General features: G+C 37.7%; 9 protein-coding genes across 11 annotated transcripts in view; 7 read left to right on the top strand and 2 right to left on the bottom strand.

Annotated features, from left to right (window-relative positions):
• LOC148072304 (equilibrative nucleobase transporter 1-like) overlaps positions 1–14059 on the top strand; it is a 19253-nt gene extending 5194 nt beyond the window's left edge. The window contains exons 2-14 of the mRNA XM_087798883.1: positions 1085–1138; positions 1232–1443; positions 3729–3858; positions 5496–5542; positions 5611–5687; positions 8514–8606; positions 8662–8801; positions 9905–9993; positions 10063–10215; positions 10385–10492; positions 12184–12370; positions 12449–12572; positions 13624–14059. Of these exons, the coding sequence (XP_087655009.1) occupies positions 1254–1443; positions 3729–3858; positions 5496–5542; positions 5611–5687; positions 8514–8606; positions 8662–8801; positions 9905–9993; positions 10063–10215; positions 10385–10492; positions 12184–12370; positions 12449–12572; positions 13624–13752 (1467 nt within the window). The 5' untranslated portion in view covers positions 1085–1138; positions 1232–1253 and the 3' untranslated portion in view covers positions 13753–14059. The remainder of the gene's footprint in view (positions 1–1084; positions 1139–1231; positions 1444–3728; positions 3859–5495; positions 5543–5610; positions 5688–8513; positions 8607–8661; positions 8802–9904; positions 9994–10062; positions 10216–10384; positions 10493–12183; positions 12371–12448; positions 12573–13623) is intronic.
• Positions 14060–22159: 8100 nt separating this feature from the next.
• On the top strand, positions 22160–30690 carry LOC148072303 (reticulon-4 receptor-like 2). The gene is made up of 4 exons (XM_087799381.1): positions 22160–22257; positions 24881–25107; positions 26365–26598; positions 27938–30690. Exons 1-4 carry the CDS (start codon positions 22218–22220, stop codon positions 28769–28771), a joined length of 1335 nt encoding a protein of 444 aa, XP_087655507.1. The 5' UTR covers positions 22160–22217; the 3' UTR covers positions 28772–30690.
• Positions 30691–61313: 30623 nt separating this feature from the next.
• Positions 61314–63839, top strand: selenoh (selenoprotein H). The gene is made up of 5 exons (XM_087799327.1): positions 61314–61337; positions 61919–62042; positions 62852–62994; positions 63125–63244; positions 63513–63839. Exons 1-4 carry the CDS (start codon positions 61322–61324, stop codon positions 63229–63231), a joined length of 390 nt encoding a protein of 129 aa, XP_087655453.1. The 5' UTR covers positions 61314–61321; the 3' UTR covers positions 63232–63244; positions 63513–63839.
• Positions 63840–63975: 136 nt separating this feature from the next.
• Positions 63976–68810, top strand: clp1 (cleavage factor polyribonucleotide kinase subunit 1). 2 transcript variants are annotated; one of them, XM_087799326.1, is made up of 5 exons: positions 63976–64054; positions 64482–64864; positions 64922–65041; positions 67738–67875; positions 67964–68810. In XM_087799326.1, exons 2-5 carry the CDS (start codon positions 64484–64486, stop codon positions 68648–68650), a joined length of 1326 nt encoding a protein of 441 aa, XP_087655452.1. In that variant the 5' UTR covers positions 63976–64054; positions 64482–64483; the 3' UTR covers positions 68651–68810. The 2 variants fall into 2 exon arrangements, with proteins under 2 accessions (XP_087655452.1, XP_087655451.1); XM_087799325.1 differs by lacking the exon at positions 63976–64054 and adding an exon at positions 64163–64221.
• Positions 68811–69248: 438 nt separating this feature from the next.
• LOC148072300 (palmitoyltransferase ZDHHC5-B-like) lies at positions 69249–85951 on the top strand. Its single transcript, XM_087798849.1, has 12 exons — positions 69249–69370; positions 71956–73129; positions 73501–73622; positions 74342–74499; positions 75628–75800; positions 75880–75982; positions 76073–76164; positions 76345–76477; positions 78031–78145; positions 78274–78380; positions 81112–81968; positions 83836–85951. Exons 2-12 carry the CDS (start codon positions 72981–72983, stop codon positions 83939–83941), a joined length of 2115 nt encoding a protein of 704 aa, XP_087654975.1. The 5' UTR covers positions 69249–69370; positions 71956–72980; the 3' UTR covers positions 83942–85951.
• A 686-nt stretch (positions 85952–86637) lies between these two features.
• On the bottom strand, positions 86638–91200 carry tmx2a (thioredoxin-related transmembrane protein 2a). Its single transcript, XM_087798923.1, has 8 exons — positions 90998–91200; positions 89966–90026; positions 89575–89688; positions 89426–89502; positions 88348–88454; positions 87479–87544; positions 87293–87422; positions 86638–87224 (listed from the first exon to the last, which is right to left on the bottom strand). Exons 1-8 carry the CDS (start codon positions 91184–91186, stop codon positions 87039–87041), a joined length of 930 nt encoding a protein of 309 aa, XP_087655049.1. The 5' UTR covers positions 91187–91200; the 3' UTR covers positions 86638–87038.
• Positions 91201–91345: 145 nt separating this feature from the next.
• On the top strand, positions 91346–94362 carry pmf1 (polyamine modulated factor 1). The gene is made up of 5 exons (XM_087799375.1): positions 91346–91520; positions 92534–92639; positions 92698–92798; positions 92883–93078; positions 94228–94362. Exons 1-5 carry the CDS (start codon positions 91354–91356, stop codon positions 94291–94293), a joined length of 636 nt encoding a protein of 211 aa, XP_087655501.1. The 5' UTR covers positions 91346–91353; the 3' UTR covers positions 94294–94362.
• A 107-nt stretch (positions 94363–94469) lies between these two features.
• med19a (mediator complex subunit 19a) lies at positions 94470–97270 on the top strand. Of its 2 annotated transcripts, none has more exons than XM_087799373.1 (6): positions 94470–94767; positions 95056–95178; positions 95370–95503; positions 95582–95678; positions 95749–95846; positions 97025–97270. In XM_087799373.1, exons 1-6 carry the CDS (start codon positions 94548–94550, stop codon positions 97088–97090), a joined length of 738 nt encoding a protein of 245 aa, XP_087655499.1. In that variant the 5' UTR covers positions 94470–94547; the 3' UTR covers positions 97091–97270. The 2 variants fall into 2 exon arrangements, with proteins under 2 accessions (XP_087655499.1, XP_087655500.1); XM_087799374.1 differs by having other exon boundaries at positions 94471–94767; positions 95752–95846.
• Positions 97271–98233: 963 nt separating this feature from the next.
• On the bottom strand, positions 98234–122028 carry slc43a1a (solute carrier family 43 member 1a). The gene is made up of 14 exons (XM_087799893.1): positions 121920–122028; positions 117997–118157; positions 115923–116124; positions 114281–114336; positions 114134–114210; positions 106893–106985; positions 105280–105538; positions 105067–105213; positions 104961–104996; positions 104749–104884; positions 102528–102657; positions 102397–102470; positions 101001–101124; positions 98234–99752 (listed from the first exon to the last, which is right to left on the bottom strand). Exons 2-14 carry the CDS (start codon positions 118148–118150, stop codon positions 99561–99563), a joined length of 1680 nt encoding a protein of 559 aa, XP_087656019.1. The 5' UTR covers positions 118151–118157; positions 121920–122028; the 3' UTR covers positions 98234–99560.
• Between the last annotated feature and the right edge of the window lie 2055 nt (positions 122029–124083).

Genomic DNA, 124083 nt, shown 5'->3' with positions numbered 1-124083 from the left:
CCAAGTACTGACTCAACCCTGGAACCTTATCATCAGGAGCAATCACCAGAGTTTCAGTTTTGTCCACATTTAGCTGTAAAGTGTTTTCACTCATTGTTTGATTTCTAGCAAACAATTGACTAAGCTGTTCAGCCTTTGGGGCTCAGTTGGATCAAAAGAGCAGTAGAGCTGGATGTCATCAGCAAAAATGTGATAAGAAACATCTGGAAATCTCAATCTGGAATCAAGTACAATCAAGAATCAAGAACATCATGATACTTTTACTCCACTCCTGCCCCCGAACTCAGAATTGTACAATTTAATAGCCCGGGGAATGAATGAGTCCCTGAGTCTATTTGTCTTTGACTGTCATCATCATGATGGACAGTAGTTTGTTCAATGATCTCCTCTCAGCAACTGTCACCAGTGAGTCCAGCTTCATTCCAACCACAGAACCAGCCCTCCTGTCCAACCTGTCCAACCTGTCCAACCTGTTGACCTGTTGACCCTCCTCTTGGACACATTTCCACCCCAACACACCACAGCATAGAACAGGACACTGGCCACCACAGACTGGTAGAACAAGTACTCGACAATACTACGAATATATCCTTGTTACTACAGTTTCACAATACATGGTATTGTATTGTATCGCCAGACTCTTGTCAATACTCACCCCTGGCATTTATATATACAACTATATTTTTCTTAAACCTCAGAATGAACCTTTAAAATCTTCTTATACGTCTTCCCACAATAAAGGGAAAACATGAATCATGGTAGTAAATTAAACAATACAAAAGTGTATAAAAAAAATAAAGGTGATGTACGTGAAATAAAGAAATACCAAAAGACATCATCGGGACCAGAGAGGAAATAGAGAAGTGAGAGAAGTCACCAGATGAAGTCGCGAGCGAGTGATTCATGAAGTGAAATTGAAGTATTTTTGTAGCAACAACACGAGGAACGACGTTTCATCATTCAGAAAGTAATAGAAAGTATTTCAATTGATTCAATATTTGGTTCGTGGACGAGACAAAAACTAGTTTCTCACCCAGAGATCTGCTCAAAACACTCGTTTAACCACTTTTATTTTGTTTCTAAGACAATGGACCTTCTAAAGAGCCCAGAGAGGGCGGAGCTCTGACACGTGCAGGAGGTGAGAGGAATATATCTTGGACGAAGGAAGGAGTCGCTTCACATTTGTCTGAGTGACTCGAAGATACTCGTGTCAACTAACCAGTCATCTCAGTGGCTCCACAGGACGAGGTGAGATGTCGTGTCCAAAGGTCAAGCCGCTCTTCTTCTTCACCTTCCTCACGGGGCTGCTGGAGTGTCTGTGCTTCGCCGGGGTCATCTTCGGATGGGCCGCCCTGGTGTTCGTGCTGAAGACCGAGGGATACTTCCAGTCTCTGTGCGTCAACGCCACGGATCCTGGCAACACGACTCAACTCCACACCCTGGGTCAGTGTTTGTTTCAATGATCATCTTATGGGTTTTTGTATCTGTGACCAATATTTTCAAAACAGTTTCAAGATAAATCAATAGATTATTTTCATGAAAACCAACAAAATCCAAAACTTTAAATACTTACAAAACTTTTTTACATGTATGTATGCGTTGTTGCATGTATGTATGCATTGTTACATGTATGTATTCATTTTTACATGTATGCATGCATTTTTGCATGTATGTATGCATTGTTACATGTATGTATGCATTGTTACATGTATGTATGCATTGTTACATGTATGTGTACATTGTTACATGTATGTATGCATTGTTGCATGTATGTATGCATTGTTACATGTATGTATGCATTGTTACATGTATGTGTACATTGTTACATGTATGTATACATTGTTACATGTATGTATGCATTGTTGCATGTATGTATGCATTGTTACATGTATGTATTCATTTTTACATATATGCATGCATTTTTGCATGTATGTATGCATTGTTACATGTATGTATGCATTTTTACATGTATGTATGTATTTTTACATGTATGTATGTATTTTTACATGTATGTATGCGTTGTTACATGTATGCATGCGTTGTTACATGTATGTATACATTGTTACATGTATGTATGCGTTGTTACATGTATGCATGCGTTGTTACATGTATGTATACATTGTTACATGTACGTATGCATTGTTACATGTATGTATGAATTGTTACATGTATGTATGCATTGTTACATGTATGTATGCATTGTTACATGTATGTATGCATTGTTACATGTATGTATGCATTGTTACATGTATGTATGCATTGTTACACATGTATGTGTGCATTGTTACATGTATGTATGCATTGTTACATGTATGTATGCATTGTTACATGTATGTATGCATTGTTACACATGTATGTATGCATTGTTACATGTATGTATACATTGTTACATGTACGTATGCATTGTTACATGTATGTATGCATTGTTACATGTATGTATGCATTGTTACACATGTATGTATGCATTGTTACATGTATGTATACATTGTTACATGTACGTATGCATTGTTACATGTATGTATGCATTGTTACATGTATGTATGCATTGTTACATGTATGTATGCATTGTTACATGTATGTATGCATTGTTACATGTATGCATGCATTGTTACATGTATGTATGCATTGTTACATGTATGTATACATTGCTACATGTATGTATGCATTGTTACATGTATGTATACATTGTTACATGTACATATGCATTGTTACATGTATGTATGCATTGTTACATGTATGTATGCGTTGTTACATGTATGCATGCATTGTTACATGTATGTATGCATTGTTACACATGTATGTATGCATTGTTACACATGTATGTATGCATTGTTCCATGTATGTATGCATTGTTACATGTATGTATGCATTGTTACATGTATGCATGCATTGTTGCATGTATGTATGCATTGTTACATGTATGTATGCATTGTTACATGTATGTATGCATTGTTACATGTATGTATGCATTGTTACATGTATGCATGCATTGTTGCATGTATGTATGAATTGTTACATGTATGTTTGCGTTGCTGCATCTATGTATGCGTTGTTGCATGTATGCATGCATTGTTACATGTATGTATGCATTGTTACACATGTATGTATGCATTGTTACACATGTATGTATGCATTGTTACATGTATGTATGCATTGTTACATGTATGTATGCATTGTTACATGTATGTTTGCGTTGCTGCATCTATGTATGTGTTGTTGCATGTATGCATGCATTGTTACATGTATGTATGCATTGTTACACATGTATGTATGCATTGTTACACATGTATGCATGCATTGTTACATGTATGTATGCATTGTTACACATGTATGCATGCATTGTTACATGTATGTATGCATTGTTACATGTATGTATGCATTGTTACACATGTATGTATGCATTGTTACATGTATGTATGCATTGTTACACATGTATGCATGCATTGTTACATGTATGTATGCATTGTTACACATGTATGCATGCATTGTTACATGTATGTATGCATTGTTACATGTATGTATGCATTGTTACACATGTATGTATGCATTGTTACACATGTATGTATGCATTGTTACATGTATGTATGCATTGTTACATGTATGTATGCATTGTTACATCTCATCTTAATCGCACATTGCCAATAAACCCATGACATAAATCCATGTTGATAATAAGGATCAACCCTCTCTGTGATTGACAGCTGCCTATAATCTCGTGTCTTTGACAGATTGCCGTCTTCAGGACGAGCAGTTCTCTCTGGTCTTCACCCTCGCCTCCTTCATGAACAATCTCTCCACGCTGCCCAGCGGCTTCTTGTTCGACCATTTCGGGACCATGATCTCTCGGATCTTTGCCATGTGAGTCACTTCAGAACCATCGTCTTGTGTCGTCTCTACATGAACACCTTTCTTCTTTTACTTGAGCTCGCCAAAACGTGTTTGTGGTATCCCTTGTGTTGTCTCTGAGTCAAGGTCAACGACCTCCCTGGCTTCCAGAAATACATGTGCAGTGGTGGAAGTTGTACACCTTGACCCTGAGATAACACAAGGGATAGCAAAAACACATTCGAGGCTCCGGGTCACCTTGACCGGGCGACAATACAAGGAATAGCAAAAACGCATTCGAGGCTCCGGGTCACCTTGACCCTGAGATAACACAAGGGATACCACAATCACATTCGAGGCTTCGGGTCACCTTGACCCAGAGACAACACAAGGGTTAAACGCAGAGTAAATCCGTTTCTTATTCAGCTTTAAAAATGTGTTTTGGGAAATAAATCCTCACATTATACAATACATTTTTCACCTTCAGTTGTGGTTTATTTATATAATTCAATTAGTCATTGAATTGTCATTTAAAAAAATGATGAATGTTTTCGTTTGAAGAACTGGTTCTGGATCGTAAACACACCTGTGATAACAAACAAAGAGCATCTCATTGCTGGGATTGATCTCCTTTTATTTCTTCATTATTATTATTATTAAATCAAAGTTTCTTCAATGCGTCTCTAGGTCAAGGTCAACGACCCCCCTGGCTCTCATAAATACATATGCAGTGGTGGAGGTTGTTCACCTTGACCCAGAGAAAACACAAGGGATACCACAAACATATTCGAGGCTCTGGGTCACCTTGACCCTGTTATAACACAAGGGATAGCACAAACATATTCAAGGCTCTGGGTCACCTTGACCCTGTTATAACACAAGTGATACCACAAACACATTTAAGGCTCCGGGTCACCTTGACCACGAGATAACACAAGGGATACCACAAACGCATTCGAGGCAATTTGATGAATGTTTTCATTTGAAGAACTGGTTCTTGTCAGGATCGTAAACACACCTGTAATAAAACTAACAAAGAGCATCTCATTGCTGGGAATTATTTGATTTTATTTCCTCATTATTATTATTATTATTAATTATTATTAAAAGTTGCTTCAATCAAAAATCAAGTTTCTTAAATATATTTCTTTTAGTTTTAAAAAGGTTGGTTTCATTAAAAATATATAATTTAATTTTAATTTTTCACGATTTACATTAATTAGATTTTAATTAAAAGCAATTACATTTAAACATTTTTCTTTGATTAAAGTCATCTTTTTTGGAGTTCTGACAATATTTTGTGTCTTAATTATGTAATTATGTCACATTTTAATTAAAGAAAAATTAAAAACCTATTTTTTTAATCATTGAAGCAACTTTGTTTTGATTGAATAATACATATTTGTAGGATTATAATATATTATGTAAATAACTTATTATTCCTATATTTCAACGATTTAAACAACAATTTGTGATGGAAATTTATATATATTATATATATATATTTATATATATATATATATTTATATTTATATTTATATTTATATTTATATAATTTATTTATATATATATATATATATATATATATATATATATATATATATATATATATATATTTCCACATAAAAATATCTTATTTCTTATGACATGTTTTCTGTCGCCGCCCTCAGATGTGTTTACACCGCAGGCATGTTGATGATCGCCTTCTCGTCGGCAGGTAACATATCACAAGTGCATCATGGGAGAAATGTTTGAATACACCTTCATGACGTTTGTGTCCATCAGAGCTCGCCGTCCTGTTGTTCCCCGCCATGTGTCTCCTCGCTGTGGGAGGAAGTTTGATCCTGATCACCAACATCCAGGTTCTTACCTTCTAATACTTACTTACTATGACACATGTTTTTATTTATTTCAACGATGACAAAGAAATATCAAACAACATACTGATACTGATAGAAAACAACAGCTGACGGAATTATTTGGAGAAAAAAAATCCACAATATAATACAGTATATACAATATAAAAATACAAACAAAAAATAAAATAAAATAAAAATCCACAATATAATACAGTCTAAAAATATATAAATACAAACAAAAAATAAAATAAAAATACACAATATAATACAGTCTAAGAATATATAAATACAAACGAAAAAAAAAATACACAATGTAATACAGTCTAAGAATATATAAATACAAACAAAAAAATAAAAAATACACAATATAATACAGTCTAAGAATATATAAATACAAACAAAAAATAAAATAAAAATACACAATATAATACAGTCTAAGAATATATAAATACAAACAAAAAAATAAAAAAATACACAATATAATACAGTCTAAGAATATATAAATACAAACAAAAAAATAAAATAAAAATACACAATATAATACAGTCTAAGAATTTATAAATACAAACAACAACAAAAAAACACAATATAATACAGTATATACAATATAAAAATATAAACAAAAAATAAATAAATATACAAAATATAACACAGTATAAAGAATAAATAAACACAAACAAAAAAGAAGAAAATATCATGAAAATACACAATATAATAGAGTATATAGAATAAATAAACACAAACAAAAGAATACATATTTATATTTTAATGTATAGTCATGTCTTGGGGAAAACGCTAGGACACGTATGATCATTTAGATGATTAATAAATACATAAAATATTGTTTATTATATATATATATATATATTTATATATATATATATATATATTATAATAAATACATACGTATATGAATAAACCATTGAAAAAATCCAGAAAATCGATTATGTTGTTTGCCCTGTTTAAAATACTTTTATAATACTTATGTAACATTTTGTATTTCAATTATAATAATTGTTTAATTACTTAAGTCATTTTAAATCTATAATTACGTGTTTAAAGTCCTAGATTGTTCTTTTCAATAATTGTGTGTTGACTATATATACAAATACATGAACTTGATTCGTTTTGCCAAATACAGAAGCAGTTCTTTGTAGTACATGGTGTGTAAATGTCCGTTCATTCATCAAAATAAAACTGGTAGAAGTTTTGAAAATTTCACGATGAAAAGTTGCTCCAGTTATTTTTGCTTTAATTCATGATTGTGTTTGAGTTTGAGTTTAAAAAGAAATCTGTTCTGGATGAGTTTGAGGAAAAAGTCCATCTTAACAAAGATTGCAGACAAATGTTGATCCTGAGGCAGTTTCTCACGAGAAAGTCTAATATTTTCCAGGTGGACTCGGGTGTGTTTTTCCAGATTAAACCAGATCATCTCCGTCTCATTCCTCGGTGAACTTTCATAATCCTCAAAAATGTGGGGAGTTTGTTTTTCAAGACGCGTCACTAAAGAAAAAGAAAGAAGAAAAAAATACCAACTAGAAAATGTGAATTTCCAGAAAAAAGTGAAGAGTGAATGTTGAATCTGTCAACTAGAATGATAGAAGGAGTTGTAGTCGGATTAGTAGAGGTAGTAGAAGTATTAGTACATTTAGTAGAAGTAGAATAATTAGTAGTGGGAGCAGAAGAAGTAGTAGTACAAGTAGTAGAATTTGTAGTAGAAGTAGAATAAGTAGTAGTGGGAGCAGAAGAAGTAGTAGTACAAGTAGTAGAATTTGTAGTAGAAGTAGAATAAGTAGTAGTGGGAGTAGAAGAAGTAGTAGAAGTAGTACAATTAGTAGTAGAAGTAGACGTAGACGTAGTAGTAGAATTAGAATAAGTAGTAGTAGAATTAGTAGTACATTAAGTAGAATTAGAATTAGTAGTAGTGGGAGCAGAATAAGTAGTAGTGGGAGTAGAAGGAGTAGTAGAAGTAGAATAAGAAATAGAAGTAATATAAGAATTAGTAGAAGTAGTAGTAGAATTAGTAGTAGAAGTAGAATAAGTAGTAGTGGGAGCAGAAGAAGTAGTAGTACAAGTAGTAGAATTTGTAGTAGAAGTAGAATAAGTAGTAGTGGGAGCAGAAGAAGTAGTAGTACAAGTAGTAGAATTTGTAGTAGAAGTAGAAGTAGACGTAGTAGTAGAATTAGAATAAGTAGTAGTAGAATTAGTAGTACATTAAGTAGAATTAGAATTAGTAGTAGTGGGAGCAGAATAAGTAGTAGTGGGAGTAGAAGGAGTAGTAGAAGTAGAATAAGAAATAGAAGTAATATAAGAATTAGTAGAAGTAGTAGTAGAATTAGTAGTAGAAGTAGAATAAGTAGTAGTGGGAGCAGAAGAAGTAGTAGTACAAGTAGTAGAATTTGTAGTAGAAGTAGAATAAGTAGTAGTGGGAGCAGAAGAAGTAGTAGTACAAGTAGTAGAATTTGTAGTAGAAGTAGAATAAGTAGTAGTGGGAGTTGAAGAAGTAGTAGCAGTAGTAGAATTAGTATTATAATTACTAGTATGAGAAGAAATAGTAGTAGAAGTAGTAGTATTAGTAGTAGTAAGTAGACAAAAGTGTTTTTAAAGTTGAATGAAGTTTCTAGATGTGAGTACATGAAAGTACCTGAAGGTGAAAGTAGAAGGAGTTGAAACATGAGTTGAAGATTCAAGTGAATGTAGAAAAAAACCTTCAACATTCACACCATAAAGACCAGCACTGAGATAGCACATACCTCTGCCAAGGAGGTCATTCCATGATTTATTTACAACATAAAACGTAAACCATCCGTGTCTCTCTCTCTTCTTAAGGTCGGAAATCTGTTCGGCACTCGTCGCTTCACCGTCATCACGCTCTACAACGGAGCCTTCGACACGTCGGCCGCTCTCTTCTTCGTGCTGAAGGTGAGGGTCGAGGTCAAGGTCAAGGGTCATCATGATTGATGGTGTCGTGTCTCAGATCATCCACGAGGCTGGAGTTTCCTTCCACGCCTTCTTCCTGTTCGTGGCGGCCTGTAGCGTCGTCCACCTGCTGAGGACCTTCTTCCTGCTGCCCAGAGACTTCATTCCTCACCCGCTGCCTCAGAACTACACTTACGGGTACGAGCGTGTACTTCATGTGTCACGAAAGTATGTATTGTATGTATTATTAGTACTATGGAAGTACTCAAATGCTATGAGTATTATCGATGGTTGAATTGAACTTGTCAAATATTAAAATTTGACAGATTCAATAATTGAATCCAATACATTTTTAATTTAAAGTTGTTTTTTTTTCGTAATAATTTAAATTAAAATTTCGAATATTTTCTAATTTAATTAATATTTTTCTACACATAGACTTTTTTAATATTATTTCCAATAATACGAAAGTAAATTTGCTAAATTATATATTTTTTAATTAATAGCCTTTTAAATTCAAATACATTTAGTTTTGAAAGATTTTTTCTTTTACTTTTAAATTAAACTTTCGAATATTGAATTAATATTTATTTTACACATAGAGTTTGACTTATTAATTTAAGGAGCCGCGGAAGTAAAAATGTGAACAAAATTAAAACTTTGAAATTCAGTAATTCAGTAAAATGACAATTCAACCTTTCAAAGTATAAATTATTGTGTGAATGCTGAAGGCATTGTACTTCTACTACTACTTCTTCTACTTGTATTACCAATTCTACTACTTCTTCTACTTCTACTACTTCTTCTACTTCTACTAATTCTTCTACTTTTACTACTTCTTCTACTTTTACTACTAATTCTACTTCTTCTACTTTTACGACTAATTCTACTACTTCTTCTACTTTTACTTCTTCTACTTCTACTGATTCTTCTACTTTTACTCCCTCTACTACTACTACTTCTACGTTTACTACTTCTACTACTACTTCTTTTACTAATTATACTACTACTACTACTTCTTCTAATTCTACTACTTCTACTTCTACTACTAATAATAATTCTACTACTTTTTTTTCTTATACTTCTACTACGTCTACTACTATTTCTATAGTATCTACGATACTTCTAATTCTACTACAAATTCTACTACTTTTTTCGTTCTTTGTATTGTTCTCCCTTCTTTTTCTTCTTCTTCACAACCTTTTTATTTACGCGATCATTTGAACTGTTTCCACACATTTTTAGTTTAAATACTAATTCAATATTCTGATGACATGAAATACTTCCATAAATCTCTTCAGATCACCTTGTTCGAAGCCAAAGAGTCCGGATCTGACGGACATTATTGGAGCTCCACAAAAGAAGATGAGCGTCGAACCTGCCGCTCCAGGTGTGTGGGACCATCAGTGTGTCGTCTGCATACAAACAAACACCTGAACCTCCATCTTTCCTCCTGCAGAGATTCCCACCAGAAGCTTCAAAGACTGCGTTCTCTCCAAGATGTTCATGTTCCACATCGTCTGGTTGTCGGTGATGCAGCTCAGACATTACCTGTTCATCGGGACCCTCAACCCCATGCTGCTCCACCTGAGCGACGGCGAACCCTCCCTAGGTGATCCTCGTCTGCCCTGTAAAATAACGACCCACCCGACCCTGATGTCGCTCACTTTAGAGTCACTTAAACTGTTGCACTGATGCTGATATCAAGAGGAAGAACTGTGAAAACTTAACTAGTCGTTGTTGAATTATTCGTCATGGTTTGTGTTCGTTCTCGTTCCCAGTGAGCAACTACATCAACGCTTTCTCCATCACCCAGATGTGCGGCGTGCTCTGTGCGCCCTTGAACGGAATCATCATGGACCGACACAAGGGCAAACCTCGAGCTCAAGGTCAGATATAAGTTCTATTATTATATATAATAAATAACTAAAATGAACCCTTTATTTCAATCGTACGGCAGAGAAAAGTGGAATTAATTCTCTGAATCACCGGTAGATGGTGCTGTAGCTGCATTTTTATTTTCTCTATCGTTCGTTGAGGCGCTGCTGCACAATATTAATTATGGACTTTAAAATACCAATAAATAGTTTAATTTAATTAAAAATACACATTTAATAACATAAGAAAATAAAAGATTACAAATATGCAGAAAATAAATATATACATATAAGATGTGAAAATGTTTATTCTATTGGTGGGTGATGGGGTTTGGGGGGAGCTTTACTTTATAAAGTTGCTCTGAAATCTGGGCGAACGAGAGGTTACGAGAGCGGAGTCCATTATGACGTAATAATGGCTTCACTCCTCCTACAGCCAGCTGTAATCACGCCCCGCTTTGTTTATACAAAGAGTACCTCATCATGAACATGTTTTGAATTTATTACTATATAAAGTTCGCTCTGAAATCTGGGCGAACGAGAGGTTACGAGAGTCCATTATGACGTGATAATGGCTTCACTCCTCCCCCAGCCAGCTGTAATCACGCCCCGCTTTGTTTATACAACGAGTCCCTCATCATGAACATGTTTTCCAAGTCCCTTGGAGGTGGAGACTTTAGCGATTGGTGACACACGTTGACAAACCTCCATGCATGGCCAATCACAGCAGAGTGGGCGTGGTTATGGTCAACAAGATTTAATCTCCAGAAAAGTGTTTTCAGTGGGCGGAGCTAAAGATCATTTTCTAATGTCAATAATTCAATGAAAAGAGAGTTTTGTACAAACACACACTGATGATACAATAGAGCCACAACATCACAACAACAACACACACTTAAATCAACACATTAGTTGAACTTCAAAGTTCCTCACACGTGTTTTCAGTGTTTGGTCGATGTTCTCAACAAGTGCCCCAGAGGATATCAGCAGTATTTTTTAAGTTCCAGGTAAATAACATCGACAAAGTATTTCAACTACAATCGTTACAAGTTTTTTTAATTACTGTAAATTGTTGCTATAGTTATGTCTGAATGAAACTAAAGGTAGAAATTGAAATTGCGCAATTCTCCGAGTGCACTGGTTTATAGTACACATCAAAACGTTGACAGTGTAGTACTGTCTCAAATCAAACTCTGCTGCTACACACTAACAGGAAATGACTTGTCAGCTTCTTCTTCTACTACTTTTTAACGCCGATCGCAACCAGTCTTTGAAAGTCTATCACCAACACCTGACAACACTTTTCACCAATAGAAACAAGTTATTAAGTTGTGTTTCATTGTGTTATTACTGTTGTCGTGTCGTTTTGTGGTAAAATTATTGTTTTCTCGAGACATTTACGTCAGTATCTGCTCCAAAGACACGTCGTCAGTGACGTAGCTTCAGTTTAGCGTCATCTACGTCGCTAAGATGGCGGCCATTTTTTGGCTGTTTGAGTGCACCAATGGAGTGTTCATTGCGCACTACATTTCCGCACACTGCTCATCGGCACTCAAATTATTAAGTGTAAAAACAGACGATTTGGGACGCAGCACTGGATTTTGTGTTTGTGTTACTCAAGTGACTATGCTAACGCTAGCTAGCACGTTGGCGGCAGTAGGTTCCAGGACGTTTGACGTGTTGAACGGTTTGTGGTGTCGCAGGGATGAGCGAGCGCGAGGCCGACCTCAACTCGTCGTGGCTCTCTCTGCTGCTGACGGCGCTGCAGTGCTTGCTGTTCTCCATTTGCGCCTCCATCCCGTTCCTGCCGCTCCAGTACTTCACCTTCGTCCTGCAGGTGCTCAACCGCTCCTTCCTGTACGGCGGCAACGCCGCCTTCATCAACGTGGCGTGAGTGACCTTGGGGGAAATCACGGCTTCATCAACTTTTTTTTTTTACGTTGATCTTCGTCTCTTTTTTTTCTCCAGGTTCCCCTCGTGTCATTTCGGGAAGTTGTACGGTCTGGTGATGAGCGTGTCGGCCGTGATTTCTCTGCTGCAGTACCCCTGTTTCACCATCGTGAAGGACGTCCTGGACGGAGACCCTTTATATGTGAGTCACAGACTCATGGAGGTTTAATGGAAGTAGATCAGTATCATCAGAATATTGAATCTGAATTTAACGATTCAAATATTGATTGATTGACTTAATATATTTACTTATTTTTATATTGAAAGGTTTAATCAGTTTTTGTAAAATAATTGAATCCAATAATTATTATTATTATTTTTATAATTTAATTTTAAAAGTTTTTACACATAGATTTTGATATTTTAATTCCAATAAATACAAAAATAATTTTCTAAATTCAATCATTTTTAACGTTTAGGCTTAAAAATTCAATATAAAAATAGCCTCATCTTTCCAGACTAATCCAATCGAACACTGAGCAACTCAATCTTACTTTTAGCCAATAGTGCCTCAGCTGATGGTCATGTAAGTAAGTAAGTAAGTCATTTTAATTTATATAGCGCTTTTCCAGACCAGGGTCACAAAGCGCTTAAACAATCAAAACAATAATCAATAAAGTACATACTTTAAAGATCAAGATAAAACTGATAACACAACAGGAGTTCCAGAAAATCAAGGAAAAGCCTGAACAAATAAAAACGTCTTAAGATGTTTCTTGTGATGCAGCTCTAATTTTCTAATGTTATGACATGATAAAATTGACACGTCAGTTTTGGACTCTGTCGTCACGTGATTATCTTCGCTTCCAATGATTGGCTGAAATTTCGATGAATTCGCTCGGTACCCGTTTCCTTTAGTCTGGCATCACTATTTTACAAACATTTTTATATTGAATTTAAAAGACTATGAATGTTAAAATGTTACATTTAATGCGGTTTTTTTTTTAAATGATTGGAATAGGTACATGAAACTCTATGTGGGGGGGAAATCACGTTGAGAATTTTTTTAAATACAGCAACTTTTCAAGAAAATATGTCAATATTCTGATGAAACTGACATTTAAAAGATGCATGCATATGATCACAAAAAGACAAATTGATCATATTTAGAGATCAGTGTATTTGAATCTTCAATATCCTGGAGTATTTAGTTATTTAAATTCTATAATAACACTTTCTTTGTCTCCGTGCAGGTGAACGTTGGTCTGACTCTGTTCAGCCTCCTGGCTTTCATTCATCCTCTCTTCGTTTTCCTGCACTGTCGAGACTTCAGACGACGTCCAGACCCCAGACTCACACAAAGTGGCGAGAAAAGAAGTTAAAGAATCAGAAACACGTTTTTGGAAGGGATTTTTTGTTTATATATTGACCGCCACCTGCTGGAGGTTCAGTGTAACAGCAGTGTAATCGGTGGCTCACTTATGTTTACATACAAAGCGTAAAGTGTCTTGAGATAACTTCGTTATGATGACACACTTTCAATGGAATTGAATTAAATACCAGAGAAGTTTGAACGAACGAGCAGTCATTTCCTGATTTAAAAAGGATTAAAGGATCATTTATTTTGTTCACATGAAAAGTATTATAGCGATGTTTCAATGAAATAAATATATTTGTATCACTAATAAATGGATGTCATTTTGATTTGATGATGTAAGTTTATAAAACTCTGGTTGTGAAAGAACATTGGTTACTAAATAAAATATATTTATAGGAATATAAAAGGATTCTGTATATCCTGTAGTATTTGGTTTTTAATTCCATGATAAACCAAATATACTGTATATGTTGATATATACATTTATAATTGACAATATCTACAAAATTAGATGTTACAAACATGTTATCAACCAAAATATGTCCAAACTTCAGCTTTAAAAGCTGCTGGAGTCGACTGTATCCTCTCGTCCTCAGTCGAAGTCGAAGAATCTTGCCGGATTCTGCTGCTATCTAGTGGTCAGGAGTTTAATGGATATGAACAAATGCTGTTAATATTTGCTTGATAATTGTAAAACATTTTTTGTTCTCATGAAAAGTATTATAGCGATGGTTCAAATACTTTGATAAAAAGCCTACACGGAAGGACGTCATCTGAGCAAGAGGAGGGTTTCATCTTGTTCACTAGTGCCGAAATATCACCCAAAGATACAGCAGTGAAGGAGGACCAAGAGGAGGAGAGGGGCTCAGAGACAGTAGGGGTTCCCAACAAAGGGGGAGAGATTTTCTCTTTGATCAATTTAATTTTGTCAATGAAAAATCTCAACAATGCATTGCTGTCAGCTTCACAGAAGACAGGCGTGATTTGAGGAGCAGGAGACACGAGAATTAATCGTGTCAAACAAAACTTTGGGTTTTTTCCTATTTGCTGCTACCAGTTTTCTGATGTAATCAGATCTAGCAGTTTCTACCATCTCATTGTAGGAAGTCATCAGATCCCTGAGGTGAAGTCTATGCACATCAAGTTTAGTGGACTTCCAGAGACGCTCAGTCTTTCGACAAGGTCTCTTCAGACTCAGGAGATCTTCATTTGTCCAAGGGCACCGTTTTTTATGAATTTTCAAGTTCGATTTAACAGGTGCCACTTGATCCAGTATTTCAACACAATGATCAGTGAAACAGTGAATCAAACTGTCCACGTCTGGGCAGTCATCAAAGGAAAGGCGGTCAAACATAGCAGAAAAACTGTCTGCAGTATCGGCTGAGATGACACGCCTCTGAGACCTAACTTTCAAAGGCTTAGGTTCAGGGATGAAGTCCAGGTTAAACAATACAAGAGAATGATCACTCAGATGGACATCATGTACAGATACATTAGAAATGTCCAGGCCAAGAGTAAAAACTAAGTCTAAAATGTGGCCTTTTTGATGAGTGGGTTCAGAAACATGTTGCTCAAAATTAAAGGCTTCTGTTAAAGTTAAAAGTTCTTTAGCAGAACAAGATGTGACGTCATCAACATGAAGATTAAAGTCTCCAAGAATAAGGACAGATCCCATTTGAAAAATGGAAGATAAGAAGTCACTAAAGTCTTTCAAGAACACCGCCGCAGGACCAGGCGGGCGGTAGATTGACACACAATAGAAAGGTCTTGTAGAACCAACCAAGATCATCTGAGATTCAAAAGAAGTGAATTCCTGTGTCTGAATCACTTTGCAAGAACAACTCTCCCTAAAAACAGTAGCAAGACCTCCTCCACGACCAGAGAGGCGAGGCTTCCCCAGGACAGCGCTCCCTACTGGACAGAGTTTGTTCAGATGAATAAACTGTTCCTCTCTCTGCCAAGTCTCAGAAAGACATAATAAATCCAAATTAACTCTTGTGAAAAGATCATTAAGAATAAAGGATTTATTAGTAATGGAGCGAACATTAAGAAGTCCCACATTCAGCACCGATGACGTCACTGACGACGCCGCGTCACTGACAGGCGCGCAGAGCGGGATCTTTTGAAGCGAACAGCGGTCACGTGGGTACCAGCTGTCACTGAAGTTCAACTCGGTTGTAAAAGTCGAATTAAAGAGAGGAAATGAAAAAATCTTACCACCTTTCGTTGAGGTCTGGGCAGACGGCAGCGCTGATGTGTCGTCATACTCTGCCGCGAGAGGAATGTCGATCAAACATCGATGACGTCCGATGACATCAGAGTTGTTCCGAGCGATCGCGACTGCGTGTCTCATCCTGACCTGAACTCCAGACCGACTCGATCGCTTGTGGAAATCGCCCGGTACTCGAGAGATCAAACGATATTCCACAGAGTCCGAGTCGATGAGAAGCGGAGCCGGAAACATATTCACCGGACGTTGGTAACGGTCGCGGTTATAATCCTCCATCGACTCTCTGATGTTGAAAAGAGCATCACGATCATAGATCCGAGATGCTTGAGACATATCTTTAGTGATATGAGCATAATATCCGGACAAATAGTCCGGATATTATATTATATATATAATATTGAAATATTATATATTCAATATTCGGAATATATTGATATATACATTTGAAATTGACAATATCTACAAAATTAGATGTTACAAACATGTTATAAATCAAAATATGTCCAAACTTCAGCTTTAAAAGCTGCTGGAGTCGACTGTATCCTCTCGTCCTCGGTCGAAGTCGAAGAATCTTGCCGGATTCTGCTGCCAACTAGTGGTCAGGAGTTTAATGGATATGAACAAATGCTGTTAATATTTGCCTGATAATTGTGAAAAGTATTATAGCGATGGTTCAATGAAATAAATGTGTTTGTATCACTAATAAAATGATGTGGTTTTGATTTGATGATAAGTAAGTTTATAAAACTCTGGTTGTGAAGGAACATCGGTTAATAAATCAAATATATTTATAGGAATATAAAAGGATTCTGTGTCATGTTATTTAAGTATTCAATATCCTGTAGTATTTGGTTTTTAATTCCATGATAAACCAAATATATATGTTGATATATACATTTGAAATTGACAATATCTACAAAATTAGATGTTATTAAAATGTTATAAACCAAAATATGTCCAAACTTCAGCTTTAAAAGCTGCTGGAGTCGACTGTATCCTCTCGTCCTCGGTCGAAGTCGAAGAATCTTGCCGGATTCTGCTGCCATCTAGTGGTCAGGAGTTTAATGGATATGAACAAATGCTGTTAATATTTGCTTGATAATTGTGAAAAGTATTATAGCGATGGTTCAATGAAATAAATGTGTTTATATCACTTATAAAAGGATGTCGTTTCGATTTGTTGATGTAAGTTTATATAACTCTGGTTGTGAAAGAACATCGGTTACTAAATCAAATATATTTATAGGAATATAAAAGGATTCTGTGTCATGTTATTTGAGTATTCAATATCCTGTAGTATTTGGTTTTTAATTCCATGATAAACCAAATATATATGTTGATATATACATTTGAAATTGACAATATCTACAAAATTAGATGTTATTAAAATTTTATAAACCAAAATATGTCCAAACTTCAGCTTTAAAAGCTGCTGGAGTCGACTGTATCCTCTCATCCTCGGTCGAAGTCGAAGAATCTTGCCGGATTCTGCTGCCATCTAGTGGTCAGGAGTTTAATGGATATGAACAAATGCTGTTTATATTTGCTTGATAATTGTGAAAAGTATTATAGCGATGGTTCAATGAAATAAATGTGTTTATATCACTTATAAAAGGATGTCGTTTCGATTTGTTGATGTAAGTTTATAAAACTCTGGTTGTGAAAGAACATTGGTTACTAAATCAAATATATTAATAGGATTATAAAAGCATAGTGACGCGCGCTCGTCCATTATTTTCCTGCTGACATTCATGTTCATATTCAGTCGAACATGTGTCTCTTCATTCACGTCGGTGCGTCATTGACGAACAGCCTGTGTGTCCCTCGGTCGCAGACGTTTGCACAAAGCGTGGACGGAAATAGCTTTAAAGGTGGGAGGAGCGAACGTTATGGATCTGTTCATGACATGATTCATTCACAAAAACTAGAGACACATTTTTAAACCTCAGTCTGTCGTCTTGGTTAAAAAAAAATACAACCTTCGTGGAAATATTGAGGGAGGATTATGTAAAATGTTGCTCACTCACAAATACACAACGATACTTTTAGGTAATTGCAATAAAAACCTTCAATGTTGAAACTTTATAACCAGAGTTTAAGAATAAAAATAAAAGTCCAACATTTAGAAGAGGTTCAGAGAAGAAAGTAAAGTAAAAAAAAAAAACCATTATAATCAATCTTGACAAACACAAAGTCTACATTAAAAATGTGTTTATTGTTTATTGTTTATTTGAGCTTCTATGGACGTATTTCAGTTCCGTTAGAATATTACGTCAACATTTTAACGTTGATTTTAAAAGGCTATGAATTCAAAAACATTTAATTTAAAAAATGTATTTGTGAATTTCTTCAATTAGAGAATCAAACTCTATGTAGAATAAATATTGTGGAAATAATTCGATTTAAAAAAGGAGAAATTATTTAACAACAAAAAAACCAACTAATATTACGATCGATAAATTATTGAATCAATTAATTAAAAAGATAAATACAAATTTTCAATATCTGTAATGTTAAATTCAATCATTTGATATGATGATTTTTCCTCAATAAGCTTCTCCGTGTGTGACGGCCATTTTGAATTCAACAACTCAAAGTAAAACTTTAGCATATAAAGGTAAATAACTGTATTTATTTATGTTTTTTTTCCCCAAAAAATGTCAAAATCTATCCAAATGAATTTTACTTATTACTCAAATTGAATAATCAGTATTTTTGACCATTTCGTAGTTTTATATACGGCAAAGTAACAATTGTTTAAATGATTTCTTTAAGTCACATCTCAAATACAGCAAACCATTTGCTGGAGCCGAGGTCTCAAGCCTGCATTCGCCACACAATGAGTCACCTTCAAGAGTAGATAGTGTTAACCTAAACCTAACCACATGAAGATGTGAACATAAATAGACACTCTCTAAGCTAGTGTCTACACAAAAGTTGTGTTTACCATTTTGTTGTCGCCTTGTATATTAGGGCTGTACAGAACTACTCTTACGATTTGATTCAACGTATTCAGCTCTGGATAAGATACAATATATGGTGATACACTTGCATCATTTTCGTAACGACGTTATAGGAAACTACATTTTAGCGACATGTTGTGATCGTTTCGAAGTGAAAGCCAAAATATGTCCAAACTTCAGCTTTAAAAGCTCTCGTCATCAGTCAAAGTCCAAGAATCTTGCTGGATTCTGCTGCCATCTAGTGGTCAGGAGTTCAATTGATATGAACAAAAGCTGTTCATATTTGCTTGATAATTGTAAAAATATATAACTATATATATACTACATTAGGCAGTAATAAAGTATATATATATATATATACTTGGATATGATCACAAAAAGATAAATTAATCAAGTTAGCCAGAGATCAGTGTATTTAAGTATTCAATATCCTGTAGTATTTGGTTTTAAATTCCATGATAAACCAAATATAAATATTGATATATACATTTGAAATTGACAATATCTACAAAATTATATGTTACAAACATGTTATAAACCAAAATATGTCCAAACTTCAGCTTTAAAAGCTGCTGGAGTCGACTGTATCCTCTCGTCCTCAGTCAAAGTCAGAGTATTTTGCTGGATTCTGCTGCCATCTAGTGGTCAGGAGTTTAATGGATATGAACAAATGCTGTTAATATTTGCTTGATAATTGTAAAACTATATGTGTATATATATATATATATATATATATATATATACATATATACTGTATATATGTATATATATAGTTGATGTATTCATATATATTTGTATATATTATTTGTTTAACAAACACATAATTGAATATAAATGAACTAAAAGAAGGTCTATAATGTAAAAAATAACTTTATTTATTATTCCTAAAAACATTTTTTAGAAATAAAAACTTTAAAATCAATACATTGCTGATAAATATCGATATAGGTTGGTGAAAAGAAATATCGATATTTTCTCACAGGACTGGAAACAACGTCAGGACTCGGCCCCGGAGGAAAAGATTGACCACAGGCTTGACGAGCAGGTCTTCATGAAGAGATCAACGGGTCTCGAGGAACACATCAGTCGTTCATCAAGCACCAGAATCATCATCGCTCTCTTGGATTGAAGACATTTTAGAGATCTTGCAGAGAAAGCAAGTCATTCGCCCAATGTCTCCATCTTCGTCACCAGTCCAGATGTTTCCACTCTCAATGTCCCAACACAACTTCCAGATAAAGAAGTCTTGGCTCGCTCTGGGGTGTTGCGTGGCTGTTCTTTCTGAACAAAAACATCTCATCGTGACCCAGTTCTTCTGGCGTAAACATCTGCTCACGTGGTCAGAACTTGGAGAACCTCGAGTCAACAGTTTAAGCTCAGCGACATACGACGTATGACCTCACATGAGATGACATAAGATGACATGAGATGAAGAATCCAGAATTAATTTCAAAAAAACGATGCTGGCAGATCGAACGACATGCCATGTTTACGCCCAGATCGAATGTAACTCAGCATGTGACTCACGGTGACACATCAGGCTGGTGAGAAGGTTATGTAGCATGTTGGGATTTGAAGGTCATTATTTTGGGTTTTCTTAGCAGCGACACATGGAGCTGCATGTGGAATGATGGTGGAAGTGTGAGGGGTGATGGGGGGGGGGAGAGGGGTTCACACCCCACCCCCTCACAACAAACACACAATTCTGGAGCGTCTCCTCACACCAGGAGTCTTCTGAGTGGACACAGCTTGGACCTGCAGATGACCTCACATGTGACCGGTGTGTCAACTCCCAACAGATGATGTTCATCACGACCAACATGTTCTGGGGCTCGTTGGCGACGAGACCCTCGACCCTGTGGCGGGACTTCAAGTCCACGGTATCATCGCTAGAATCTTGTTTTTTTTTAGATACCGTTCTCTCTCCTCTACACAGTTTTGTGTAAATATATATCAAATATAAACACCAAGAATATTATGAATGAGGATTTTTTTTGTTGTAAAATTTACTTACAATTCTTGATTACACTTAGGGGCCACATTGTACACTGGGACTGTATTAAGGGGCCGTCAAGACAGTTTTTTATTTTATTTTTTAAATTAAAAATAATAAATAAAAGGACATTCTAAGATAAAATTTGGCTGTAATTTAATTGCATATTAGTTCTTGTTTATTTGTTATTTGAAGTATTTCAAAGGGGAAAAAATGCTAATTTATTATATTTTAAATTTAAACATATCAAATTATAAAAAGGTATGTGTGTGTCATTTAAATAAATTGATGATTAAATATTTAATTTAATATACATACAATTTTAAAAAATGACATACGAGCATGAAATAAAAACAAAACGCTTTAACAATCAAAAACATACACAGTTAAAATATATAATATATAATATAATATAACTTATAAGATATATAATACTAATACTAATATATACACTGATGTAAGGAAGAGCCTGACCATGAATAGATCTGAAAGTAAGAACCAGAATTTTAAAATTGATCCTGAAAGAAACAGTGAAGAATTTTAAGGATCAGAGAGAAATGTGAGTTCTTCTACTAGAGCAGCTCAGAATTCTGGCTGCAGAGTTTTGTATGAACTGCAGGTGAGACAGATCCTCCTTTTAAGACATGAAAATAAACTGTTACAATAGTATAAACGACACAAACACATGGATTACAAGTTCCAGATCATTTCGTGACATCATTCGTTTTATTTTGACCTCATAGTGCTCAGATCTTTAATACATGTTAATAATAGTATAGAAAAACATTCTCAGAATAATAGTGTGCCTCACATTAAATTGAAAAAAAACCCCATTTAATTGGGTCAGATTTACCACGAGGCGGATCAAATGAAAATGCATTTCTGTTTTAATGGTTTATTAATAAAAACCAGTTGAAATGTGGTTTATATGGTGATTCCTTGGTGACGTCATCCCACCATCCTTCATCCTTCTTCTTTCTTCTTTCACGGCCACAGAATTATCTTTTAAACAACCATGCAACCGTTTCCCTCCGACCTTGTAAACGCAACGGAACCGCGAAGGCGGAGTCCCACACGGCTCCTTACTGGGTCCTTCCACCGGCGTCTCCTCCTCCCGCGGTGACGTAGCGCAGGAACCTCGACGTGCCCCCGCGGTGGGCGTCCAGAGATGCTCTGGTATAAACATCTCCGGGCGGTTCCTCATCTCGTCACTCCGTCCTCGGTCCTCAGAGCTGAGCAGAGATAGTCCTTCGCTAACTCGCTTCTTCTACTTCTGGATCGAGATGGAGACCAAGAGGAGATCCAGCGCTCATGACTTCAAGTGTGAGTTTTCCTACTTTTTGAAAATGTATTTTATTGTTTTTTTTATTCTAGTTAAGCAAACGTTTAGTGCGCCTTTACGCACAATTACGCGGCACTTGTTTAACGTTAAAACGTGTTTAAATGAGCTTTTATTTCCCTGTTTTTCATCTTTGTTTCTGCCTCTGAAGCATGTCGTTAAAATATTGACATTACGGATGAAATAGTGAAATTTCTGCAGGTTTGGCAAAATGCAAACTTTGGAAAACTGCTCGATGTCTTAATGTATTATTCGACGATGTGAGAAAAACGAGATTTAAGCGTTAAATAAAAGTTATGATTGTGTTAGAAAAGATACGTTGTTAAATATTTTAAACTCATTTTTTAAACTATTATTTGTGTTCATTCCTTTACTTTTATTCTATTGTTGATATTTATTTTTGCACAAGTTAATTTGTGTTCACCAAGAGTATTAGTAGATATTATTATAATATCGGCTTAGGAAAGCTAAAAAAAAAAGTAATTGAAAACAATACAAATAAAATAAATACTGGATGTTACTTGTTTGTACTTGAGTAGGAAAATCACAGGGTAATTGAAAATCAAATTAAAAGAAATATATATTAAAAAATATATTTATTTGATGTGTTTTGGCTACTAAGTGTTAACTTTTTTCTTTTTTTTTCCAATATTGATTTATACCAATATTCTAATTGTTGATTCCAAATTAGATTTTTCAACAAATAACTTGAATTAAATTCCAATATAAAAAGTTTTCAGCCAATTTTTTCAATTACAATTTAAGCTGGCAGTGTTCTGAGCCCATACACCACCAATTATTTTCTATAATAACTATTGGTTTATTCATTTATATAATTTAATATTATTTAGAAAAATTATAATAATAATTTATTGTTTAAAAGTGTTGTTTTTACAACAAGTTTTTACTTAATTAATACAGATTTGCTTCCTGATTCCCCCTAAAAATCTCCAGCAGTTAAACCGTCTTGTCGACAGGTCAAGAGGTGAGCGCTCGGAAAATCTTGCGCACAGAAGATGAATGGGAACTTCATTAGTATTTCATGCCAGTGCTTTGACCGCGGGGGTCCGTTCTGCCGCGAGGATCATCCGAGCTGTGCCAAGAAGCAGCAGAATTATTGATGAGAATTGAAACCGACCCAGGTTCTTTTACAGCTTTTTTTTTTTTTTTTTTTTACTCACGATTCTCCTCAACGGAAACCCAATTTGGGTCAGAATAGCAAAGGAACTCAGGAAGCAGGTTAATGTGATGCAGGGCCACAAGCGAGGGTCACTTTTCTGGGGGAGTTTTTAGGTGAAGTTTGAAGGAGTTTTTCTTTCTATTGTGTGGTTATGTAAGTTGGTCACCGGAGTACCAGAGTAAAACTATCCTTTCGATATGAATGAATAGTTTCTGTAACACAACCTGGTAACATTTTGTGCTTGACAAGTTCTGGAAGCTTCTTGCATGTCGCGGTGGTGCCAAAAATAATCACTGGCGTGGTCAACGGAAAAAACTTGAGGATACAAGTTTACCAATAAATACCTAAATGTATCTAAGAGAATACAGTTATTTGTATATACGTTTTATTTATTCCAGATATAAGCTGCGTTAACTCTTTACAAAGACTGTAAAATGAATTGATTTCATGATATAAAATGACTTGAATCAGTAAAACGTAAACTAGTAAATAAATAAATAAATATAATGTATGTTACACCAACATTGATCTTCTTAGGCTCACTGCAAGGATACGAGCAAGTAGAGCACAGACCACCTGTAGAATTAGGGTTTTAATTGAAGTGCGCTAAGATCTGCATTTAGTGTATAAATATATCACTTTATGTCTTAAGTATGTTCATGCTAAATAGACTAAATTAAAGTGGATTAAAATAAATCATATTTATTGTGATTAATCAAGATTAATTTTAACTACTTTTTAAATTCAAATTGTGATAAATTATTATTTTCATAGTAGCGCTTATATATCATAGTATATCGTATATTGTTTATTTTTATGAAATGTTTTATTGAACAACTTTTAAAAAATTAAAACAATAATATTATTAATAATAATTTAATAAAAACATTTAAATCTTTTCTAAATAATGTTGTTTGTTTTTAATTACACAAAGAGCTTGATATTCTTATTCCAATAATTGAAAAATAGAAATTCCTAGATCAGATTTTCAACGTGCAGCTTTTTAAATTCAATATAAAAATGCTGGTGTGATACTGCCATGATTCCAGACTAATCCAATCGAGCACGGAGCCACTCATTGTAACTCTTATAGTCACACTGAGCTATAAAAACTACTAATTGTTGCTGAAATCTTTTTTCTTTGGAATGTGTGACTTGTATTACGAATTATTGAATAAACCTGGCGGTACTTCTACATCGTCATGTGATCGTCTGTGCATCACATGATTGGCTGAAAGTTCCATCGACTAGCTCGGTGATCTCTTGATATTGTCTGGTGTCACTTTTTTACTAACGTTTTTATGTTGAATTTAAAAGGCTTTGAATAAAAAAGCTTTGAATTTGTGTTTTTGTTTCACTGACACTGAGGCAGGTTCACGTCTAAACTGGATGATTCATGTGTTAAAACAGTTGCTCTTCCTTCTCAGGTGGATTCTCTCTGTGGTTGATCCTGTGGCTGGTGGTGGTGAAGCCATCCGGGGTGTCTGCCTGTCCCCGGCTGTGTGTGTGTTACCCCACGCCCATGACCGTCAGCTGCCAGTCCCAGAACCTGACCACGGTGCCGGCCGGGGTTCCCTACGACTCCCAGCGCGTCTTCCTCCAGAACAACCGCATCACGGAGCTTCGCGCCGACTCCTTCGGCTTCGAGACGCAGGTGAGACTAGTGGCGATACAGGGTCAACGATACGATATATTGTGATACTGTAGTAACAAGGATATATGTGTAGTATTGGCGAGTACTTTACTCTGGTGTTGTAAAATGTACAGACCACATGACTCTTGATGAAGTCCTAACTGATTTCATTTGTTTTCAAACCAAAATATCTCCAAACATCAGCTTTAAAAGCTGCTGGCGTCACTGTATCCTCTCGTCCTCAGTCGTAACTGCTTTTATTTGTTTTCGAACCAAAATATTTCCAAACATCAGCTTTAAAAGCTGCTGAAGTCCGCTGTATCCTCTCGTCCTCAGTTGTAACTTCTTTCATTTGTTTTCAAAACAAAATATGTCCAAAGATCCGCTTTAAAAGCTCCTGGAGTCACTGTATCCTCTCGTCCTCAGTTGTAACTTCTTTCATTTGTTTTCAAAACAAAATATGTCCAAAGATCCGCTTTAAAAGCTCCTGGAGTCACTGTATCCTCTCGTCCTCAGTTGTAACTTCTTTCATTTGTTTTCAAAACAAAATATGTCCAAAGATCCGCTTTAAAAGCTCCTGGAGTCACTGTATCCTCTCGTCCTTAGTCATCGCCGGGATTAGATCGTTCTTTTAGCTGTGGCGGCGTAATGGCTGCTGCCATCTAGTGGCCGGAAGTTTAATTGCAACAAAAAAATGAACATTTATTTATTTTAATCAAATTATTGTATTTCATACGCACTTTTTTGAAATATAAACCACAAACTAACTATGATTAATATAATAATAAAAGGTTTTAACACAAAGCTAGTGAATATATAGATATTTAAGATGTATTAATATTTTAATGTTGATCTTGTTATATTGAGTCAGAGCTGCAGGTGAGAGTTTCATCTTTTGGCTCAGCTTGTTCATTCCATATAAATACAGTCAAAGTTTGCGTTTACACAGTGTGCGAGTGGTCGCGTGACTTGTGATGCTCTACTGTGTACCCTGCCTCCCACCCTGAGTAGCTGGGATTGCATCAAACGAGTTCTTACCGTAGTGATTCACACATGGATGTCAGTGAAGGCATCACCGGTCACTCTAGTCGAGTGTCAGAGGAGGTTTCGTGTGATTGAGTCCAGAAGTTTAGTTGCAAAAAGATGTATTTTTAATGTATAAAGTACCTTTAAATACCATGTTATATCATGAGAAGAAACATGTACTTCTGTGTATCCATGTTTACTCGCACCTCGAGGTGAGACGTCGTCGTCGCTCACACTCTCTACGCCCTACAGGTTCTGTGGTTGTACGGCAACAACATCACCTGGATCGAAGCCGGAGCCTTCAGTAACCTGCGGGTCCTGGAGGAGCTGGATCTGGGCGACAACCCCTCGCTGAGGCACCTGGAAGGAGGCGCCTTCAGGGGCCTGGAGAAGCTGCAGAGTCTGCACATGCACCGCTGCAAGCTTGCCACGCTGCCCCACGACCTCTTCCACAAGCTCTACAGTCTGCAGTTCCTCTACCTGCAGGTAAACCCGACACACACACACACACACACACACACACACACACACACACACACACACACACACACACACACACACACACACACACACACACACAAACACAGACCCGAGTACAAGAGGTTTCTTTGCAGCAGCAGTTTCTGTTTAATTTGCTGACGTGTGGGCGTCGTGCTCACCCACGTGACAACATCTACGAACACAGCACCAGCATAAGATCAGATAAGAAAACTCTAGTCTTATACTTCAATAACATGAAGCAGGAAATACAAATGTGATACTTTGACAACACTTTTTATATACAAAGATTTGTTACTAACTGTAACTAATAAGTAAAACATATTTTCATCTTTCTTATTTAATGAATTTCTTTTTTAATTTATTTATTAGGAACATGAACCTGAATTCTATTGAGAATTACTTTTCAGAATTGTATGTATTTGTAACCAAAATATGTATATTTCAACATTACAAAATAAATACCTTTGGAAAGACACAAAAGACAAACTCTGTAAAGAAGACAAATAATGAACTAGTTGACCTGTGGAGTCAATACTTTCACCCCAACAATCATTTTATCTCTGGGTCAAGGTGACCCGAAGGCCTGAAAACAAATGTGTTTGTGGCATCCCTTGTGTTGTCGCTGGGTCAAGATGAACGACCTCCAACACTGCATATGTATTAATGGAAGCCAGGGTGGTAGTTTACCTTGACCCAGAGACAACACAGGGGATACCACAAACACATTTGTTTTCGGGCAATCGGGTCACCTTGACCCAGAAGCAACACAAGGGATACCTCAAAAAGAATCATAAACACAATAAGAATGAATAGGAAAAACAATAATAATATAATTTACGAAGCCTTAACTTCTTTCATTTGTTTTCAAACCAAAATATGTCCAAACATCCTCTTTAAAAAAAGTCACTGTATCCTCTCGTCCTCAGTCATCGCGGTGATCTCACGGCATTTCAATATTCCTTTAGCCGCGAGGACATAATTACTGCAACACAATAAATGAACATATTTTATTTGAATCAAATTATTGTCCACGAAAAGTTTATATTTCATAGTTTATATGTTGTTAATCAAAAAAGTGTTTAATGTCAAGTATATTTGTTTGTGTTTGGGTCGTTATTGTATCCTAAAAAAATGTTTTTGGGGGGTTTGAAGCATCCTTTTCTGAAATTGAAAACTTTAAAAAATGTTTATTGAAGCAACTTTTATTTGAGTGAATAATAAATAACCTCCTTCATAGTATTTATTACAGATGTTTTCCTTTTTAAAATTGGTGTTAACTGTGGAACAGGAACATCACTAACATTCCTGACTCCATGACTTCCAGGAGAACCAACTCCACTTCCTGCAAGACGACCTGTTCTCGGATCTGGTCAACCTCTCGCACCTGTTCCTGCACGGGAACCGGATCCGGGCCCTGTCCGAGAACGTGTTCCGAGGTCTGGTCAACCTGGACCGTCTGCTCCTGCACGACAACCGCGTCAAGCAGGTGAACCGGCGGGCGTTCCGTGACCTCGGGCGCCTGACCATCCTGTACCTCTTCAACAACTCCCTGGCCGAGCTCCCGGGGCAGGCCATGAGGGACACCCAGAGCATCCAGTTCCTGCGGCTGAACGCCAACCCCTGGTCGTGCGGCTGCGAGGCCCGCTCCCTCTGGGAGTGGTTCCGGGAAGCTCGCATCTCGTCCTCGGAGCTGGTGTGTTCGGCGCCGTCCCAGCGCCGCGGGCAGGACCTGAGGTTCCTCCGGGAGCTGGACTTCGCCCGCTGTCCCGTCCCCGATCCGGGCTCGGTGACCGGAACCACCACCACCACCTTCAGCACCAAAACGCGCTGGTGGTTCTCCAAGAACAAGCCGGCCACCACCTCCAAGTCCTCGTACCAGAAGAACACGGAGATCAAGGAGTCCCCCAAGTACAAGAAGTCCCAGTCCCCGAGTTACGAGCCCTCCGAGGACGAGGCGGCTCTTCCCAAGGTGGACCAGGAGGAATACTGGGCCAACTACGGGAACGAAGACGCCTCCATCCGCTGCTCGGAGAATGAGTGCCCGCCCGGGTACGACAACCTTCCCTACCCGTCGTCCTCCATCCGAACCCGTCCCGTCCTCGTCCACCTCCTCGTCCTCTCTGCGACCACTCTCCTCCTTCAGTTCCTCTTCGGTTGAATCCTTCGAACACCTCCTGCTTTCCAACGACTTGCTCTCTCAGCACAGGGGGTCGGGATCCCCTAGAACCAGCAGGTGTCGCTCAACTCCAGGAGTTGACACCAGGACCAGAAAACACCAGGACCAGAAAACATCAGGACCAGAAAACATCAGGACCAGAAAAACAACGGGAAGAGCCGTCGTGAGCTCCTCGCGAACGAAGGGATTCCAACGACATTTGTTTTCTGACGAAGACGACCGGAGAGAATGAAAAAGACACAACGACGCACAATTCAAACGTCTTGTGTAATCGCACAAGACTTTGGGAAGGAAGCCAGAGAACACACACACACACATCATCCCACACGTGTACATACGACACACACTCCGAATTGTTTTCTACTAGAGATAGAGAATTGATGCATCATTTTGAAGGTACTTCAAAGGTCATCACAGTAGCTGAGTCTCAATGGTAGTTTTTTACAGTTTTTCAAAATATAGGAACAGATAGACTCGCACAGGCGTTAAACTGGTCCAGAAAAGGGCCGAGACGGTGCATGTTTTGGATCCAGCCAGTCAAGCACATATAGTTGAACCAATCAGGCGTCTGAAGACAGTCATCAGTTCGTGCTGTTTGTTTAAGCTGACGCCTGATTCGTTAACTTATTTGTGCTTGACCGGTTGGAACAAAAACCTGTACCGTCTCGGCCCTTTTCTGGACCAGTTTGACGCCTTTGATAATAGAGATTAAATCATTGTTATCTTGTCTTTTAAATCTTAGATTAGATAAAATTGACTTTATTAATCCTCTGTAAATCTACAGGGAAATTGGGTTTTCATTTCACAGCGGATGAAAGTTTCATAAAACAAGAACAAAGAGCAAATAAAAAGAACAAAGTGCAAGGGATGACAAAGTGTAACTACAAATAGTATCAGATCAGATCAAAGAAATCCCTCAATTTACATTATTTTTGTTTAAAAAAAAGTATAGACGCACCAAAATGAAAATTCTTGACCACAACCAGATTGAAGTAACGAAGACCGAAAAATTAAACACTGAAATAACGTGTTCAAATTTCTGCTACCATTTAATTTATGGACATTACTTCATACTTATCTCGCTAAAATCAAGGTATTGTAGTTATTTTAAATGCTGCAAAGAATAATCTAATTACAAAATTATTTTTAAAATATTTATTTTGCACTTACATTGAAAAATACAAAATGTTTAATCGTCAAAACTAAACCACAGTCCTGACTCTAATGGACTGAAATTTTTGTCAAATTGTAAAACAAGTCATTTTCTGCAAAACTCTTCGGTGGTCAATAATTTCGGTGCATCCCAAATTTAAATCCATTGCTGTGACTAATGGAAATATTGACAAATGACAAAGAAAAGTTTCTTTAAAAAGACAGAAAATGTTGATTTATTGGATAAATAATTCTTCATGATTACAATTGAAAGAAAATAAAGCAATAATTATGACTTAAATTAAAGAACATCATCTTTAACTTCATGTTGTAATATTATTGACATAAGTCGTCTGATAATTCAATGATTTTAAAAGGGGAATAGAACCCAAATTCTGCTAAACTTCTATGGAAGTTTTATGGAAAATTGACCGCGTTATTTAAGTTTTTGTAATTCCAATGGTAATGAAAACAAATCTCTTCCTACATTTATATTGGATACATTATTGTATCACATTACGAACAAAACGTTTCATTCATTTTGTGTTTTGTCAAAGCGTGAAGGAAATCAGGATCAAAATATATCATATATATATATTTTCAAGTTATTTCCCATTAAAAACAGGATTTTCTGTTTCTTCTCGAGTTGTTTTCCATTCAAGTCATCGTCTTATGTTGACTTTATATCCATTTATGTTTCTATATTTTCAATACCTGACGATTGTTTTAATAAAGAATGTTAATCTACACTTGAGTTCTTCCTTTGCTGCTCTGAGGATCTGCTCACCAGAAGTCAGACGTATCCTGGCCGTGATAGAAGTGGTCTCGTGTGAGTGGGACGTGCAAACCATTCACATCACATCGTGAACATCACGGGCGACATCCTCGACACCAGGATCCTCACGTATGGATGTGGGGTCCAGAGATGATTCACGGAGCCACGGATGGGGAAAGTGAAAGTTTGTCCCCGAGATTGAGACTCCCCCTCAACAGACCGACCTTCTGGTGCAGGATCAAGATGGATCCCTAGGTTTAGATGGATGGATGGATGGATGGATGGATGGATGGATGGATGGATGGATGGATGGATGGATGGATGGATAAATAGATGGATGGATGGATAAATAGATGGATGGATGGATAGATGGATAGATGGATAGATGGATAGATAAATGGACGGATATATGGATGGATAGATGGATAGATGGATGGATAGATGGATAGATGGATATATGAATGGATAGATGGATAGATGGATAGATGGATAGATGGATAGATGGATAGATGGATAGATGGATAGATGGATAGATAGATGGATGGATGGATGGATAGATGGATAGATGGATGGATAGATGGATATATGGATGGATAGATGAATAGATGGATGGATAGATGGATATATGGATAGATGGATAGATAGATGGATGGATGGATAGATGGATGGATGGATAGATGGATGGATAGATGGATATATGGATGGATAGATGAATAGATGGATGGATAGATGGATATATGGATAGATGGATAGATAGATGGATAGATGGATAGATGGATAGATGGATAGATGGATAGATAGATGGATGGATGGATAGATGGATAGATGGATAGATGGATGGATAGATGGATGGATGGATAGATGGATAGATGGATGGATAGATGGATATATGGATGGATAGATGAATAGATGGATGGATAGATGGATATATGGATAGATGGATAGATAGATGGATGGATGGATAGATGGATATATGGATGGATAGATGGATATATGGATGGATAGATGAATAGATGGATGGATAGATGGATAGATGGATATTATTGAAGAAGGAACCAGAGGTTGTCGACTGGAAATGAGTGAACCCAGACCAGGTCAACTGGATGATGGATTTTATTAACTGTGGGTCGAAGCCCAGCAGATAATTCACAAGCAATCCGTACAAGCTTAGAATCCGAACATCATCCAAGTCTTACAACATTCACATTGACTTTATACAGTGCACAGTGGGGTCCGCCTTCCGGACCTCCTCGGCATGACGATGCCTGGAGACTCGGCCAAGGTGATTTCACAAGATGTTTCCCAATCTCATTATATAAGATGTTTGTCTCTCAAATGTGTGTGTGTTTCTGGTTTCTCCAGTAGCTGGAAAAGTCATTAGGATGATGTCAGTGATCTTGGACCAATAACCCTTTACGCCACAACATATCCACCCGTTGTTAGTTTCAACTAACACTACTGATAATGTATTTATTGGTCTTAGATCATGTATAAGTTATATGACCGAGAGTTACTGTCTGTAGGTTGTAACCTTAAATGTGTGTATATTCAAAGACTAGCTTTGAGTAAGTTTGTGAATTACCTTTTAAATGCGTGTATACCCCGTAGGAATGTTAGTACCGTCGCAGGAAAGTTTAGTAGGTCACTTCCAGAAGTGCCAAAGACAAAAAGTTAATTCTGTGATGTACGACTGAACAAGAAAATTATTAGCAGTTAGCTCATGCTTTAGCATATTCAATTTAAACATACAGTAACTTGTAATAGTTTTTCAAACACTTGATATAACACTCGAATGAACACTTGAAATTCAATATAATAACTTCAGGCACATATAATACAAGGAATAATGAACATAAACATGAATCTTCAAAAACACAGGAACATATACTTGTCATTTCATGGTTCAAATAATACACAATCAATATCAGTTTCATAATGTCACAGTTTTCAGGAATACTTTCATATTGTCACAATGTCATAGCGGGTGTATACTCCACCCTTTTTTTTATTTTGAGATGTTCATTTCTGCATCTTTATTAAACAAACACAAACAGTCGACCCCGACCCCGGTCCGGTGGGCGGGTCCCCCTGTCTCCTAGCAACCGTTTCCTAACCTATTGTAGGTGTGGCTCTCGGCGCCCCCTCGCCCGAACCCTTTAGGTCCGAACATGGCGGCGTAGCACGGCTTGTGACAGTAGGGTTTTCCTTCGTGCTCTGCGTGTGCGCCCGAAGTTAACGTCTTGTTGCACTTGACGCACTTCAGTGCAGCTCGTCCACCTGACCACCCAGGGACGCCAATATATTGAAGAAGGAACCAGAGGTTGTGGAAATGAGTGAACCCAGACCAGGTCAACGGGATGATGGATTTTATTAACTGTGGGTCGAAGCCCAGCAGATAATTCACAAGCAATCCGTACAAGCTTAGAATCCGAACATCATTCAAGTCTTACAACATTCACATTGACTTTATACAGTGCACAGTGGGGTCCGCCTTCCGGACCTCCTCGGCGTGACGATGCCTGGACACTCGGCCAAGGTGATTTCACAAGATGTTTCCCAATCTCATTATATAAGATGTTTGTCTCTCAAATGTGTGTGTGTGTTTCTGGTTTCTCCAGTAGCTGGAAAAGTCATTAGGAGGATGTCAGTGATCTTGGACCAATAACCCTTTACGCCACAACAATATATGGATGGATAGATGGATATATGGATGGATATATGGATGGATAGATGGATGGATAGATGGATAGATGGATAGATGGATAGATGGATAGATGGATAGATGGATAGATGGATGGATAGATGGATAGATGGATAGATGGATAGATGGATAGATGGATGGATAGATGGATGGATAGATGGATAGATGGATAGATGGATAGATGGATGGATAGATGGATAGATGGATAGATGGATGGATAGATGGATGGATAGATGGATAGATGGATGGATATATGGATGGATAGATGGATAGATGGATAGATGGATAGATGGATGGATAGATGGATAGATGGATGGATAGATGGATGGATGGATGGATAGATGGATAGATGGATAGATGGATAGATGGATAGATGGATAGATAGATGGATGGATGGATGGATGGATGGATGGATGGATGGATGGATGGATGGATGGATGGATGGATGGATGGATGGATGGATGGATGGATGGATGGATGGATGGATGGATGGATGGATGGATGGATGGATGGATGGATGGATGGATGGATAGATGGATGGATGGATGGATAGATGAATAGATGGATGGATAGATGGATAGATGGATAGATGGATGAATAGATGAATAGATGAATGGATGGATGGACGGATGGATGGATGGATGGATGGATGGATGGATGGATGGATGGATGGATGGATGGATGGATGGATGGATGGATGGATGGATGGATGGATGGATGGATGGATGGATGGATGGATGGATGGATGGATGGATGGATGGATGGATGGATGGATGGATGGATGGATGGATGGATGGATGGATGGATGGATGGATGGATGGATGGATGGATGGATGGATGGATTGGAGAAATTGTTTTTCCAGCATACAGCAACAGATGATAGATTCATAAAAAGAACAAGAACAAAGTGCAAAGTTTACTGAAACTACTGGAGACTACTTAATAAATGAATATCATAAAAATAACTTTTAGATTTAAGGAATTTATTCCTGTCAATATACCTCGAGCTAAGAACAACAATGAGGTGCAAGACAGTTGGATTAGAAGGATCATGAAAAAGAAAAATATATTTTGGTTTATAATGTTTATATGGTTACTCTTAGGAAAACACTTAATTAAATACTTAATTACAGTAACTTGGTTGTTTTGTGTTCAATGCTGCAGAAGCTCCTGGAAGTCATGCTTGGTGTTATTGATTAATTTGGCTCTAAAATAAAATAAAATAAAAAATAAATTCACTTTATATTATTTTTATTTACATTTTATTTCGATACATATTTTTTTTATTTCTAACATATTTCTAATTCTAAGTATTACTTACTTTTATTACTATTACTATTCTTTTTTAGGTATTATATTCATATATTTGTACTTCTATTGTATTTTCGTTTAAGTACATTGTCACATTTTTATTTCCAATGTATTTCTATTTTTAACTATACTATTACCTTTATATTTCAAGTATTTTATTATTATTTAAATTCCCATTTCTAAGTCTTTCATTACGTTACATTTATTTATTTTGATCTAGTATATTATTAAAAATAAAACAATTTTTTTTTATTATTTATTAAATTATTATTAAATTATTTGTATTTCTAACGTTTATCAAATTTTAAGTAAATTAATATTTATTATATAGTATATATCACAGGTGTCAAACTGGTCCAGAAAAACACATTTGTTTTCGGCCTCAGGATCACCTTGACCCAGATACAACACAAAGGATACCTAAAACACATTTGTTTTCAGACCTTGGGGTCACCTTGACCCGGAGATAACACAAGGGATACCTCTAACACATTTTTTTTCAGACCTTAGGGTCACCTTGACCCAGAGACAACACAAGGGATACCTCTAACACATTTTTTTTCAGACCTTAGGGTCACCTTGACCCAGAGACAACACAAGGGATACCTCTAACACATTTTTTTTCAGACCTTAGGGTCACCTTGACCCAGAGATAACACAAGGGATACCTCTAACACATTTTTTTCAGACCTTAGGGTCACCTTGACCCAGAGACAACACAAGGTGTACCTCTAACACGTTTTTTTTCAGACCTTAGGGTCACCTTGACCCAGAGATAACACAAAGGATACCTCTAACACATTTCTTTTCAGACCTTGGGGTCACCTTGACCCAGAGATAACACAAGGGATACCTAAAACACATTTGTTTTCAGACCTTGGGGTCACCTTGACCCAGAGATAACACAAGGGATACCTCTAACACATTTTTTTCAGACCTTAGGGTCACCTTGACCCAGAGACAACACAAGGTGTACCTCTAACACGTTTTTTTTTCAGACCTTAGGGTCACCTTGACCCAGAGATAACACAAAGGATACCTCTAACACATTTTTTTTCAGACCTTGGGGTCACCTTGACCCAGAGATAACACAAGGGATACCTCTAACACATTTTTTTCAGACCTTAGGGTCACCTTGACCCAGAGATAACACAAGGGATACCTCTAACACATTTTTTTTTAAGACCTTGGGGTCACCTTGACCCAGAGATAACACAAGGGATACCTCTAACATATTTTTCAGACCTTAGGGTCACCTTGACCCAGAGACAACACACGGGATACCTAAAACACATTTGTTTTCAGACCTTGGGGTCACCTTGACCCAGAGACAACACAAGGGATACCTCTAACACATTTTTTTTCAGACCTTAGGGTCACCTTGACCCAGAGACAACACAAGGGATACCTCTAACACATTTTTTTTCAGACCTTGGGGTCACCTTGACCCAGAGACAACACAAGGGATACCTCTAACACATTTTTTTTCAGACCTTAGGGTCACCTTGACCCAGAGACAACACAAGGGATACCTCTAACACATTTTTTTTCAGACCTTAGGGTCACCTTGACCCAGAGATAACACAAGGGATACCTCTAACACATTTTTTTCAGACCTTAGGGTCACCTTGACCCAGAGACAACACAAGGGATACCTCTTACACGTTTTTTTTCAGACCTTAGGGTCACCTTGACCCAGAGATAACACAAAGGATACCTCTAACACATTTTTTTTCAGACCTTGGGGTCACCTTGACCCAGAGATAACACAAGGGATACCTCTAACACATTTTTTCAGACCTTAGGGTCACCTTTACCCAGAGATAACACAAGGGATACCTCTAACACATTTTTTTTTAAGACCTTGGGGTCACCTTGACCCAGAGATAACACAAGGGATACCTCTAACACATTTTTCAGACCTTAGGGTCACCTTGACCCAGAGACAACACAAGGGATACCTAAAACACATTTGTTTTCAGACCTTGGGGTCACCTTGACCCAGAGACAACACAAGGGATACCTCTAACACATTTTTTTTCAGACCTTAGGGTCACCTTGACCCAGAGACAACACAAGGGATACCTAAAACACATTTGTTTTCAGACCTTGGGGTCACCTTGACCCAGAGACAACACAAGGGATACCTCTAACACATTTTTTTCAGACCTTAGGGTCACCTTGACCCAGAGACAACACAAGGGATACCTCTAACACATTTTTTTTCAGACCTTAGGGTCACCTTGACCCAGAGACAACACAAGGGATACCTCTAACACATTTTTTTTTCAGACCTTGGGGTCACCTTGACCCAGAGATAACACAAGGGATACCTCTAACACATTTTTTTTCAGACCTTGGGGTCACCTTGACCCAGAGATAACACAAGGGATACCTCTAACACAATTTTTTTCAGACCTTAGGTCACCTTGACCCAGAGATAACACAAGGGATACCTCTAACACATTTTTTTTCAGACCTTGGGGTCACCGTGACCCAGAGATAACACAAGGGATACCTCTAACACATTTTTTCAGACCTTAGGGTCACCTTGACCCAGAGACAACACAAGGGATACCTAAAACACATTTGTTTTCAGACCTTGGGGTCACCTTGACCCAGAGATAACACAAGGGATACCTCTAACACATTTTTTTTCAGACCTTAGGGTCACCTTGACCCAGAGATAACACAAGGGATACCTCTAACACATTTTTTTTCAGACCTTGGGGTCACCTTGACCCAGAGATAACACAAGGGATACCTCTAACACATTTTTTTCAGACCTTAGGGTCACCTTGACCCAGAGACAACACAAGGGATACCTCTAACACATTTTTTTTCAGACCTTGGGGTCACCTTGACCCAGAGACAACACAAGGGATACCTCTAACACATTTTTTTTCAGACCTTAGGGTCACCTTGACCCAGAGATAACACAAGGGATACCTCTAACACATTTTTTTTCAGACCTTGGGGTCACCTTGACCCAGAGATAACACAAGGGATACCTCTAACACATTTTTTTCAGACCTTAGGGTCACCTTGACCCAGAGATAACACAAGGGATACCTCTAACACATTTTTTTTCAGACCTTGGGGTCACCTTGACCCAGAGACAACACAAGGGATACCTCTAACACATTTTTTTTCAGACCTTAGGGTCATCTTGACCCAGAGATAACACAAGGGATACCTCTAACACTTTTTTTCAGACCTTGGGGTCACCTTGACCCAGAGATAACACAAGGGATACCTCTAACACATTTTTTTTCAGACCTTAGGGTCACCTTGACCCAGAGACAACACAAGGGATACCTAAAACACATTTGTTTTCAGACCTTGGGGTCACCTTGACCCAGAGACAACACAAGGGATACCTCTAACACATTTTTTTTCAGACCTTAGGGTCACCTTGACCCAGAGACAACACAAGGGATACCTAAAACACATTTGTTTTCAGACCTTGGGGTCACCTTGACCCAGAGACAACACAAGGGATACCTCTAACACATTTTTTTCAGACCTTAGGGTCACCTTGACCCAGAGACAACACAAGGGATACCTCTAACACATTTTTTTTCAGACCTTAGGGTCACCTTGACCCAGAGACAACACAAGGGATACCTCTAACACATTTTTTTTTCAGACCTTGGGGTCACCTTGACCCAGAGATAACACAAGGGATACCTCTAACACATTTTTTTTCAGACCTTGGGGTCACCTTGACCCAGAGATAACACAAGGGATACCTCTAACACAATTTTTTTCAGACCTTAGGTCACCTTGACCCAGAGATAACACAAGGGATACCTCTAACACATTTTTTTTCAGACCTTGGGGTCACCGTGACCCAGAGATAACACAAGGGATACCTCTAACACATTTTTTCAGACCTTAGGGTCACCTTGACCCAGAGACAACACAAGGGATACCTAAAACACATTTGTTTTCAGACCTTGGGGTCACCTTGACCCAGAGATAACACAAGGGATACCTCTAACACATTTTTTTTCAGACCTTAGGGTCACCTTGACCCAGAGATAACACAAGGGATACCTCTAACACATTTTTTTTCAGACCTTGGGGTCACCTTGACCCAGAGATAACACAAGGGATACCTCTAACACATTTTTTCAGACCTTAGGGTCACCTTGACCCAGAGACAACACAAGGGATACCTCTAACACATTTTTTTTCAGACCTTGGGGTCACCTTGACCCAGAGACAACACAAGGGATACCTCTAACACATTTTTTTTCAGACCTTAGGGTCACCTTGACCCAGAGATAACACAAGGGATACCTCTAACACATTTTTTTTCAGACCTTGGGGTCACCTTGACCCAGAGATAACACAAGGGATACCTCTAACACATTTTTTTCAGACCTTAGGGTCACCTTGACCCAGAGATAACACAAGGGATACCTCTAACACATTTTTTTTCAGACCTTGGGGTCACCTTGACCCAGAGACAACACAAGGGATACCTCTAACACATTTTTTTTCAGACCTTAGGGTCATCTTGACCCAGAGATAACACAAGGGATACCTCTAACACTTTTTTTCAGACCTTGGGGTCACCTTGACCCAGAGATAACACAAGGGATACCTCTAACACATTTTTTTTCAGACCTTAGGGTCACCTTGACCCAGAGACAACACAAGGGATACCTCTAACACATTTTTTTTCAGACCTTAGGGTCACCTTGACCCAGAGATAACACAAGGGATACCTCTAACACATTTTTTTTCAGACCTTGGGGTCACCTTGACCCAGAGATAACACAAGGGAAACCTCTAACACATTTTTTTTCAGACCTTAGGGTCACCTTGACCCAGAGACAACACAAGGGATACCTAAAACACATTTGTTTTCAGACCTTGGGGTCACCTTGACCCAGAGACAACACAAGGGATACCTAAAACACATTTGTTTTCAGACCTTGGGGTCACCTTGACCCAGAGACAACACAAGGGATACCTAAAACACATTTGTTTTCAGACCTTGGGGTCACCTTGACCCAGAGACAACACAAGGGATACCTCTAACACATTTTTTTTCAGACCTTAGGGTCACCTTGACCCAGAGACAACACAAGGGATACCTCTAACACATTTTTTTTCAGACCTTAGGGTCACCTTGACCCAGAGATAACACAAGGGATACCTCTAACACATTTTTTTTCAGACCTTGGGGTCACCTTGACCCAGAGATAACACAAGGGAAACCTCTAACACATTTTTTTTCAGACCTTAGGGTCACCTTGACCCAGAGACAACACAAGGGATACCTAAAACACATTTGTTTTCAGACCTTGGGGTCACCTTGACCCAGAGACACAACAAGGGATACCTCTAACACATTTTTTTCAGACCTTAGGGTCACCTTGACCCAGAGACAACACAAGGGATACCTCTAACACATTTTTTTTCAGACCTTAGGGTCACCTTGACCCAGAGACAACACAAGGGATACCTCTAACACATTTTTTTCAGACCTTAGGGTCACCTTGACCCAGAGACAACACAAGGGATACCTCTAACACATTTTTTTTCAGACCTTGGGGTCACCTTGACCCAGAGACAACACAAGGGATACCTCTAACACATTTTTTTCAGACCTTGGGGTCACCTTGACCCACAGACAACACAAGGGATACCTCTAACACATTTTTTTTCAGACCTTGGGGTCACCTTGACCTGGAGACAACACAAGGGATACCTCTAACACATTTTTTTCAGACCTTAGGGTCACCTTGACCCAGAGACAACACAAGGGATACCTCTAACACATTTTTTTCAGACCTTAGGGTCACCTTGACCCAGAGACAACACAAGGGATACCTAAAACACATTTGTTTTCAGACCTTGGGGTCACCTTGACCCAGAGACAACACAAGGGATACCTAAAACACATTTGTTTTCAGACCTTGGGGTCACCTTGACCCAGAGACAACACAAGGGATACCTAAAACACATTTGTTTTCAGACCTTGGGGTCACCTTGACCCAGAGACAACACAAGGGAAACCATAAACACATATTTTGATCAGGACATTTTTTTTTCTGATCAAATAATACTAATAATATGAATTGATTGAGTTAAATGTGTTTTGATTAATTGTTTATATTCATTTTACGTGGAACACTGTCCTTGTTTCTTCAACAAGATGTATTCGACACGTGTTTCCACTGGACTGACGCTCCTCCACACCTCCATCTATTTCAGACGTTGTGAAGTCGTGACCAGATGATGGCTTTTCCCCCCCTTTTTTTTTTTCTCCTCCTCCCGATGTAGGCGTTTGTGTTGATGTCGGTTCATGAGCCGCGTTTGATCCGAAGCAACAACAACTACTGGAAGCCATTAGTGACGCTAGAGTCTGAAGTCGTCACTGGCTGAGCTCACACGTCCTTCTTCTTCCTCCTCATCATTGTCCTCCTCCCATCAATCTATCTCTGACAGCTTGTCTTTGTTTGGACCCCAACTTCTCCGTCAACCCATCTCCCTCCGCCTGTCACCATCTCTCCCACGCTCGCTGCTTATTTCCTGGCCGAAGATGGTGGAGTTGGCGTCTCCATTAATGGGCAACAGTGACGCTCGCGCTTCCTTCTGCTCGGTTCTGACGACGCTAATGAGACACAACTGTGTCGGACTTTGAGAAGAAAACTTGATTCTTGTTTTTACATCCTGTCACATGGGGGGGGGGGGGTCGAAGTTCATCACAAGAAGGAAGCAATTTGTTTTGTGGCAAACACATTTGTTTGACGACACAAGGGATACCTCAAAAACATTTATTTTGGGGCCTTCGGGTCACCTTCACCCATAGAAAACACAAGGGATACCATAAACACATTTGTTTTCAGTCCTTCTGATCACCTTGATCCAGAGACAACACAAGGGATGCGACAAACACATCTGTTTTCGGACGTTCGGGTCACCTTGACCCAGAGACGACACAAGGGATACCTCAAACACATTTATTTTGGGGCCTCCGAGTCACCTTGACCCATAGAAACACAAGGGATAACACAAACACATTTGTTTTCAGTCCTTCTGATCACCGTGACCCAGAGACGACACAAGGGATACCTCAAACATGTTTTTTTAGGCTTTGGGTCACCTTGACCCAAAGACAACACAAGGGATACGACAAACACATTTGTTTTCAGACGTTCAGGTCACCTTGACCAAAGACAACACAGGGGATACCACAAACACATTTGTTTAGGGGCCTTCGGGTGACCTTGACCCAGAGACAACACAAGGGATACCAAAAGAACATTTGTTTAGGGGCCTTCGGGTCACCTTGACGCAGAGATAACAAGAGGGATCTTGTTTTTTACACAGGGGGTGTCAAAGTTCATCACAAATCAGTGTCATCAAAATATTAAATGTTTGAATTTAGCTATAAACTATTATTTTTTGAATGAATTTATATTATATATATTATATATATATTATTCTTAAATAATTGAAAATTTCAACATTTTCAATTTATTTATTTTTTCCATTGGGTTTTATATTGTAATTAAAACAATTTAAAAATAAAAGAAAATGTTAGTAAAATAGTTCCAAGATTCGCTGTAACATTTCCAGGCTGAATTGAATAGGCTACAAATTTAAAATGTATTTATTTAATTAATAATTGGAATTTTTTATTTGAAAACTTTCAATTTAAAAAAATAACATAATTTAACCTTTTAATTTAAAAAAAATAACATAATTCAACCTTTTAATTAAAAAAAAAATAACATAATTCAACCTTTTAATTTAGAAATTAGTAAATCCATTACTTCAACCATAAGATATCATAATGAAACTGAAATAACTCCATCAAGGCCTGGCAAAAAGCATATTCTTCAACAGGAAGTGGGAGCCGGATTGTAATTTATTTTGATTTCAATGTAACTAACTCTGTGTTTGTTCTCCTTCAACAAACACTTCCATCAAGTTTTCGACCTCAGTTTAAATCTCTGTGTTTACTTGTTGACATCTGTAATGATGAAAGTATGTCGTTGTCATCAGAATATTGAAAAACTTTGATCTTACTTTTAAATGATTCTTTTTTTATTTTTTTATTTTTTGTATGTTTTAGTATATCAAAGGTTAAATGTTTCTTTTGATAATTCAATTTTAAAATTATTCCAGTAGGTAAATAAAATGAAATTTATTAATTAAACTTTCTTGCTTCAGTTTTTTCATTGATTATTCAATAATAACAAATGGTTTCAGGATAGAATTTTTTTTGATCATCATCAATTGAAGTAACTAATCATTGAATACCAGGTACGATCCATGCCTACAGTTCTCTTAGTAGAACCTGAGACAGTACACAACAATATCACACAACAATCCAGTAGAACCTGAGACAGTACACAACAATATCACACAACAATCCAGTAGAACCTGAGACAGTACACAACAATATCACACAACAATCCAGTAGAACCTGAGACAGTACACAACAATATCACACAACAATCCAGTAGAACCTGAGACAGTACACAACAATATCACACAACAATCCAGTAGAACCTGAGACAGTACACAACAATATCACACAACAATCCAGTAGAACCTGAGACAGTACACAACAATATCACACAACAATCCAGTAGAACGTGAGACAGTACACAACAATATCACACAACAATCCAGTAGAACCTGAGACAGTACACAATAATATCACACAACAATCCAGTAGAACCTGAGACAGTACACAACAATATCACACAACAATCCAGTAGAACCTGAGACAGTACACAACAATATCACACAACAATCCAGTAGAACCTGAGACAGTACACAATAATACCACACAACAATCCAGTAGAACCTGAGACAGTACACAACAATATCACACAACAATCCAGTAGAACCTGAGACAGTACACAATAATATCACACAACAATCCAGTAGAACCTGAGACAGTACACAACAATATCACACAACAATCCAGTAGAACCTGAGACAGTACACAACAATATCACACAACAATCCAGTAGAACCTGAGACAGTACACAATAATACCACACAACAATCCAGTAGAACCTGAGACAGTACACAATAATACCACACAACAATCCAGTAGAACCTGAGACAGTACACAACAATATCACACAACAATCCAGTAGAACCTGAGACAGTACACAACAATATCACACAACAATCCAGTAGAACCTGAGACAGTACACAATAATACCACACAACAATCCAGTAGAACCTGAGACAGTACACAATAATACCACACAACAATCCAGTAGAAACTGAGACAGTACACAACAATATCACACAACAATCCAGTAGAACCTGAGACAGTACACAACAATATCACACAACAATCCAGTAGAACCTGAGACAGTACACAACAATATCACACAACAATCCAGTAGAACCTGAGACAGTACACAACAATATCACACAACAATCCAGTAGAACCTGAGACAGTACACAACAATATCACACAACAATCCAGTAGAACCTGAGACAGTACACAACAATATCACACAACAATCCGGTAGAACCTGAGACAGTACACAACAATATCACACAACAATCCAGTAGAACCTGAGACAGTACACAACAATATCACACAACAATCCGGTAGAATCTGAGACAGTACACAACAATATCACACAACAATCCAGTAGAACCTGAGACAGTACACAACAATATCACACAACAATCCAGTAGAACCTGAGACAGTACACAACAATATCACACAACAATCCAGTAGAACCTGAGACAGTACACAACAATATCACACAACAATCCAGTAGAACCTGAGACAGTACACAATAATACCACACAACAATCCAGTAGAACCTGAGACAGTACACAACAATATCACACAACAATCCAGTAGAACCTGAGACAGTACACAACAATATCACACAACAATCCAGTAGAACCTGAGACAGTACGCAACAATACCACACAACAATCCAGTAGAACCTGAGACAGTACACAATAATACCACACAACAATCCAGTAGAACCTGAGACAGTACACAACAATATCACACAACAATCCAGTAGAACCTGAGACAGTACACAACAATACCACACAACAATCCAGTAGAACCTGAGACAGTACACAACAATATCACACAACAATCCAGTAGAACCTGAGACAGTACACAACAATATCACACAACAATCCAGTAGAACCTGAGACAGTACACAACAATATCACACAACAATCCAGTAGAACCTGAGACAGTACATAACAATACCACACAACAATCCAGTAGAACCTGAGACAGTACACAACAATACCACACAACAATCCAGTAGAACCTGAGACAGTACACAACAATATCACACAACAATCCAGTAGAACCTGAGACAGTACACAACAATATCACACAACAATCCAGTAGAACCTGAGACAGTACACAACAATATCACACAACAATCCAGTAGAACCTGAGACAGTACACAACAATATCACACAACAATCCAGTAGAACCTGAGACAGTACACAATAATACCACACAACAATCCAGTAGAACCTGAGACAGTACACAACAATATCACACAACAATCCAGTAGAACCTGAGACAGTACACAACAATACCACACAACAATCCAGTAGAACCTGAGACAGTACACAACAATACCACACAACAATCCAGTAGAACCTGAGACAGTACACAACAATATCACACAACAATCCAGTAGAACCTGAGACAGTACACAACAATATCACACAACAATCCAGTAGAACCTGAGACAGTACACAACAATATCACACAACAATCCAGTAGAACCTGAGACAGTACACAACAATATCACACAACAATCCAGTAGAACCTGAGACAGTACACAATAATACCACACAACAATCCAGTAGAACCTGAGACAGTACACAACAATATCACACAACAATCCAGTAGAACCTGAGACAGTACACAACAATATCACACAACAATCCAGTAGAACCTGAGACAGTACACAACAATATCACACAACAATCCAGTAGAACCTGAGACAGTACACAACAATATCACACAACAATCCAGTAGAACCTGAGACAGTACACAACAATATCACACAACAATCCAGTAGAACCTGAGACAGTACACAACAATATCACACAACAATCCAGTAGAACCTGAGACAGTACACAACAATATCACACAACAATCCAGTAGAACCTGAGACAGTACACAACAATATCACACAACAATCCAGTAGAACCTGAGACAGTACACAACAATACCACACAACAATCCAGTAGAACCTGAGACAGTACACAACAATACCACACAACAATCCAGTAGAACCTGAGACAGTACACAACAATATCACACAACAATCCAGTAGAACCTGAGACAGTACACAACAATACGACACAACAATCCAGTAGAACCTGAGACAGTACACAACAATACGACACAACAATCCAGTAGAACCTGAGACAGTACACAACAATATCACACAACAATCCAGTAGAACCTGAGACAGTACACAACAATATCACACAACAATCCAGTAGAACCTGAGACAGTATACAATAATACCACACAACAATCCAGTAGAACCTGAGACAGTATACAATAATACCACACAACAATCGAGTAGAACCTGAGACAGTACACAACAATATCACACAACAATCCAGTAGAACCTGAGACAGTACACAACAATATCACACAACAATCCAGTAGAACCTGAGACAGTACACAATAATATCACACAACAATCCAGTAGAACCTGAGACAGTACACAACAATATCACACAACAATCCAGTAGAACCTGAGACAGTACACAACAATATCACACAACAATCCAGTAGAACCTGAGACAGTACACAACAATACCACACAACAATCCAGTAGAACCTGAGACAGTACACAACAATATCACACAACAATCCAGTAGAACCTGAGACAGTACACAACAATATCACACAACAATCCAGTAGAACCTGAGACAGTACACAACAATATCACACAACAATCCAGTAGAACCTGAGACAGTACACAACAATATCACACAACAATCCAGTAGAACCTGAGACAGTACACAACAATATCACACAACAATCCAGTAGAACCTGAGACAGTACACAACAATATCACACAACAATCCAGTAGAACCTGAGACAGTACACAACAATATCACACAACAATCCAGTAGAACCTGAGACAGTACACAATAATATCACACAACAATCCAGTAGAACCTGAGACAGTACACAATAATATCACACAACAATCCAGTAGAACCTGAGACAGTACACAACAATATCACACAACAATCCAGTAGAACCTGAGACAGTACACAACAATATCACACAACAATCCAGTAGAACCTGAGACAGTACACAACAATATCACACAACAATCCAGTAGAACCTGAGACAGTACACAACAATATCACACAACAATCCAGTAGAACCTGAGACAGTACACAACACTATCACACAACAATCCAGTAGAACCTGAGACAGTACACAACAATATCACACAACAATCCAGTAGAACCTGAGACAGTACACAACAATACCACACAACAATCCAGTAGAACCTGAGACAGTACACAACAATATCACACAACAATCCAGTAGAACCTGAGACAGTACACAACAATATCACACAACAATCCAGTAGAACCTGAGACAGTACACAATAATACCACACAACAATCCAGTAGAACCTGAGACAGTACACAACAATATCACACAACAATCCAGTAGAACCTGAGACAGTACACAACACTATCACACAACAATCCAGTAAAACCTGAGACAGTACACAACAATATCACACAACAATCCAGTAGAACCTGAGACAGTACACAACAATACCACACAACAATCCAGTAGAACCTGAGACAGTACACAACAATATCACACAACAATCCAGTAGAACCTGAGACAGTACACAACAATATCACACAACAATCCAGTAGAACCTGAGACAGTACACAACAATATCACACAACAATCCAGTAGAACCTGAGACAGTACACAACAATATCACACAACAATCCAGTAGAACCTGAGACAGTACACAATAATACCACACAACAATCCAGTAGAACCTGAGACAGTACACAACAATATCACACAACAATCGAGTAGAACCTGAGACAGTACACAACAATATCACACAACAATCCAGTAGAACCTGAGACAGTACACAACAATATCACACAACAATCCAGTAGAACCTGAGACAGTACACAACAATATCACACAACAATCCAGTAGAACCTGAGACAGTACACAACAATATCACACAACAATCCAGTAGAACCTGAGACAGTACACAACAATATCACACAACAATCCAGTAGAACCTGAGACAGTACACAACAATATCACACAACAATCCAGTAGAACCTGAGACAGTACACAACAATATCACACAACAATCCAGTAGAACCTGAGACAGTACACAACAATACCACACAACAATCCAGTAGAACCTGAGACAGTACACAACAATACCACACAACAATCCAGTAGAACCTGAGACAGTACACAACAATATCACACAACAATCCAGTAGAACCTGAGACAGTACACAACAATACGACACAACAATCCAGTAGAACCTGAGACAGTACACAACAATACGACACAACAATCCAGTAGAACCTGAGACAGTACACAACAATATCACACAACAATCCAGTAGAACCTGAGACAGTACACAACAATATCACACAACAATCCAGTAGAACCTGAGACAGTATACAATAATACCACACAACAATCCAGTAGAACCTGAGACAGTATACAATAATACCACACAACAATCCAGTAGAACCTGAGACAGTACACAACAATATCACACAACAATCCAGTAGAACCTGAGACAGTACACAACAATATCACACAACAATCCAGTAGAACCTGAGACAGTACACAATAATATCACACAACAATCCAGTAGAACCTGAGACAGTACACAACAATATCACACAACAATCCAGTAGAACCTGAGACAGTACACAACAATATCACACAACAATCCAGTAGAACCTGAGACAGTACACAACAATACCACACAACAATCCAGTAGAACCTGAGACAGTACACAACAATATCACACAACAATCCAGTAGAACCTGAGACAGTACACAACAATATCACACAACAATCCAGTAGAACCTGAGACAGTACACAACAATATCACACAACAATCCAGTAGAACCTGAGACAGTACACAACAATATCACACAACAATCCAGTAGAACCTGAGACAGTACACAACAATATCACACAACAATCCAGTAGAACCTGAGACAGTACACAACAATATCACACAACAATCCAGTAGAACCTGAGACAGTACACAACAATATCACACAACAATCCAGTAGAACCTGAGACAGTACACAACAATATCACACAACAATCCAGTAGAACCTGAGACAGTACACAATAATATCACACAACAATCCAGTAGAACCTGAGACAGTACACAACAATATCACACAACAATCCAGTAGAACCTGAGACAGTACACAACAATATCACACAACAATCCAGTAGAACCTGAGACAGTACACAACAATATCACACAACAATCCAGTAGAACCTGAGACAGTACACAACAATATCACACAACAATCCAGTAGAACCTGAGACAGTACACAACACTATCACACAACAATCCAGTAGAACCTGAGACAGTACACAACAATATCACACAACAATCCAGTAGAACCTGAGACAGTACACAACAATACCACACAACAATCCAGTAGAACCTGAGACAGTACACAACAATATCACACAACAATCCAGTAGAACCTGAGACAGTACACAACAATATCACACAACAATCCAGTAGAACCTGAGACAGTACACAATAATACCACACAACAATCCAGTAGAACCTGAGACAGTACACAACAATATCACACAACAATCCAGTAGAACCTGAGACAGTACACAACACTATCACACAACAATCCAGTAGAACCTGAGACAGTACACAACAATATCACACAACAATCCAGTAGAACCTGAGACAGTACACAATAATACCACACAACAATCCAGTAGAACCTGAGACAGTACACAACAATATCACACAACAATCGAGTAGAACCTGAGACAGTACACAACAATATCACACAACAATCCAGTAGAACCTGAGACAGTACACAACAATATCACACAACAATCCAGTAGAACCTGAGACAGTACACAACAATATCACACAACAATCCAGTAGAACCTGAGACAGTACACAACAATATCACACAACAATCCAGTAGAACCTGAGACAGTACACAACAATATCACACAACAATCCAGTAGAACCTGAGACAGTACACAACAATATCACACAACAATCCAGTAGAACCTGAGACAGTACACAACAATATCACACAACAATCCAGTAGAACCTGAGACAGTACACAACAATACCACACAACAATCCAGTAGAACCTGAGACAGTACACAACAATACCACACAACAATCCAGTAGAACCTGAGACAGTACACAACAATATCACACAACAATCCAGTAGAACCTGAGACAGTACACAACAATACCACACAACAATCCAGTAGAACCTGAGACAGTACACAACAATACGACACAACAATCCAGTAGAACCTGAGACAGTACACAACAATATCACACAACAATCCAGTAGAACCTGAGACAGTACACAACAATATCACACAACAATCCAGTAGAACCTGAGACAGTATACAATAATACCACACAACAATCCAGTAGAACCTGAGACAGTATACAATAATACCACACAACAATCCAGTAGAACCTGAGACAGTACACAACAATATCACACAACAATCCAGTAGAACCTGAGACAGTACACAACAATATCACACAACAATCCAGTAGAACCTGAGACAGTACACAATAATATCACACAACAATCCAGTAGAACCTGAGACAGTACACAACAATATCACACAACAATCCAGTAGAACCTGAGACAGTACACAACAATATCACACAACAATCCAGTAGAACCTGAGACAGTACACAACAATATCACACAACAATCCAGTAGAACCTGAGACAGTACACAATAATATCACACAACAATCCAGTAGAACCTGAGACAGTACACAACAATATCACACAACAATCCAGTAGAACCTGAGACAGTACACAACAATATCACACAACAATCCAGTAGAACCTGAGACAGTACACAACAATATCACACAACAATCCAGTAGAACCTGAGACAGTACACAACAATATCACACAACAATCCAGTAGAACCTGAGACAGTACACAACACTATCACACAACAATCCAGTAGAACCTGAGACAGTACACAACAATATCACACAACAATCCAGTAGAACCTGAGACAGTACACAACAATACCACACAACAATCCAGTAGAACCTGAGACAGTACACAACAATATCACACAACAATCCAGTAGAACCTGAGACAGTACACAACAATATCACACAACAATCCAGTAGAACCTGAGACAGTACACAATAATACCACACAACAATCCAGTAGAACCTGAGACAGTACACAACAATATCACACAACAATCCAGTAGAACCTGAGACAGTACACAACACTATCACACAACAATCCAGTAGAACCTGAGACAGTACACAACAATATCACACAACAATCCAGTAGAACCTGAGACAGTACACAATAATACCACACAACAATCCAGTAGAACCTGAGACAGTACACAACAATATCACACAACAATCCAGTAGAACCTGAGACAGTACACAACAATATCACACAACAATCCAGTAGAACCTGAGACAGTACACAACAATATCACACAACAATCCAGTAGAACCTGAGACAGTACACAACAATATCACACAACAATCCAGTAGAACCTGAGACAGTACACAACAATATCACACAACAATCCAGTAGAACCTGAGACAGTACACAACAATATCACACAACAATCCAGTAGAACCTGAGACAGTACACAACAATATCACACAACAATCCAGTAGAACCTGAGACAGTACACAACAATATCACACAACAATCCAGTAGAACCTGAGACAGTACACAACAATACCACACAACAATCCAGTAGAACCTGAGACAGTACACAACAATACCACACAACAATCCAGTAGAACCTGAGACAGTACACAACAATATCACACAACAATCCAGTAGAACCTGAGACAGTACACAACAATACGACACAACAATCCAGTAGAACCTGAGACAGTACACAACAATACGACACAACAATCCAGTAGAACCTGAGACAGTACACAACAATATCACACAACAATCCAGTAGAACCTGAGACAGTACACAACAATATCACACAACAATCCAGTAGAACCTGAGACAGTATACAATAATACCACACAACAATCCAGTAGAACCTGAGACAGTATACAATAATACCACACAACAATCCAGTAGAACCTGAGACAGTACACAACAATATCACACAACAATCCAGTAGAACCTGAGACAGTACACAACAATATCACACAACAATCCAGTAGAACCTGAGACAGTACACAATAATATCACACAACAATCCAGTAGAACCTGAGACAGTACACAACAATATCACACAACAATCCAGTAGAACCTGAGACAGTACACAACAATATCACACAACAATCCAGTAGAACCTGAGACAGTACACAACAATACCACACAACAATCCAGTAGAACCTGAGACAGTACACAACAATATCACACAACAATCCAGTAGAACCTGAGACAGTACACAACAATATCACACAACAATCCAGTAGAACCTGAGACAGTACACAACAATATCACACAACAATCCAGTAGAACCTGAGACAGTACACAACAATATCACACAACAATCCAGTAGAACCTGAGACAGTACACAACAATATCACACAACAATCCAGTAGAACCTGAGACAGCACACAATAATATCACACAACAATCCAGTAGAACCTGAGACAGTACACAACAATATCACACAACAATCCAGTAGAACCTGAGACAGTACACAACAATATCACACAACAATCCAGTAGAACCTGAGACAGTACACAACAATACCACACAACAATCCAGTAGAACCTGAGACAGTACACAACAATATCACACAACAATCCAGTAGAACCTGAGACAGTACACAACAATATCACACAACAATCCAGTAGAACCTGAGACAGTACACAACAATATCACACAACAATCCAGTAGAACCTGAGACAGTACACAACAATATCACACAACAATCCAGTAGAACCTGAGACAGTACACAACAATATCACACAACAATCCAGTAGAACCTGAGACAGTACACAACAATATCACACAACAATCCAGTAGAACCTGAGACAGTACACAACAATATCACACAACAATCCAGTAGAACCTGAGACAGTACACAACAATATCACACAACAATCCAGTAGAACCTGAGACAGTACACAATAATATCACACAACAATCCAGTAGAACCTGAGACAGTACACAACAATATCACACAACAATCCAGTAGAACCTGAGACAGTACACAACAATATCACACAACAATCCAGTAGAACCTGAGACAGTACACAACAATATCACACAACAATCCAGTAGAACCTGAGACAGTACACAACAATATCACACAACAATCCAGTAGAACCTGAGACAGTACACAACACTATCACACAACAATCCAGTAGAACCTGAGACAGTACACAACAATATCACACAACAATCCAGTAGAACCTGAGACAGTACACAACAATACCACACAACAATCCAGTAGAACCTGAGACAGTACACAACAATATCACACAACAATCCAGTAGAACCTGAGACAGTACACAACAATATCACACAACAATCCAGTAGAACCTGAGACAGTACACAATAATACCACACAACAATCCAGTAGAACCTGAGACAGTACACAACAATATCACACAACAATCCAGTAGAACCTGAGACAGTACACAACACTATCACACAACAATCCAGTAGAACCTGAGACAGTACACAACAATATCACACAACAATCCAGTAGAACCTGAGACAGTACACAACAATATCACACAACAATCCAGTAGAACCTGAGACAGTACACAACAATATCACACAACAATCCAGTAGAACCTGAGACAGTACACAACAATATCACACAACAATCCAGTAGAACCTGAGACAGTACACAACAATACCACACAACAATCCAGTAGAACCTGAGACAGTACACAACAATATCACACAACAATCCAGTAGAACCTGAGACAGTACACAACAATATCACACAACAATCCAGTAGAACCTGAGACAGTACACAACAATATCACACAACAATCCAGTAGAACCTGAGACACTACACAACACTATCACACAACAATCCAGTAGAACCTGAGACAGTACACAACAATATCACACAACAATCCAGTAGAACCTGAGACAGTACACAACAATATCACACAACAATCCAGTAGAACCTGAGACAGTACACAACAATATCACACAACAATCCAGTAGAACCTGAGACAGTATACAACAATATCACACAACAATCCAGTAGTACCTGAGACAGTACACAACAATACCACACAACAATCCAGTAGAACCTGAGACAGTACACAACAATATCACACAACAATCCAGTAGAACCTGAGACAGTACACAACAATATCACACAACAATCCAGTAGAACCTGAGACAGTATACAACAATACCACACAACAATCGAGTAGAACCTGAGACAGTACACAACAATACCACACAACAATCCAGTAGAACCTGAGACAGTACACAACAATATCACACAACAATCCAGTAGAACCTGAGACAGTACACAACAATATCACACAACAATCCAGTAGAACCTGAGACAGTATACAACAATACCACACAACAATCCAGTAGAACCTGAGACAGTACACAACAATACCACACAACAATCCAGTAGAACCTGAGACAGTACACAACAATATCACACAACAATCCAGTAGAACCTGAGACAGTACACAACAATATCACACAACAATCCAGTAGAACCTGAGACAGTACACAATAATATCACACAACAATCCAGTAGAACCTGAGACAGTACACAATAATACCACACAACAATCCAGTAGAACCTGAGACAGTACACAACAATATCACACAACAATCCAGTAGAACCTGAGACAGTACACAACAATATCACACAACAATCCAGTAGAACCTGAGACAGTATACAACAATACCACACAACAATCGAGTAGAACCTGAGACAGTACACAACAATACCACACAACAATCCAGTAGAACCTGAGACAGTACACAACAATATCACACAACAATCCAGTAGAACCTGAGACAGTACACAACAATATCACACAACAATCCAGTAGAACCTGAGACAGTACACAACAATATCACACAACAATCCAGTAGAACCTGAGACACTACACAACACTATCACACAACAATCCAGTAGAACCTGAGACAGTACACAACAATATCACACAACAATCCAGTAGAACCTGAGACAGTACACAACAATATCACACAACAATCCAGTAGAACCTGAGACAGTACACAACAATATCACACAACAATCCAGTAGAACCTGAGACAGTATACAACAATATCACACAACAATCCAGTAGTACCTGAGACAGTACACAACAATACCACACAACAATCCAGTAGAACCTGAGACAGTACACAACAATATCACACAACAATCCAGTAGAACCTGAGACAGTACACAACAATATCACACAACAATCCAGTAGAACCTGAGACAGTATACAACAATACCACACAACAATCGAGTAGAACCTGAGACAGTACACAACAATACCACACAACAATCCAGTAGAACCTGAGACAGTACACAACAATATCACACAACAATCCAGTAGAACCTGAGACAGTACACAACAATATCACACAACAATCCAGTAGAACCTGAGACAGTATACAACAATACCACACAACAATCCAGTAGAACCTGAGACAGTACACAACAATACCACACAACAATCCAGTAGAACCTGAGACAGTACACAACAATATCACACAACAATCCAGTAGAACCTGAGACAGTACACAACAATATCACACAACAATCCAGTAGAACCTGAGACAGTACACAATAATATCACACAACAATCCAGTAGAACCTGAGACAGTACACAATAATACCACACAACAATCCAGTAGAACCTGAGACAGTACACAACAATATCACACAACAATCCAGTAGAACCTGAGACAGTACACAACAATATCACACAACAATCCAGTAGAACCTGAGACAGTATACAACAATACCACACAACAATCGAGTAGAACCTGAGACAGTACACAACAATACCACACAACAATCCAGTAGAACCTGAGACAGTACACAACAATATCACACAACAATCCAGTAGAACCTGAGACAGTACACAACAATATCACACAACAATCCAGTAGAACCTGAGACAGTACACAACAATATCACACAACAATCCAGTAGAACCTGAGACAGTACACAACAATATCACACAACAATCCAGTAGAACCTGAGACAGTACACAACAATATCACACAACAATCCAGTAGAACCTGAGACAGTACACAACAATATCACACAACAATCCAGTAGAACCTGAGACAGTACACAACAATATCACACAACAATCCAGTAGAACCTGAGACAATACACAACAATATCACACAACAATCCAGTAGAACCTGAGACAGTACACAACAATATCACACAGCAATCCAGTAGAACCTGAGACAGTACACAACAATATCACACAACAATCCAGTAGAACCTGACACAGTACACAACAATACCACACAACAATCCAGTAGAACCTGAGACAGTACACAACAATATCACACAACAATCCAGTAGAACCTGAGACAGTACAGTACTGGAGAGAAACGCTGACACAACACAGTTTCATAATTGATGAATATCATTGTCGTTCACATGCAGGGAAACTGACTCTCACAGATATCATCGACTTTGACACATTCTCCGTCCGGAGCTACACGAGCTTATGTTTGGTGTTGAAGTCGGTGGAATGTTGCTGGAAACAACCAGCAGGAGAAAAAACATGTTTGTTGTCATGCATATAAAGCGCATTTCTCAAGGCTCGGGGGCCCAATCTGGCCCAAACAAGTCCTCGTATGTGGCCCCAGGGGATGGTTGTGGCTCAAGTTAAAGTATATTTTAATACTCATCTTGACATGGTGACCTATAATGAAGGAACAGAGATTATTGATCTCAACAATAATAATTATATTATTTTTTAAGGAATTTGATTCAATTCCATTTTATTTAAAGTGTCTTATCATGACGACGTTATCTCAAGACACTGTACAGTTGAAGTTAGACTATATTGTAATTTCAGGCCTATTTCTCTAAGCTCCCTTTCTTGTCCAAGATCTTGGAGAAGGTGGTGTCTGAGTGACTCTGGTAAATTCACTGTTCTGGTTCTGTTGGATCTGTCCTCAGCCTTTGACACAGTTGATCACCAGATCCTGCTGAGAAGACTGAGGGATGAAGACTGTCTGGGTCTGTGTTAGAATGGTTCTCATCTTACCTTTCTGGGCGCAGTTTTAGTGTATCTGCCAATCAAATGAGGTCTGAATCGGCAGATCTGATGTGTGGAGTCCCTCAAGGTTCTGTTCTGGGTCCTTTATTGTTTTTGCTGTACTTGATTCCCCTCTGTAAAATCATTCAGAGATTTCCAGATGTTTCTTTAAACATTTTTGCTGATGACATCCAGCTCTACTGCTCTTTTGATCCAACTGAGCCCCAGAGGCTGAACAGCTTAGTCAATTGTTTGCTAGAAATCAAACAATGAGTGAAAACACTTTACAGCTTAATGTGGACAAAACTGAAACTCTGGTGATTGCTCCTGATGATAAGGTTCCAGGGTTGAGTCAGTACTTGGGTGACTTAGGTCAGTCTGTCAAACTGAGCCTGAGAAACCTGGGTGTTGTATTTGATAAAGACATGTCTCTTGTTCGACACTGAAGAAAACTGACCAGAAACTGTTTCCTTCAACTGAGAAAAATCTCTAAAAATGTTGTCACAACATGATCTGGAGCTTGTAATCCATGCGTTTGTTTCTTCTCGTCTGGACTATTGTAACAGTTTGTTTTCATGTCTTAATAAGAAGGATCTGTCTCGTCTGCAGTTCATACAAAACTCTGCAGCGAGAATTCTGAGCCGCTCTAGTAGAAGAACTCACATTTCTCCGATCCTTAAAACTCTTCACTGGCTGCCAGTTTCTTTCAGGATCAACTTTAAAATTCTGGTTCTTACTTTCAGATCTATTCATGGTCAGGCTCCTCCTTACATCACTGATCTGATCCAGACTTACACCCCAGCTTGGGCTCTGAGGTCTGTGGATCAGAATCTACTTATGGTTCCTGAACACAACTTTTTTCCCAGTAGCCGGCAATTTTTCATAAACAATACAAAATAATAAATAAAAATAAAATAAGAAGAACATAAAGAGAAAGAACAAGATGACACAATCTAAGTCTAAAGATAAAGATAAAGAACATAGGTCAAATAAAAACAACAAAGGATACAAAGACAACCATAGAACAGAACATCCACATATTCTCTCCTATACTTACCTACTTACTTACTATATTGTAGAAAAACCATCTCGACATTGAGTGAATCACAACGTGGCAGGGGCGAGGAAAACCGTCCTTTTAGAAGGCAGAAACCTCGAGCAGAACCAGACTCAGGGTTTGATAGTTGGAACAAACACAGACATTATTAATCTTGACATGTTTGAAATGTTGAAGTTTTTCTCCAAGATGCAGTAAGTTCCTCATCATGACCATGTTTTCAACTTATTACTTTATAAAGTTGCTCTGAAATCTGGGCGAACGAGAGGTTACGAGAGCGGAGTCCATTATGACGTAATAATAGCTTCACTCCTCCTCCAGCCAGCTGTAATCACACCCCGCTTTGTTTATACAACGAGTCCCTCATCATGAACATGTTTTGAACTTATTACTTTATAAAGTTGCTCTGAAATCTGGGTGAACGAGAGGTTACGAGAGCGGAGTCCATTATGACGTAATAATAGCTTCACTCCTCCTCCAGCCAGCTGTAATCACACCCCGCTTTGTTTATACAACGAGTCCCTCATCATGAACATGTTTTGAACTTATTACTTTATAAAGTTGCTCTGAAATCTGGGCGAACGAGAGGTTACGAGAGCGGAGTCCATTATGACGTAATAATAGCTTCACTCCTCCTCCAGCCAGCTGTAATCACACCCCGCTTTGTTTATACAACGAGTCCCTCATCATGAACATGTTTTGAACTTGTTACTTTATAAACTTAGCTCTGAAATCTGGACGAACGAGGGGTTATGAGAGTCCATTATGACGTAATAATGGCTTCACTCCTCCTCCAGCCAGCTGTACTCACATCCGGCTTTGTTTATACAACGAGTCCCTCATCATTACCATGTTTTACACTTATTACTTGATAAAGTTGCTCTGAAATCTGGGCAAACTAGAGGTTACGAGAGCGGAGTCCATTATGACGTAATAATAGCTTCACTCCTCCTCCAGCCAGCTGTAATCACACCCCACTTTGTTTATACAACGAGTCCCTCATCATGAACATGTTTTGAACTTATTACTTTATAAAGTGGCTCTGAAATCTGGGCGAACGAGAGGTTACGAGAGTCTATTATGACGTAATATTGGCTTCACTCCTCCTCCAGCCAGCTGTAATCACGCCCCGCTTTGTTTATACAACGAGTCCCTCATCATGAACATGTTTTGAACTTATTAGTTCATAAAGTTAGCTCTGAAATCTGGGCAAACAGGAGGTTACGAGTCTATTATGACGTAATAATGGCTTCACTCCTCCTCCAGCCAGCTGTAATCACACACCGCTTTGTTTATACAACGAGTGCCTTGGAGGTGGAGACTTCCGGGATTTATGACACGAAACCAACAAACTACAAACCAACAAGATAAAATAGTGCAACATTTCCCGGCGATGAACGATCCCAACACGTCGTCCACGTACGAACACGCATGTTTGCGTCACAAACTCTTTTGAAATGAGACACGAAAAAGATAAAGAATGAGCTGAAAGTCTTTTGTCAGATGGACATGAAAAGACGAGGTGAAGGTCGCGTCTGCTCCGGCGTCTGTCGGCTCGAGCGCAGGATCCTGTTTTCAAAGCTATGAATACACGCAACAAATCCTCGCCGAGGCGACACAAGACTCTTTGTTCGGCTATTTTAGGCGAGAGACGGGTTTGAAAAGACACGTTTTGTGCGGAAGAACAAACGATGGACGAGAAGTCTTGAGGTTCAGCGTCGAACCTCTCGTGGGAGGATTTGATGAGCGTTTGTTGGCGGAAGCAACAGTTGTTTAACTTAACTGGAGGGTTTGTTGTGAGACTAATGTAAGATCTTAACTCAGGGGGTTTATCTGCCACTAGCTAGAGTTTCAATAAACCATTAACTGAGTCATGAATACATTCTTAAGCAAATTGTTTTTTCTTTGAACGTTGAAATGACATTTGATTTTTAATTTCAAGTTATTTTATGGCTTATATTTCAATAGTGTGTGTATAAAAGACGATCATTCGCCGTTTTATTTTACAATTAACGCACTAATATTTACGGCGTTTATTCATAAGCCTGCTGCAATTAAACCTCCGGCCACTAGTTGGTGACATTCGTCATTTCCTCCGAGACAAAGTAACAACAAAAACCGTCTAAATGTTAGCGATGAGTGAAAAAGAAAGTAAACACCAGAGCTTTTAAAGATGATGTTTGGACTCATTTTGGATTAAAAACAACGTTTTTACGTTTAAAAACTGTCATACAAGTAATTTCACGTTTAATTATAAAGTATTTGTTCATTTCTTTGTTGTAAAAGCCAGAAAAAGTGTTGTTTCTTTAAAATAAATATATTGTTGATCCTACGGTATCGCAATATATCGTATCATCACACATTCTTGCCAATACACAGTTTATAAAATATATATATATATCTTTTAAATATACAGTTTACATACAAATATTCACATCGTTTGTTTAATTTTTGCGTCACAATCTAAATTCTGACCCCTAGATGGCAGTGGTCCTTACATCCTCAGCCGTTTAATGAAAAATGACATCCCGACGATGACTGAGGATGAGAGGATGCAGTCGACTACAGCCGCTTTCAAAGCGGATGCTTGGACATATTTTGTCTTTCTTTTCTTGTAATTCAGCCGAAAAGATAATGGAAGAATCACAAGAAGTCGCTAAAATTTAGTGTCTACTTTGCAATTGTATTGACAATGCAATGTGTTGCTAGAGTTTCCGCACATCAGATTTTTGTCTGTATGTATTTGCAATATTAATATCTAAATTTAAAATAGTTTTAAATGAACAGAGTATAAGAAAACTGCATTACTTTCTGGATCTATAGACAAATAAAAAAGTTAATAAACCATGTAAATTGAACTATATTGCCGTACCGGTCCAAACAATAGACAATGTTGGTATTTATTAACGTTTTAAAAAGCTTTTTAAATTCTGAATTATGTCTTTGTATAATCAAGTGGTTTAGTCCGTCCTCCCCTTATAGAACGATTTAATGGTTCGGTCCAAAGGCGCGAAAGTTTCATAACAAAGATGGCGCCCAAGACAGGTTAGTGAAACTATCTTGTGTTTGACAATGTTTTTCTAAAAAGCTTCTCCTTTACTGCTTGAATAAATGCGTTGTAAGAACGAAAATGTCTTATTGTTTCCATATGTAAACCGCTTAACATTGTTAAAAAGCCTGAGTTTAAAGTACAATGTCCTTAGTTTGTCTACTTATTTTGAGTATTGTTTTTGCAACTGTCATAAAATCATATGCACTACTTTTAAACATGTTTTATCTTACTATAAACTTCTGTCTAAATATGATTTATGTGTTTATCTATCAGAATCAGAAACGTTTTATTGTGTGTAAACATGGGATTTCTTGCTGATGTCAATACAAAATAAACGAATAAAATAAGATGACACACAAAATAAGCAAAAGAAAAACTGAACCAAGCAGCAATATGTAGTATTTGTGACATAATATTCATTGCAATGTGACTCAAATATGATTATGTTTGAATGGTTAAAGCTTTATGTTCTTCCTCAAGTCTAAGATTATATTATATTAGATTAAACTTGGATTCCTGACTACTAACGGTCAATGTCGTCCAGAGAAAGTCAGATTTCTTTGCTTGTGTTCAGGTCGCCGGGGGACGAAGCGTAAAGCAGAGGCCGAAGAAAAACCTGTTGTGAAAGAGAAGAAGGAGGATGAAAAAGAAAAAGAGGAGCCTGGAGAAGAGGGTCAACGTGTTGTCATCGAGCACTGGTGGGTTCCATCCCATCTTTTTAATTCCTTTATTCAGGACTTTAAAATGGGTTGTTTGCATCTGATGTGGACACATTCTCAAATGCAGAACACTTATGGAAGGTCCATGTGCGAGTACTATCGGAATATTGAAGGTTCGAATTTAGCATTTAAAATGATGAAACTTTTTATGATTCTTGTGCCATCACCGGGTCAAGGTGACCCACGGTCCCTTGTGTATGTTTTTATGCATTTAATCTTGTTTTGTTTTTTAATAATTGGATTTGATCATTTCTGCATTGAAACTTTGATTTTGTCTTTTTTCAATAATTAAATTAAATAAATGATTGTTTTTTTACGTAATGAGTTTGATAATGTAATTCCGAATAATGTTATATACCAATAAATCACTATTTTGTATTGAACTTAAAAGGCGATGAATAAAAAAAAAAAAAAAAAAATAGTTTTCTTTTATTATTAATAATATATTAAAAATAATTGGTTAATACTGGCAAAAACCTTTTAAAGTTTCTACTTTTTGAACGTTTAATTTAACCATTTAATGTTCCGATGCCACTGATATACTTTAATGATTCCAGTTATCTACCATTCCAATCAAAACAATTATAGGAAAAATAACTTATTTTTCACTTGACAAACGACAAAGTCTCATTTTCATATATATTTTAAATAATTGTTAATTTCCGTTAAAGAACCTACGTACAAAACTATTCAAGTTTCATATAAATGTTTTTTTCTGACCTTACTCTTGGATAAGGAAAATAATTCTCATGATTCTTTTGCTCTTTTTTTCTTCTTCTGTTTGACAGCAAGAGCTGACGAGTGTACGGGCGTCATGCCGAAGAGGTGAAGTCTTCCCTCCTCGCTGCTCGCCCTGAACTCACCGTGGTCCTCAACCCTGAGAAGCCCAGAAGAAACAGTTTCGAGGTCACTCTGATGGACGGAGACAAAGGTAAAGAACTAACAAACATTCAACATGATGCTGAGACACATTCCTGTATTTGTAGATATAATCTTAACAAAAGTATTTGATCTTATTGTTTGTAACATGTTTACGTTTAAATGTTGTCTCGTGTCAACAGAAACATCACTTTGGACCGGAATTAAAAAGGGTCCTCCTCGTAAACTGAAGTTTCCAGAGCCTGATGCGGTTGTTTCCGCCCTGCAGGACGCTTTAAAGACGGAGTAGAGTTCACCCTGAGGTAGTATTGTTTGGTACCATAATACTCTATCCGGATAAATCAGTCGTTGTTGTTTTTTAAACATGGTTTCATGTATTTTCTTGGACTGAAGTGTTCTTCCATCTGTTATCGCTCATTAGAGAGTCGGGTGTCAAAATTCTTTCAATGCGTAAACACTCTGTCATCCCATCATCAGCCAATATGTTTGATTCATCACTCATGACATATGGTTTTTCTAATGTCTTCTAACCTTTCCTCGCGAGGTTAACGGAACCCTTCTCTGTCGCAGATGTGTGTTTGGTGAAGGTGGAGTGTGTGGAAGAAGAATGACGAGGAGTGACCAAACTGGACGTTCACAGTCTCTTCTCTGATGATCTGAGCTTCTGCTACTTTCATCTTTGACAAACACTGACACCCTCTGGAGAAACTCTGCACCTGCATGTCGTTTTACTGTCACATGTTTGTTTGTTAATAAATGGTCACGGTTTTTTTCACGTCGATTGAATTGTTTTTTTTTAAGCATTTGATTTATTTTTGTTTACTTGTATGTTATTATGGTTTGTATCAAAATTACCATCTTTAGATAAAGATTTCTATTAAAGTGTTCTGCATTATACTAGTTCTCACGGAAACCGTATACTTTCATAAAACCATAGATCGTGTTTCTGTATTTGTTTGTCTGTCTATTGACAAATTAATTACAATTGTTATTTTGCGTTACACCAAAACATCATGATGACGATGCGCTTTGGAGTGACGTCATCTGCCTGCGACATCTACGCTGTTAACTCGAAAGCATTTTTCTGTCCAACGTTACACAGACATAACTTCGTAAGTATTTAATCCTAAACATACACGGTTCTATTGGTCGAATAGTTGTAACGAACACGTCATTCAACCGAGCTTTATGACGTACTACTACTTGGCACTGTTGTTTGTTTTCAATGGTGTTTTGCGTTAGCTTTATGCTAACATGCGTCCAAGTTTAATGTATCATTGTGAGTAAATATTCAGTCTTTTTTCAATTTGTCCTTTATAGTATTATGTGGTTTGTTGAGAATGAATTTATAGCAATTTAAGTAGAATAGTTGCGTTTAAACGAATGTTTATATTGCCTCCGTGTTCATCTGGTTAAGACATTGTTTGTCTAAATTTTTTTGCGAGAAACCGAAAATACTGTCGCTTTAGTTTCACCAAAAATAATGTAACGTGAGATTGTTTATAAACTAATTCTAAAAAAATGTGTCTTCAACTTCAGCCATGTCGACAGACGGCGTGGAACAGACCAGCGAAGATGCTCCTCAGTCCGGCAAAGCCAGCACGAGGTTCGACCTGGAGAAAGAAACCGAGCTTCGGTTCGAGGTCGAGTCCGGAGAAGCCGCCGAGCAGGTCGAGTTGGAGCTTCTCGCCGGGATGGCGGAAGTGTTCGGTTCCGAGCTGAACCGAAACAAGAAGTACACTTTTGGACCGGGCTCCAAAATCGCCGTGTTCACCTGGCACGGCTGCGGCATCAACCTTTACGGGAAGCCGGAGGTGGCGTACGTGTCCAAGGATACGCCCATGTTGCTGTACTTGAACACACACGCCGCCTTGGAACAGATGAGGAAACAAGCCGAGAGGGACAACGAGAGAGGTCCAAGGGTATGTTGTTCGGCTGCCTCTGAATTATTATCATTCTAATTATGGTTACCTTTTCAGGTGATGGTCGTCGGTCCGACAGATGTGGGGAAATCCACCTTGTGTCGTCTGCTCCTCAGCTATGCAGTGAGGGTGGGCAGGAGGCCTACGCTGGTGGAGCTGGATGTTGGACAGAGTGGGGTGAGATTAAATACATTAACTGTCAATATTGCTGCTCGTATTGTCTTTAAAATGACAGTGTGACAGTGACAGTGTTTTTTTTTTTACATATTATTTAACTTTCATTCCTCTTTTTACAATAACTATATTTATGTTTTAAGATTTTGAACATTTATTACATATTTGGTTTCAAGAAAAGCCGAAAAATTTAAAGCAGCTCTAGGTAGTTTTGGTACCTTTTAAGTATTTTCATAAAACTTGTGATGACTCATCAACTTAAAACTAGTTGAATGACTTATAAACTGTGACTTAAGGTGTTTTGTGTGATTTTTATTTTCTCTGTAAAAGTTCTTGGGGATGGTGTGAACATGCTACAGGGACATGGCAACTTTTGCGACGTTAATGAGTGCTCATGGGAAATATGGTCTCCCGCTGGGCTGTGCTATATAAATACAAATTACTAACTTACTTACTTTAGTCCACTGGTGTTGGGCGACTTCAAATCACATAGGATCCCTTTAACTTCCCCATATATGACAAACATTTTGTTATGTTCTCATGAAAGAAAAGCTTTAAACACAGATTAGTTAGTTAATTAGTTAGATATAATGGGTCTAATTGATAAAGCGTGAGTAAATCCCTGTGACAGATTTGCACATCAAGATCACGCTACGACAACCTTATGTAATAATTAAGAACACAGAACAATGTGATCATAACACGTGAGATGAATCTGAAAAGTGAGAGCCGCTCATTGTAGTGAGTAACTAGATTAAATCTCTGTCCATGACTAGACAATATAGACCATATAAGGAGTTGTAGATTATTATGTTCATCTACAGTAAATTATTTTACATGAAATTGGGGACAAATTAACGTACCAAAGAAAAAACTTCACAGCCTGCTGACGAGAACATGGCTCACATTATTGAGGAAACCTCTCTGTCAGGAAATCTACCTGACAATTGTTTACTTATTTTGATATTTTAGCCTATTATTAGCCTATTTTCTTGTTTTATTATTGTTTTTTAAATACACTTTCATCATGTTGAAAGAATGTGAATTCTATTGAGTCAATTTAAATCGATAATTCACAATCATGAACATAATCTGGATTTAAACCTGCCAATCATCAACTAATTTAACTAAATATGTTGTTTATATATATATATATATATATATATATATATATGTTTAAATCCTGTTTTTTAAAAGGCATCTGTGTATTGTTCACGTAAAAAAGTAAAATATAATTTAAATTGTTAATTACCAATAGGAACGATTATTATTTAAGTGCTTTCTTGAAATAACACAACATTTTTTGAGTATTTAACGAGAGATCTGAGTGACTAAAATACACTTGTTCATTCTGCACACTCTTCATTGATTGATTGAGAACTATTGTGTATTTAAGGATTCTTTTCCCCAGATGTTATTGGAGTCTCTCTGAGTTTTACGTTCCATGGGATCTATATCTGCTCAAATTGATGTAGAAAATAGATATTTCAGAAACATGCAGTGTGTTGGTCACATATGCACTCTATATACATATATGCTGTATTAATTACAAGCCTGCTCATGCAAGGTGTCTGTAACGTTTCCTGTCCAAGGGTGTTGTCTGCATGTATTTCTAGGACTAATGCTGTGAAGCATGTGTGGTGGCAGCTGCTGTTTTGTTTTTTAAAAATAAATTCTGGCAGAATATCACAACCTTACTCATTCTGCTCACCATCTTTTCTCCATTCTGTTAGATCAGTCAAGTTCACACTGATATTTAATATTTTTAATATTTGCTCATTTTACGAGACAGAATAATAACTAAGGATTTAATTATTACAATATGGTGATACGATGCGTATCACGATACAGGGACAAGGATACGATATATTGTGCAACAAGTATATATTTGTAGTGTTGTCGAGTACTTGACTCATGTGTTGTAGAATTTACAGACCACATTTTCAAACCAAAATATGTCCAAACATCAGCTTTAAAAGATGTGGGGGCCCCCTGTATCCTCTCGTCCTCAGTAGTTCTCAGACGCGAAAAAAGGCAACACTTTTAGTGTGAGTCCTCACCAAAAAAATATACAACTTATTAACAATGTAACTCTCAAATTAACACAGATCCTCAACAAATATATCATTATTTTGATATTGTTGTAAGGAGGATATATGTGTAGTATTTTCCAGTACTTGACTCTGGTGTTGTAGTATTTACAGACCACATGACTCTTGACGAAGTCTTAACTGCGTTCATTTGTTTTCAAACCAAAATATGTCCAAACATCAGCTTTAAAAGCTGCTGGACTCACTGTATCCTCTTGTCCTTAGTCATTGCCAATCTCGCAGGATTTGACTGTTCCTTTAGCTGCGGAGGACTTAATGACTGCTGCCATCTAGTGGCTGGAAGTTTAGGAGCAAAACTGAAATTAACAATCACCATGAATATTTACATGTTGAGTGTAAATTTAAAAAAAATTGAATTATTAACACTAAATGGACAATCTATTGAAATGTGAAGAATAACTGTTTTTTTTTTTTTAAATGGTATCAAGAAAATGGTAGTGATGTTGAAGTGTATCAATATTTTCTTAATAAGTACTTGTTCAAACCCAACCTGTCCTATACTAACAAGACCAAACTATTCAAGTTCATGGTGTTCACTGCAAAGTTGTCGAACCAGACTTGAATAAACAAAGTGACATTTTATTCCAGGTGTCGGTGCCAGGAACGGTGTCGGCTCTGTGCATCGAGCGTCCGGCTGATGTGGAGGAAGGTTTCTCTGTGCAGGCCCCTCTGGTCTATCACTTTGGATCCACCACCCCGGGGACTAACATAAAACTGTACAACAAGGTAAAGTGAATTGACCAAAAATAGGTTTCTGAAAGTTGTTTTTTGTTTTAAGAAGAAGTGATTGATTTTTTTTTTTGCTTGCCTCTAGCTCACGTCGTGTCTGGCCGAGGTGTATTCCCAGCGCTGTGAAGTCAACAGGAAAGCCAGCGTCGGCGGCTGCATCATCAACACCTGTGGCTGGGTGAAGGGATCTGGGTACCAGGCTCTGGTCCACTGTGCGTCTGCTTTCGAGGTGGACGTGGTGCTGGTTCTGGACCACGAGAGACTTTACAACGAACTCAAACGAGATCTCCCGCACTTCGTCCGAGTCGTGCTTCTACCCAAGTCCGGAGGGGTGGTGGAGCGCTCCAAGGATTGTCGACGGGACACCCGGGACGAGAAGATCCGGGAGTACTTCTACGGTTTCCGGGGGTTGTCCTTTTTCCCGTTCTCCTTCGAGGTCCGTTTCTCTGATGTCCGCATCTATAAAATCGGGGCCCCGTCCATCCCGGACTCGTGCCTGCCGCTGGGGATGTCCCAGGACGACACTCAGCTCAAGCTGGTACCGGTGACCCCGGGGAGAGACCTCACGTATCACGTCCTCAGCGTCAGCAGCGCCGAGGAGAGCGAGGACGGGGTCAGGAAGGGGATAGTGGAAAGTCCAGTGTGTGGATTTATAGTCGTGACTTTCGTGGACACGCAAGCACAGTCGATGAAGGTTCTCTCGCCGGCTCCGAGACCTCTGCCCAGATACACCCTCTTAATCATGGACATCCGGTTTATGGACACAAAATAAAAAAGTAATGGAGTGAAATGTAGATGAAGTTTTCTTTCATTTGATATCATGATTTCTGTCATTTTCAGAAGATTTTAGTTCATGTGAGAAATCTTGTCGCGATTGTGTTGACCATTTTTGTACAGTTCAAATAAATGAATTTATCATTGATAAATGTCTTTTTTTAATCAGAATAAAATGTTTTTAAAAAGCATATTTGATCATTCTCTGTTTTTGGATTTCTTGTTTTAAAGTAGTAGTTTAAGTATCGAGATGGGCTTTTTTCTTTTAACACAAACAATTTGTTAAAATGTATTAAACATCACAATTTAAATAACATATACAATTATTTTTAATTTAATAAGATTTAAAATGCGACACAAAACAAAGTCCTATGTCTTTTGTTTACCTGTCCTATTACCGTCATGAATGACTTCGATTGAATTGTGTACGTAATGTATTTTTAAAGTTTCATTTTTGTTTTATTAAACCGAATTATACTTTCTTGAATATATTAAAAATATTAATAAATTATTTTTTAAAATATATTTTTAAAAACTATCAATCCGTCGCGTCGCTCCTCGGTCTCTGATTGGCTGACGCTCCCACCTGCAGGACGTCGCTCCTCTTCCGGGATTCCGATGTCGGCCTGGCTAGTTTGCTAACAGCTAAGTTTAGCAACAACGAAACAACTCGTCTCCTCAAGAGAGTCGTCAAGACAGCTCGCCTTCACCACAACAGGTGCGTTTCATTGAACGGTACTCCTAGCCATAGTTACACGTTAATTCTTATCCATAATGTCACACTTTGATGCACATAAAACGCTTAGTTAAAGCGCCCTGTCGATATCGCCAGGTAACGTTAGCTTAGCATCTGCTCTGAGGAAGGACTGAGCTGTGTCATAAAAAAAACAACTTCGGAGGGCAGTTCAAAGATAACCTGCTTATATGTTGAGGATAAATCTTAAATCGACACTGTGGCATTTTTTAGAAGATCATTTAAAATGTTTATTTCAAATTTACTTTCCCAATAGTTTTCCTGACTTGTCCGGGCCTGCTGTAGTTTCGTCTGACATGCTGAGCTTAGAATGTAAAACCAATGGAGGTTCCGAACGATCAAGGTTATGATGACGTATGGGATTCAAATGATCACCTTTTTCAGGTGGTGATGCTAACAGTTGCTGACCAGTTAGCATCACCACCTAAAGTCAACGTTGGGATGTAATCACTGGACTTACTGTCATTGATCAATCATGAAGTGATCGATAATAAATCATCTCAGTGGTGATCAGTTGATGGATTTAAAACAGTTTTTCTGGTGTTTGAATCGTCTTTGGTTCGAATAGAATCCAGGCTTTTAAAGGGCTCCATTAGGTGGGTGGATCATTTTAAGATCAATGTTTTTCAAATAGAAATAGACATTTGCAACAGCAGAACTGGAATTGTTTGTAATACAAACATCTAAACTACCCCTTCTTTAAGTTGTAAGTGGATAAACTTAAATTGTGCTTACATTTCATATATATTAGATGATTACATAAACGAAAGGAGAGTTAAATAATGTGTTTTTAAGAACTGCAATGTTCAAAATGAACACTGCAAAGTGTTGTTGACATTAGCTTATTAAATGTAAAATGTCAAGGTATCGTTTTGAATCCACCCCCTTGTTTTTGTATTGATTGTAAAGGTGTGGCCTTGCGATCATCTCCGATTACACTGCTACTCCATGTCTATTTTCGCTAAAATCCAATCTGCTCCGACTAGTTTTTTCAATGTGGACATGGTGGGGGGGGAGGGAGGTGTCACTCAGACGAAGATCTCCACAGGGTGCCTTAGGTTTCCTCTGTCGTGTTGGGTTGACCACCTGGGGGGTATTCAGGTGACAGTTGGTTATGGATTGTTTGTCTAACTGTACACGTCTTTGTAGAAGAGCATCCTTTTGATGAGTCTTCATGAATAAGACACCAGTGATCTTTAAGTGATCCTGTAATTGGTATACTTGTTTTTTTCTGTTCTATATTTAAGAGTAACCATGTCAGGCTGATTAACAAAGTCTATCTATCTGTCTATCTATGCAAAAACGCTGTATTCTACTTCCTTATTGCGGCTGTTTAGTTTTATCTTAGAGTTTTTGATTAAGACTTTGACTTGAAAGTGAACCTATCAGTTGGACTTTCAGTGTGTGTGTGTGTGTTAACAAGTTTGCCTGCACTAAGAAGTAGGGTTGTGTATCAGCAAGAATCTCGTAAACCATACGACTCATAATACGGGTGCAAAGATACAATAAATATGGGTTACTGTAGGAACAACCAGTTTTTCTTGAAGAATTAAAATGTAGGAAGACTTTCACGGCATAAAAAAACACATGCTTATATCACTGCAAAACTTTCTTTGACACATGATTCTATCATCTTACCGAATTCAAACGGATGGATCTATATTTGTATTTTACAAGAAAATAAATGGGAGCGAAATCGAAGGAATATTGCATTTTAATCTCTCATTTTAAAAGTTGATTCCGTGCTGTGGAATTTTATTACGATAACGTAAAAAAAAGGCAATATTTAATTATATTTATTGTCTTACACTGATACTAAATATAGATTTTGTTTAAATTAGGAATATGAAAATCAATTGGGTTCTTGTTTGTGATTCCACTGTAACCACAGCATTTGAAAGTGGAGGCTATCAAATAATGTTTGTTTGCATATAATTGAATTAGATCAGCATTCAAGTATTCCATTGTGAGAGCAGAATGATATGTAAGTAAGTAAGTAATATTTATTTATATAGCCCTTTTCCAGACCAGGCTCACAAAGCGCGTAAACAATCAAAACTATTCAATAAAGTATATACTTTAAAGATCAAGATAAAACGGATAACACAACAGGAGTTCCAGAAAATCAAGGAAAAGCCTGAACAAATAAAAACGTCTTAAGATGTTTCTTAAAGGAGTCAATAGATCCATCAAGCGCAAAGAGAGAGGAAGATCGTTCTAAAGCTTAGGAGCAACAGTCTGGAAGGATTTCTCTCCTCTGGTCCGGAAGCGTGTTCAGGAACCATCAGTAGATTCTGATCCACAGACCTTAGAGCCCGAGCAGAATGATATGTAATCATTAATCATTCCACATTTGGAACTGTCTGCCAAATTCGGTGTTAAAACACATTTTTTAAATTTGCACCTGTCACTCATAACCTCAGGTGCCATTTGTGTTCAACCTCTCCCATGTTATGCTATTAAAAATGTAACTACAAACATATTTAACTGTCATGTTCTTTTTAGATTCTAATCTTACCAAATGTTTTCCTTTTTTTTTTTCTCCATAGAAATCCAGCAGTGTGACAGCGACAAGAAAGACGACAAAAGAAAAAAAAAAGATATGCATTCAAAGATGTGACTTCATGGCTGTGTATAAAGGATGCATTATGGAAACAGGGGTTTCTGTGCTGCGGCACCGGAGGTGGGATCGGTCAGTCTGCACAGATCTGGCCAAGTGTGGTGACACTGCAGTGACTTACACCCGACTTCTTTTTGGAATGAGTTGATTCCGGTCCCGACCCTGACGCCAATTTCGAAAGAGGATTATAGCGGTTCTGACGCCACCTTTTGGTCACCTGGGAGGTCACCATATGACATTTTTACAAGTTTTGTGTCAAGGAAATACAATCCAGCTGGCTCCTGTTTGACACAGAGCAGATTTGTGCAGCTGGTTGAATAGTTCTGCCCCGGCTGGCATTGTTTGGAACGCTGGACCGCCGCTCCTGCCGACACCCTGGGCTTCTTCTACCCACCCAGTGCCTAAATAAACCCTCTTGGGACAATCATCACTTTCAGCTGCTACGCTCAATCTTTTCTCTTTGCTTCTGCAATTGTCTTTCTATCGTTTCATCAACTACCTCTTTTTTTTCCTCTAGATCTATTCTTTTAATATTATCTATTCAGATAATAGGAAGTCAGAGCGGCCATTGTTAATCTAACAAGCTCCAGAGGGGAAAAAAAAACAGTACAAATGATTGAAAGTTTCTCATAAACAAAGTTGTTTGTGTATTAATGCCTGGCAGTGTTTTGCCAGGGCAGAATATATAAGTGGAGCTTTTTCCATTTTTGCACCAAAAACTGTTGCATTAAAGCCATACAGATATAAGTAAAATTACCTATTTTTCTATCATATTTCACTTGTATAGATTCAAGGAGTTTATTTCTATACAAAGCTAACGCACCTTTATAGATTCTCTATATTTAACCTTTTAAAATTATGGGCACAGAGAAACAATCGTCCTTCTAGAACAAATCCCACCGCTCTGGTAAACCACGACCTTCGCACCTGTTTTTTAACCTCTTCTTGTTTTTGATGCCGGGCTTCAATGGGGGTAATCTCGGGGGAGGAGTGGTCGGCGCAGCTTCTGCTCCTCCCCGACCCTTCAAGCCCAGTCGATACGTCCCGGTCACCGCGGCCACGACATTCCTCGTCGGATCCACGACCCTCTTCTTCTGCTTCACGTGAGTGTGACCCCATGTCTCAGCAAGTGCCCCGTTATTGACTACTTAACCCTTGTGTTATCTTGGGGTCAAGCTGACCCGAAGCCCGAAAACAAATGTGTTTGTAGGTATCCCTTCTGTTGTCTCAGGGTCAAGGTCAACGACCTCCCTAGGTTCCATAAATGCATATGCAGTGGTGTAGGTGGTTACCCTTGATCACCAGAGACAACACAAGGGATACAACAAACCACTTTACCCTGAGATAACACAAGCTGTAATTGATTTTTGGATTATATTTTTTACCTGATGATGAACCTGGACATTGTTTTTTCCCCAACATTTTATATGTCCATCATGTTTATAATCGGTTCACGTTTTTTTTTTTCTTGCAGCTGCCCTTGGCTGTCTGAATATTTCTCATCCGCCATTCCGATCTATGTCGCAGTGATCTTCCTCTTCACGCTGGCCAACTTCTGCATGGCCACCTTTATGGATCCAGGTGTTTTCCCGAGAGGTGAGTGAATCTCACGAGGCTTACGCCTTAAAAACATAAAACCTCAGCGTTATCAGTATCTGTTCCTGCCTCCATATCCATGTTGCATAACGACACCCACAAACCAAGTCCGTCCAGGCTAAATAAAGGAGTGAAAACGCACAACTATGATCATGATGATAGATTCAGAGTCATGTATAGACCAGAGTTCATCACCTACTTGAACACAATTGAAATATCCCACCAATTATTTTTATGCAGCCATGAACTTGACCATACCTTTTCCACATTGTTACAAACATGTTTTATTCAAACAGCAAATACACTTAAACACAACCACAGAACTTAGTGGGTGTCAAAAAAAAATCCCAAAAACTCCATTTATTGATGGCTGATTGGCTGCTACAATTTTTATTTTTAAATTATACTTCTATGTTGTTATGTACAAAGTGATCACCGGCTGTGATGGTTGGGAACTGTTCACCGGTACTGAGAGGGTTTTTGAGAGTGATGGCACCTCAGTGATGAATTTGCTAGTTCAAAAAAATGTTAATTTAATCAACTGGAAAATTAATTTTTACTTCTTTGCAGATTTTGTTTCCTAAAGAGGGGGTTTCACTGCTGAATATATAAATGATGCTGCAGTTACTTCCAAATTGTAACCATTTATTAAGGCGTCTCCTGTCCCTTCAAGGAGTCCGGCTTTAAAACGATGTTTATTATTGTTTGTGTTTTCTTAGCGGAGGAGGACGAAGACAAAGAGGATGATTTCCGAGCTCCTCTCTACAAGACGGTGGAAATCAAAGGAATCCAAGTGCGCATGAAGTGGTGCTCGACATGCCGCTTCTACAGGCCTCCCCGCTGCTCGCATTGCTCGGTGTGCGACAACTGTGTGGAGGTGAATGCTTTGTAAACACAAGTGATTTAAAAAAAACTTTAAAATATAAGCCACAAATGAGTAGTTGTATGATTGTTTTGCCTGGGAATAGTTTTCTCAAAGCGATGTTAGAATGAAAGCAAACAGCATCCGAGCAAAGAGTCAATAAGAAATCATGGCAACGGTTTATTTTAAATTGGCAAACTCCAAGGAAGGAAACGGTCGCAACACCTTCATTTGTGCCATTTCATCTCTGGCATGTTGCGACAAGCAGATGGTGACAAATAAATGAGGTTCCCACGTTTGATTTCATGAAACCTATGTTTCCATTACAAGCCAAACATCTCGAACTGAACATGATCGTTCTCAAATCTTGCTCTGTCTTCTTCTGTATTCTAAGTAAGTCTGAAGTTGTTTAAAAGAAGAAAAAAATGAACAACAAAAGAGTTTCCTCGCATGTCAAACTTCCACTCAAACATGTACGACTTCAAGCTTGTTGAGACACGTTTTGTATCAATTGATGTTCAACAGAAACTTGAGTAATCGCTAAAGGATTAGTCTCTGCAGCTTAAAAGTGAATGAACTGATAAGTTAGAAAATAAACGTCTTCATGTCTTTAACATGCATAATATACCAGTTGGACTGGAATTTTGATTCATCATATGAGGAGTTGGTTAGATGGTTCTTTTTAGGCTGAAACAAACGCATTTCTAATTTAAAGTTGTGTGGTAATGGCTTGAATTATGGGTGTGTTGACAGGAAGTTGGTGATGTAATACTCTGGACTGTTATACTCACTGTAAAAGAGGAACAATACGATATATTGCAATACTCTAGGAACAATATATTGAGTACCTTTTTGAGAATCTATCTCTTATTTTAGTCACATTTGTATTTTACAAGAGAAGAAATACAAGTAAAATCAAGTGAATATTTACAGGTTGACTTGTTAATAATAATTAAAAAAACAAAAACAAATAAAGCTTTGAATATCGATAATGTATTGATTAAATATTGTGATATTATTGTAAATATTTTCATACACCCTTAGCTAATACTGCTGAAGTATCGAGTGTTACCCTATGATATAAATTTAATTTCTAAACTGATATTTCCTTCTTAATTTGTCTTCTTCTTCTAACCCCTTCAGGATTTCGACCACCACTGTCCATGGGTGAACAACTGCATCGGTCGGAGGAACTACAGATATTTTTTCCTCTTCCTTCTCTCGCTCACTACGCACATCATAAATGTGTTTGGATTCGGGTTGGTTTATGTCTTGCATCATCGCGAGGAGCTCGACACGCCACAAGCTGCCGTCACGTATCCTTTCACTTATAGTTATTATCTGCATTTAATCAGTTCATTTTTGATGGCAACTTTCCTGAGCCTGTGTGCACAGCATGGCTGTCATGTGTGTCGCCGGTCTGTTCTTCGTCCCGGTCGCGGGGCTCACCGGGTTCCACATGGTGCTGGTGTCTCGAGGGCGCACCACGAACGAGCAGGTATGAACGAAACGACTCGACACAAACGCTTCTCTCAACGATCTGCGACGATAATCGCCGTCGCCAACACCTGCTTTTACTGCCCACCAGGTGACGGGAAAGTTCCGAGGAGGAGTTAACCCTTTCACCAACGGCTGCACGAGGAACATTTCCAACGTTCTCTGCCGATCTCAGGCTCCAAGGTCAGCGTTTGGTTGTAGCACTTGTAGCTTTGTCTTCTCACTTGCACTGAACTTTCAGCTTCAGTTTATGGAAATGTAGGCAAACAAGACGCATGTTTAACTTAGTCAAAGCACCACAAACTGTTTGGTCTTTTATTTGATTACCTTTGAATATTCACTCACGTTTCCTCCCGTCCACAGATACGTCGGTCGATGGCGGAAGCCTCTATCAGTGGAGATTCAACCTCCTTTTCTCCGACCGACTCTCACTGAGGCGCAGCTGGCTGCAAAGGTTCTCGACAATGGCATCCAGAACGACCAACACAGCACAAGGGTGAGAGAAATGATCGTTTAACACTTAAGGATAAGATCGTGTTTGATACTGTATGTTTGACTGTGTCCTGTTAATTTATGGGTAATCAATCCATTTCTTATCTTCTTAGGTAACATGCTTAATAGATAATCAACACGACATTTTTGCAGAGAGTAATGTGGTAAAATAACGAGTATAAATACGATTTAGAAAGTATTATAGTGTCGCTAACTTCCTGCAGATTCTGTGTGTAATACTCCTTTATCTTTTGACCCCAAAATCTTTGACTCGTTCAAGCCAAATAATTTATATATATATATTTACCAAACTAACTGTAAAAGGAAGTGTAAGTCGGATTACTATGTAATTCTCTGTGTGTTTCTGTCCATCAACACCAGCTTCCCTCTTACTGGAAGTCTCTGTTTAATTATTGACATCCATGACTATTTTGACATTGCTTTTCCTTATCTTATCTTATCTTATCTTAACACTGACACTTTTAAAGGTCACTACATCGACATGAACATTCATCTTTTTATTTCCTTAGATTTTGTACTGACCTCAAGGGGACACAATAATAATTGGAAATAAAACAAGTACACACACAAGTAAAATAAAAGGCAACACGAAGACAAAACATTTGTGTTGATTACTTGAGCTGTGAGTCCAGCTTTCAATCTTGGAAGAGAAGTCATCTCTTCTATTTAATGAATCTCCTTTTAAAATTACAATCTAAATTCCGGTCATCAACATTCAGCCAGTTCCTCGTATCTGCAGTACAAGCGGCAAATATCAAAACTTAGAATTAAATATTCATCTCTTTTTGGAAGGTGAAGGAGACCTTGAAAAAATGTCCGAGGGTCTCTAGAGGAATTAATGGAGTTTATACCCACAATATTTGCACCTTCGTACGAGACCAGAATACATGAGAAAGATTCCCAGATGTGCGATCACAATCTCTCTGACATTGTTGTGGCTTTTCTTAATGGTTTACCCTTCAAATATGATGTTATAAAGAATCCTCTACCGAGTACTGCAAAGTAATTTATATTTTATAATAATTTGCTGCCTATCAAGACAAAACATTCATTTTTAGATATTGGTTTTAAGGCTCTTAGGCAAAAACAATGCTGTTTATATGAACAACAATTCTACATGTATATGAAAATACAGAACGGAACTTTGCATTGTGAATCGTAATCCCTGTTACAGCTTTAAAAAAAACCACAAACAAATAAATAAATACATTTCTAACTCCCTCTGTACCTTCTGATGTAATTACCACATTGTAAATAAGATTTTTTGTGGCTATATTTGCTTCTTCCTGTTAATTATGATGTTATAGTTTTGCTCTTACTTGAAACCAAAAAGCTATGGATGATTTAAATGGTGTTAGTCGACTGCAGGGCATTGAGCAGAATGGATAATTTAACTGAATTCCCTCCATCATTTGGAAGTAATAAAAAGTTGATCTACTTTAATTTGAGCTCACTTTCTAATTCTACGAAACATTCTTGCAGTGCAGGTTAATATATCGTAAGTTTTCACTGATCATTGTTTGGATGTCCCTGCAGTCGAAGAGCAGCATCGACCAGACGGAGAGCCAGTCTGCAGATGCGGAGCCCCCCCCTCCGCCTCCCCCCAAACAGGATCTACGCTATCCAGGCCTGCCTCGTGCTGACACAGAGGGTGAGACGCACAAAGAGACGCAATGTCAACATCGACGTGGATCCCCTGAAACGAGATCATCTCGTCACTCCTGTCTGTCGACGGTTCCACACACTCCTCACTCAAAGCCTGGACCTCTTGTCTTGCAGAGAGCAGCCTGTTGACAGAAGCTCCGAACACACCAGCAATGTGCAAGTATCGTCCGCCGTACAGCAGCCCGGGAAGAAACCACGCCGCGCTCACGCACGCCAACAAGGTACACACACGTTTATCCTCCTTCAATTCAATTTCAATTCAATTTTATTTTATTTAAAGTGTCTTATCATAACAAAGTTATCTCAAGACACTATACAGTTGAAGTAAGACTATAGTTGATTAAGGAAAAACAGATCCCAGCAATTCAACAAAGTTAACTTATCCATCCGTAACCATGGCGACAGTTGTTAGTTTGGATGTGACTTACGTTATTATTCAACTTTAGCTTCCCATTGCTTTAAGAACATTTGTATTATAAATGTTGCTTTTTAAGTAGCAACCCTGTTTATTATTATCATTTATTTTTAGCATGTGTTTTTATTTGCTCCTTGTTTGTCTCTTTAAAATAATTGTAAAGTAGAAGTTATTTGATTTATGTCAATAAAAGATAAATAAATAATTTATATAAATATTTATGTAAAAACATCTATATCATGGAAAGTTTCTTTCAAAGCTGCAACCCTGTATAAATATGTTTCTTCTCTCGATTCTAGATATGTTTTAATATTAGTATGATTGTGGTTTTTTTTTAACTTAAATACATTTTTGTTTAAATTTGTGTCAGTATTTGCTCCATTTTTGTCTTTTATCCTTAATGGGAAAATAGAAAACTATTGAATTTGGAATTTATGTCAATAAGAATATATATACAAATGTATTTATTTACACATATATATTAAAATGGAAAGTTGCCTTTCAACTGGCAACCCTTTCTATTATTATTTTCTTTAAATTCTAGGTTGATATGGAGTCTTTTTTAATTTATTTATTGAAACATTTTCATGGGCATTTCTTCTTATTTATTTTATTTGCTCCTTGTAAGTAAGTCAGTAATTTTTATTTGTATAGCGCTTCTGTATTTTCCTCTTTTAAAAATATGACAAAAAGAAAACTATTCATTATGTGATTTATGACATTAAAATGTATGTATGTATCTATATATATATATATATATATATATATATATATATGAATTTGTATTCTGCAGTTTGCCTCAGTGTGATGATCTCGCACTGAATGAAATAACAGCTTGTGTATATTTTACTCTAACTTCTGTTCATCGAGGTTAATCCCATGACCTTCTTTTTGTTTTTAAATTGATCGTGATCAGTGGCCGTCGGTCGATCAGTAAGTCTCAGCTGGTGCGATGTGTGTTTACTCGTCTGTGTCTGAGTTGATCTATCCTTCCCCCTGGAAATGCATCGACTGGAATGTGTATTTCATTTACTGTGTACTTTTCATACCCGTGTTTATTCACGCAGGCTACGTCCACACTTGCACCTTCATTCTTTAGCCGCTATTAATCATGTGACCTGATCATTAGAACACGTGATCAGAGTTGTTCATCTTCACAAAGGTTACTGCTGTGTTGACTCTGTAACACCCACTCAAACGTGCGCACACACGCACACACACACTCCTGTGAGCCAGGCTTCCTTCAGCTTTGAAATCCAGTTTTTTTTAAATCCAACAATGACATCAAGATCAAACTCATGCTTATCTATGACAGAAAATATATTTTTTTTAAGTACATCAGTTTCATGACGGAATGGTTGAATTTATCGTTTGAAATTTGAAACTTCTTTTTTGAAATGTCTCTTTTAAGCATTGAATAATTTAATTCAATAACTTGTATATTGAAAGTGTGTATTTGTTTGTTCAAAAAAAAAAAATGAGAACAATTGCCAAATGAAGAAATATTTTTACACATTAAGTTTTATATTCTTATTCTAATAATTGAAAAATTAATCTTTAAATTCATAGCCGTTTAAATTCAATATAAAAATGTTAAAGAATTGATGCTACCGTGCATCTATGTCGTCACATGATTGTTCATGTTTTTTTAAGCATTTAATTATTTTTTTAAACCGTCCTTGTTAAATTCCAAAATTAATGCATTTTTTTATTTACATATGTATTCTAATAATTAAAATGGTTATTGTTTGTGTTACTATTATGCCAATGTTTTTTTAATATTAATTTAAACGTTTACAAATTCAAAAATATTGAATTTAAAATTATATATTTTTAATTAGAATATCAACCTTAATGTGTTAAAAGATATGTATTACTTTGGCAATAGTTTTCATTTTTTTTATTAGATTTTTTTTAAACAAACAAATACACATTTTCAATATTTAATTTATTGTATTTAATGATTTTATAAAACTATATATTGCTTAGAAAAAAACATTAGAAAATAAATATTCTGATGCCACTCAGATACTTCTATAAAGATGGTATATACTGTATATAATAAGTAAGTAAGTTATTTGTATTTATATAGCGCTTTTCCAGACCAAAAAGCGCTTAAACAATCAAAACAATCCTCAATAAAATATATACAGTACATACTGTACTGTTTATTTTATATACTGTAAGTTTACCCTTTTTGTTTCAACGCATAAATGACAAATACCTCATTTGATGTTATATATCTTGAATCCTGAATTATTCACTTTCTTGTCAAACCGTAAGAAACTCTTGAGAAGGTAGTGTGGACGTATCCAGAGTTCTTGACATGCAGTGGTGATGCCTGCTGAAGCCACTCAGTGCTTCTGACCCACTAGTGTGATGCCGATGTTGGTGTTAGAGCACCAGGTCCAGCATCCAAGCTCCTCCCACCACTGTCCCCCCCCCCGTCCACCCCTCTAGGTCCAACTCCTGTCTGTGCCTCCCTCCCTCCTCCCTCCTCACCCCCCGTCTCACCCATCTTCTCTCTCTCTCCTCAGGTGATGCGTGGCGAGAGTCTGGACTCTCCCTCCATCCTGCAGTCCAGCCGCCAGCCCAGCTACCGCTCGGAACCCAGCAGCCTGGACGGGTCGGCGGCGGCGGGCGGGCTGGCGTCGTCGCGCCGGGCGGGAGGGGAGAGGAGTGACGGCCCCGGGGCCGGTGTCGGGGTGTCGGGAGGTTTGTCGGGGTACTCCCTGACCGGACGCTCCAACACCTCCTATCCGTCCTCTCTGGTGCTGTCGGCCGCCAACTCGCACTCGTCCAGCCTGCGCACGGTCCACAACCCGCTGGCCACGCTGCAGTCCGAGGGCACCACCGACACCAGCTACAAGAGCCTGGCCAACCAGACGCCCCGCAACGGCAGCCTGTCCTACGACAGCCTGCTGACGCCGTCCGAGAGCCCGGTGTTCGAGTCGGCCGCCCACGAGCTGCCGCCGCCGCCGCAGAAGAAGGCGCACAAGCCGGGGTCGCCCCCGCTGCAGGGCTACACCTCGCCCTTCCTGTCGGCCCAGATCGCCCAGCAGAGGGAGGGGCAGCTGCTCCAGGGCTCCGCCACTTTCTCCTCCTCCCCCCACCGGGTCTACCTGCGCACCGTCAGCCCCCCCGCCTCCGCCCGGCCCCCCGAGGCCCAGCGCCTGCTCCGGCACAGCCAGGACTTCTCGTTGTACGCCCACCGCAACCCGCCCTCGTCCGCCTCGTCGCCCGGCGCCTACTCCGGGGAGCCCCCCGTCTCCCCGCCCCCCCGCAGCCTCTCGCTGGGCAAGTCTCAGTCGTACACGGGGGAGGCGTCGCCCCAGCACCGACCCCGGCCACCAGGGGGCGGCGTGCTGCGCGGGGGAGGACACCAGGTCGCACAGTGAGTCGCGTCTGATGACGGCGTCCGTTTTCTGTCGTGTGTCACGTGACCCTAACCTTCCTCTTCTTCCTCCTCTTCGTCTGTGTCAGACCTCCTCTTCCTCCCTGATGTTTGTGAGTCTCTTTCTCCTGTTTTTACACTTTCACTGCTAAAGCTGAGCACGAGCGACGACGACACAATTGTTGTTGTTGTTGTTGTTGTTTTGCTGACGTTTGTATCGATGCCGTCAAAATACTCAACGGTTTAATTTAACGTTTTAAATTATCTTTTTTATTATTAATATGTTATTTTGGCATTGAATTGGTTTTTCAAATAATTTAATTAAAATAAAGGTCATATATTTTTAATAAATGAATTATGTGATATATTTTTTAGCTAAATTATTTTCAAGGTTAAATTAGTTTTTATTAGATAATTGATTCAATAATGTCTATTAAAAATATTGAATTTCAACGTTTACTATATTAACTTAAAAATTTGAATATTTTCAAGAAATATGTTTTTATTTCAGGTTTATTTTCCAATACTTATTATACCTAATATTACACCTACTCTTATTCCAACATCTTAAAGTTGTATCCTAAAGGCTACATTAAAACAAATATTATTTATTTGAATTAAAATGGAAAACTTCATGTGTAAAATAAACAACACTAATCCTATTCATTTTTTGAATTCAGTTATTCAAAATATACAAATGTGTTATTTATTTCATCAAATTAAATGATGCAAACATTTATTCAATTCTTAAAAATATTTAGCTGAGAAAAACACTCTAATTTATTAGTAAAATATTATATTTATTTGAATTAAATTATTTGGAAAAAACAAAACAATTCAATGCCAACATTTTTTTTTAAGATAAAAATAAAAAACATTTGAAATGTTCAGTTCAATATTTCAATATTCTCATATTACTTCTAGTATTTGATCAGTTTTGCTAGTACAGCTCTTAATCGGCATCAATATGAATATTTATTATATTATATATTTACTTCGTTCGAGAAGGAAGGTTAGAAACTGTCGGCTCAGCTTTAGTTGCTGCTACTGTAGCTCTTTTCTTCTGCCTGTTTTTCTACTTGTCTTCCTTTGGAAGTAAACGTCATAATCATCTTAATAAGAGGTATTCTAGGAATTTTACTTCTTATCTCAGGGTACACGTAAAGTTACGTGCAACAAGTACTGCAACATTGAGAAGATGTTTTTTGTATATTCCAGGGGTGTGTAGTGGCAAGAATGTGATGATACAATACGTATTACTATGCCATAGTATAGTAACAGGGATATATTTGTAGTTATTGTCAAGTACTTGACTCTGGTGGTACTTGACTCTTAGAATTTACAGACCACATGACTCTTGACGAAGTCGTAACTGATTTCATTTGTTTTCAAACCAAAATATGTCCAAACATCAGCTATAAAAGCTGCTGGAATCACTGTATCCTCTCGTCCTCAGTCATCGCCTCAATCTCGCAGAATTTCCCCGTGGGAGCACAGAGTGACTGCTATCTAGTGGACGGAAGTTTAATTGCAACACAGAAATTAATATTAGCATGTTGATTGGTTTTATGTCATTTTATACAGAGTTTATTGAAGTGTAACATAAAAGTCAAATGATGGATTAAACTTTGTTGATCCCTCTGGATAAATATATATCTGATTTAAAAGCCCAAAAATAAACAGTGTTGTTGAACAATATTATTATTATTATTATTACGATACTTAAGTGTATCCATATTTTCTTATGCCTCAAGTATATTCTCATTATCACAGTACTAGATTAGATCAGATTAAACAGGTTTGTTTCTGGCTCCCCCCTCTGTCCGAACCGTGTAACTGCAGCCATCTCTCATCTCCCAACATTCAGGTCCTCCTCTCGCATGATGATGGCCAATCACAACGCAGCCAAGCCAGGGGGCGGAGTCAAGAAGGTGACGGGTGTCGGAGGAACAACTTATGAGATTTCAGTCTAGAGGCTGTTGTTCGGGCCCCGGGTCCACTCGCTGATGTCATCGGTAAGTGAGCGGCGCTGGAAGAGGGCGGGGGGGCTCTAGACCACCGTCTCCATCCGATCAAAGACGAACTCCTGGGTCATGGTCCCGGGCGGGTGTCCGAGCCATAGACTAAATCTATGTGTTTTCCTTTGGTACGTCGTCACATCCTGACTTTTGGTTCGACAAGAACAGACAAACTTTTACCCTTTTTTTTTTCTACCGTCAGAACAATCGTGACCCGGAATCATAAGCATCGTTTTAGTTTTGTAAGATCTTTTGTTTTTAAATATTGTTTTCTATCTATAAATATGTGTATGAAATCACACGGATCATTACTGGGTACTAGCGTCGGGTGTCGATGTTCATGCAGGTGTTTGTGTCTCAGTGTCTCGTCCAGCATCTGTCGCCGGATCTTGATTGACGGCTGCATCAGCCGCGGTCATCCAAAGAGGAGAAATGGTTAATGACGGCTGCGTTCACATTACCAGACCATGAGATGATTTGTGACTTTTGTTTATGTTCTTTTAGGGGTTTGCAGATCACACCGAAAAAAATGATTAATCAGAATGTGTATCTTTTCTGTGTGTGGAAGTTTATCAGCGACATCAGAATATTGTTGAATTTTTATTTAAAATGTTGTTGTTTTCTGTGAATTTAATCTATTTTAATTTTATTTTACATTTAATTCAGTTATTTCACTATTGAAAGTTGATTTGTTTTTTTTTAATATAATATTTTTTAAAAAATGAGACATTTTCAAAATGAATTATTAATTATTTTAAGTGTTTTTAATTATTCTAATTCCCTTTTTTTTCTTAATTCAATACTTTTATTATTTATAGAAATTCTATATTTAATATAAATAAAAACATTTGTATTACATTTGAATTTAAAAAGGCTAAAATATATTTTTTATTTATTTTTCTCAGAAAAAAGGATTTAGAAAATGTATTTGAATTATTGGAATTAAATAATAAACAACATTAATTTGATTGGTTTTTTTTTATTAATTATTTTAAAAAATCCCAAATTCAACTGAAATATGAAATTAAATTATAAAAAAATATATAATGCTTCAAACAAGCAGTATTTCAATAACACTTTAAATTCAAACATTAAGTATTCTGATGACGAGTTAATACTTTCATATCCGTGTCTGTTCGTCCTCCTTTAAGATCCTGTTGTTTCTCGTGAGTTCGAGCAACAATCGTTAGAAGAAGATAATATTCCCCCCCTGGTGGACACTCGTGGTAATGTGAACGCAGGCCGACGAGTCGATCGCCGCACACGGACGTTTGTGTGAATGTAACGCTTGCGATGTTTCAACGCCATAGACTTTATGCAAAAATGAGTTGTGTAGCTTTACGACCATGACGACGTGTGTTCACTTCTTTACGCCGTAATTGTTTCTTTCGACGAGTGCAGTTTCTACGACTTTATATTTCCAGAGACGCTTGTACAATCGGAGCGAGGGGGGCGGGGCTTATTTATTTCTGGCCAATGAATTCCAACTTTTTTTTTTTTTACAAAGCTATTTTATTCCTTTACGCGTTCAGTTGTTTTTCTATCCACACTTTTCATGGACGGACGAGAGAAAGGGAAGCATGAGTGCACATTCTAAAATGGGGCATTACTACGATCTCAGTATGACGACGAATCCGCGCTGGTGTACATTAGGTCGTGCATGTGTTTTATTTTGAAAAGCACACTCGAGTCTGTGACCCCTGACCCCGGCCCCGGTCTCCAGTGCATGAAGTCTCTGCTTCGCTGGTGTGAAGGTGTGCGAGAGAATATTAGCAACGATGGCAACATTAAAAAAAAAGGAGTTACTACGGCACAAGCGACCAGAAGTGTAAAGACAAACGTGTGGAAAGTGTTGCTGTTGTTGTGACGAGTGGAACCAGTACAAGACAAATCCAAACATGGCCTTATGTATTTTTCAAAGAAACGTCTTCTCCAAATAAAAGGTCGGACTGAGTGAAAACATGACGAGGTTTTTTTTTGTTTTTTTTGTATTTCAACGCGTTCATGATGTCGACACGTCTGGATAAACACAAGTAAACTCTTGAAGGTTAAAAACACAATTATTAAAGTACAAATAAACAAGGAGGGATTTAAGCAGAATCTTTGCAACGGGTTGACGCTTGTTTCTGTCGCCTGTAAATGGAAAATAATAATTTAAGGTATTTATATCAATAAATAACACATGTTGGTTACAATGTAGATTTTTTCAAATGGAAGTTTATCAGAATATTGAAACTTTTTTTATCGAAATGTTGGATTTAATTGATTAAAATAAATGTATATTGAAAGGTTGACCTTTTTAAAGCGAATGAATGTTTTCAAAATGATTCAATGTATTTTACACAGTATTATATACTATTTCCAATATTTAAATTCTAGGTTTTTATTTTCATTCATAGCCTTTAAAATTCAATATAAAAATGTTGTTACAGGATCGAAGTGTTGGCCAATCATGCGACGCACAGACGATCATGTGACCACGTAGAAGCACAAAAGTAGCTCCGTAAGCTTTTGTCTGTTGACACTATTTGTACTAACTTTTTTATATTGAATTAAAAAGACTAATTTAAAAAAAATGTAGAATATTATTAATGGTGCATCAAATAAATACAGCATATTTCAAAGCAACAGGCGAATTATTTTATACAACCATTTGTGTATTCAATATTTAAGTAAAATAAACAATTTTCATATATATAAATTATTTAATCCAATTGTTTAAAAAAAAAAAAAAAAAACATTTCAATTTAAAAAAGTTAATCATTTTCAAAATATTAAATAGTTTTTTATTAAATTAATAGAAACAAATCCAACCTTTCAACCATGAAACAAATGATTGAATTACATTTATCCAAAAAGAAACACATAAATTTCAACATTTAAAAATCCCAAATTCATTCAATATTCCGATGAAGCACCAGCGTCTCTAAACTTTCATGCATCAGTAACAGTCGTGGATTTCTCAAGGTGGTCGTAATGTAAGTGACAGAGAAGCTCCTGATGATGCTGTGATAATACTGCAGATCAACGTCATAAACGGGTCAGAAGGACGTCACTGGTCCTTCTTGCTCTCGGCCGAGACACTTCCAGGTATGACCTCCTCCTGCTCCTCCTCATGCTCCTCCTCATGCTCCTCCTCAGGTGTGTTCTCCTCTCCTCCCTTCAGCCCTCGAGTCTTCATCAACTTCTTGGACTTTTGGAAGAGCTCGTTGAGATTAAACTCTCGGATGATGTTCTCCTGAGAACCAGGCGGTGAAAAAGTTAGAGGCTCGTCAATCACGTGATTTTAAAATATATTTCTCTCACCTCGTTGAAAGTCCACGACACTGCCCTGCCTTTACTGTCCACTAGAGGGCGCCGCATGACCTCCCGTCCTCCCTGGAAGAGCGCGAGCGTCGGGAGCTGCTTGGTCATGGGTGACGTGCTCACCTTGTACCTGCACAAGAACTTTGTGTTGATCCAAGTCTGGACTCGTCTTCACCTGGAACTGACCTCTCAGAGATTTCTCCGTAGCGTCCGACGTCCACTTTTCCGAACCTGAGTCCAGGACAGTCGTATCTGGCGGAGAAAGATAATTGAAACACGTACTTGTACTTCCTGGGAATATTCTGCAGTAACTATGGAAGTATTTAGTGTCATCAGGAGATTTAATATTAAATTCAACTTTTTAAATGTTAAAATGTTTTTTTCAGCATTGAATTATGTAAAAATATATTATTAATTATTAATTATTGTACTGAAACGTTACATTATTTTTCAAATAATTTAATTCAATTATTTCTATATTTGGTTCATTTATTTTGGTTTGTAATAGTTTAAACACTTTTGTCAAAAATTTATATTATATTATATTAATTCAATATATAATGGTGACACTATTATAGCGACTTTTTTTATATTGGGTTTAAAAGTCTGTACATCGTTAAATCGTTTTGAAAGGTTACATTTGTTTTTAATGAAAAATTGAAGTCAATAATTTGTATATTTAAATATTGATTTTAAGTAAATTGTTTTTTTAAAACGGATTTTAAATTTCTAATTACAATAATTCATTTTAATACATTTTCTAAATATTTTTATTTTATTATTATTTATTTCTAGTTCGCAGGCTTTTGAATTCAATATAAACAAAAACGATACTTAAAAAGTACGGAGCTACTTGATCGAACTTTCAGCCAATCACGTGACGCGCAGTCTCAAGTCAAAGTGTGTAATTGCGCGACGCCACCTGAGGGGGGCGCACCTCTCGCCAAAGAAGCGTCTCTAGACGTGACGCACGATCTCAACAACTGCTGAGTCACGTGTGAACTCGTTCGATGATTAAAAACTATTGTTTAGTAAATGTACTCTGAAAGGCTCACTTGAGTGACAGGTCAGCGAAGACTGACGCGAATGATTGACAGTCCGAGGACCAGTTGGCGTAGAATTCAACGATCCAGGTGACCCGAGAGTCGCTCTGCAGCGCCTCCTAGTGGTGGAGAATATGGTGGAGAAAGTCATGGTTAGTGTATCTTAGATCAACTTTATTATGGAGGTTTATACATCAGTGTCGTCAGAATATTGAATTAATTTAACATTTAAAATGTTGAAACTTTGTTTATATTTTTAACTGAAACGTTACATCATTTTTTTTAAATAATTTAATACAATTATTTATATAATTAATTGTTTAATTTGTTTTGGTTTGTAATAGTTTAAAATGAATTTACCGTTTTTACACATAGTTCGATATTTTAATTATATTTCTTGTTCTAATCCAATAATTAAAAATACATACATTAAATATATTTTTTAATTCAATATATAATGGTGACACTATTATAGCAACCTTTTTTATATTGGATTTAATAATAATAATTAATAATAATAATGAAGGCTATAAGTTAAAGAATGTTGGATTTAGAAAAAATGTATATATTTTTTTAAATTATTGTAATAAGAATATTAAACTGTGTACAAAAAATTGTTGTTTTTTAATATTTAAAGAACGTAACTCAACTATTAAAGATAAAATAAAAAAAACTATTCAACTTTTCAATATACAAATTATTGAATATAATTGTTTAAAAGAAGCAAATTCAGTGCTTTTAAAAAACAACATTTTAATAAGAAAAAATATATATAAATGTTGGTACTATTATACCAACATTAATATATAGAATTTAATAATACTATAGAATTTAGAAAAATTGGTTCAAAGGAATAAGATTTGGCTAAATATTGGATTAAAAAAAATGGATTATTAAAAAAATAAAACCAACATTTTAATTTAGAAATTCTTGAATTAATTTTATTTTAAATGCTTAAAAAGCAAAAAAAAAGAAAAAAAGTTAGATTAATTAAATATTCTGATCAAACTGATACATTTTTATCAATGGTTTAAAAAAAAACAGTGTCAAAACAAGAACACGTTCCGTCCTTCGAGAGCAAAAAACTCACGTCGATGGTTTTGTCGCTGAAGTACTTGATGTACTCCGGGCCCATGTACAGCGGGGGTTTGCAGGTCATGACGAACGCTGAGGAGACACAAAGCATCATGGGTAAAACCTTTGTCCCGCCGCCGGTGCTGACCCAGAGCCGGTACCGACCCACGCACAGCGCCGTGAACAGGATCCCCAGACGCACGTCCAGCCGGAAGAACAGGATCACGTTCGCCACTTTACTGAACAGGAAGATGTTCCCGACGTGTTGCTCCAGAGTGACTGAGGATCAGAACAAGGTCAGACCCTGAAGGTCAAACCACGACCTCGCGGCGCTAATGTTTACACGACAACGGCACGTCTGGTGATTGAACATCTGCCATCAAGGACGTGAACGGTCACACATTATCCTTCCAGGTTACTTTTTAACGTCCTGGAACTTTAGTGTGTGTGTAGGTGAAACAAGTGTGTGTGTGTGTACGTGAAACAAGTATGTGTTGTGTCAATAAATCTGTTGTTGACACACAAACAAGAGATAGAGTGGGGGGGCGGGGCTTACTGGCTCTTCTGTTCTTCATCATGACGATGGCCATGAGGAACATGAGGATCTCCATCTCCCTCTGGAAGTCAAACGACAACGTTAATGAATAAAGTGGACCTTATGTGACCCCGTACTTTCATACACACAATAAAACACACACATAAAGGAACTATTTAAGTGTATCAGTGTCATCAGGGTATTTTTAAATTAACAGTCTTTTAAACGTTGAATTTAATAGTATATTTTAAATGAAAACACATAGTTTGATATTCCAAGAAAATACATTTTATGAATTAAATAAAAAATGTTATGCTTTTAAATTAAAAGTAACTAAAACTAACATTTTGGTCTAATAGTCACAACATTTAAATCATTTATTTTAACGGTTAAATGTAATATGTTGAAAAATTAAATTGTTTGGGTTTTTTGGGGGATAATTAAATGACAAAAATAAAATAAAGAATTTTTCTTTATACAATGAAAACTTTTTGGTTTTTTTGGTTTTTTTTATTCAGAGCCTTTTAAACTCTATAAATAACCATAAATATACCGCTACGAACTCTCAGCCAATCACGTTACGCGAAAGAGGATCACGTGACCGCGTTAAAGAACCGGCGCGTTTCATTCATTTTATCCAAAGCAACATTTTTACATTGAATTTAAAAGCCTACGAATGAAAAAATACTACATTTAGACATTTTATTTTTGAATCATTGGAATTAAAACAACAAACTCTATGTGTAAAAAAAAAACTTTATTCAAAAAATGTATTTGAAAAAAACCAACCTGTCAATATAGGAATTATTAAATTCAATTAATAACATTTAAAACGCGAAAAAATCATCAACAAAATGTTAATGTCTACATTTGAAATGTTAGTTTTCAACAGTATTTTGACACTGATTTACTTCCATAGAAACTTTTTTCAAGCAACCGAGTCGCCCGAACTTTTGTCGCCCTTCTTCCAACACCCTGGTCCAAAAGTTCACCCGACACCCTCACACTCCTAAAACCAGGCCCCTCCGAAAACCCCCCCAGACACGCGCTCACCCAGTCGAAGTCGCAGGAGTTCCCGTCCTCCCTCTGGGTCGCCAGGTGTTCGCAGAGTCCGGGCGTCTTTCGGGTCACCAGGAAGGCGACCGTCATAAGAAAGGAGCAGACATAGTACGGCTTCAGCAGCCATTTGTAGATCTGAGGCAGATGGTAGCAGAAGGCGAGGAGTCCGGTCACGACACCCATGTCTTCTCACCCGAGTCTCTGGAGTCTCACTGACAGCTGAGGCAGCTGGGTCAGCGTGCCGCGCGGCGCAGGCGCAGTAGACCCTCGCTCGATTCGCCTTCCTCCCCCTTTTGTCCGTCGCGACTCGCCGTAGTTGTGGCGGGTAATACGAAACGTAAACAGAAAATATGGAGGACGCAGGAGCAGATCGAGAAGATGTCTCTGGATCCGTCGCTCCTCGAGATGTTCCGTCCAAAGGGTCGGGTTCTGGAGCCGCTCTTGCTCGTTACAGTCGAATGAAGCTGTTCGAGAAGATCATCCAGAGAAGTCTGGAGAAGTTCATCGATGTCGCCAGGTTTGTTTCTTTTTAAATCCACCTTTAAAGTTATTTTTAATTGTAATTTATCGAATAAAACATGCAATTACTTGTGTTTCATTATCGTGTAGCTCGATGTAACCGAGTTTTTATTATTTATATTGTATATTATTTCGTATATATGTATGACGTTGTATGACGTCACGTTGTTTTTAATACTGCTTGTTATGGATTAAATAAACATTCAATGACATGTTTTATAATAAGTTTCTTACAGTAACATTTCTCAATATGTGAACCTGTAACTATAAAAAAAGTACCTTGATTTCACAATGATAACACTTTTATTGCCAGTGTTGTAAACACGACACAGGATTGTTTTTGTAGTGATGAGTGAACAAACTAGAAAGAGTGGATTAAATAAAGAAAAATCAATAAATAGCTATAAAATAATTGACATTATATTAGATAGTTAGCAACACAGACGATAGATTCATAAAAATAAGAACAAAGTGCAATAAAAAGAACAGAATACAGATGACAAAACATATATCAAATAAAAATAACAGAAAGATTAACGTGGAGTAAAATAATCTTTTCACTCCACTCCTGCCCCAAGCTCGGAATTAAACAATCTAATAACACAAGGAATGAATGAGTCCCTGAGTCTATTAGTGTTGCATCATGGGAGGAGCATTCGTGCTCCATCTGTTCACTGATGACAGTGTTCAAAGGATGATGTCATCATCCATGAAAGTCACCCGTACTTCAATTAAATGGCATATACGATTAAATAAAAATAAGTGTTGGATTAAATGACATTATGATATAAATAGTATTATAAACAACATTATGCACGAGTCCTGCAGTGATAGCGAGTGATAGCTTAATACAATTTTATCATATAAAAGCATTTTTCTAACTGAAGATGTATCAACTTATTGACTAAGACATGGATCATTGTTCTTGTAAATGATCCTATTCGAGGGATTTTATAGTAAGTTTATAAGTTTAGAGTTTGTTTGTAAACCGTCTCTCTGTGACCGTTACAGAGGTAAACAGATTCCCAGCATGTTCCGTCCCTTGTTCAAGAAGAACCCGGAGATGTTTGAGCGAATTCACCAGCAGTTTGTGGAGGAGCTTCAGAAGGCCATACAGGTGTGTGCGACGTCATTACCTGCTTGTTGAGAACCTGTTGGTAAACATGTGTTTGTAGGAGGACATCAACAGGATGGTGGAGGAAGGCAGTTTGGAGTCCAAACTGAACGAGCTGGACAAGCTAGAGACGGAAGCCATGAACAGTCCTGACCCTGCATGGTGGGAAACGTCTTTTTTTTTATTCATTTATATTCACACGCTCCTCCGGCAGTCGCTTCACTCGTTTGTTTTGTCTCGTCCAAGGCGACCTTCTGGCGTCCCTGAAGAAGACTTGTGCAGTTTTCTGATCCCCTACTTTCAAAAACAAGAGGCCTTCATGCGGAAGCAGCTGAAGAAGGTCCAGGCGGAGAACGCTGCTCTGGCTGAGAAGGTCGTGGCCGGCAGAGAAAGTATCGCTCGGACCGAGAGAAGTGTCGCTGCAGCTGTAGACGAATGGAAGGTAAGAATATAAGTTGAAACGCATTCATGGATATGGCGGAAAAATAAGTATTTTACTTGATATTGTGATTTTTCTTACACAATCCCGTATGAATATTAAAAACTTAACAATTTTTGGAAAGAAAAAAGGTGTTTTTTTGGCTTTCAAATACCATTTTATCTCCTATTTTATATACAATGAACACAACTTTTTTATATTTGACATGACATGGAAATATAGATGAAGTTTGCATATGTTTGTGTTGCAATTAAACTTCTGGCCACTAGATGGCCGTCATTATATACTTTTTAGCTAAAGAAACTATGAAATCCCGTATAACCTAGGCAGTGACTGAGGACAAGAGGATACATTGGACTCCAGGAGCTTTTAAAGCTGATGTTTGAACATATTTTGGTTTGAAAAGTACTGGACAATACTACACATATATACTTGTTACTACACTATCACCACACCAGAGTCAAGTACTCGACAATACTACACATATATCCTTGTTACTACAGTATCACAACACCAGAGTCAAGTACTGGACAATACTACACATATATCCTTGTTCCTACAGTATCACTATATATCGTATTGTATCAAAATATTTACCAGACTACCAGAAAATATCGGTGCACTTAAATATTATATATTTTTTTTATATTTTTTTGTTTTTAGAATACTGCGTCAGTATTCAGCAACACTGTATCGAACAAATAGAAAAATATGTTTTTATATTTTTTTGGCTTTCAAATCATATTTTATTTTTGATTTTAATTATTTTCAAATTCCGTTAAAAGTGTATAAAATAAAAACAATTCTAATTTTTGATGTACAACTAACACGGCGTTTGTTCATTATTGTGTATCAATCAAACTTTCCGCCGCTATACTACACATCCCTCGTTGCAATTTAAAAGCTGATCTGTCTTTAGAAACAAACATTAAAATACTTTAAAATACGACATAAACATTACATTTTTTAAAAAAAATAGACACCACAAAATATAGTGATACATAAGAAACTTCATATAGAACGCGACTGTCATAATTTAATTGTAAATCCTTAACCTTTATTTAAAGGTGGTAGTCTTATTGTATTTTGTAATTTCATTTAAATTAAATTGAGTTCCTTATAAAAGTAATAATTTTTGTTCTTTCTTTTCAGGCGACTGTCACAGAATTTGAGAGCATGGCGTCCTCGCTTCACCCTGGAAATGGTTTAGGTCTGTGACTTATTTTGGTGTTAAAACTAATTGTAAATGTTTTGTGTTTTAAAAAAAATAAACTTTAAATCCCGCAATGCCATCGCCCTGTCTTCTACCTACAGTTAAGGTATTTGGTGTGTTTACCTCGGTCATTACGGTCATTACGGTAATGTCGGCCCGTGACGTCACGCCGGAGAGCAAATGACGCTCGGATGAAGCCATCGCAGCTGGAATCTTCCCTCGCGGCCAGTTCTTCTCTTTCATACCCTTGTTATAAAACATGACGGAGATTTTTTCAACGCTCTACGGTCAAAACGAAACTCAGGGACCCCCCGGCTCGTCGTCTTTGTCTTTTGGACCGGGGAAACCGCCGCCGCCTCTTCCGCAAAACCAAGCCTCTGTGACGGGGCAGATGCCACCGCAGCTCGGGGATGAGGGGCCTACCCTGCGGAAGCCCGGAGCCATGAATGAACCCTTCTATTTACTACGAGAACTACCCGGTACAGACTCGTAGTGGTGTTTTAAACCCGCCTTCTTGATACAGTAGATCTGAAAAGTTATTTATTTGACGAAATATAAGATTAAATGGATAGTTTTGACGGAGCAGAATGTAAACAATGCTAACGAGCTAATGCTAGCAAGATAAAGCTAACTATGTCATGTCAAGTATTCAACTACTTGTTGGTACAAATGCATTTTATTTAGACATTTATACAGATATTGCACATATTTTACATGGAATATCTTTGTTTTTTTGTCCTAACGCTTGTCTGGAAACGTTTGTTTAGTTGGTAACGAGTTGACTGGGAACACGAACCTTATCACACACTACAACCTGGAACACGCCTATAACAAGTTCTGTGGGAAGAAAGTGAAGGAAAAGCTCAGCAACTTTCTACCAGAACTACCAGGTCAGTCATTATTACAAGTATAACGCAGTGTCACAATGTTGTTGAACCCTTTAAAAAGGTTCAGTCAGCAGTAGACCAATGGAAAATGTATTGTAAATGATGTTATTTGTCCACATTAAACTGTTAAACCGACATCTGATCCAAACAATATCGACATGTTTACCTCATTCATCTTTTTCTTCTTCATGCAGGAATGATCGACTGTCCCGGAACTCAGGACGGCAGCTCACTTCGCTCTTTAATCGACAAACCGCCCGTGTCTGGAAACTCCTTCAGCCCACTGACCGGTGCCATGCTCACGGGCTTCAGACTACACACTGGGCCGGTACTGACAAAACACTTCCTAAAAAAACGATGGTGTCATCGCAGGTTCATGCAATATCTTGTTTGTTTGGTTCCGCAGCTGCCAGAACAGTACAGACTCATGCACATACAGCCTCCAAAGAAGAAGAGCAAACACAAGCACAAACACCATCGACCCCAGGACCCTCTTCCACAAGGTGAGGCTGCAAAAGTGATTGATTTATTTTGTTTTTCTTCACGACGCTCATTCGTTTCTCCTCGACCCAGCAGAAACTCCATCAGACACTGACCCTAAGAAAAAGAAGAAGAAGCGGGATGATGATCCCGACAGGAAGAAAAAGAAGAAAGACAAGAAAAAGAAGAAGGTGAGATTGATCTACCTCTATATTTACATAATTGATAAAATTGGTCCGGATAGCGACCGCCTTTAGAGGGCGGAGCATTCATGAAGTAGAATCGTTATTTAAGGTGAAGGGGCGGGGGTCCTTGTAACTAGTGGTGTGTATTGGCAAGAATCTGACAATACAATGTATATCACGATACTTGGGCAACAGTACTATATATTGCGATACTGCAGTAACAATGATATATTTGTAGTATTGTCGAGTAGTTGACTCTGGTGTTGTAGTATTTACAGACCACATGACTCTTGATGAAGTCGTAACTGCTTTCATTTGTTTTCAAACCAAAATATGTCCAAACATCAGCTTTAAAAGCTGCTGGAGTCACTGTATCCTCTCGTCCTCAGTCTCAATCACTGGTATCTCACAGGATTTCATTGTTCCTTTTTTTTCTTAATCTACAATAGACAATGACACTTAACAAGCTATTTTTACGAAGATTTTTGACCAAACTAAAACATTAAAAAAACATTTTTTTTAACTGGATTTCTACTTTTCTTTGTATTTTTGCCGTCAGAGTCAAACTCATGACCCAAAATGTTTTGAAATGCAATGGATGAAGTAATTATGTAGCTCTGGCTAAATAAACATGTAATTAAGATTAATAAACTTTAATTAAAGCTCACCTAACGCTGGGAACGACAACACCTTTGTTCTCTCTGTTAATGATGTATTAAAACAGCAGATATACTTCTACACAAACTTTTGTTCTTTACCTACGGTGCCGACAAAACCCATGTCTTTCTCCACTGCTCTGTTTAGTGACGGCTGATTGGTCGCTACTATATTGTAATTGTACTTCTATGTGTCTATGTCAAAAGTGAGTGGGGATTGTGATTAGTTTGCTGGGCGGCAAAGCATTATTAGGTTTTCGGGGGTCACCATTACTGAGAGGGATGATGTCACCTCTTATGAAATGTTCAAATAAAAGTTTAAATTGAACAAGTGAAAAATTAAATGGTCACTAATTTACAGGTTTCGTTTCATGAGGCTGTTTTTTCAGAACAAAACTATCTTTAAACGAAGCAACACTGTGTGTGTGTTTATCATCTCTGATGTCGAATGAACAACAATCTATATTTGTATTGACAGAGTATTTACGTCTACACGTTTCCTTCACTCACACTGGTGTTTCTGTCCAGAACCGCCACAGTCCGGACCACCCCGGCCTCGCCGGCTCACAGCCCAACAGCAACAGCCTGAGATAGACGAGGCCACGTGTGCGTGCATGTGTGTGACTGACTTTTGTAAGAGAAGACGTGTGTGTTTTATCAAGACTTGTATTATGGAGAGAATGACATGCGAGGAAATGTTGAGCAGCAGATGTTTGAATACGTCGTAACATCTTTTGACTTTGATGCCATCTTCAAATAAACTTTATTATAGTATTTGTTGTTGACCTTCATTCTCTCACTTTTTACATTTATTCTCGCGTTATACATTGTGTTATTTTATTGATGTTTCGGGTCTGTTAGATTAGTGCGTGATTGACCACCAGGTGTCACTGTAGCACTGAAATGACCACGCGATTTGTGACACTTATACTAATGTGGTTCTATAGTTGTCCGACAGGGGGCGTTGCGTGATCTCTTTAGTATTTAAAAAATAAATGTCCTTTACAGTAGATCTGTTTCTTTAAATTCAATTTAAAAAAGTTGCTTTAGTAACAAATTAGAGGTAAAAATTGTATTTAATCAAAAAGTTACTTAAATCAAAAAATATTTGACAAAAAAGTAGCTTTGATTAAAAAAAAAAAAGAAAAAGGCAACTTCGTTGAATAATAAAAACCAAATCTACTTCCATAAATTCAATTTAAAAAAAAAAGCTATAATTGATTGAATAATAATATTCAGATGTAAAAATATTGCTTTAATCCAAGAAAAAACACTTTATTGAAAACACATTTTTCATTAAAATCTTTTTTAAACTAAAACCTTTTTTTAAGCCACTTTATATTGAAAATACATTTTTCAATATTTTTGGTATTGAATAACCAAGACGCATATCTTTCCCATTATAAGGCTGAAACACACAAACGATTAAATTAAACCTGTTTTTATTGAAAACCTTTTTTTTTAATATGAATATTCTTTCTTTGATCGTAGCAACTTTTTTATTAAATTATTTTTGGATTTAACTAACTTTTGTGTTGAATAATTAAGACACTAACAATATAAATAATCAAGTAAGAAAACATTCGATTTTTTTATGAAAATGTATTTATTGATGGAAGCAACTTTGTTATTTACTAAATCAACTTAATTTGTGATTGATTTTTTTTATCTAAGTAAATAAAGTAACATCTGAAGTTCTCCAGCTAAGATCATGAGTCAACTACACGTTACATTCTTCAAACACAGTTTCTTTGTTAGGAAAGAAAAACAATCTCCAATATTATCTTCATACATGTTTTAATTGGTTTAATTTGCTAAATTTGCAAAAATTGATCGTGTACATTCTTCAATATCACTTCAAAAATGAAGTGTCGGAGGTGATGACGTCATCCATGTACAAATAATACAAGCCTGGAAGATGTAGTTTGTACATTCAGACACAAGTTTACCGGCGAGAATCAACTGTCATGGCAGGAAATAAAACAAAAATACAAAGATAAAATAAAGTGTTTCAATCCTTGGTGCTTCTTTAACGCACCAGGACGGCAGTTTCAAGGCACTACAGTTCCTTATTTTGCATAATGTAGACTCGTATACGTGCAGCCCGTAAAATACTGACAGAAAGAAACAAAGAAAACTTCTTTTTTTTTTTACAAACTGATTAAATGCGAGGACAAGCAAAGGGACATCTTTGGGTTCCGGACCACAGCGAGTTTCACATCCACGCACAAAGTTCACGCCCGAGAAAAGACTACGGCAAGCGAGATATGTCAAAACACACAAACCTATTTACAACAGAGGACTCGACTCCAAAATTCAAGAAAAATCATTTGTTGATAATAAACACTACAAATACATTTCATGATGACAACACTTCCCTTTTAAAGCTACAGCAAATATAAAAATACACTTAAATACACATTTATACACACACTATTTCATTTCTGTGCATAAATCACGTCGACACACGCCGTGTGAAGAAACAGTTCTCCTTGTCAAATAAAAAAAGAGACGTTGCCGACTCTTGAAAAAAAGTTTGAGATGTTTCCTGGTTGATATGAGTGAACGCTAGTGAGAGACGGTACAAAAAAAAAAAAGGAAACGAAGGAGGTAGATCTTTGTCTCTACAACCAGTCTGTGTGAGTCCTTTTGTAATCTCTGAAGTTTATTTAATTTACAAAAGTGTCAATCAAAGCTCAAGTATTTAAAAAACAAAAAATGTTTTTGAGAAAAAAGTGATTTTTCCAGATTGTTTTGTGCGTCTTGACAACAGTAGAACACAACGAGTCACAGTCGAGCTGAAATGTTTCTAAAAAGTAGTTTTTTCTCTCTTTGGTGTGAGCAGGAACGACACTTGATCAGAATATTTCAAGTACTGCGATGACCGTGGTAGCACCAGGACGTGTGCGTCTATGGCTTTTGAAATAATTTGGCTCTTTGACAAGACAGATAAAAAAATAAATATATCGACTCTTGGTTTCAAAAAAAAAAAAAAGGAGGGGATCGTGATGATGGGTGAAATCCGAACTTAAAATTCTGTTTACGTCGACTTCCTGGAGTCTTTTTACACGGTCACGCCGTTGGTGTGAGGTTTGTGTCCGTTCGTGGCCTCCTTGTGGTTCAGGGCCTGCAGCTCCTGCCCGGCGACTCGCTTCCCTCGAGCCTCGCGCTCCCGGATCAGGTGTCTGCGGTGGTAGAACAGGTACGCCGGCAGCAGGAAGCCCGACAGGGACAGGATCAGGAGACCCACGTTGATCTGAAGGAAAAGAAAGTTGAACACTTCACAAGGTGGCCTGAAGGTGTCGCTCAAGAGGCTTGTCAGAATACGTGGGACTAAAGCGAAGACAAACTTTTGTTTATACACATAATTTAATTTGTTTTCTTTACATAGTTTAAGTCATTAACACGTATTTTTTAAAATATTTCATAATTAAACTTTATATTTTATAGCTGTTTTAAATATATATATTGTCGTGTTGATGTTCATGTACATAATTTAATTTGTTTTCTTTACATAGTTTAAGTCATTAAAACGTATTTCTTGAACATTATACTATTACACAATGTTTTATTAAATATTTGTTTATAAAAAATATATATTAAAATTGATGTTTTTGCGTAGAATTGTACTATTTTCGATTAATTTATCATGAACGAAGTAGAACATGACTGAGTGTATTCTGTGACTTGACCAGCAGGGGTCACTGCTGTCATACAAAAGAGCGTATCCCGTCGATGGCGTCACATTTTCCAGACTATAAACTGCAGTGACATCATTGAAGGATAAAGTGAGTCTGAAAGTCAAATTAAATAATATAATTGTATGATCAACACCAAATTTAAAGATAATGAACATCTTTTGGCTGAGGACGATGAAAAGATTGATAAAAATGTTAGTTAAAAGTGTTAAATGGAACAAAAGTTAGAAACAAACCAAAAAAAAAGAATATATGTATCACTGTGGGGGGAAATAAAGCATTTAAATGAATTAATGATGGAGGAAAATTAGAACTGTTTAAGATATATAAACTCTAAAGTTAAATCATGTTATTAATTGCTTTCAATTGATGAATATTTAAGCGCCAAAGCAAACATTTTAATTCCTCGAGGGCCACATTATATACTGCAACTGTTGTGACCCTCAAGTCAATAGAAAAAGGGACAAAAAATAAAATAAAAGACATCACACTATGGAATTTTAAAACAAAGCGCAATAAGCTACAAACGTTAAATATAGTTGTTTTTTTAAACGCATATTTTTCAAAACAATTCTCTTATTATTATTTTGAGGAAATAAATAATTAAAGGAACAAGATGGCCTCTTAAAAGCTAAAAACATTTGATGTTGTTACTCTATGTATGAGTTAGTAAAGTAACATACTAAAGTTGTTGGTTTGTATTACGGTAAATAAAAGAATAGATCATATGTTGATGCTGTTTATATTTGAACCGAGACGTTGATGTTCTTCTCTGGTTCCTCTGAGACGGAGGTGAAGATGCTCACCCAGTGGGGGTCTCCTTCCAGGGGCCCCACCATGGCGATGAAGAGCGGCTGCTGCAGCAGAGCCACCACAGCGCTGATCATGGACTGCAGCCCCGTGAGGGTCCCGAAGTGGTTGGACGGGTAACTGTGGACGAGGAACGAAGGATGAAACAACAACACAACTCACCGCGATTGTGTAGCCGCAGCTGTGAGTCTGCGACATGTGTTTGCTTTTATCACGTTGTAAAGAGCGGTTGTGTGTGTTTGTGTTTGACCTGCTGCTGGCAAATAACTCTCAAATTAGTCACACACACACTTTTATTTCACTGCTCAGACACACACATGTGCGATTATCTGCTTCGATTACGCAATATCTGGAGGAATAAACAACATGTGGCACGAGGTCCTGTGTGCATGTGAGTGTGTTTGTGTGTGCATGTGAGTGTGTTTTTGTGTATGTGTGTGTTTGCATCTGTGAATGATGAGTGTCTGTGTTTACATCTTTGTGATACTTGTGTGTCTGTATGTATGTCTTTTTGACTAGTGTGTGTGAATATGATGAGTGTGTCTGTGTGATGAGTGTGTCTCTGTGATGAGTGTGTGTGCATGTTTGTGTGACGAGTATGTGTCGTATCGAGTGAGTGTGTGTCTGTGTAATGAGTTTGTGTGCATGTGTGTGTAATGATATTGTCTCGGTGTCAAGTGTGTTTGTCTGTTTCGAGCGTGTGTGTTTGTGTGTCATTGTGATGAGTTTGTGTGCCTGTCTGTGCGATGAGCGCATCTGTGTGTCTATGTTTGCATGTGTGTGTGCAATGAGTGTGTTTGTGGTTGTGTGATGATTGAGTGTGCATGTGTGTGTGTGTGTGTGTTTTCCCCTGTGTGAAGAGTGTAAGTGCATGTGTGATGAGCGTTTGAGTGTGTATCTGTGTGAGTGTCTATGCATGTGTGTGTCTGTGCAATAAGTGTGTGTTGTGTGATGAGTGTGTGTGTCTGTGCAATGAGTGTCTGTGTTTGCATGTGTGTGTGCAATGAGTGTGTTTGTGGTTGTGTGATGATTGAGTGTGTATCTGTGTGTGCGTCTGTGTGAAGAGTGTATGTGCATGGGGGTGTGTTGAGTGTGTATGTGTTTGAGTGTGTATGTGCGATGAGTGTATGTGCACATTTGTGTGATGAGTGTCTGTGCATGTGTGTGTGTGTGTGTGTGTGTGTGTGTGTGTGTGTGTGTGTGTGTGTGTTGAGTGTGTGTGTGTGTTTGAGTCTGTGTGTTGAGTGTATGTGCATGTTTGTGCGATGATTGTCTGTTCATGTGTGTGTGTGTGTTGAGTGTGTATGTGCGATGAGTGTATGTGCATGTGTTGTGTGTGTGTGTGTGTGTGTGTCTGTGCATGTGTGTGTGAGTTGAGTGTGTAGCACTCACACAGCAGCGTACAATCCTCCGCAGCACGAGTGTATGAATCCGCGCACCATGGTGTGCAGGATGAAAGTCAGGATCTGAAACAACAACGTGGTCAGATAAACCTCCCGGTGCGTGTAATGACAGCGGCTCACCTGCAGGGGCAGGCTGTCGATGAGGGAGCAGCATCCGAAGGCGATGAGCAGCACGTTGGTGAGGATGAACGCCCTCATGGCGTTGGTCAACTTCTGGATCTTTCTGTCTCTTTTGGCGCCGACAGTGACGCTGAGAAGAATGGATAAGTTTGCATTTGAATTCAACTTTATTCATAACACAGGTTAACAACATCCCAGCCAATCACAACGAGCGACAGTGATGTGGACACATCCTGAGACGCTCTTTTAAAAATGTTGCTGTAATTGTTGTAAACCATTTCTTGGATGAAATGGTTTGAGTCCCGATCTCACAGCAGCAACTATAAACTAGATAATGTTTCTAGTTTTACCAAAGTATTTTGAAACGAACAGTGACGAGATCTGACATTGTTTTAAAAGTTTGTTCTTCCCTTTTTTCCATTTCATTAAAGACAAAAAGGTTATTTATAGATTACGGATTCAGATCCTGGTGATGAAAAAAGTTTCTTGGATCTTAAAACATTCCTACAAAGTACTTTCTGTTTCCAAAAAAACAAGAAATAGAATCACAAAAACAAAAAAAAATCTGATACTGAATGTCTCTTAAAGGTTTCATCAACTAGAAAAAGTTTCTTTGAACAAAAAGCTAAAAATGTTGTATAAGTTAAATATCTTGACATACGATCCCGCAGGAGCAAGAGCTCACGTATACATTTTTCATTATAAATGTTATTAGTTAGAAAGTTACCACTACATGTACCATAATGCACTGCAACAGTTGCAACAAAAGTCAAAATAAATAGGGGTGTATATTTGTAAGAATGTGTTGATATTGAGGTTCAACGATACAATGCATCGATAGTGTATCGATATTTTCTGGTGCTCTGGTAAATATTTTGATACAGTGTCAACGATACGATAAATAGTAATAGTGTAGGAACAAGTATATATGTGTAGTATTGTCCAGTACTTGACTCTGGTGTTGTGATAGTGTAGTAACAAGTATATATGTGTAGTATTGTCCAGTACTTGACTCTGGTGTTGTGATAGTGTAGTAACAAGTATATATGTGTAGTATTGTCCAGTACCTGACTCTGGTGTTGTGATAGTGTAGTAACAAGGATATATGTGTAGTATTGTCCAGTACTTGACTCTGGTGTTGTGATAGTGTAGTAACAAGTATATATGTGTAGTATTGTCCAGTACTTGACTCTGGTGTTGTGATAGTGTAGTAACAAGTATATATGTGTAGTATTGTCCAGTACCTGACTCTGGTGTTGTGATAGTGTAGTAACAAGGATATATGTGTAGTATTGTCCAGTACTTGACTCTGGTGTTGTGATAGTGTAGTAACAAGTATATATGTGTAGTATTGTCCAGTACTTGACTCTGGTGTTGTGATAGTGTAGTAACAAGTATATATGTGTAGTATTGTCCAGTACCTGACTCTGGTGTTGTGATAGTGTAGGAACAAGGATATATGTGTAGTATTGTCCAGTACTTGACTCTGGTGTTGTGATAGTGTAGTAACAAGTATATATGTGTAGTATTGTCCAGTACTTGACTCTGGTGTTGTGATAGTGTAGTAACAAGGATATATGTGTAGTATTGTCCAGTACTTGACTCTGGTGTTGTGATAGTGTAGTAACAAGTATATATGTGTAGTATTGTCCAGTACTTGACTCTGGTGTTGTAGTATTTACAGACCACATGACTCTTGATGAAGTCGTAACTGCTTTCATTCGTTTTCAAACCAAAATATGTCCAAACATCAGCTTTAAAAGCTGCTGGAGTCACTGTATCCTCTCGTCCCCAGTCATCTCTGGGATTCTTTAGCTGCGGAGGACGTAATGACTGCTGCCATCTAGAGGCAGGAAGTTTAATTGCAACACAAAAATGACCTATGATGTGAATATTTGTTTGTTATTGTTACTTAAAAATAAAAGTATTATTATTTTAAACACACTCTATTAGAATATAAATCATAAAATAACTATGATGGACATAAAACGTGATTTAAACGCAAAAGAGTTAATAAATAAAACTATATTTAACTGTATCGATATTTACTACACACCTTAAAGAAAAGTCCCAAAATTCCATCAACTAGTCTCGAGGTTTGACTCAGTGTTTGTCAACAAACAACAAGGTTCCCTCCGGGTACTTTTGACCCAGTTTCAACTCAACAGTTTCTCTTGATATCTTCATATCATTCCTGCGATACTTCTGCTCGTGTTCTCACTTCTGTTCAGCTTCCACCGGTGAAGTCTTCTCCTCCTCGCACTCCTTCATCTTCCAGTCCATGATGTACCCGATCAGAGGGCAGGTGAGCAGACACAGCAGCTGCAGCGTCCCGAAGATGGACGAGTAGAAACTCACTGACGACAGAAGAAGAACCAAGTCAGAGTCACGAGGTCCAGACGCGATCAGTCGATCACAGAGTCGCTCGCTCACCTTTCTGGTCGGCTTCTTCCCGCAACTCCTCCGTTGCTGGAGAGATTTAAAAAAAATTAAAAAAGGTGAGTCTGGTTCTAAAGTGGTTTCTTCGTGGACGACTTACGATGCTCTTCGCCGTGAGTGACCATGAACTCCAGCATCTTGTTCATCGCTCCCATGAAGAAGATGATCCGGAGCTGGGACATTCCCATGGTGACCAGACTCCAGAGGAAGATGGGCGAGAAGACGGAGCGTCGGAAAGGTACGGAATCTGGAGAGGGACAAGTTTCGTAAACCGTTTGGAAACTATTTAAGATTTATTTTTCTTATAGCGTACTTGGTTTGTCGTGTCCGTTGGGAAGCTTCTCCGTGGAATGTTGGACGTCTCCGTTCTTCTCGTTCAGCTTCTCCCGGACGATCTTCTGGTCGGAGGGCTGGTCCGGCAGGGACGTGAGGATCTTGCTGTAGTCCACCTCGTCGGGGGTCGGGAATCCTTCCACCGGCCAGTTCAGGAAGCAGTTGCAGAAGACGAAGCCGGCCAGACCCGCCCAGCACCACATGATCACGTGGAAGGTGACGCCGGCGTCATAGATGAGCTGCAGAGAAACACCCGAGGTTTACCTTCGTCACAGTATATTTCTGACCCTTATACTCACAGTAATACTATGTTGAAGCACAGAACCTATAAAGTATTACTCTGTATGACTACATCAAGCTCTTTAAAAGAGTGCATAGAGTAATACTACCAATCCATGTGGAGTACAAATACAAAGCCTCCCAAAGAGAAACTCTAAGCCTCTACTAATACCACAAAGCCTCGATGAGTACCAGTAATATCACAAAGCCATGATACTGTGAAGCTTCACAGAGTAAAACTACAGCTAATTCTATAATGCCTACTCCTCCCGGAGTAATACTGCGAAATTAGAGTACTAATACAAAGCTTCGCAAAGCTATACTACAAAACCTGTTAAATTACTATACATACTATGAAGCCTTGTGGAGTAATACTGCGGATCTTAGTGGAGTCTTACCGAATAATACTATTGAGTTTGACTGAGTAATACTACAGAGTCTGACTGAGTAATACTACGGAGTCTGACTGAGTAATACTACGGAGTCTGACTGAGTAATAGTACAGAGTCTGACTGAGTAATACTACGAAGACTGACTGAGTAATACTACGAAGTCTGACTGAGTAATACTACGAAGTCTGACTGAGTAATACTACGGAGTCTGACTGAGTAATACTACGGAGTCTGACTGAGTAATACTACAGAGTCTGACTGAGTAATAGTACAGAGTCTGACTGAGTAATACTACGAAGTCTGACTGAGTAATACTACGAAGTCTGACTGAGTAATACTACGGAGTCTGACTGAGTAATACTACGAAGTCTGACTGAGTAATACTACGAAGTCTGACTGAGTAATACTACGAAGTCTGACTGAGTAATATTACGGAGTCTGACTGAGTAATACTACGGAGTCTGACTGAGTAGTACTACTAAGCCTGACTGAGTAATACTACGGAGTCTGACTAAGAAGTACCTCGCAGAGGCCAAACAGCCTCGTTGTGTCGCTATGTATTTTACCAAAGTTGTACTAAAACCTTTTAACAGATGTTAGAGCGTTGTGTACCACGTTAAATTAGTACAGGGTCAGTTAGTACAACTAGTATTTACAAATGAGGCTCACTGTTGGTGTTTAAGGAAATTAAAGGATTTATACAGTCTACAAAATATGGTATTTCACTTTCAAATGAATTTTCCTTAGAGCAGAGAAAGTAAAGCTACACAGTGAAGCAAATACAATGAATGAATAAATATAATCCAGTAATATTTCTGTTGTCAACACACCTTTAATGACTCATTCCTGCATGTGTCCGGACACGTCAGGTGAAGACGCCCATAACGATTTAAAACTACCAACGAGACTCTGGTGTGGTTACCTTGACTCCGGGGAAGGTGACGGCGGACGAGGCGTAGGATCCGATCATCAGCGACATGATGGTGGAGCTCAGAGCGCCGAACATGTTGGGCAGCTGCGGAGAAAACCAGGGTTCAACGAGTGTTACGTAACGGAGGTCGACCCCGGCGCGACCCCAGAGCATCTCTTAAACATGGGTCATGAGTCGAGCATCATGACCCGCTTCAGTCTGGAGGATCAAAGGCGAGACCGTGAAAGTTCTTTACATCAGGATTAAGAAGTCGCTGAACTGGCTTCACCCAGATCAGGGGCGCACATGACCCGACGCCAGGCACTAACACATCGTATATCGGGTCGACCTATTTACTGTAGTAAGTGGCTTAGCGGACGCTACAATGACCTATTGTGTGGTCGCCGTCCTTTGATGTGAAGTGGGTCAATCATCGGGTCACATGTGTGGGTTTTAAGAGTCGCTCCATAAGCTCACTTTTTCTTCTCGGCGCCGCGACCACTCTTTGAACAGTCAGGGTGATATATGTTATATTCCTTTAAAATATTTAAAAGAAGAATCAATTATGAAGTAAACCTGCCAAAAAAACAGCTAAACAAAATGGCTACGTTAGCTGTGCTAACTTTAAATGTCACTCAACTATTGACAATAGCCTTGGTTGCTACGTTATGCTAAGCTACTCTTACAGTGTTGCTTAAATTAGCTTAAAAAATTACTTTTAAAAGATTTATTAGGAATGTTTTTCTCTTCTTTTAGTGTAGAAAAAAAAGATTACTTGTTTCTTAAATCAAAAGAGTGACAATACTAAAGGATGTAATCGCGTGCTAGTTACTGCTAATGGTGCTAATGTTACTCTGGTAATTATAAAACCATAAAATAATTCACATGAAATTCTAAAAATAATGTTGATATTCACTTAAACCAGCTTCTTGTGATGAAAGTAAAAAGTATTTCTGAGCAAGTATTTCCAACAATAAACTAACTGAACCTGAAAAAACAGAAGATAACCAGAGTTAGCATTTTAGCTCATTTGGTTTTAATGTGATTTATAAGTATTCTGGTTATTTTTAATGTGATTGAAGAAAAGCTGATCAAAGGCAAATTGGAAAGAACGGCGTAGAATCAACATGTAAGTTAATATATTAGTCAATTTAGTAGATTATGACTAAAAAACCTGCCATTCCGACATTGAGCTGGTGAAAAAACGAGCTAATGTGGCTAATCTTACGCAGTAAAATAATTTTTACTTAATATATTGAAAGAATCTACGAAAGCTACGTTAAAAAAAAAAGTTTCAATAAAATTCATTAATTTTCTTTTATCTATTATTATTTTGGTTCCTTGCCAAGTTAAGTTACAGAGGAATATACGTCTATTTATAAGATGTTAGTATTTTCTGGCAGTGTGTGTCGACACTGAAGTTGTTTCCAGAACTGTTGTCCTGACATTACCTTGACTTTATCAACATGAAAGTCATTCACAGGAAAGTATGTGAAACAACAACGTCGTGAAGTTGTCGGACACATTCACAGCAGGGCCGGGTCTAGACAGGCATGTATGAGGGGGCATTGTGCTCCAGCACCTTTTAGTTTACCTTTAGTTTGAGGGGGCACAACATTTATTTGAGGGGGCCAGGCCCCCTCTTGCCCCTGCCTAGACCCGGCCCTGATTCACAGTTATCACAACATAAATAATGTTTCTGCTCTTTCAGTTTCTTTCCAAATATACAAATTATTTATTGAAACTTTGCTTTTTTAAACATTGAATTGAATAGAATTTATATGTTCAAATATATAATTTTTTTTACATAGAGTTTGATATTCTTGTTCCAATAATTACAAAGTAACTTCCAAAATGTAGCCTTATAAATTCAAAGAGCACTGAGCTTGAACTTTCAGCCAATCGCGCGACATGCAGTCGATCATGTGACGATTTGACGCTATTAAACCACCATTTTTACATTGAATTAAATAGGCTACAAATAAAAAAATGTTGTATTTAGAACATGTGTTTTTGAATTGTTGGAATTAGAATATCAAACTCTAAGGTATATTTTAATTCAAAACGGAAACTAAAACAAAAACCTACATGTGTAAATGTATGTATATATATATATATATTTGTGTGTAAGCTAAATTATTCCAAATAATTTTCTTCTGTCCTCTCTGTCAGACTATAGTTTTTAACTAATTTTGAAAATATTTAATTAATTAAATTAAGTAATTTCATAAACGACAATTCAATCTCTATAAATAGAAATGATTACATTAAATATTTCAATTAAAACAAATGTAACCTTTTAACAAAAATAAATAATTGAATTAAATAATGAATAAATAATAACCAAAGTCATAAAAACGACAACAAGGTTTCAATAAACTATAGAATACAGTTTGAACATCTGAGGCGTTACATTAATTCAAGACGACGGCACCGATTTGGCGAAAAGCAGGATTTTTCCGGAACATGTGAGCGCGACGGTGTTGTTGTAAAAAGCTAAAAGTGCAGAAGGAAACGTGAGGTCACTGGAAGGTGCTGCAAGGAAAAATAAGTTTGTCTGGTCGCGAGGAGAAGAAAAAACATGGAGCGAGAACACTCGTCCTCATTCATCTGTTTCTCAGAAGCCGAGCACGAGGAACATTTCTAGAAGGAGGTCGAGAGGAGCCTCTGAACACACACTCGGCATCTTCCCTCTGTTGCAAAACACACATCACTCATGTGTGTGTGTCGCTGACACATGAATTACATTTTTCACACGCAGACAAATGTACCGTCCTCGAGGACACACACACACACACACACACACACACACACACACACACACACACAGGTCGAGCGCTGTCGAGAAGTCACACACAAATTGAGCTTTTGAGGTTCACCTGCTCGTGACTAATCAGGTGAGACGCGGCTCCTGGTGCGTTCACTGACCGCAGCTCCGCAGGACTTTAATGGAGCGGCAGGTTGTCGCGGAGATTAGAAGCAGAAAAGGTTTTCTAATGAGCTGGAGGACGATGACGAGGGTGAACTGAGGAGAGAAACGAACTGGCTCGTGAGTTCGGGACGAACCAGGTCATCGAGTTTATCGACGCTTGACTTTTACTTGATATTTACTCTTTATAGATTCACTTTTACTTGATATTTACTCTTTTATAGATTCACTTTTACTTGATATTTACTCTTTATAGATTCACTTTTACTTGATATTTACTCTTTTATAGATTCACTTTTACTTGATATTTACTCTTTATAGATTCACTTTTACTTGATATTTACTCTTTTATAGGTTTACTTTTACTTGTTATTTACTCTGTATAGATTCACTTTTACTTGATATTTACTCTTTTATAGGTTTACTTTTACTTGTTATTTACTCTGTATAGATTTACTTTTACTTGTTATTTACTCTTTATAGATTCACTTTTACTTGATATTTACTCTTTTATAGGTTTACTTTTACTTGTTATTTACTCTGTATAGATTCACTTTTACTTGATATTTACTCTTTTATAGGTTTACTTTTACTTGTTATTTACTCTGTATAGATTCACTTTTACTTGATATTTACTCTTTTATAGGTTTACTTTTACTTGTTATTTACTCTGTATAGATTTACTTTTACTTGCTATTTACTCTTTATAAAGTTGCTTTTACTGCACACAGTCATGAGCAGAAGATTAATTATTATTAAATCATCATGAAAGTGGATTATGATCGATTCTGTGTCGCAAACTGTGCACTTCTCTAAGTGCACTGCTTTACAGTACACATTAAGACACATGTGCACTTACTTGGCCAGTGCGTATACTTCGACAGTGTAGTACTATCTCAAATTGGAACTCTATCGCCGACACTTGACAACACTTTTCATCAATTGTAACAAGTTATTAAGTTGTGTTTTATTGTGTTATTACTGTTGTTGTGTTGTTTTGTGGTAAAATGTGTGTTTTCTCGAGACATTTACGTCAGTATCTGCTCCGAAGACACGTAGTCAGTGACGTAGCTTCAGTCATTAAGATGGAGGACGTTGAGGGTGGAAAGTGTTCATCGATCCACACTCAATTTTTTCTGGCCGATTGAGTGCACCAACTGCTCATGCGCGTGCACTCAAAATATTAAGTGTAAGTGCAGAAGTGCGCAGTTTAGGAAACGCCCCCAGTAATATCAGTTTAAATAAGACGACTATTTCGAATTAAATGTTTTTTTACACTTAGAATTTAGTATTCTAATTCCATTAATTCCAATTAAATCCAATATTTCTTAATCCATAGCCTTTTAAATTCAATACAATACCAAAAAAGTACCAAGCTACTTAATCAAACTTTCAGCCAATCACGTGATGCGCAGTAAATCACATGACGACGTCTGGTGGCACTTTTTCTTATTGAATTTAAAAGTCTTCAAATGTATAAATATTGCATTTAGACAATTAACTTCTGAATTGTTGGAATTCGATTATGAAACTCCATGTGTAGAAACTGTCTTTATTACATTTTCTTTTTTAATACGATTATAAAGAAAAACCCATTAAAGCTTTTTGTATAAAAAATATTTAATTATTTAATTTAAAATATAATTAAACGCTTAAAAAAAATCTAAGTTTTAACATCAATTCAATATCGTGCTGAAACTGATGGTTGCAGGAATAACGACGGGAGGTGACGTGAGGTCGGGCCCATCTGAGCGACACAATGACTCAGTGTTCTGATCCATTACCTTCAATGAACACAATCAAGTGGAGAGCCTCTGGTATCAACAATAACACGATGAAAGGAAGAAGGTGGGAGTATTTCTTTTCTTCATCTCTCGCTCCGAGTGTCGCAGCTGCAGCGTTTTGTCTCTGCGGCGATCGCGGCGGGAAATAAACGCCACAGACGGTCAGCGGCGGCTTCTTCTTGACTCCTTCAAGACCTTCAAAGTGGATTTATAGCAGCAGCTGCACCGAGGTCACGTTCCCCGAGACGCGTTCGTATGGACGCCACGGGAACTTCATTATTGTCTCTTGACCAAGAGCTTTAAGAATGAGTCGGACTGCGTGTCACCCCGGCTAGCGAGAATTCTGAGCCGCTCTAGTAGGAGAACTCACATTTCCAAGATCCTTAAAACTGTTTCTTTCAGGATCTATTTTGAAATTCTGGTTCTTACTTTCAGATCTATTCATGGTCAGACCTTCCATCAGTGATCTGATTCAGACTTACACCCCAGCTCGGGCTCTGAGGTCTGTGGATCAGAATCTACTGATGGTTCCTGAACACGGTTCAGGACCAGAGGAGAGAAATCCTTCCAGACTGTTGCTCCTAAGCTTTAAGAACCATCTTCTTCTCCCTGTTCCCGAGCCGTGTTCGTATGAACATGTTGAGAATCAAGTTCACTATTGTCTCTTGATAAAGAGCCTTGAGAATGAGTTGGACTGCGTGTCACCCCAGCTAGCTGGGACTATGTATTATAAATCAATAACAGAAATGTTTTATCCTTAACAGTCACATCTTTGTTTTTTTATTTAACATTAAATGTATCAACTTGTTTCAGCTCTTATCATCTTTATATATACGTATATATATATATATATATATATATATTTTTTTTTTGAGCCATATCTAACTTAATTTTGTCTTAAATATACAGTTAGAAGTCTCATTAATTATATATTTGCTGTGTCAGTGTTAACTCGTGGACAAAAATAGTTTCACCAACAAGTTTGTCAACATTATTATGGTCACATGACCTCGAAGGAACTTCCTGGTTATTGGCGGGAAATGTCAAGTAATTATTACTGTGGAACATCTCTGAGCTATTTTTATGAAGTAAAAGTAAAACAAGACAACTTATAAGAAACTCGCTGAGATTGTTTTCAATCATTGCATCAGTTATTAGGGTTTGATGTTATTACTAGTCTGATGAAGCTTCATGAAACAGTATCATTATCTTCAGAGTCCACTAGATGGCGTCTCTGAACTACTTTACTTTGTTTTGAACAACTGTTCTAATGAAACATCATTTTTTAAACTGATGGCGCCACCTACTGACCTCTGAACAACATGACACTGTTTCATGAAGCTTCATTATCACTAGTGATTCCATGTTAACCTTTATTAATTTTATGAAAGTTCAAAGGGACATGTTTTCCATTCGCTAATCAATAAAGTATGAAACATGTTGATGATATAAAAACAAAAAATGTTCCTCATGTTTTCCCTTATCAGGGACTTAATGGGTAATTTTTTTTTCATTTTATTGCACTTTTTTTAAGTATATCAGTGCCTTCAGAAAGTTTGAAATGTATTCAAATTAATTGAATTGTTTTTTTTATATATATTATTTAATTATAAAATGTGTACAGTTAAAGGTTTGGTGGTTTTTTTAAATGATTTTTAGCCTTATTAATTCAATACCAAAAAAGTAAAATTTCAGCCAATAATACGACGCACATGACGACGTAAAAGTGTGTAAATTCAATGGGTTCTAAATCAACCGTAATATTTATCTGTAATAATAGTTTTACAGCTTGGTATGAGTAGCTCTGGGTTCGATTGGATTGGTCTGGTAAGATGGCTCTATTATACACACACTTTATATTGAATTCAAAAGACTATAAATTAAGAAATATCGAATTTAGAAAAAATATTTTTAAATTATTGGATTAAGAATATCGAACTCTATGTGTAAAAAAAATATTACGCAAATATTCCAATTTTATGAATGAAATTAGGCAAAAAAAAGATAATCTTTCAACAAATACTGTAACTTGTTATAACGTGTTCAAAGCGTCAAGAGGTCGTAAGTTCATGTAACTTTTCTTTTTTCCTGCACATCTGTTTCTGGACGACTTCCTGTTGTGCGCTAAACCACTCGCACAGCTAAGTGCATCCACATGTGTGCACAGTCGTGCCGGGTTAAAAGAAGTCCGACTCGACATTCGGGGTGAGGATCAGAGGTGAAGTGGGGCCCCCCCTCCCCCCCGACAGAGGGTGTGCGACCCGGGCCGAGCTGTGATTGGTGGAAACTCTTGTTCCGCTCGACTGTCATGCAAACACATGCCGTCCCGAACACCAGCGCCGACCCACATACCTGGCAGGACAGCGAGGACAACGACACACTGCAGGTGATAATACTGGCAGCAGCTGACGCGTCACACGCCAGAGCACATGTCCGGGAGTCAACAAACACTCGCGTCACGACATGTGTTGCCTTTGAGGCTCGAGCTAACATCGCGTCTCTTCCAGGAACGACATGACCGTTTAAATAACGACGCTCACCGTCAGCGAGGTGAACGTCAGGCAGATTCCTCCGAAGCCGTTGAGCGACAGCGCCAGGAAGATGAGGGCCGACAGACCTGAGGGACGACGAGACCAACGATGAAGACACGAGTCAAAAGGACGTGAAAGTGTAAAAGTGCGTCTCACTCAGAGGGTTGTAGGAAGACGCCGCCATCATGATGCAGGACGAGGCGAAGCAGGAACTGTCGACAGAAACGCAAAGAATATTTTTGTTTGAAAACGTTTTTAGTTGCTTTTCTTTGACCCACAAGTTTCAACTCTTTCCAGTGTTCGCACTCGAGTCACACTTTTATTTTGACAGGCTTTTATGGAAGTTTATCAGTGTCGTTAGAATTTTGAATGGTTTGAATAAAAAACTTGTGGTTGTTGTGTTTTTAAGCACTGAATTTTTGTATTTTTTTAATCATTAAGTTAAGAGAAATTACCTTTTTCACATAGAGTTTGACTTTATAATGCAATATTTAACAAAACAAAGTTTCAAGATTCAATAGTTTTAAATCCGTAGCCTTTTGAATTCAATATAAAAATGGTGGAATAATAGTGTATAAACTTTGTATGTTCTTCCATGTCGTCATGTGATCATCTGCGCGTCGCATGATTGGCTGAGAGGTAGTGGTGAGTCGATGAAGCTTCATGAAACAGTGACATTATTTTCATCTTTGCACTATTTTCCTTTGTTTTGAACAACTGTTCTAATGAAACATCTTTTTTAAACTGATGGCGCCACCTACTGACCTCTGAACAATGTGACACTGTTTCATGAAGCTTCATCACTAGTGAGAGGCTGATCAAGTCTCTCGGTGATCTTTTGGTTAAGTATGGTGACACTATCATTCCAATATTTTGTCTTTTTTCTTTTTAATTATTCAATTAAAAAATAATCTCAGATTCAACTGCTAAATATTTTTGCTAAGATATACTTTCATAGTTCAACTTTAAACACAACACTTTCTTTAACGAGAACTTCTAAATCAAATAAACGTTTTCGCCGATGACTTATGAAGTTACCCGTGTGTTAGCTAAGATCATCTGTTTAGTAAAAACAGTTTGTCACATGACCAGTACTCCCCACAAAATGTTGTCAGTTTTCTCTGGACACTCGTGTTTCCTCCCATTTATTTACTGTCTATTCTATCGAGTCATTTTAATGTTTGTGAAAACTTAAAAAAGCTAAAGGACACAAAACATGATCTAAATATTATTTAAATATTATATTATATATTATATCATGAAACAGTGTCATTATCTTCAGAGTCCACTAGATGGCGTCTCTGCACTATTTTCCTTTGTTTGGAACAACTGTTCTAATGAAACTTCACATAGTTTTTAAACTGATGGCGCCACCTACTGACCTCTGAACAACATGACACTGTTTCACGAAGCTTCATGAAACAGTGTCATTATCTTCAGAGTCCACTAGATGGCGTCTCTGTACTATTTTTCTTGGTTTTAACAACTGTTCTAATGAAACATCATTTTTAAACTGATGTTTATTAATATTATATATTATATCATGATGTTAGTTTTATCTGTTGTAACAAATACTTCAGTATATCTTGGTTGAGGGTGTGTGACGTGCACACGTGTGCACACACGTACACTCACACACCCACACTCACACACCCACGACCAGGAATGTCGTCCAACCACTCGTGGAATTTACTACGAGGGACCAAGAGAAGTCGTTCAACTGGGATTCTCACCGTCAACTTTCTCACAATGCTTTCTACGTGACTCATGAGGAGGAGCGTCAAGTGCAGTTCCTCACCTGCCCACCAGGCGGATGGGTCGCGGTCCGAACTTGTCCATCAGGATGCCCAGAGGGAGTGTGGTGGCGCTGAGCAGGAAGGAGCCGATGGTGAAGCCCAGGTTCAGCATCTCCTCCTGGTCCACGCAGCTCGGCCACTCCTCGGCCTCGGAGGAGGAGGAGGAGGAGGAGTTGGCAGGAGGAAGGAGCGAGGAGTCATTCTCTGGAGGAGAAGAAGACAAACTTTCACTCGATTGATGGAGGAACAAGATTCTCAAATAATCTTGTTTTAAAGCTTTTGTGGGAAAATAAAAACTTCAATGTTCATTTGATCTATTTATCCATCTATTCATCCATCTGTCCATCCATCCCTTTAGTCATCCGTTCATCTATCCATCAATCCATACATCCTTTTAAACATCTTGTGACACTTCTCTCCAGCCATCCATCCATGCATTTTTTTATCCATCCATCCCTGAATCCATCTGTGCATCTACCCATCCATCAATCTATATATCCCTACATCCATTCATCCATCTATCCATCCACCCACCTGTCTATCCATCTATCTGTCCGTCCATCCATCCACCCATCTATCTATCCATTCATCCATCTATCCATCTGGCCGTCCATCCATTCATCCACCCATCTATCTATCCTTCCATTCATTCATCCATCTATCCATCCTTCCATTCATTCATCCATCTATCCATCCATCCATTCATCCACCCATCTATCTATCCTTCCATTCATCCATCCATCCATTCATCCACCCATCTATCTATCCATCCATTCATCCACCCATCTATCTATCCTTCCATTCATCCATCCATCCATCCATCCTTCCATCCATCCATCCATCCATTCATCCATCTATTCATCCATCCATTCATCCACCCATCTATCTATCCATCCATTCATTCATCCATCCATCTGTCTATCCATCCATCTATTATCCAAACTCAAAATAATAGGATGTAGTGAAAGTGGTGTAATACAGTTAATATGTATACATTTAAAAAGAGAATAAATATTTGTTTGTTATTCTTTAAAGATTAATCTTATCTAGAAAGTTCAGAAATCTTCCGCAGTCATTGAACACAAGTGTCACACAGTAGCTCGACTCAACATCGATCAGATTCACCTGCAGGGAAATACAAATACACAAAACTAAACTTGACCTAGTTTCCTCTTTGTAGTTTTAATGAGTCACGAAAAACTAGGAACTGTAATTACCAAAAACAAACAATGACTTGTGCGTCATTGACTTCGTTACTCTCACTCTTTTATTGAACTATCTTGGTCTTGGTTTCTCTGAGAATGTTGGACGTCATGATTCCAGTCTTTGGTCCGACAGATTTTAAAATGACGGCAAAACACACCCACACAATAATTACTACTATTATTATCATGTGACCAACAAAGCTGTGAGTCAGTGACGGTGTTTTCATACGACGTAATAAAATACTTTTTTTTTACCAGAATAAAAAAAACGAAAAACTGAACCAAAAAGAGCCTTTATGGCATTTTATGATTAACATAGACACATGCTGTATGTCGCAACAGAGGCTTCACGACATCGCAGTTACGATGTCCTGACACTGGAGGAGCCAAAAAACTATTATATTATTTCACATATTGCTGATTTAATCTTATCACCTGGATTGATCCCTAAATGCCTACGGTCAAGTGAGGGTGTTAGTAGTGTAATAACGGAAGAATGAGATCCCAGCGATGACTGAGGACGAGAGGATACAGTGAGTCCAGCAGCTTTTGAAGCTAATTGCTAATAATTGCAATTCAACCATTCTGCTGCTAGATGGCAGCAGTCGTTATGACCTCCTTAGACAAAGGAACTATAAAGTACTGCGAGCTCCTGGCGATGACTGAGGACGAGAGGATACAGTGGACTCCAGCAGCTTTTAAAGCTGATGTTTGGACATATTTTGGTTTCAAAACAAAATGAAAGCAGTTACGACTTCGTCAAGAGTCATGTGGTCTGTAAATACTACAACACCAGAGTCAAGTACTCGACAGTACTACACATATATACTTGTTACTACAATATCACATGGTGGACGTGTGATGTTCGTACCTGAGCACAGGTGGGAGTAGAACCCTTCTCTCTTGAGCATGATGAGCAGCGAGCCCCAGCCCAGCAGCACCGCGGAACACAGCAGGTTCTCGATGACGGCCGTGACCGCCATCCACCAGCGCCTCCTGTAGGCCTGGACCAGAGAGGGCGCCATCGCTGCGCTGAAAAGAAGGAAAAAAAGGAGAAAATAAAATACAGATTAATAAACTGTCACTGTTTGTTTCTGACTATTTGACGAGCAGATGATTGTTTAATTCATTCTTCCTGCGAGTCACGTGAACGACAGGAAAACCTGACTCGACCTGCACGGGTTTGATTTGACATGTTTGAGTTGAAGCGGATGCTGACTCAGCAGTTTATTTGCTGAGGACCAGAGAGAACCTCCTGGACGGGAAGTGTCCATGGCAGATAAAAAACCGTCACTATGCTGATGCAGCTAAGATACGAGACCACCCCACCTTCACACCCTGTGACCCCCGATATTGTTTAATCCATTAAACAGCAGCAGTGACACAGAAAATGAAGTTATGTATGTTTTTTCCGACTGTAAAGAACTAAATAATTGTGATTAATACTTCATGAGGAAAGTATTAAACGGATGAATAAATTAAAATTAATTTAATGGCCAATAACAATATTCAATGGATAAATAAACAATAAGTAACTGCTAATAACACCATTATTAGCTCGGAAACACAAAATATCAATTATAAAGCGTCCCATTAATGAGTAAATATATAATAAAAGCAGTAATTAACAATAAAAATAGGTAAATATAATGTATTTAAATATTTTAAAAAACGTAAAAGAGGATAAAAATAAAGGAGACAGAAGAATTAAGATTGATTAAGAATTAATCAAAGTAGTATTTTTAGTGTTCTATTAAACACATTGTTTCACTTAGTGTTCAGGAAATGTTTAAATCAACTTTTTTCTTCATACTTTAGGTGTTTTTTTTCATGAAAGAAAAGTTTCTCTCTACTTGTCTAACTTTTTTTTCATATATTATTGTGACACAATCATTAACCCGGTTGCTTCACCTCTCAAAAAACATCCTTTAAACCCTTTTTTTGGGGGAGCCTCAGGGTCAATGTGACCCAAGGCCCAAGGGCGTGGGGGGGACAACATGTGTTTGTGGTATCCCTTGTTTAGCTTTTGGGTTGAACGACCACCTCGTCTTCCATAAATACATATGTAGTGGTGGAGGTTGTTCATTTTGACCCGCGCTAAACATGGGATACCACAAGCACATTTGTTTTCAGGCCTTCGGGTCACCTTGACCCAGAGATAACACAAGCAGTTCAAAAATGCACAATATTTTTACGTCCCATATCTATTTTTTCTCCTCAAAAATCATTTGATTTAACCAGGATGTCACTTCTTTAAATAAATAATATTATTATTTCCAGGATTTCACAAGTTAAAAGAAACTTTTCTTGTATTGTATTTGTTATTATCTCAGGCATAGTCAGCTTTAAATAGAGCCCACAGTGTCTTTCTCTTGGTAATGAGAGCTCATGTCGACACTCTTTGTTTTGTAAATGCCTGTTTTGGTATCCGACACCTTCGGACCAGACCGTTCTGGTCCAAACCCCCCGCGAGGAGGGAAACAATGCCGAGTGGCTCGGCATCAAAATAAGTTTGACATTTGCATCAGTAAAAACTGCAGCGAGAGGCGACGAGCGTTTGCATGTGAAGAGATCAGGCCCCGAAGGAAGACCCTCGAGACATTCATTCACGCCTATTACCGGCTCCGACCTTAACTCGACGTAAAGAACTCTTTGCGTAATTCTTACGTGATTTTTATCGACCGCGCGACAGGAATAGCTGCAGCCAAACACGCTCAGTCGTGACCGCCTGCAAACATGTTGACGGGTCAGAGCGACACAACTGGACCTGTCATAGTCACATGCCTCCCAATTTAAACCCGCTTGTGTCAGAGTGCACCAGGAAAAAAGGTGAGGGAGGAAGGATGGCGAGGAAGAGGGAGTGAGGCTCAGGAAAAGACTTTCAGCACTTTTTTTAAAGAGGGAGTTTCTTCAAAGAAGATCTTATGTTTGTGTAAAGAGATTATCTGGTGTCAAGTCTTTGATAATGAAGTGTAAACAACACCAGACCTTAGACACACACGGATACATTATTTAATCATATTTATATATTTAAACCATGTGTGTCCTTAAGTATGAGTTAAACACGTCTAACTTTACTTTATTCGTTCATTTATTTAATGTTTCGACGCAAACGTTTTGAAACTTGCGCCTCAATCTTTCACTTTAGCTCAGTTAAGTTGAATAAAAAACGTGTTTTATTTCATTCTATAGTATTTTGCTGAACTTCAATGTTAAATATTATTAAATTAGCAACATAACCTTGTTTTTTATGAGTCATTCATCTTATATTATTGTAGGTTATTCATCTTATTACTGTTGATATCCATTTTTTATATTGTATTTCCTGTTTTGATTTTCTGCATGACTGCCAATGAAAGTTGAAACTGATTGATTTGATCATTTCTTGTTGACCTACTGATTCTGATATATTTCGCAATATATAATCTCTTTATTTTTCTACTATTACTTCAAACAAAACATAGTTAATCACAAGTATTTTTAAACCTATGTTTAGTCTAAGAATGTGCTTAAAATCAGGTTTATAAATGTTATTTAAAATAAATAAAAATGAACATAAATCTCTAAAGTACATTTTTGGCTAGTTTATGAAATGAAAGAAGTCAACTCTACATACAAGGAGTTCAAGTTTAATTGTTAGAGGAAATGTCCAATTATGGAAAAGTTTTTCCCAAACATAAAAATAACTTCAGGCTCAAAAAAGGAAAAGGGGGGAGGACGAGCGTGACATGGCAACCCACCGCTGTCAGACGTGTGTGTCCTTTAAGTAAATCTGAGACGAATCTAAACTGTTTTAACTTCCATGGCTCTTATCTCTTGTTCTTCCTCTTCCCGCTCGTTCTCTCTCCACACACGCCTCTGTGTGTGTGTGTGTGTGTGTGTGTTGACACAACCTCTGCCAAACGAGTCGCCCTGGTGTCGTGTCAGTAAATACACAAAAGTATGAACGAGAAACGAAAAGATGTTAAGCGAGTCGTGATCAATAAAGTTTTAGTTTAACACCATATATGGACGTGGCTTCCTGAAAATACCTGAGAGCTGAGTCATAAATATTTTTAAAAAGTTAGTTAAATAAAGAAGTTTTTTTTAAACGCAATAAAAACATAAATAGTTATTTAATTACATGTTTTAAATACTTGTGAGTTTGAAGCGAAAGTGCGTCCATCACTCGTCGCCCAGTGTTTATAAAAAATGGAAAACTCTATTTTCACCAGTTTTTTAAGAAACATTTAGTTGTTTTAGGAGCGGATGTAAAGCAGCCCGGCCCCCGGAGCAGCTGTCTCCCCGCAGGCATGACCTCAACCAAGGGTCCGGTTACTAAAAACCGTGGGGCCCCGCCGGGTCACGTGCTGCGACACACTGTACGTATATTTCCATACGTGGATGGTGCGTTCATGTACAGTCGGAGATGATGATGATTGATCGCTATTGTTTTCAAGAAAAACAAATACATCTTCGTTTTTAAATAAAAAAGAAACACAACTTCTTACAAGAAACTTAAATATAACAAGATCGTTTTATGAAATGACGTACAGTCCGTGAACGCAACACGTGCCTTTTCTTTACCTGCGCGCTCAACTCCCCCAAAAATATGAATTAAAAAAACAATTATTTTTAAAATTCCGAGTAAAAATCGAATCCGTTTAAAATATCTATTTATATCATTTCCAAAAGTTAAAATATTGAAGTAAATTCTTCTGACTCTGCCACGTGTTTGCGCCGGTTCGTCCAGCTCCGCTCACCTATACTACACGTAATACTACACTAGTTCCGCGTCACGAACGTTGTACTTACTTGAGATGCTTGTCGTGGAAGAAAGTTAGTTTAAAAAATGAAAGAGACGCTGGAGATGAGAAGCTCAGTCTCTCCTCACTTTCTTTCTTGTGCGTCGCGTCCACTTCAGGCTCCCTTTTCTCTCCGGTTTCATGGCAGTCAAACCCCCTTTTCTCCTAATTTGACTTTTAATTCCCTCCCTCTTTTCCAGGGGTTTACCCTCAGCAGGGAGGAGAGAAGTCAGTCCTACTGCCTTAGTTCTGCCTCTCAGAGAAAATCTTGTCAAAAGTCTCGAAAAGTCTTTTCTCTCACAAGTAAAGTCACTGTTAATGAGTTATTAATATCATTATTTTCAAAAACGTTTTATCAATTACATTTTGAAATGCAGTGATGCTCTCACTGAGTCTCGTTTTAACAAGGTTTCTGCCTCAAATTTGTCATCTTTGTCGTCATCTAATTCATAAATGTATTATTATTTAAAGTCTTCATTTACAAAAGATATTACAACCAAAAAAGAACATCATTCATATTGACTGATAAACATAACAGCAATAATAATATTCATAAAAATAATAATAATACAACACATTATTATTTTACTATCATTGCCAAAATTTTCATTCATTTATATAATTTTACCGAATGTTTTATCATTTACATTATGAAATGCAGTGATGCCCTCACTGAGTCACGTTTTAACAAGGTTTCTGCCTCAAATTAGTCATCTTTGTCATCATCTAATTCATAAATATATTATTATTTAAAGTCTTAATTTTCAAAAGATATTTCAATAAATATTATCAAATAAATACAGAGGTAATAATATCATTATTTTCAAAAACGACATCATTCATATCATTTTTTATCAATTACATTTTGAAATGCAGTTATGCACTCACTGAGACTCGTTTTAACAAGGTTTCTGCCTCAAATTTGTCATCTTTGTCATGATGTAATTCATAAATATATTATTATTTAAAGTCTTGATTTACAAAAGATATTACAAACAATATTATCAAATAAATATAGAGTTAATAATATCATTATTTTCAAAAACGACATCATTCATATAATTTTACCGTATGTTTTATCAATTACATTTTGAAATTCAGTGATGCCCTCACTGAGTCTCGTTTTAACAAGGTTTCTGCCTCAAACTTGTCATCTTTGTCATGATGTAATTCATAAATATATTGTTATTTAAATAATTAATTTACAAAAGATATTACAATAAATATTATCAAATAAATAAAGAGTTAATAATATCATCATTTTCAGAAACGACATCATTAATATTGACTGATAAACATAACAGCAATAATAATATTCATAAAAATAATAATAATACAACACATTATGATTTTATTATCATTGCCAAAATTTTCAATCATTTATATCATTTTACCAAATTCTTTATTTACTTCATTATGAAATGCAGTTATGCCCTTACTGAGTCTCGTTTTAACAAGGTTTCTGCATCAAACTTGCCATCTTTGTTATAAGCTAATTTATTAATCACATCATTTCCAAGTCTCATATCAAACAAACGTGTTACAAACATATTTTTTTGAGCTGTAAAAGAAACAGTAGTAATAATGTTTAAGACGTATATCAGAGGATACTTGTAGTGGATTCACAATAACACCTACGAACCATTTAAAGTTTTAATTTAAAAACAATATTATCAAATAATTAAAGAATTATTAATAACATTATTTTCAAAAACGACATCATTCACCTGAGAAAAATACACATAACCATAATAATAATAGTGTGAATATTAATACAAGTCATTACAACCATAAAAATTGTTATTATTGTTATTAACATTATCATTATTATTATTAATTTATTAATTTATTTTTGTTAATTCACTTGAATTATTTAGTTGCGTCGACTTTGATGAATCATTTTGTTTTATAAAATGTTAACTTCAAAGCTATTAGAATTATTAAATGTCAGGAGAAACATATTCTGCATGTTTGACATTATTTTTACCAAATATCTTATTTACTGTTTTTCTTATATACAATTTATAAATGAGTAATAGCATCATTTCCAGGTCAAATGTCAAACAAACGTGTTAAAAACATCATATTTCTTTTAGCTGTAGAATAAACTGTAGTAATAATGTTTAAGATGTATAGTATAAAATCATACTAGTAATATGAATAATAATAATTTT

This window comes from Callionymus lyra, chromosome 9 (assembly GCF_982586985.1).
Source record: "Callionymus lyra chromosome 9, fCalLyr1.hap1.1, whole genome shotgun sequence".
In the NCBI taxonomy this organism is placed as follows: domain Eukaryota; kingdom Metazoa; phylum Chordata; class Actinopteri; order Syngnathiformes; family Callionymidae; genus Callionymus; species Callionymus lyra.
The sequence above is the reverse complement of the archived record's forward strand: the minus strand, read 5'-3'. Positions and strand labels throughout refer to the sequence as shown.

Excerpts from the sequence above, each read along its gene's own strand:
- LOC148072303 (XM_087799381.1), top strand. The coding sequence starts at position 22,218 with ATGGAGACCAAGAGGAGATCCAGCGCTCATGACTTCAAGT. Across the intron at positions 22,258-24,880 it reads CAGCGCTCATGACTTCAAGT|GTGGATTCTCTCTGTGGTTG; the intron begins GTGAGTTTTCCT and ends CTTCCTTCTCAG. Across the intron at positions 25,108-26,364 it reads CCTTCGGCTTCGAGACGCAG|GTTCTGTGGTTGTACGGCAA; the intron begins GTGAGACTAGTG and ends TACGCCCTACAG.
- clp1 (XM_087799325.1), top strand. The coding sequence starts at position 64,197 with ATGCGTCCAAGTTTAATGTATCATT. Across the intron at positions 64,222-64,481 it reads TCCAAGTTTAATGTATCATT|CCATGTCGACAGACGGCGTG; the intron begins GTGAGTAAATAT and ends CTTCAACTTCAG. Across the intron at positions 65,042-67,737 it reads TGGATGTTGGACAGAGTGGG|GTGTCGGTGCCAGGAACGGT; the intron begins GTGAGATTAAAT and ends ATTTTATTCCAG.
- LOC148072300 (XM_087798849.1), top strand. The coding sequence starts at position 72,981 with ATGCCGGGCTTCAATGGGGGTAATCTCGGGGGAGGAGTGGTCGGCGCA. Across the intron at positions 75,983-76,072 it reads GGCGCACCACGAACGAGCAG|GTGACGGGAAAGTTCCGAGG; the intron begins GTATGAACGAAA and ends ACTGCCCACCAG. Across the intron at positions 76,165-76,344 it reads TGCCGATCTCAGGCTCCAAG|ATACGTCGGTCGATGGCGGA; the intron begins GTCAGCGTTTGG and ends TCCCGTCCACAG.
- tmx2a (XM_087798923.1), bottom strand. The coding sequence starts at position 91,186 with ATGGGTGTCGTGACCGGACTCCTCGCCTTCTGCTACCATCTGCCTCAG. Across the intron at positions 89,503-89,574 it reads GTTCACGGCGCTGTGCGTGG|CGTTCGTCATGACCTGCAAA; the intron begins GTCGGTACCGGC and ends GTGTCTCCTCAG. Across the intron at positions 88,455-89,425 it reads TCAGCGACAAAACCATCGAC|GAGGCGCTGCAGAGCGACTC; the intron begins GTGAGTTTTTTG and ends CTCCACCACTAG.
- pmf1 (XM_087799375.1), top strand. The coding sequence starts at position 91,354 with ATGGAGGACGCAGGAGCAGATCGAGAAGATGTCTCTGGATCCGTCGCT. Across the intron at positions 92,640-92,697 it reads AGCTTCAGAAGGCCATACAG|GAGGACATCAACAGGATGGT; the intron begins GTGTGTGCGACG and ends ATGTGTTTGTAG. Across the intron at positions 92,799-92,882 it reads AACAGTCCTGACCCTGCATG|GCGACCTTCTGGCGTCCCTG; the intron begins GTGGGAAACGTC and ends GTCTCGTCCAAG.
- med19a (XM_087799373.1), top strand. The coding sequence starts at position 94,548 with ATGACGGAGATTTTTTCAACGCTCTACGGTCAAAACGAAACTCAGGGA. Across the intron at positions 95,179-95,369 it reads CTTTCTACCAGAACTACCAG|GAATGATCGACTGTCCCGGA; the intron begins GTCAGTCATTAT and ends TTCTTCATGCAG. Across the intron at positions 95,504-95,581 it reads TCAGACTACACACTGGGCCG|CTGCCAGAACAGTACAGACT; the intron begins GTACTGACAAAA and ends TTGGTTCCGCAG.
- slc43a1a (XM_087799893.1), bottom strand. The coding sequence starts at position 118,150 with ATGGCGCCCTCTCTGGTCCAGGCCTACAGGAGGCGCTGGTGGATGGCG. Across the intron at positions 114,211-114,280 it reads GTCTTCCTACAACCCTCTGA|GTCTGTCGGCCCTCATCTTC; the intron begins GTGAGACGCACT and ends GTCGTCCCTCAG. Across the intron at positions 99,753-101,000 it reads TGGAAGGAGACCCCCACTGG|ATCAACGTGGGTCTCCTGAT; the intron begins GTGAGCATCTTC and ends CTTTTCCTTCAG.